This window comes from Lepisosteus platostomus, chromosome 1, assembly GCF_059453375.1.
Source record: "Lepisosteus platostomus isolate fLepPlt1 chromosome 1, fLepPlt1.hap1, whole genome shotgun sequence".
In the NCBI taxonomy this organism is placed as follows: Eukaryota; Metazoa; Chordata; class Actinopteri; order Semionotiformes; family Lepisosteidae; genus Lepisosteus; species Lepisosteus platostomus.
This window is the reverse complement of record NC_142611.1, coordinates 56,626,925-56,762,876: the sequence shown is the minus strand read 5'-3', so window position 1 is coordinate 56,762,876 and position 135,952 is coordinate 56,626,925. Positions and strand designations below refer to the sequence as shown.

General features: G+C 40.9%; 5 protein-coding genes and 1 long non-coding RNA gene across 9 annotated transcripts; 2 read left to right on the top strand and 4 right to left on the bottom strand.

Moving 5' to 3' along the window:
- Nucleotides 1-1,018: 1,018 nt before the first annotated feature.
- On the bottom strand, nucleotides 1,019-11,590 carry mmaa (metabolism of cobalamin associated A). Its single transcript, XM_088633131.1, has 7 exons — nucleotides 11,431-11,590; nucleotides 9,238-9,689; nucleotides 8,368-8,490; nucleotides 7,253-7,423; nucleotides 5,629-5,714; nucleotides 4,520-4,669; nucleotides 1,019-1,539 (listed from the first exon to the last, which is right to left on the bottom strand). Exons 2-7 carry the CDS (start codon nucleotides 9,641-9,643, stop codon nucleotides 1,252-1,254), a joined length of 1,224 nt encoding a protein of 407 aa, XP_088489257.1. The 5' UTR covers nucleotides 9,644-9,689; nucleotides 11,431-11,590; the 3' UTR covers nucleotides 1,019-1,251.
- Nucleotides 11,591-15,613: 4,023 nt separating this feature from the next.
- smad1 (SMAD family member 1) lies at nucleotides 15,614-43,341 on the bottom strand. Of its 2 annotated transcripts, none has more exons than XM_088633128.1 (7): nucleotides 43,094-43,341; nucleotides 29,747-30,318; nucleotides 23,416-23,676; nucleotides 23,061-23,183; nucleotides 20,493-20,714; nucleotides 19,439-19,695; nucleotides 15,614-17,034 (listed from the first exon to the last, which is right to left on the bottom strand). In XM_088633128.1, the coding sequence occupies exons 2-7, from the start codon at nucleotides 30,144-30,146 to the stop codon at nucleotides 16,891-16,893; spliced, it is 1,407 nt and encodes a 468-aa protein (XP_088489254.1). In that variant the 5' UTR covers nucleotides 30,147-30,318; nucleotides 43,094-43,341; the 3' UTR covers nucleotides 15,614-16,890. The 2 variants fall into 2 exon arrangements, with proteins under 2 accessions (XP_088489254.1, XP_088489256.1); XM_088633130.1 differs by having other exon boundaries at nucleotides 43,136-43,341.
- Nucleotides 43,342-60,691: 17,350 nt separating this feature from the next.
- Nucleotides 60,692-83,258, top strand: otud4 (OTU deubiquitinase 4). The gene is made up of 21 exons (XM_088633127.1): nucleotides 60,692-61,203; nucleotides 61,519-61,602; nucleotides 61,717-61,767; nucleotides 62,313-62,359; nucleotides 63,187-63,259; nucleotides 64,110-64,191; nucleotides 64,616-64,763; nucleotides 66,414-66,483; nucleotides 68,063-68,180; nucleotides 69,891-69,955; nucleotides 70,358-70,458; nucleotides 70,641-70,741; nucleotides 70,831-70,984; nucleotides 71,753-71,906; nucleotides 72,863-72,986; nucleotides 73,719-73,774; nucleotides 73,869-73,952; nucleotides 74,211-74,349; nucleotides 75,659-75,925; nucleotides 77,495-77,535; nucleotides 79,163-83,258. The coding sequence occupies exons 1-21, from the start codon at nucleotides 61,051-61,053 to the stop codon at nucleotides 80,411-80,413; spliced, it is 3,363 nt and encodes a 1,120-aa protein (XP_088489253.1). The 5' UTR covers nucleotides 60,692-61,050; the 3' UTR covers nucleotides 80,414-83,258.
- A 1,926-nt stretch (nucleotides 83,259-85,184) lies between these two features.
- Nucleotides 85,185-100,814, bottom strand: abce1 (ATP binding cassette subfamily E member 1). Its single transcript, XM_088633123.1, has 18 exons — nucleotides 100,664-100,814; nucleotides 99,711-99,883; nucleotides 98,322-98,407; nucleotides 98,092-98,189; nucleotides 97,646-97,763; nucleotides 96,332-96,469; nucleotides 95,774-95,843; nucleotides 95,073-95,169; nucleotides 94,106-94,195; nucleotides 93,864-93,985; nucleotides 93,354-93,575; nucleotides 92,274-92,333; nucleotides 90,007-90,065; nucleotides 89,793-89,903; nucleotides 89,244-89,386; nucleotides 88,686-88,808; nucleotides 87,304-87,415; nucleotides 85,185-85,731 (listed from the first exon to the last, which is right to left on the bottom strand). The coding sequence occupies exons 2-18, from the start codon at nucleotides 99,811-99,813 to the stop codon at nucleotides 85,684-85,686; spliced, it is 1,800 nt and encodes a 599-aa protein (XP_088489249.1). The 5' UTR covers nucleotides 99,814-99,883; nucleotides 100,664-100,814; the 3' UTR covers nucleotides 85,185-85,683.
- Nucleotides 100,815-100,844: 30 nt separating this feature from the next.
- anapc10 (anaphase promoting complex subunit 10) lies at nucleotides 100,845-113,924 on the top strand. Of its 3 annotated transcripts, none has more exons than XM_088633125.1 (5): nucleotides 100,845-100,893; nucleotides 104,571-104,685; nucleotides 105,430-105,520; nucleotides 105,989-106,109; nucleotides 113,380-113,924. In XM_088633125.1, exons 2-5 carry the CDS (start codon nucleotides 104,571-104,573, stop codon nucleotides 113,608-113,610), a joined length of 558 nt encoding a protein of 185 aa, XP_088489251.1. In that variant the 5' UTR covers nucleotides 100,845-100,893; the 3' UTR covers nucleotides 113,611-113,924. The 3 variants fall into 3 exon arrangements, with proteins under 3 accessions (XP_088489251.1, XP_088489250.1, XP_088489252.1); XM_088633124.1 differs by having other exon boundaries at nucleotides 100,860-101,013; XM_088633126.1 differs by lacking the exon at nucleotides 100,845-100,893 and adding an exon at nucleotides 101,481-101,685.
- On the bottom strand, nucleotides 113,834-115,623 carry LOC148678264 (uncharacterized). The gene is made up of 2 exons (XR_015937541.1): nucleotides 115,254-115,623; nucleotides 113,834-113,976 (listed from the first exon to the last, which is right to left on the bottom strand). It is a non-coding gene; the product is annotated as an uncharacterized LOC148678264 (long non-coding RNA).
- Nucleotides 115,624-135,952: the final 20,329 nt, after the last annotated feature.

Genomic DNA, 135,952 nt, shown 5'->3' with positions numbered 1-135,952 from the left:
TATTAAATCTAGTTCATCACGTGCTAACACCTTTAGGCAGTTAGCTCAGTGGATCACCAGGGGACCCATGCCGTTTGAGAAGCATTCTCCAGTTTAATTATTCAGTTAAATGCCAGCCTGTGTTGGCAATATAATAAGGATCAGTGACAAAAAGCCACTGAGAGCTTCTGAAGTGTTCTGGTCATTTGTGTGAGTTAAAAGTCCCCCAAACATTTCTCAGGATATTGTATTCTACTTTAAAGCCAGAGAGTTAATCTCCATAATAACCAACTGTTTCTGTAGTCCATGAGGTTCAACAGATGGGCACAAATACTACAGTCGGCCCAAAACCTTCTGCTCTAACAAATGAAGTCCCTTCAGGGCTTGAAGACACATGAAAGTCAAGCAACTGAGGTAGAGACTAAAGTTCACAACCAGTCCCTGTGCTAGCTTGTGGTCCAGGTGTGGTCCTTCAGTCAGGACACATTGCTGGTTCATCGTGGGAAACGTGTGACATGGGTACTCAAAGGGTGGTGCATTATGGCTGATGTTGTGGCAGGCATGGGCTGGGTAGCCTTGGTTTGCTGGGTAAACTGCTAGCTGTGCTGGCATCGGCACCAACTTTCCCACAAGGCACAGCGAGTCTCACAGTGGTGTTAAAATGGCAAGCTGGCACAACAATCAACACGAGTCAGGGTTCACCTCCGTGAGCCAACTTCATCAATAATCAGTGAGGTGGCTTAATACACAACCTGCAACTCCAAATTAAAGAAGACCATGGACAACTGCAATAACAAAAACAAAGTTTTTCCAAATAAGGATGTTTTTCTTTGTGGCTCTACCCTTCTGAAGACAGAACATGGCGATGAACATCACACCGATACAGCACATAGGTCCAAAGGCTGAACGTACAAAGAGGTATATTTTAAAAAAAAGGAGTCAAGATTTTAGATTCAAAACGGTAATACAAGTGCTTGTTTTCAAAGTGGTATTTAAAATAAAGCAAAACTTGTAGGACCACTGACAGTTTCCCAAGAGCTCAGGTTTAATACTTTTTTATTTATTAATTTTGATTGAAATGATGTCCTAAAACTGGAAAAAAAAAACAAGACAACCTCTGAGTAAAATGTTGTTTTTCTCCCCCCTGGTTTCTAAAAGATGCCAGAGAACCTGGTTGCTCCTGAAGTAAAACAAGAAGGTGTTGTTTCTGGATAGAAAGGAAACAGCCCCAGGCTGCCGTTCTGCTTGCAGCTCTGCTTCCACTCCGGCCTGTCAGTGCCCTGCTGAGAAAGCCTTGAGCAGCATATCTGCAGCGAGTCCGGAGGAGAGGGCTCCGCTGGTGACCCTGCGCTCCAGCTCGGGGATCTGTTCCCGCACGGCTGGGTGCTCCTGGAAGAGTCTCAGCACGCTCTCCTGGATCACGTTCCACATCCACACCTTCTGCTGGCCCTGCCTGCGGGACACCAGCTCACCGCTCCGCAGCATGGCCTCCTGGAACTCGGTCAGCAGAGCCCAGAGCTCAGGAACTCCCTGCCCCGTACGGGAGGACACCTGCACCACCTAGCGGTGGACAAGAGAAGACACTCACTGCAACAGCGGGATAAACTGCCTGTTGAGAATTTCATGTTTGCCAAACACTGCACAAATACTACCTGTATTAACCTGCTCCATTATCTGCTCTCCTACTCCATAACAATAGACCTCTCCGTAGCCAAAAGACCAAATCTGATTTTTTTTCTCCACTTGAACTCAAAATTAGTGGAATTACGTAACACTGCTTTTGCGCTCCTTGGTCCTGATTGTCACCGATTAGTCATGTAAGCTCATCTTTTATGTTTTTGCTGCTACTGCTCAAATCCCGTTTTTTGTCACAAATGTTTACAGACCCTAGAAGACCATGTAAATTTAGCCAGCGTTCTCAAGCCAAATGTCATGCACTTGAAGATGCATTTCTTTTATTTAATTTAGAATCGCCAATTAATTGTGTCACACTCACCTCATGTGGAATAGCCAATTTCAACTCGAAACATTATTAGTGAATGAAGCTCACTACCCCTTTTTTGTGCATACAAATCATTACATACAATCATTTGTAATGCACTCTTAAATGCTGAATTATCAGCCTGTCCAGATAATGCCTCTTTATCTAAGGCAGCCCAGTGATGGAGAGCAAAAGTAAACGGAAGATTTAAAATCTGTGTGGCAACCGCAGTTTCGCAGGGCAGGAACAGCACACTGATTTACTGATTCAAGACAAAAGTACTTGCAATATTTTGTCATTCCAGTTGGCCTCTAATAAGAGAAGCACAACACTACGCTAACCTTGCACACTATCCATCACACTGCCTGTTGTGAAAGACCCTGCTGAAGGACCATAATTCCAGGTTGCACGCATGACGAAGATTCCAAACCACCTGCTTTGTTAGGGGATGTATTAGCGTGAAGTGTTAGCCAAGCCTGACTGAGATGCAAACGTCTTGTATGTAGTAGAGTAGTCACAGAGGAGTGCGAGTGAAGTAGTAATTCTAGTAGGAAATTAGTGTGGTAGGAAATTATCTGTTTGTTGGAGTAGTTATATCTTTGTAGTAGGTCTATGGCAGAACCAAAAGAAATATTAAAAGAGAAAAATAATCATGCAAACAGCAGTGCGGTAGTGAAGGATGACTACCGCACAGGTATACATTTGCTGTCTGACGTTCGCAGCACTCAGCATTAAGCTCAGCAGGTGTGAGCCTGGTCAGCACCTGGATGGGAGACCTCCTGGGAAAAACTAAGGTTGCTGCTGGAAGAGCTGTTAGTGGGGCCAGCAGTCCATGTGGGTCGTAATGCCCCAGTATAGTGACGGGGACACTATACTGTAAACAGGTGCTGTCCTTAAGATGAGACGCAAAACCAAGGTCCTGACTCTCTGTGGTCATTAAAAATCCCAGGGTGTTTCTCGAAAAGAGTAGGGGTGTAACCCCGGCATCCTGGCCAAATTTCCCATTGGCCCTTACCAATTGTGGCCTCCTAATAATCCCCATCTATGAATTGGCTTCATTACTCTGTTCTCCTCCCCACTGATAGCTGATGTGTGGTGAGCGTTCTGGCGCACTATGGCTGCCATCGCATCATCCAGGTGGGGCTGCACATTGGTGGTGGTGGAGGAGAGTCCCCATTACCTGTAAAGCGCTTTGAGTGGAGTGTCCAGAAAAGCGCTATATAAGTGTAAGCAATTATTATTATTATTATTATTATTATTATTATTATTATTACTACAACATCACTGGTAAAGATGCCCGTCTATCCTGTGAAAAGACTACAGGGGGCTGTGGAATGACACAACGGAGTAAGGGACTCCCTCACACACTAGATGAGCTCTGTGATCTTCGAGCCTGGGCAACGTCACTAGCCGACTGTGACTGAGATTCCCAATTGACTGAGTGTCCCATGCCAGCCTCCCAGGTGCCTGTTGCTGGACTGGGACACTCCCCTCCTCCAGTGTGTGCTGAACATCCTGTATGGGGCTGCGTGGCCTGGGAGGCATCAAGAGGCAAAGCATCAGAGACTGTAGGGGTTTGTAGATGCAAGCCAAGAATCGAATAAAACAGCTATCAAATCAGGTGGGTATAATAAAAAAAGCTTCTAAAAGTATTAACAAAATAGATATATTATACTTCTATTTCGTTTGGGCTACAAACTCTTGAAAAAGCATCCTATTCAGGGTGCACACCTCCACTATGTAGAAGAGCATTTAAAACCAAGAACAGGAGGCCCTTCTTTATACAAAGGGTGGTGGAAGTGTTGAACATGCTATCCAACCATACTGGTGAAGTTTATACGTAAGTCTATATCAGTCTCTTAGTCTATATGACCTCTTTCAAAAAACAGCTGGATGAGATCAGTTACTACCAAACGGGATAGGTGGATCAAATGGCCTCTCATTTGGAACTTTTATTATGTTATTATGTTTTCATGTGTGAATACTTGAGGACTCAATTCAAGACATAATCTCTTAATCCCAGCACTTCACCATAATGTCCCCTATTGTTTTTGAACAAGCAATTTCACATGAATAATGACAAAACCTACGTTTGTGCACCATCTCCCTGGAGATTAATTAAGGTCCTGTACAGGAGTTATAGCATATTTTAGGCACAGAGCATAATGCTTCTTTAATGTAACCAATTAAGCAAATTGGAGTTGAGAGTGAATGAGGAATTGACTGGTTTTTAATTAAAAACGGAAAAGAGAAGCTGACAGTGCCACTAGGTGGCGACAAAGGACAGGTGAGCAGATGCTAACAGGATCCTGATGGCGATGTGCAGTGTGGCAGGTGTTCACACAGGAGCATAAGCTAACACAGGCCCTGCCTCTGTCCCATCACTTTCTCTTGATTGGTTTTCCACATCTGTGATCTCTATTAAGTAAATACTTTTCTACCAGTTAAAGCAAAATCTATCCTAAAGCACAAAGTTGTGATTAAACTCTTAAATGCATATGGTACATAGTATATCTACATTTCACAATGAATAAATCACCCCTTTACTACTATAACCACCTTGGGTTGCCACGTCTTGGACTTCTTCCTGAGCAGTTTCAAAGCGCTGGTGTACTCAGCTTGTATTTTCCGCGCAGGAACCAGCAAATCTCCGTCTGCCTTCGTCACAACGACCAAGTCGGCCATCTCAATGATCCCCCTTTTGATGCCCTGTGCAGGTGAAATTGTCAATGGAAACTGGTCAGGTATGTTTTTCAGAACATGAACATTAAATGCAATACACTCAACCTTCAATTTCCAAGCACCCGGTTAACAGATATTTGCGACAAAGAATCTGGCACTTTCATACCCGTGTTTCCCGTGACAAAGAGATTTTCACTACAGTGAGGACACGTCCTTCGTCCACTAACAGAAGAGGTCACCCTCATGGTGTGACCTCCCACACCTGCCTACTACAACACAGGTCCCCAGTGTGTCTGATTCTTATCTTTTTTACACATTTTATTTATATTGTTAACCAAGGTACTTGGCTCAACAGGGCAATTGTCGTCAACAAGCACAACAGTGCTCTTACTGACGACCCAGTCCAACATTAGGATACAAATAAATAAGTGATTTTCTAGACCTTGGAAACATTTTGGAAGGTTTTACATGAAAAGTAATGGGAATTTCTTTGGGGGGGTTAAAAATGTTAACGTTACAAACAGGTTTTCTAGAAAGGAGCTACATTAGTTAATCAAGGCATGGATGTACTGTATTGGGTTACGCTGCTTTGAAGTAAAGATAAGGGCTCTATGTAAACAAACATTGCCTTGGATACTCAGGATCAAGAGCTGTGTGGCAAGCACTCAATCTACTACTCAAACAAGCTATGTTCAATAAATTCGAATTTATTATTTAAGCACGTATCCTTTTTTAAAACGGATTATAGTGGATTGTGACCCAGGTATCATTCTAGAAATGTTGTTTTCTATCATTGAGCTATATGAAAAACTAACAGAAGCTTGGAAAATTACACATCAATTTAAAGCTAAGATACTGCTGTACAGTGAAAATTATTTAATTAATGAATAGATTTAAATTTAGTTCCGAACTGCCTGGTCATACAGCTGTGATCAAACTTGAGTTCCAGCAACCTCCTGTGTAATTCTGTTCCTCGGTTGACTGACCTGCAGCTCATCGCCCCCTGCAGGTGGAATCAGTAACACAAACATGTCTACCATGTCTGCCACAGCAAACTCGGACTGCCCCACACCTGCAATAAAAGAGCAATGAGAACAGAAACTGGCCTGTCGTGATCCTTCTTTATCCAAAACATAACTCAATGACTCTGTAGTAAACAGAACTGAACTTATTTCTGAATGGAGCAAAGAGGATTTGGGGTTTGTGGGTTCTCTGAACCCTAAAGATGGACAGCAAACTCAACCCATTTGCGCTGTTACAGGAATTATATGGATCAACATCTATACAGCTCCAGTGAAATGAAAAGCTTAATCTAGTAATCATGCAGGTCTGCTAAAGAAATTATAACCAGAATAAATACTATTTATTCTAATACACATTTATGATTGTTTATGCCTGTTTTTACACATATCAATATATATTCATTCATAATTCATATACTCACCTCTTGTTAAACAAGCACTTTACGTCTGATAATGAGCAGCACATTTACTGCATAGACCTATTTTTGTTATACGAGTAAACTTCCCTTGCTAATACAATCTCCAAGCATATACTGTAGCTCATTCTTTATGGGCTGTCTTCTCTTTGACAGCACAAGATTAACCATTTTTATTCTGAAAGGTACTTAATCTCAACTGGTATATGTTCAATTATGAACACATGGAACAAATTGGACACTTTTACTTGTATTTTAATGTGAGCTTCGTGTTGCTTTTATGGGTTTTCACATTTATGAACAAAAAATTCTTGAACCAACTGTGCTCATACAGCGAGGGATGAGTGTATATATAATTTGTTTCCAACACCTAGTGACTGACCATAAGAAACTATTTTCATTAAGCAAACATCGACAAACTGTAAGTTAAAAACATACCATAAGCATATAAAATAAGAATTAACCCTTGCACATGCAATTCCTAGTTGATATTTGTCAATAAATCATTAATTGTTCAAATAAATAAATTAAGCTCTATCAAAAGCCATTTCACGGACGTTTAATAATAATAATAATAATAATAATAATAATAATTGCTTACACTTATATAGCGCTTTTCTGGACACTCCACTCAAAGCGCTTTACAGGTAATGGGGACTCCCCTCCACCCCCACCAATGTGCAGCATCCACCTGGATGATGCGACGGCAGCCATAGTGCGCCAGAACGCTCACCACACAGTGGGGAGACGAGCAGAGTAATGAAGCCAATTCATAGATGGGGATTATTAAGAGGCCATGATTGGTAAGGGCCAATTGGAAATTTGGCCAGGACACCGGGGTTACACCCCTACTCTTTTCGAGAAGCGCCCTGGGATTTTTAATGACCACAGAGAGTCAGGACCTCGGTTTTACGTCTCATCCGAAGGACGGTGCCTGTTTACAGTATAGTGTCCCTGTCACTATACTGGGGCATTAGGACCCACATGGACTGCAGGGTGAGTGCCCCCTGCTGGCCCCACTAACACCTCTTCACTTCTTTAGGGGTTTACATTTGCTCCTCTTTTCAAAGCAGAACTGTGTTTAGGTCTGGCTTTGCTAACCTGGCTAATCTCCCCAGTAGAGTTCATCTGTAAGCAAACTTTAGGTTTTATTACAATACTGCAAGTCTTACCTACTGTCTCAACCAGCACTATGTCATAGCCTGCCCCCTCACACAGTACTATTGCCTCATTGGTGGTCCTCGTCACCCCTCCAAGTGTCCCTGAGGTGGGAGATGGGCGGATGAAGGCCCTCATGTCCCTCGACAGCTCTGTCATGCGGGTTTTGTCACCCATAAGAGAGCCTAAAATGGAAAAAAAATGGGGATAAGGAAGTATTTTCCCCAATACCAGTATGAGGCTGGTCAGCTGTAGAAGGGTTGTAATTGCAGCCACACTGAAGGGGAATTTGTTAATTATTAGTTAACTGGTTAAGGTACTAATGCACATGGGTGTAAATATGTGTGGTCTGGTATTTAAGATAAGATAAGCTCACTTTATTAGCCAAATACAATTTCTTGCATTAGGAATTCATCTTACACATACCCCAGCTTGCTCTCCATGAGACACACAGACAGGGAGAGAAGCTTGGGGTCAGAGCGCAGGGTTGCACAGCACCCCTGGAGCAGTTGGGGTTAAGGGCCTTGCTCAGGGGCCCAACGGAGTAGGATTCCTCTGCTGGCGGCGGGATTTGAACCTGCAACCTTCCAGCCACAGGCGCAGATCCTTAGCCGCAGTGCCACCGCTCCGCCCCAGCTTAAAGGGTGCTAATGATGCTTACAATACAACAGCCTTTCATTTAATAGCCTGTAGTAAGACAAGTTATAATGAACAATTAACAGGTTTATTCCTTGCTGAAAAAAGAAGAAAGAAAACACAACATTTCTGCCATGAAGCCTTCTTTGGTGTGACACCTGAAGAGGGCTCCACAGCCAAAATGTTGTGTTTTCTTTCTTCTTTTTTTCAGCATGGAATAAACCTATTACTTGTTCCTTTGCAGCCTACACATACTGACGCAGCCTTACACCTGAACTACTTCTAGTTATAATGAACATAACAGATCACAAAACATCAAGAGATAATACATTATTGTAAGAATGCAGGTCAATGTCTACAGTCAGTGTGAAGTGGATGGAGCAATCAAGTTGCATTCAAACACAGACCCATCACTGCATCTGAGCATCTAAGGTACAATTGCCCCCAGAAACACTCCCTGCACGGCACCGCAGTCTAGGTGTCACAGACTTACCACCAGTGGTGCAGGACGAGGGGTCCACTGCCAGAACTGACACCTTGTGCCCTCTTCCTGTAAGCATCTTCCCAACAACCTCGATGAAGGACGATTTTCCAGCGCCTGGGGGACCAGACAGCCCTGCACAATCACAGCAAACAGTTTCAGGAGCAGCAAGAGGAGAACCAACCACAGTGGTTTCACTTCACAAACACTCCCTCTTCAGAGAACTTGCCTCCTGGTTTCCGGAGGGGTGTGCGTACAATTAGATCAATAATAATAATAATTGCTTACACTTATATAGCGCTCTTCTGGACACTCCACTCAAAGCGCTTTACAGGTAATGGGGACTCCACTCCACCACCACCAATGTGCAGCATCCACCTGGATGATGCGACGGCAGCCATAGTGCGCCAGAACGCTCACCACACATCAGCTATCAGTGGGGAGGAGAGCAGAGTAATGTAGCCAATTCATAGAGGGGGATTATTAGGAGGCTATGATTGGTAAGGGCCAATGGGAAATTGGCCCCACTAACACCTCTTCCAGCAGCAACCTTAGTTTTTCCCAGGAGGTCTCCCATCCAGGTACTGACAAGGCTCACACCTGCTTAGCTTCAGTGGGTTGCCAGTTGTGAGTTGCAGGGTGATATGGCTGCAGATCAGGTGCTAAGGAAGCCTTAAAGCTTAGCAATCCACTCAACTGGTCTGACATCTTAGCCCACTTGTGTGAAAAGTCAACACCTGTGAAGGGAGTGTTGTCCACTGTATCCCTCTTTAACAAATCAGAGCTCTAACAAAGGGGTTACTGCGAGGAGTCTAGCAGATGTGCTACACAATGAGCCCCCAGCGACACCCAGAGCTGAGAAGAAACGGGCACCTCACTGACCCACTCTGAAAGCTAGAGGCTTTCCTCCGTTGAGCTCCTCTTGACGTTTTCTGTAAGCCAGGACCTGCTGGAGCAGGACCTGAGCCAGTTCCTTCTTGCGGGGGTGCCTGGACTCCACCAAGGTGATGGACTGTGCCAGGCAGGCCCTGTGCCCCTGGATCAGGCCTTCATACAGCTGGGCCAGCTGTCTCCTCTCCCGGGCCTCCAGCTCCCCCGCCTGCTGGCCCAGGGCGGCTTCCACACAGTACCATCGCGGCCGCTCCGCGCTCACCCAGGCCCCGCTGCCTCCTCCGCCCGGCCGCAGAGTAACATGAGCAGCACCGCTAACACACCAGCGCCGGGGGGGCCTCGTCTGTGACAGGGAGCCAAGGTGGCGAAGCCGTGACAAGAGACCAGAGCAGCCCATTGCCCAGTTCAGTCTGCCCCTCCTCGCTCATTCACAGGGAACACGCCTGAAGGACATGGGAAAAACAGCATTAACGAATAACAAGCTCCTGTATTTCACAGATAAAATACGTTAATGCTATTCTAATCGTCATTCATTAGCCACCATTTTGTGGGCACCCCGTGTCAGTAACAACCATGCGCTAATTATACTAGTTCCTTGTATTTATTTTAGCACTTTTCAACCCAAAGGACCTCTAAATGTTTTATGTTGGGTGAAAAACTTCATTCAAGACTCAGCTTTCATTTGGAGGCCCCCCTTGCCAGTACTGACCAGGCTCTGCTACTCTTGAGCTCTGAGGAGATCAGGCTTCAGGTTGAAAGTGTTGCTGCTTAAGCGATACTGACTGCGTTGCTTAAAGGACCAGCGGAAAATGACAAACTATCCAACCTATCTTGACGTTTTAGACAAAAAACCCATACTGAAATACAGTACCATATCCCTTTCTGAACTCCCCAGTTAAGTCGAACAAATACTAACTACCAGTTCTTACCCACAAGAAGACATTCTGTAACTAGCAAACAAGGAAAATAGGGGCTGCTTCTACAGGGGGTGGACAAAATAATGGAAACACCACATGAAAAAGGAGTTTAACTTTGAAGTAACTAAATCACAATTACAAATGCAGCTGCAAAATGTTAGGTTGATTGCCAATTAGCAATATCTGTCAGCAAAAGAGGTCTGACAATTAGCACTCCGATATGCGAGTTTTCAAAGCAACAAAAAGTTCCAAAGAGGCCAAATACTCTGTGGCACAAGTCAGGGACAGACGGACACTTCACAGGATAGTTGCTAAAGTACGGAGTAGAGTACAGCCTCAACAATTACCACAGAACTGAATCAGCACCTCTGTGACCCAGTCACAACGAAAACTGGATGTCGTGAGCTTCACAAAGATGGAATTTATGGCAGGGCTGCCATTCGGAAAGTGCTTGTATCCAAGGCCAACGCACAAAGACACATAACCTGGTGTAAGGAGCACAAAACCTGGACCCCTGAGCAATGGAGAATAGTAATATGGTCTGATGAGTCATTTTCACCCTAATTCTTACATCCAGACAGGTTTATGTTTGGAGAAAGCCAAAGGATGCCTTCAACCCACAATGTCTGTTGCCAACTGTTAAACATGGTGGGGGATCCGTAATGGTATGAGCAGCCATCTGGTGGGAGTCATTAGGTCCGATGATTGCTCTGCATGGTCGTATAACAGCCAAGCAATATGAGGCCATTTTACAGGACCAGGTGCACCCTATGGTGCAAACACTGTTCCCTCATGATGACAGCGTTCCAAGGAAGATTGAAGCTGTTCTGAAGGCAAAGGGTGGCCCTACTCCTTATTAGGTCCTTGACATTAATATATTGTTAGGTGTTTCCGTTATTTTGTCCATCCCCTTGGTTACAAGCATTTTGGGGGAAAGGAGCAATCTCTTCTAGTGCTGTTATGTTCACAACAAACGAGATCAGTTGCAAAAGTGAAAATAAAAATAAAGGTAAACAATAATGAAACGTTGTTCTTCCCTTCATTTTAAAAAGAAAATGTTTAAGCTTTTTTTTTAAATCACAAAAATACTCAGTTTATTCTTTATAGTTATCACACCAGTCGCCTTTTTCTAATGCCACCTGCAATGAAATTCTTTTAAATGGCTAAAATAAAACCATAAAATAGAACAAAGTACTAAATTATTACGAAAAAGATGAAACGCCTTCCACTACAGGGCTTGCTCGAACATAACAGATCCACATCTTACCTGGCTGTGACAAATATTTTGTAAATGCATTGCTAATCATGCGTTTTCGCCCGTGTACATTTTCTACAAAGCATAATGATTATGCACCAGCAACAGAAACGAACTGGAAAGGACATTTGACCTCAGCGACGTTCAGCTGACTTCTGTACTTCCCACTTCCTGTCACATTGGGAAAGACTCCCTTTAGAGAAACAACAGAGAAGTAAACGAGGTAGAAAACATAAACCCGAAATTATATTTTATCGTGATTTTCTTACAATTCTTGTGTGTGCTTTAAAATGAATCTCTCTCTCTTAAGTAAAAAAGTGACCGCGCGTAATACTAATCTTTAAAAACTACATCTCCCATGGTCCTTCCCCCTATACTCTAAATAGGTTGTTTCGCATAGATTGTATAATGCTGACCCCTAGTGGGTAAGATCTCCAGGACATTTGAATGTACAGTATGCCTGTTTCTGGGTTGATGTTGAGAAAAGTGATAAAACTGAAAATGAATTAAATTCTGGGATGTAATAGGAGCCGTTTGCTTCCTGGTCTGTAGTGGCTGTATAGTGCTGGACAGTAAAATTAGGATGTACGAAATTTAAGTAAAAATTTAAAATTACTTTGGTCTTAAGACGTATTTGAAGAACAGTATTATCCGCTTTTTATTATTTTCAGAACATTTTGTCAGCAATGATAATCATAATAATGAATAACACAACTTGATTGTATGTACTCTCTCTTTAAATTACATATTACATTTTCTAATTATATTTAATTATGATTGGACAAATTAATAATTAAATATTTCATTATGATTGGGCAAAAATATTAGGTTGTACTTTATCACGCTCCGGCTTGTCTGGCGAGACTTCCGTCCATTGGAGAAAAAGACTTCACTAGACTGAAGTCTTTTTCTTCATTAGACGATAGCGACGGAAATTAAAGCAATTTTTACCAACTGTTTACGGTTCAAAGCGTATGTATTTGGTGTGCTGTGCTATTACCTTCTATTGGATTAATAATAGCAAATAAACTCCCTCATCCTTTGATATCGTTATTAAAATCACGTTAGACTATTGTGTTTTTAAGAAAACTACTTATATTTGCCAGTGCTCTGCAAACTACCTTCTCTCTTCCCCGAATGAAAATGTTACTGATAAGGCGCCGTGCAGCTGAGCGTTAAGGTCTAGACGAGCTTCCTGAAGCCACGTGGCCACTGCTCGCAGCAGCAGGTGGGATACAGCAGCGCTCAAGGCTGTTTAGCGCAGGTCCGGGAGACCAGTAGGTGGCACCCTTTCCTTCCCATTGCAAACTCACCACTTCAGCGGTGCCAAGTATGACTTGAGGCTTTTATTTATTCGCACAGTTTAATATTGAAAACAATAGCATCTGTAGTGTTTTTTATGTTTCTTTATAATCTGTCGTTTTTCAAGAATTCTGTTTGCATAGGTGAAATATGCAATACTATTCATGAAATAAACTCAAAAAAATATTTCCAAATAAACTATCTAGTGTTATTGTATGGAGTTTTGCTATATATGATTATAAGACGTAAATTAGACTTACTAAGTTAGGCTGGACTTACTCAGAAACTATAATACTTGTCATAACATTTCTTGCATTTATACAACTGTCTTTATCCCAAAGGATCTCAATGTGTCTCACATAGAGGAGGAGACCCACTTCCTGCACCCCTGAAGACCAGCTCCACATGGGTGACACACACACACCAGACCTTGAGTTACCATCTCATCTGAAGTCCTGCACCTTCGCCATCACACTGTCCTCTGTCACCATCCTTGGGCACTGGTTTGGAAATTCTGCAGCCACCTACAGTACCAGTACCAGTACCAGCCAGGTTCCCAGTACTGACCATGCCCAGCCTTAGCTTCTGAGAACTGAGAAATCAGATCAGCCTAGGAGACAGGCAACAGGCACAGTGCTGTCGTTAAGCGATTCCAAAATACAGTAACATATCCATGCCCTGCATGTAGGTGAACTGATTAGGATTTAAAATGTTTTGTTCAAATGTGGAAAAAGACTCAATTTAAATACGCAAGTATTAAAGAGAAAGCTTTTCCCCATCAGACGCATGAGCTGGTTAACATGAGAGTCCAATGACAAGACGTGAGATTTAGACAACGAATAATCCGAGTCCTTGGCAGATTCCTGTGCAGGAGGACATTGTGGAGCTCACTTTGATTAACTGAATGTACATTCAGCTTCAATTTATTGCCTTTTACCTTGTGACCAGTGGGTCCTACAACCATTTATGAAAATGTGCTTGTTGTGCATTTATGAGTTGTTCTTGTAAAACCATATAAGGTTAAATAAAAAACTTAATAAGAGCGATGACCGACACACAGACTAATACCTGAAAAGCAACTGCAGTTTTGCCTTTCCAGAACACTCGCATGTATATATTCCTAATGTTTTCACAATCTTTTGTTACTAGCAGATCAGTACTGTTGACGCAACACTGCAAAATCCCTCCCTCATTTCTCTTTGATGGATACTAGAATTGATCGTTTCAAAGTAAGATGTCAAAGTTTTGAGTAAAAATAAAAATATGAATAAATTATCACTAGACAATTGCCAATGGCATTAAATAAGCTCACTGGCACCCAATAGTAGAGTTCAAAAGTATACAGTATGCCTCTGTGAACTAAAGATGGCAGTCAAAGAAACAAACTAGAAATACATGCTTGGCACAGCCCTTACAATTAAATGTATATGTTATGTTGGTTGGGGTGTTGTACAAAGATGGGCAAGAGAGAAAGCCACCACATAAAAGAGCAGCGTTGTACAGTTAGTGGAACAAGGAACAGGTGCGTGCCCCGTTCCAGATGACATAAACAGACTATCGAATCGCTAGCAGACGGATCTTGGATGAAGGAGACTGTACAGAGGAAAAGAACAAAACCCACGCTTTGTTGAGAGGAAAAGCAGACCTGCAGGCCAAGTAAAACGTTAAACTACAGAAAGATTCTAAAGCCAGTGAATGGTAATTACTGCCAGTGGGAAGCTACCCTGGATAAACAAAGTTCACTATATGGCAACTGCTGTGCTATATTAAGCAGGAGAAGGGAATCAACCTGCAACCGAATTAAAGCTAAGAGAGGAAGAGAAACTATGACCAGAGCCCGAAAGCGAAACGAAAACAAACAAGGGATTCCAAACCATAGACCTGCATATAGAACTAGCTTGAGTGTAGAAAGAGGCATCTTAATTTTTCCCTGGTTTCTCACAACGGCAGTTTTTGTGTAAGAAATTCTACCAGTGCCAGCTATTTAGACAAGGACTGTTAAGTCAAACAGGGGTTCAAACAAAGGTTTGAAACAAAGCTCGGTTTATTTTAGTGTACTTTATTTTTGATTTCCCTTCCGTTACAATAATTGCCATTGAACTCTGAAACCATCTGGGGTGTGTCCATGTTGTGAGCTCTGCTTATTTCAGTGTCCATTCCCCCGTGGCATCACTATACAGTAATACTATATATAATGGCATACACTGTACATACAGTACAGAAAAATTAAATGTCTGTTTTTGTGCGTGAGAAACTCCACCATCTCAATTAAAAGGGTATGCAAAATCAGGTGCTCCAAAATGTGCAAATGATTAATTTATCTGCGATTCCAACTGTATATAAAATCATTTTGGTCTTAAGCACTCACGTTGTTAGTAATACCTGATGGCCAGATCAAAAGAAATCTGTGACAGTTTTAGCGAAAGAATTGTTGCTGTTTATCAGTCTGGGAAGTCCATAATTTCATGGCAAGAAAATCTACAACTGGAGAAAATTCAAGACCGTTGCCAATCTACCCAGGAGTGGATGCCCTACCAAATTCTTTCCAGAACTTGGATGTATTGCCGTCATCAAGTCTACCATGAATTCCAGACTACGCCTGAGTATTCTGAAGGAAACTGCGAGACCACTAAAGGTGAACCAAAAGTGGATCATGCTAGAGGCCAATGATACAAAACACACTTTATATATAAAATATATAAAGGATTCTTTAGGATACTGGATTACAACTGATATACATAATTGTATTTATGTTAAAGAAAATTAGTGAATTATTCAAAAGTAACATTTGTTAAGACCGTATTTGGCCTGGAAGTAAGGTGATTAGCAGTGCTAGAACACATGATAAAAAATAAAATACATTTAAATTCAGGAAAAGAAAAAAGAACAGTGGTAATGAAACCATTTTATTGAATCTTCCAGTAGAGACTTGATATTCATGGAATAAAACTGCTTTCTGGTAATACTAAATCAGCAAAAACAGCAAAACACAAAAAATAAAACAAAAAATACAGGGGACCATTCTGTAAAAGTGTAGTTACATGAAAGAAAACCTTTTCAAAGTTAAAATACAAAAGTTAAAATTAATTCAGTCTTGTACAGCATTTATAAAGTTGCCAGGGATTTCTACGCATAAAAAACAGAATTCAATCAAAAATCTACACTTTTGAAAATGATATTTTATAGGGCTGCCATTTATTCTGTGCAGAAATAATCACAGCCGTCTGTTCAAATCTTTTTAAAAAACTTGGCTACCAAACTCTCAAGCAGAACTAGATTTGATAGTCACTTAGCAATCACTCTGAGCTGCAACTCAGGGAAAACAGCATGAAAAATGAAAAGCATTGTCACTGCAGGAATGAACATCAGCTGTATGATGTGTGTTGGGGCATCTGCAGCTGTGCTCATTTCTGTCATCACATTATTAACTACCTGCAACCCCCTGCATGCTAACCTAGCCCAACTACATTTCCAAGAGGATTTTCGCAGGAATTTCACTAATGTGGAATACATCTAACACTACTTTAAGTCAGTTGAACACTTGGAAGATTGATACACAAGTAGAGAAAGATTATGAACACTGAGTTCAACACCACTGCCTCCGCTTATTGGGAGTTCCCTTAAATGGGACAGTTTTCACAAGTAACCAAGGGGCTTCTTCAAAGTTATTTCCTAGCCCCATCTGTGCAATTTTCTGACCCTACAACAGAACATAGTTATGTGGGTGGGATTTTACACTAAACATTTTTACAAATATTGACATAATAGAATAGTAAGCTAATAAATTGACAAAATAGGGACTAAGATTTGATTATTATTTTTAAATTGGTCACCTTCCATCTCCTCCCCCAGCTCCTTATCATCAATGTAACAACCCATTAACCTGCTTGGGTATACAATGGAATACTGCAACGTAAACTAGGAACAAAGAGAAATTCTCAAGACCAGCGTAGATACTTGTAAGGAGTATGATGGTCTGATTATTACAGTTGGTCACAAAGATCAAGTATCTTCCAGTTGCCCACACATCCCCGTGTCATTATGCAATGTGCCCAATTCAGACATCCTTCAAGTAAAATGTACCCCCCCCACCACCCCAAAAAAACCCAACCCAGCCTTTTGAAATCCAACACTTGTTTTCAACTGTGTCAGGCGCGGAAGCAGTTTTGTCTAGGACACTGATGAAATGGGGTTATGGGGGGATCCCATCTGCGTGAGAACTTTATCCAGCCACTGCAGGGGACCATGCAAATGAACCTCAATCCAGCACGGGGTGCTCGTGACATCCTGACGGTGGTATTCAGCTCCCCAGCCCTGGAAAACAACGACAAATAGTCACTGAGCCGCCCAAAGTCCAAAAAAGCAACTGCAGACAACAAATAACATTTACTGCATTATGTACAAAACAAATAAAAAAGCCAACATTTATCTATCCACTAATCTTATCTTTATCCATCCTCACTTAATAAAGCAATTTCAACTCGCATTCAATGTTATATTCCCAGTACTTCGGATGAGCGCTTCCTAGTAGTGTTTTTTCCTCAAACTGGCTCAGTCTTTTGGAAGAGACATTCAATAAACATGGATTCTTTTAGCAAAGGACGTTGCAGAAGAAATGGTCAGTGCGCTGGTGATCCTTTCATCTTGGTAGAAAGTGTTGAATGACTGATGATTAGAGTTTCGCGCTTGACAGGCAAGGCAAATTCTGATGCAGTGAAGGAATTTAAATGCACTGCTTCTCTCTTATATTGGATAAATGGTCCAAAGGTAAAGCAGACCGGAGAAACCAACAAACATTCTGTCTTATAATGTAACAAGTCACGCTGGACGTGCTGAAAAAGTGCAACTTGAGCAGAAGACTCAAGATATTTTGTTTCTGCATTTTGTGTAAGTCTTAAAGACAAATTAAGATATTCTTAGGTTAAAACAGATTTCAAATTGGTTTGTCCAGGAGAAAAGTAAGCACTGTACTCAAGAAAAGAAAATTGTGCTCGATACCTGTAGAAAGGTGAACATGGAATTCCAGTCAGGTGCAATATTATTAACAGTCAGAGAACATTAAAAAGCACGTAGGAGGTCAGCCTCATTTTAAAGCAGAAGGCAGTTATAATTGGTTAATAAGAGGCATAAGATGGGTTCTAGATGTGAGTAATAAAATTCACGGATCCAGAAGTTTCAAAAACATTTGTAAAGCAATTCAAATAAGTTATGTTTCTCAAAAATGGGAAAAAATCATACTTCTTGGATTAATTTACAGCACTTTAAGACATGGATATATGGACAGGAATTTTAAATGATCCTTGTGATGTCAAGTATGAGGCTGACTCTCTTCTGTAGTGCCCAAGTGAATTTGCTAAAGAGAGGCAATTCAGCCCAACTTGCTCATTTGGCAGTTAAGTAGCTAAATGAAACGAATTTGTCCAGCTGTTTTATGAACTGCAGGGAATCTTTATGTTCTCCTCGTGTTTGGAGGGTTACTGCCAGGTGCTCCGGTTTTCATTCACAGTCCAAAAACATACTGGTAGGTTAATTGGTTTTTGGGAAAACTGGGCCTGGTGCGAGTTTGTGTTTGTCCGTGAATCTGCTGTGTGGATGTACCCTGCCTTGCACCCCATTGCTTGCCGGGATAAACTCCAGCTGCCCCATGACCCTGAATTGGAAGAAGCAGTTAGAAAATGGATGGCTGTTTTTTTAAAGTACCCTTTTGTGGGGTAGAGACCAAAACAGAACACGACATACTGTTATAAATAAAACTGCCCTCTTCATTTAATTTACGTGTTTTATAATGAGCACTTAGCAACTTAAAATGTGTTTATCTTTTAACACAAATAAGACATATGTGTGATATATTAAGAAATGCAAACCGCGTTTTAAAAAAATCAAAACTCAGATCTACAGTATGTCACCCCAACTACAAGATAGTGATTTGAGACAACTGTTTAGACAGCAGCTCATTAACTTAAAAATGAACTAAGTTTGTGTTCTTTAGGTATTAATAAAAATAAAAGTAATTGTAAATGGAGACGTTCCCTAATCCCCAGACTAAGAAAGCAGGTTGTGTTAAAAAGGAGCAAATTAATTTTTAATGTCATAAGAAAACCCACTAGTTGTTTATGCTGATTTTACACTTCTGTATTTCAACACATTCCACTTGAAACTAAATATGCAGATCTTATAAGCTCTCATGCTAGCACTGCATTTCTTTCAACAAAAACAAATCCAGTTATGTCACAAAACATTTCAGTTATGCGTAAATACCGTGGGGTTCTGTTATTTATAAAATTGCACAAATGAAATGAAAGTAGATTAAACTTTCAAATGGTGAAATGATAGTTTGTTTCCATTATTTACTGTTTGTGAATTTGGCATGAGAACATTGTAAATAAATTCCGAGAACAAAAATGCCAGTACCCGTTAAGATATTCAGCACAAATAACATGGCCTCACTACTGTACAATCCAGGCGTCATCAAGAGTCAAGTACTTCAGTCTCCAAGCTGTATTTACAAGACCCAGTCACAAGCTGCTCAGCAGTGTCAGTCTGAAAGAAGAGGGTATTCTAAGGACGCTGCAGACCACCTTTAACCAGTGCCTTTCAAACAATCTACAGCTCAGCATTGGACATTCGAAGAATAAAAGACAATGATTTCAAAAGGGGTAAAACCAGAGCCTTGACCTTTTTTTTTAGCTTTCCCTGTACTGCAAGGTTTCTAACCTACCTTCACAAAGCTCATGCGAATGGTGCACATCTTCGTGAGCTCGTAGACGGCCTCAAAGCCATGGTTGACAGACTGGGCCAAGAGTTCTGCAAACTCCTGGTTGTTAAAAATCTTCAGGCTGCAGCCGCTGGGGATCTTGCACACTGTGGTTGGGTGGAAACCATGATGGTAGTTGCAGTTTCGACTCTGCACAAAAATGCTGCTGTCACTGAGGCACTCAGCATATACTTCACCTCCGACGTAATACAGATGAACTCCTAAGGAAAAACAATGCATACCAAAAAATGAAGCCCAGTGAAAGAAGACATCACAGCTACGATCAACTACCTAGCAGCAATATTTATTTTCTGGTGTGTAAAAAGTTCAATAAACAGTCACAGCAACATGGTTTTTTGAAAGAATTAGACTATTAAAAATTCATAAGGGAATCCACTGGCTTGTTTTCTCAGCTGTTCCAAGTTCACGTCCTTAACATATCCAAGAGATACTGCTACTATAATTTTACTGCTGCAAGAACTGAAGGCTGAATAACATCAAAGGGGACTACTGAACATGCGTTTTTACAGGTCTATAAAAGTATTTGAAATAATTAGGAATTCCAATAAATATATTATGAGCATCAATGTTTTGCTCAAAGCTCATAGTTTTGCTCATTAGTGCATTTGATATAAATATGATAACTATTTTGGATGTTAAGTAGCCAAACTTGCCCTTTAACAATCTGTAATTCACATCGATCAGAATCTTCAAAAACTCAATGCAAGGTGTACCTGTATGTGAACAATCAATATAAGGCACTGTGGTAGATAATCCTTCACATTCACCAACCAAACCCAACTGACTTCTTGTCCTCATTAATTTCATGTGTTCCTCTCTGCACATCCACAAAGGTACACGGCTACACTTTTTATACTACGGGATTACCATTGCAAAAAAGAGTTTTCTGCATAAGACAGTAAAAATGGTTTCACAGATAACAGATGGGCTCAAAACATCCGAGACTGTTGCACAGCGGTGTATAAAGTGATCAAACGAGGCGTCCTCGCTGAAGTACCTTTTCCAATGTGCCGCCTAGTGTTCTCAATGGTGGAGTTGCGGTTCACGTTGGATAGGAGCCCGAGGCAAAACCGGTTCCTGTTGTTCGAGGGATCAGTGAAGCCGTCCACCAGCACGCTTGTGGAGGAGGCGTGAAAGGCCTCTCCCACGCGATTGTTGAGCTCGTAGTAGACAATAGAGCACCAGTGTTTGGGCTCCTCATAGGCCACTGGCTGAACATCTGCAGAGGAAATACAAAGTCAAAGGGCTTCGGAAAGTAACAAAGAGCCTGTGTCACGGCCACAGTGCCCCGACAATTACAGTAAACCTTTCTACACCCTGTTTTTAAAAAACTCTTCCCCAACTCCTAAAATTGTGCTCCTTTCCAGTTATCGCACCTTTGCTTCAATTAGCAGTTCAATTCCGTTTACTATTGAATCTATTAAAGGATTTACCCTTACTCACAATTACTCATTTTGTAAAGAAGACATATGCATATTTAAGCAATAATAAACAAAATATCGAGGATGTTAAAATATTAAATATTACTTTTTTTAAATGCCATTTAGTACAGAAATTAGGAATCAAATTAACAGTGAAGTCTTGCACACAGCTATTAAAAAGGGAAAATTAGTCAGTATATCTTTGTTTTTCTACAATACTGATTTTAGAATCCAATCAGCAATAATCTGAAATGGTGAAGTCTCTCTAAAATACACCCCAGGTTTATAGGAAATGTCCCACACTGATGAGCTAAAAACAGAATATTTTTGGTCTTGAACAGAATGACTACAAGGTGACTGGATTTAAACCTTCAAAATCGTCACAAAAACTGACAAAGACAACCATCAGGCCTCTTCAGAATCAGAGAAACATGTACCAGAGAACAGAAGAAGATTTAAGACTCAGAACAGGGAGTAAGGAGCTGTGGGTGTGTGGAACAAGCTGCTCAGCCAAATGGCCCCTTCTCGTATGTGACTTTTGTTTGCGCTTATGATCTCAAATGCGCAACATAGAAAGATCAGCCGTTCTTAAACTTTTGAAAAAGATTTTGCATATTTTAAGTAAATATCAAGGACTAAACGATGCCCACTTTTTGGTTTGACAGAAGAGATGCCAGCTGGCCAGTGTCCTAGAATAAATTATGTTTATCTTGTGCATATTTCTTGCAAACATCCTTTACAATGCATCGTGAGCAGGTGTGTTTTGTCTCTCCATTCCCAGAAAAGGCCAACAATGGAAACTACCGTACTACACAGGATGCAGCTTGTTAAATCTAATCTCTGAAGCCAACTTCCACCAACAAGTTCAACATTTGCGCAAGTTCCTTTGATACCCATGACTGCAATTTGTTGACATATTTTACAAGAATATAACAGTTTGCAGCATAATTGTTTAAACATAACTTTTCACACAGGCATGCACCACAATGAGGAGGTATGACACTGAAAAAAAGCCCACTACCCACTTCTTATGCAAAAATGCAAAATTTTCAATGTTATAATGTGGGTAAACATGTCATGATCCATACAGACAGCATTTTCATTTAAAAAAATAAATAAAAAAAACTTCATCCTTGACATTTTAGCTTAAAAGACTCATTTTAACTCAATGCAATGCATCTTTCAGCATGTCATTTCACACGGTCTGTGAACAGACCCTGGTGATGTGTCCATAGGGATGAACACACTTCAAACACAGATCTCCATGATATACCAAAGGATCTTGTAAAGTCTGATATTACGATGGTTCCTAAACACACTTAATTTAGCTTGCAAAGCAGTAGAGGTGCAAACATATGCACAAGACCTTTTTATTTAGGTCTAATTCAATATAATTAATCTAATTAATTGTAATTAGGGAATCAAGACTATTTACTATGTGCAAAGCTGGCATCAGCCAAATGTTCCAAGAGCTACTAAGACACAAAGCTAAAAAAATGTTGTCCTCAACATTAGGCATTTATCCTGAAATTATTCAAACATCACCCCAGTTACTTTAATTCAAACATATTTCCATCACTTAAATGTATTATTCAATTAAAATAATACCTCTAATGTACATATTGTCTGAATTATGCTAAAATAAAATATTGGTTCCGCAGTTTGCAATTTCACTTTCATTTTGAAATTAAAAATATTAATTCCAATCACTTTAATGCAATTTTGTAAAGGCCAATATCAAAACTACAGCATTTTTTGGTGGCAATATATTTAAAGGATATGCAACACGTACAGAAAATCTTGCAGTTCCAAGTGAATTCTTAACTGAAGACAAGCATGTCGGCTCTCACCAGATCGCAGACACCTGGGCTATCAAGTCATGTCCATCAAGAGGCCATTAGCCCTAGTTTGAATGGTGCGGTGAACCACGCTAACTGGACAGCGCTTGTGGTTTTAACAACCAGTACCATAACAAGAACAGAAGCCCAGCTTTACTCAGCGTAACACCAGAAGCTACTCAGTAACCGGTTTTGTTTCATTCTGTGATTGTTGTTTCTGACCAGTCGAGCTTAATTACGCTGATCTAAAAGCGTGCAGCTCAGCACAGCAGCGCTGCCCTGTTTCCAGTGCTCTGTTGTGGTTACCTGGCCTGTTGTTGATTTCAAGTGGCAGGGGAGGAACCAGTAAATTAGATGTGTCCATAGGCTGGGAGCAATCCTGCGTCATCTGATCCTCGGGGGGCATGTACGCAGGTGGCGGAGTTTCAGCTGAAAGGAGAAGAAAAGTCGGTTCATTCAGATTGGAGGTACTCCTTACACTACAGGCGGCCCATTGCCTCCAGCATCAGGTCACGTCCGAACTGCAAGGCCGGGCCACGTTCAGTACAGCAGCTCACCGCCTCCCCAGTCACAGCATCAGAAATGAGCTTGAGAAAGCCAGACAGGAGGTGACCCAGGCGTGCCCCTGAGGGGCGAAGAGGGTCGAAGGGCCCGCGCTCACCTGGCATCTGGAAGGGGCTGCCGGGGTCGGAGCTGCCCGGCGAGTGCGGGAAGGTGCCGCTGCTGCCGCTGCCCGGCGAGTTGGGGTAGCTGCTGTTGGGGGAGTGAGGGAAGGGGTGGCTGTTGGCCGGGGGAAAGGAGTCGGGGAAGGTGGCGTTGTGCGGCATGTGGGGCTCGTTCTGGACCGGGTTGCGGAACCGCGGCAGGAGGCTGTGCTTCGCGTTGAACTCGCTATTTCTGGGTACCAGGACAGGGGGGAGCACTGAAAGACAGGGAGGGAGAGACAAAAACAATAACTAAGCTATTACTCACGCCATCCGTTAAACTACATCGCGATTGCGCACGGGATCTTTTAAACATCACTGAAGGAGTGCTGGAAACGCATTACAAGCGGCGGGTTTATCCAGGAACAGGAACGTTCCCGAGAAGAGAAACGCATATACTTGTTATTTATACAGAGCTGTACAGAAAACAAAATGCACTCTTCTGATACAATACAGTATGTGACCCCAGGAGCGCTTCCCTCAGATTGTCTGTGTGTCAATAAGCCCCTGAGACCAGCTGGCTGGAAAGAGTGCGAATCTGAGCCAGGACAAGCGGGGCGCTTTAATTACTGCATTAAAAATGTCCCTGTCTCCGAGCTGGCAGCAGATGCTCTGAATTTTTGGAATTACAGCTTATACATTGTTATTTCAAAGGCATTTTGCCTCCATGCCAAAAAATCTGTTCTGAAACAACATCTTCATTGTGTTCTCTTTTGTTTTTTTTTTAAACTTCTGCAAAACATTCTACAAATAAAAAAGTGAAATATATTGCACGAAGCTGAGAAAAAGTTTTTGAGGCATTTCCCTTTCATGAAGAAAGAGATCTAAAAAAAATTAAACTTCAAAGTTGTAAACAGGTCAGGGCTTGTCTGTTTTAATTCAAACGGTCTTGAAAAATAACTTTACTAACTGTGCCTGCCTGATGTTTCCTGAAAGGCTTTAGCAACTTATCTGGCAGGGATTTTGCTCCTTTCAGAAAAAAAAAGTGCCACTATACTATGGAGTGAAGGCTTTTGTAAATTTCGAGTAGCGCATGGGAGAATACGAATCACAAACGACTTGTTTTACTAGATGCAATGCCAATTTAAGTGCTCGAGTCACATTTGCAAAAAGCAAAGGTGAGTTAAGCTACAGTATGTAAATGATTACAGTCTATGTAGTGTATTATGTCTGTAACAATCAAGGCGCCAAGAGTCGACACACAGGGAGAAAAGATTAGCATTTAACTTACAACAGAAAACTAGGATTTTTATGGAAAATAATTAGTTGAGGGTGGTAGGATATTATACAACCGTATTAACTGAACAAATTCACAACATGTCCAACAGAGGGTAAATTACCCTTTAAAGACATGGAACAATTCATTCCAAATCTAATAGAAATGTATAAATGAAATTATTGTGAACAAAAATGACAAAAGTTTTTTTGAGGGGGGAAAATTTACTTCACCTGATGAGGTTCTTTGATTTTGTGGCACTCCGCAGTCATAAGATAAGATCACTTAATTGACCACATACAATTTTTTGTATTAGGGATTTTCGTATACCCCAACCTGCTCTCCCTGAGACACACAGACAGGGAGAGAAGCTTGGGGTCAGAGCGCAGGGTCAGCCATTTACATGGCGTCCCTGGAGCAGTTGGGGTTAAGGGCCTTGCTCGGGGGCCCAACGGAGTAGGATTCCTCTGCCGGCCGCGGGATACGAACCGGCAACCTTCCAGCCACAGGCGCAGATCCTCAGCCACAGAGCCTCATACAAGTGTTTCACTTTTGCAATCGGTATGCAGAAGAAAATCCCAGTGAGCTCCTCTCCACTTTGCTTAGGATGCAGGGCTTACTGTGCCAGGTACACCAACCACCACATGCTCACACTGGCGAAGCACCCTAAACGCAGTGATGAAAGTCTAAACTGCTAGCACTCCACGATGCAACTAACTTTTTACCACAATGCACAAGTTGTCCACATTTTTAGCAATTTTAAGCTCCTGAAGATTTTTTTTTTTTAAATCACAGTTCGGGCAACATGAAAATCCTGTTCAAGGTCAGATCCGAATAGGACCTTCCTTCCAGAGACGTATTCGAGGGCTCTCTGGCCTGGTGCTGTCAGCAATGAAGACCGCATTGCGTCTCTCTCTGCAGCTCCAGCTGGAGGCTCTCAGGAGGTGGTGTGAGGTTTCAGGGCACATGCAGGTCAGGGTAGTGTCCCATACAGCAGTGGCAAACAAAGGGCTGCCTTGCTGGCCGAACCGCTGAGCCTACACAGCACTCTTCTAGCTCCAGCTGCCGAGGGCTCCCAAACACGCACACACACAGCAACACAAAACAGCAAACATTACAACCTAATTGGGATGCTTAGGCAGTCAAATACTAAAGAAAATGAAGAGTGTAAAAACGCTCACCTGAAAACACCCAGTGGCCATAAATAAAAACAGAGGAAGGATTTCCTCTCATTTTTAACTTTCAGCATATCTAATCCTGTTTCTCGTAGTTAACTAATCTGAAGATGCCATTCAGCTGTTAATTAAAAGAAGCCAGGGTGACGGCTTCAACAACATGGCTGGACAGCTTGTTCTAGACTCCCACCACTGTCAGATCTGAAAGAGGTCTGCTGGGCTGACTGTCAGTGCCTTTGAGGATTTTGAATCTTTACATCAGGATCCCCTGTAGTCTTCCCTGCGCAAGACTAAAAAGCTTCAAGATTTTACCATGTCTAAAAAAGATGTTTGTTTAAGCCCAAGGTACTGAATGTACCTGGTTGCTCTTCTCTGGACTAATTCCAGAGCAGCAACAATTTTTTGTAACATAGTAACTAAAACTGTACTCAATGTTCTAAATGAGGTCTTACTAGTGTATTGCAGTACTTTAACATAAGCTCCATTGATCCGAATTACCTGCTTTTAACTATGTATCCTAACATTGGTTGCTTCCCCATAGCATTTAGAAGATTTAACCGATGTGTCAGCAATCAAATATTTGCAGAAGTAATTTCTTCAAGCTCAGCATATCCCATTTTGGACATAGTTTATGTCTTTGCCTCTAATGCTCTGCAATTGTCAACACTAAACATAATTTGCTGGACTGCCCAACCTTGAAATCTACCTGACTTTTTGTGCATTTCCCATGTTAGCTACCCTCATATTTCGGCATTGTCTGCAAACTTGACTAGTTTCTTAACAATACTAGAAATGAACCTTCCTCTTCAATGAACTCTTCCCCCCCAGAAAAGTATCTTCTATGTCTATAAGAGTTAAGGCAGATGACGAACAGCATCAGATGGGCACTGATCACAATCATTAAAAAAGAGGGACTTGTTTTTTTATTAAAGAAGAACTTTAAGATTTCACTCCCTTTTCCTTCCATTTATAAAAGAACAAATTATACCAGTCATAACACTGGAAAATTATAATTGCTGGCCTTGAAAGATTCGTTTGTTTTTTTTCTTGTTTCTTGGCTGGCAAGAGAGGGACCTTAGGCACTGTTAGGCTTTGATCAGTTTGCTGGTTCAAAACACTGCCAGACTCCACATATACCCGCACAGTGCAGCTCTTGTAATGTGAGCCTCCAAGCATCACTGTTTTCCTCCTTGCTTTCTTTGTACAGGACAGCAGGAAAGAGCTAAAAGACAGGCAGGTGCTGGGGGTCTTGCTGAGATCTGGGAGAGTACACAAAATGTAAACCGAGCACCACTCTTTCCTACAATTGTGTGGGCAGGCAGGCCAGATGACAAACTTCCTACTCCACTCTTCGCTCTTCCTCAAAGCAGCAGCATGTTCTCTGCAGCCTGCTGCACAGAGCATGCCCAAGACAAAGCTCTTAGTCTCCACGGCTGGAATTTCCTGCTCACGCTCTTACAGAACCCCCTCCCCAGCTCTCTCAATGCAGCTGTTTCTGTCTTGTCAGCTGACCCCGCTCTTCTGCTTACTCAACAAAAAAGCATTTGATGGCTTTCTTGCCTAGGAAAAGAAAACTTCTTTTAATTTAGGATTAATGGACCCACACAGTACACTCTCTTAGTTTCTAACTGTACTGAAAGAAACAATCGACTACTAAGTGGCAGGATTTCCAACAGTAAAACAAAATCATTTCTCATACATCTGGTTTCCAAAAGATAAGCACCTGGTTGACTGAACTGGGATATCAAAGACAAAAAGGATTAAACATCTGCCCAACTCCTGGGAAAAGAAAGTTTATCAGGAGGATTAAGATATACTAACACATGGTCTGATAATCCAGGTTTTCTAACACGATTATGTTCATTCTTGCGTAGGCTAATTTTTGGCAAGCTTTTTGCTTTAATTCAGCTGCAAGATGAAGTACAAAGATGAGTAGGCAGACTAGCAAAGTCGAGGAAAAAAAACTCAAAGGCAAGAAATGAATTTAAAAAATGTTGGTCTCAAAGTAAAAAAAGTATATAAAACATATGAATCCTTTCATATGGGAATTATACAAGAAAAACATTTTACCTGCATGTATTTAAAAATGTATTAGATAGACTTTTAAAAGAACATACACTAGCATTTATCTGATGATATTTAAAAGGTGCTTTTCTTGACCATTCCAATTGATTCCTCTTGCGTTTGGTATATAAAACAGCACTGCCAGCTTGCTGTACCGATCATGATCCAACTCGATTCGTATTTACAATGTGAGTGCTTATTATGGACTATATGTAAACTTCCCACATAATGCAGGAAAGTTAAAGAATTCATAAAACAAAACACCTGCAATTATGAATCATACATTTGGAGAAAAATTGAGAAAAACTGAAAATTGTGAAACTGCACGTCCTGATATGACAGGTCTCACAGCTTATGGGCACGTATTTGACAGCTGTAACCAAGTATTTTGGTGATTTAAAAAGAAGATTGAAATTATAATTTAATGGTGGGCCATGTTACACTGTATTCTATAACAATAATTTCAATTAAAAAAGAAAATGGTCTGTAAATGATTCACGTGCTGTATTAATTGTGGAACAGAGCGCTGTCTATCCATCCATTTTCTAACAGCATCTTCCTATTCAGCGTCGTGGGGGAGCCAGAGCCTACCCCAGCAAGCAACAGGCTCACACAAGACAGGGTACACCCTGGACGGGACACACACACTCATTTAAGGGCCCACGTTCCCAGAAGCCAATGAACCTACCAGGATGTTTCTGGACTGCGAGAGCAAACCCACGCAAACACAGGGAGAACGAACTCCACACAGATCACGCCCCCCGTCTGGAACTGAACCCAGGGCCCCAGTCTGCAGGGCAGCGGTGCTGACCACTTTACAAACACACCGCCACAGTGTGATCTCAACGTACCGTTTTAGAGGCCATACGCTCAGCTGAAGACAAGGGACCCTGCAGAAGGGCTGAAGAGGAAACAGCAAAACCTGTCTCTTTGTGCTCCCGCGGAAAACCAGACTATTGCACTCTCAGAGCCTGGACAGGTTATATCGACAGTAAGTGGTAACTTCGGGAGGCTTGGAGGGACTGCGTGACTCCAGCCTCAACAACCACTTCCCAGATGGATCGATTGATAATGGGCAGTCATTATTTGAGACTAATTCATGAACTGTGGAAATTGTAATGCTTCTAATTGTATTGCTAGAATTTTATTCTTTGAAAGAGTTGTATACGTTGCTGTTATAAAGTTTATTGTCCTAAAATAAAAATCCCAAAAAAGGCAATACTTAAATAAGACCTCCTGTGGAACAAACATCGACTAAGCTGTTTGATCATGAATTGTTTTTCAACCGGAGCATTTACCCTGAATCCATAGTTCCACACAGAACACTGCCCATTTTAAAGGTCTAAAATCCCTCTCTCACTTCTCTGATCTCTTGTTTTAAGCAAACACAGGAGCAAAATTTGTATCTACCCAGCTGATCATTTTAAAGTAGAGCATCAAAACAGCAGAAAACTTCACTTCATGTACATTTTAAAAGGGATCAAGGAGAGCATCTTCCAAACACTTTGACATAATTATGCACTCCTAACCTTAAATCATCAATGCCACATTTAAGGAACCTACCAATCTGACTAAACATACCATACCAGAAGTCTGGTTTTGCACTGTATGACAGAAATATTACATTTCTAGTCTTAAAATTGCTACAATTCTAAAGCCCTTGTCTAAGAGGACATCTTTCACTGAGATCTAGAAGGGCAGGAACCCTAACCCTCCTGTATTTTGAATGGTCGATCATCTTTGTGGAGCCGCTGTATCCCCAATGCCCGTGGGGCGACAGAACCCTGTCCCTCGCGCATCTCGAAAGCCTCTCGGAGGACATCGGCCACCTACCGGGACTGTCCACGCGCTTGTAGTGGTAGGGGTTGATGCAGACCTCTTTCTGCTTGGAGCCGAAGGGGTACTCGCAGCACTCCAGGGCCTTCAGCTCGTGGTGGCTCTGCAGGTCGGGCCAGCGCCACACCCGGCAGTAGATGACGTGCGGCAGGCCCTTGCGGTGAGACACCTGCAGGCGGCCGTCCAGGGAGCGGGGGATGGTGACGCAGTTGCTGGGCTGCCCGGGGCAGCTGAGCGCCTTCTCCAGCTCCTCCATGGCCCCCTTCTTCTTCTTCAGCTTCTTCACCAGCGCGTCCACCGCCTTCTCGGCCCACTTCTCCTCCTCGTCCCCCTGCTTCCAGCCCAGCAGCCGTTTCACGGCCGGGCTGGTGAAGGAGAACAGGCTGGTCACGTTCATCTCTCCTGCCGCCTGCTGCCGACGCCACCACACTCCCACAGCCCGCAGGCGTCTGGAAACCACGGGGCCCCCTCGGTCCTTCAGGGGACTGACCGCTCCGTGCCTGGGGAAAACGGGGGCTCAGGAGTCGGATTCCGTCTTCAGGACGGCACCCAGTGCCTGCTGGATGCACCTGAAAAACACAGAAGCCGGGCTGATCATGAGCAGCCGCTCACAGGAAGAATGCTGTCCAAAAAAAAGAGCATTGATGGTCTTGGGCGAAAACAGTAGCACGCCCACCCGGAATGGAACCCAGCTCAGGAAGCAAAAGTTACAATTGGCAGAACATCCTGGTCTCGGGGAGGAATGATGTCATTTTAGTGCAGCTTCTTGGAACTGATGGGCTGAAGTCACGATGGTCAAGCTGCCTGTTACTGCTGCCGTGCTTGTACAGCGCCAGCACAGTCTACAGCCCAGCAGCCCGACAGCACCAGGGTCTGAAAACCAGAGCTCGGCCCCTCCTCGTCTCCAGCAGCCTTTTAAACAGGCTGTTTTAAGGTACAAGAAGGGATGTCAGAACTGCAAAACCTATTATTATTTCTCAGGCACTTCAAATTTTACCAAGGTGAACTATGAAGGCATATAGAAAATATTTGTCGTTAACCTAATTTGATATGCAATTACATTTTAATTGAGACTTATTGCTGCATGGCCACCTGCAATGTGCAAAATGAAAATTACGTTCATTTTTAATATTGTTCCCAAACAAAACTAAACAATTTGAGGCATTATAATATCACACACCCCCGCTCTTTGCAGTTTTACTGACACCTCCGTCTGGAAATCCCAACACAGTGAAATGTATTGGTTTCTCAATACTGTGATCACCCCGTCAACAGTTTGCGAATGATTAACAAAACGCTGGATATCGCTTGGGATCCTCCACAATGTGCAGTTGAGAGTCAAACCGAACTACAATGAACCAGGGACACTGCTTTTTAAAATTTCCAGAGCTCAGTTTTCCTCTTTTGACAATGACCACATGATTACCTATTCTTACAAATAAGGAAATACCAGATGTGCAATAAAGGAAATTAATATGGACCATTTTTACCACTTCCACTGTGGTCACTTGTCTTTTTTGGATGCGGAAGCTCCTCTATACTAGCAATTATGGTTACAGTGTGCTTAACCTGGCTCATACGTCTAAGGATATATTTTCATTCTGGAGACCTGAGCTTCTTTTAGTCGCAAATTCTCCTTTAAAACCAGTGTCAGGTGAAATTAAACTAGTACTGAAGGTTGTGTTCAACCACAGATTTTCCATGTGCACGAAAATATGAAAAACTATTTTAGAACAAAAATATTACTTCCTTCATGCTATTTATAGAAGTCATCAAAAAATAAGTTCCTCAGTCTACAGTGGGACCCCGCATTTCACATATCATTCTGATATTTAGAGTTGGGGTCATAAACGTTTTACTTTGGAGTCAGTTGGTAGACCTCTTACCACAAAACATTGTGGCACAAACTGAAAAAAGCAAATAAATCTGATTTTACCAAAAGTAAATGGACACCAGGAAAAATTGAAATTTTCAATTTAAACGCACGAATCCCTGAAGCATCCAATTTGACTTTATGCCCACAACGCTCAGAGAAGCATCTCCGAACGTTATCACTATAAACCTGATTTTTTTTCCCCAACATCTCAGAGAAAAATACCAAATTAAAATCTCCCTCTTTCCAGTTTCTAATTTTAACTTCTTTGTTACGCGGTCACTCGTCGGGCTGAGCTCCAAACATCAGCTTACGGTTTCTATCTATCTATGGCGAGACAAGCCCAGCTCCGCAGGCACACGGAGATGTTCTATTTAAAAACAGGTGCTGTTTACAACACACTGGAGAGGAGGCCATCGATATCACGAACCCCAGGCACAGGAAAGTTAAAAGTTACTCCTATATTTAGCCCCCCCCACCACTCCCACTGTTACAGCTAATTTAAAAATCAGGGGACCTTCTGCAACGGAAACACATCCATAACCAAGAGCAGCATCAAAGGAAACATCTTTACAGGAGATATCCTTCAAGAGGCCCGCACGCACGCCCATGCCCCTTTCCACATTGTTGTCCAACTCCTCTGGGAAGAGCAGGGGATTTATTTCTTTTTATTGCGGCAACACCGTCACTTCCTCCCCTCCGCCAGCTCCGAGCTCTCTACAGGTGGACCGCAGGAGCTGGATGAACAATCGGACGCACTGAGACTGCCTGGCCACTTCCTCGCTCCGTTCTTAACCCCTTCGTGGGGAGAAGGGCAGGAGAGGAGTCCCGCTCCTTCACTTCGGAACTGCAGCCAGGGGTCTGGATCAGACCACACTGGCTTCACTGTCCACTGCTGCGCACGTCTGCCTTAGGTTTCCCCACTGCAGATAATACAATCCACTGAAAAACAACAGCAAATTCATCTGCAAATGTAAAAGGATATCATTGTATTTTTATTTTTGTTTCTGTTATGTAGTTGTGGATGGGGAGGGTTTTAAAAACAGCTCCTGAAAAAAATCAACAAAAGACACATCTTTAAACAAGAACAATTCTGAACATTTCTTCCTGACTTCTACGAACTGTTCACACGGTGGAGAAGAAAAAATGTAGTTAAAACGGGTGATCCAGTTAGGTTTTGATTACACACTATTTCAGACAAAAGCCTCAATTTCCAAAAACGTGACGCAGCCCCGAAAATTTTGCAAAAAAAATCTTCATATAGAAATCCAAGTTCATAAACTTTTCACAATGTTTTCACAATCCTCAAAATGCTTAACCAGATTTGACTATTACTGACTTACAGAACATGCAACAAAACACTTGTCTTGCAACCTTCCCTAAGCTACATTAAAATTTCAATTCAGTTCTGTCAGAAGAGAAACAGATTAAATGAACAATACTAAAACGTTTCCTTAAAGAAGCCATGGCCAGTTGTTTGATCTCGATAAACTCTTGGACCGCAGCTGTGGGGGACTGCGTTACGACCTGCACAGAACAAGACAACACAGAGGACTTGAGCAATGGTCAAAAGCAGAGGATACGCATTAACCTCCCAGATTTCAGAAAAAAAAAACATTTTAAATATGATGTACCAAAGTGGCTTGTCTGGCAGCAACATTATCTGTTAACTGTGAATCAAAAGCAAATAACATTTTCCTTAAACAGACATGGCTTGCAATACCTGACAGCAGAAATCATGAACTTTAAAAAGGATTTTGAAATAAGTGCAGTGAGAACTGAAGCACTTTGAACCATTTGATTCCAGTTGATCACTATCTTGGCAAGGTTGATGTCTCTTTCTAATTTGAAAAACATCCCTCGACACGTTTTCAAATGTGAAATAATCCCCTTTGAAGCCTACACTCTACCTCCCTTTCCCTGCCAATGGCTTGATCCAATGGGCTATAAACTCAGACGGACAGATCAATGTGGGGCGCGAAAGCTGGACCTCCTGTAAAATAAGCAGAGAGCCTGTCCAAACATTATCTAGGGTAAAAAGAAAACATTTCTCATGGGACTATATTTCCCACAAAGTGAATTGCTGATCTTTCAAAGTCATTAACGGCCGTTCTTCTAATTTTCTGGCTGCTGTTAGTATCCAGTTGTGTCTCGGTGTATCACGCGGCTCCACGTGACCCACTGCTGCATTCTGACAATACAGGCCAACGTTCAGATCAAATGTCTGCCACTGCACAGAGATACTCCTCTCACTCTGGCCCTGGGGCCAAGCGCTTACTGGGTTTGCCAACGCCCCCAAAATACATGTAGAACAGGCACATTGACGGGCTGTGTTACATTTATCAGAGCCCAAAGTAAGAGCATTTGAGCACCCTAATTTACAGCAACCCCGCAGCGTTATTCACAGCGTCCTTCAACTACGCCACCTGTACAAGACACTGTGTGACACAGTTCTCCCCAGGCCACTCAGAGCTTCCCCATACCAACAAGTATGCTATTTGGAGGCCTCAAGAGCTGCTCTGCTCCAAATACTAACAGTGTAGGCAGAATAATGACACTCCACCCAAACTGCACTGTGTAGACAACTCACCCATCGCACAAATCAAGGAAAGCTTGTTTTCCAGCTAGTCTGACTGCCATGTTTGTGTTTCAATTTAGTTGAACCCAAAACCAGAAAAAAAACAGTACTGGCAGTACTTTGGTTCATTATCAGCTGTTATTTTCGCCAAGTACTTTTGGTTTTCCCCCCACACTTTTGATCAGCTCAGCAACATTCTGAACCTGACCCTGGCTAGGTAACTGTGTCAAAAACATTTTCATTCTCCTCCCACCGCTGTCCTTGTTCTTGGTATGGCACTCCAATACAGTGAGCGTATCAGCGCTTGCAAGGATACAGATTACAAGGCAGTCAGTGAGAGAACATTCTTGTTAAAATCCTTTTATCATTCTTGCGTGCGTGCCTGCCTGCCTCTCCTGTGCGTGTGTTTTGCGCGTGTTGTAGAGAGACATCTGAACTTGCAGAAGCTTCAGCCTTTTAACCTGGCTGTATCTGTTCCCTGAAACCAACCCCCAAATGTGTTTGAAGATAAGCGCAGCTGTTTGCCAGTGTGTGAAGAGTATTAAATATGAAACTGAATACAATCCATCCTTCATCCTAAGCCGAAACTTTTAACACCACTGTAAACACTCGACAAGAGTCCTGCTATAGTGGACCCCATTCCTGTTCTGTGAGTGCCACGGGAAACGCAGCTTTCCCCTCAAAATTCATCGTGCAGACTGATCAGATGCCTTTCGAACCCTGCGTCTCCCTTTCTCCGCGGCTGTGCTTCCTCTCTGCGGGTTAATTAATCTCTCAGCTCCCAGAGTCTAGGCCAAGTCATTTGAAAAAGCCCAATTGTCAATATAATGTCTAAGAACAGCAACAACCCAAACATCTGCTTTAAAAACTCCTGAGAAACAGTCCATCTAATGGAAACATGCGCACAAGAGCCTGTTCACTATGATAGTGCACACAGCCAGGGAGGGAAAACATACATCTGTTGAATGTGTGTCAGTACCAGAACCAGAGACATAGCTTACATATACAATAGATAGCAATCTCCAATATATTTTGAGAATGTTATTAAACCACATTCTAAAAAAAAAAATCACTTGAAAGTTTCAATGGTAAATGCAACATTTTCTCTTAAATCGGTGATAAGGGGAAAGTATGTTTTTACATGAAAATGTCTTCAGTGCCATGTCTTTTAACTTTAATGACATTTTGCAATGCCTTTCAGTCACTCTGAAAACAAGTGTGATAAATATAAAAAAAAACGTTTTTAGACATCAATAAAAAACAGATGTCATAAATATGATGTGTGTTTTCTTAATAACTTCACAATTCGTTACACTTTAACAATAACACCAAAGTAACTTTAAATGGTGCTTAACTACAGGTGATTTTTATAAAACACCAGCATTCAACATTCAAAGACAGTTGATGTGCAAGGAATGCTGGCTAAATACCCAATTCTTCCACAGCAGATACTAGATGAGTTTACAGTATAAACATTCTAATACTGCTTCAGCTTTGGAAATAGGAAATGTTCTCCACTCTTTCTATAACACCTCTGCAAACAAACCACACAGGTGTCCGATTTCTGCTTACAGCTTCTTAAAGAACAGTGTAAGGAACATGCTGATTAATATACCAAATTCAAATAACCATGGAGGAATATCATTCTAGTACCATGTGCCAGAGAAACAAGCTGGACATTTACACAAAAAATCCGTTTTTGAACAATTTAAGTCCAGCTAAAAAAACAGCCGCAGCAACACTGATGTGGACAAAAGATCACAAAAGGTAACTGAAGCTGGTGAGAAAATGATACATTTTTCTCATTTTCTGACATATAAAAAATACATCTGACATCTCATTTATTTAATTTCCTCAAGTTTAATTTTCAGATTCCAAAAGAATTTTCCCACAAACTGAGTCTAAGGACAACCACTATTAATGAAATGAAACGGGAACTGGAATAACTAAGTAGAGAGCTAAAATCAACTTTAAAAAAAAAGAGAAGAAATATCTTTGGCTCAAATATCGTTGAGTCTGTAGATATAGCAATTTAATCAGTGCCTACTCATTATTTAAAGCTCCGACCCTCTATAACTTATGAAAGCTAGGTACGTCAGGATGAATTTTAAACTATAACTCATGGAGTCCATTAATTAGTGAGATAGCACTTCATTCAGTGGCTTTCAATTTGTTATGGAATGACACTTAGGCAAGTCCAGAAGCAGATATATAGCTCAATATAGCCTACACCCAAAGACAAATTCAAACTGATTTGCAGAAGACCATATGGAACATAAGAATGGGAAAGGGTACTAATGCAAGAGGTGAAACTCTTAAGAACATAAAGTCAGTGCGCACAGGTCTCTGCAACAGGTCAAAGATTTAGTGTGCTCAACAGAGCTGGTGCACCTCTGGTTCAACAGCTTGGCCTACACATCAAATGAGCTCACTTCTGAACTGGTCTTAATTTACTGCCATGCCTGCGAGCACTATACAATATATCAGATGCAAGATCACCACTAAATGTTCAGACTAAGTAGAAAGGTTAAAATTGGTTAACTGATGAGACATTACACAGTGAGTGTCGTCTTACTGCTTACGTTATTGTGTCTTGAATCACCTCAAGTGTGTCAACTTTCGATTACATCTACACATATGGCCATACACTCAGGTTTCTGTGGTAGAAGAAAATATACTACACCATTAAAATATTTGCATCATGTTTATCGGAAGTTTCAAGAAGTGGTGAAATAAAGGCTATTTGTAAAACAAGGCTGTAAAATGGAAAAACTCACTTTGACTAAAAGAGTTTGAAACATAAACATCCTTAATAGGAAATCCAAATAAGGAAAAGAGGGTGGGGAAAGTGCTCATTCATTATATTATCTGGTAGACTATCTTGGCATGAACAACTTTTCTGAGCTTCCTCTTTTAATACAGATACCATTTTACCTTGAATGCTGAATTACAACTGATTTGTCATGACATGCAACTGGTACCATTCAGCAGGGAGAAAACCATCGTTCCACCCGTACGATTACTGCCAGGGGCAGAGGAGTCTGTCTTTGCATTGACATTTGCTTCTAAGCTGCAGCACCACGTGCCCTCATTAACCTCGGAAAGGAAGGCTATTAGGGTTAACAGAGTTTCCATGGAAAACACTTAAGCATATCAGATCTATGCACCATCTGAAATCAACCGTCTGTGCGTTTTGTAGCCGTTCCACAAAGCACTTTATCATCTAAGGAGAACAGGAGAAGATAAAAATACATTTCATCCCAGCGAATTTGAAGTGAACACTCCACCAGCCCGTATGCCATCACTAATGGGGTTTGAATCCTATGGCATTAAAATGGCATCGGTGTAAAAGAAAAACCGAACTGCAACAAGCGTTCTCCTTTGCAGGCTTCAGGATCGAGCCAGAGAGCTTTTATCCCCAGCCCAGGCGCCACCTACTTGCCAACGAGACTAGAGAGGCGTGGTCACCCGCCACACACGCCAGAGACGGAACCGACCCCTGACATGCAAGTGCTCTTCAAACGGTACGGCCACTTTACTCTGCTCTACGCGGCAAGTCGAAGGCTGGTAATCCGTTTAAAATGCCTGACAACCTTGCAAACGCACTGCAGGCACACAGATATTTCTCACCTGTCTTTTAATCGCCTGGGGGTTCACAGGGCAATAAAGAAAGAATCGCCCGATTGAAGTGCCTGGTTTAACTACCTGAGGTCTGTGCTGGGAAGACTTCAGAGCACAACTGCAATATCCCAGATCACACACACAATTATTTGAACAATAAGTGATATCAGCTGTTTCACAGATCGATGCTGAAAAAATTTGTAAGATCTGCCACTCCCTGTCCTAGAATGTCTAGCTGTATATTTTTTTAATGCTTTCAGCTATATATGAGTCAATTTTTATTTGTGTCTGCATCCGTTATGGTTAACCTTAACAAAGGTAAACGAAGAGGACCCCTACAGCGGCAGGAGGTTCCTGGGTTTCCCTCACATAATATACACCAACAGATGTGCAGGTGGACCTTAAAGGGCTGACAGGTCTCCTACAACTGTTGACCTGAAATACCAGGCAGCGACTAACTGAGGTCTGCGAAACAATGGGACATAGCTCAGGGGGATTCTCTCAAACTGCTTGCAATGAATCACATCACTTTCAATACCTGCTCATCCAATTCAGGGTCATGGTGACCTAGTCTATCCCAAGAAGCGCTGGGCGCAAGGCAGGATACAGTCTGGTTAGGATGCCAGTTCATCACAGGCCACACACAGACACACACAGACAGACACAGACAGACACCAGGGCCAATTTCACAGAAGCCAATTAACCTTTAAGTATGTCTGTGGACTACGGGAGGAAATAACATGGAAGAACATGAAACTCCACACAGACAGCACCCCGGGTTTGGAATTGAACCCAGGGTCGCAGCACTGCGAGGCAGCAATGCTAACAACTGCACTGTCGTGCTACTCTGTGCAAATGAATATTTAAAAGTACAATCCTCCAGCCACAAAAAAATACAAGATGCACATCTAAACAATTACCTTACAAAAGCACCTATTTGAATTCACCTGGCGAAGAGAGTCTATGTTTTTGCCACATTATTCCATGACATCCAGTCAGCATACTCATCAGGATTTCCTCAAAACAGAAACGCGATCTCCATCATTGTCACGTCAGTGGACATGGACAGGCCACACTCCACAGATTCAAGACCCACAACTCTTCTGAACTTCCAGATAAGGAAATCATTCCATTATCGGGCACAACCTCCCTCCTCCCCCCAAATACCACTCCAGGCCCTTTACAATAAGACGAGTGTACTTACACAGTAATGACTGTTCTGTGGAAGTCATTAAACACTTGGCTGCAAATTTAATTTATGTTATCAGCAACAATGATACTCTCCCTCTCACACAACAGCGTACACATTCCCTGCAGTACCACAGTTCAACACTCCAGACATCAGTGACGAAGAATGAGTTTACCGAAATATTTAGAAAAATATTTTCTGTATTTACACAAAGACTTACTTCCCTTTTCAAGGAAAAAAAACAGTCTCCTGCCAGAGGCTTGTGACTTCCTGGCCTGTTCATGTGCTCCAATGACCAAAGCTTAAGCTAATGGGCTCAGATCATACGACTCTGACAAGCTGACCCCCATGCCATCCCCATGTATCATTTTGCACAAGTTCTGAGCTGTAAATCAATTTAGGATCTCCTGCAGGTTGAAGAGGCAGTAATGATGCTCTCTCGCGTGTCTCTGGGGACCGTGCATTACACAGAACTTACAATATTTATAAAGGCTTGATGGTGTCTCCATTAGTCTCAGCACAAATGAGCTTCTCTCTGCCATCAGGCAGAAGCGCAGATGTTAGAAGCATGTTTAAGCCACAGAACTGATTTGTGTTACACTGCCTCTCCGCCATTTGTCTCACTGCTATGAAAGTGTTTACATGGAGCCTAGCTTAGTAAGCACCAATAACAAGAGCTAAAACTGTAAGCACATCATTATACGACCCTGCAACCCACAACAAGAACATCAGCCGATCCTTTCCAAATCTTCTCTGCACTGTGGGAAAAATAACACATCAACCCCCAAAAACAGGCTGGCAACTGAAACCTGACATTTGCCTCAGCACTGAGGGGAGTCCCCATGACCTGTAAAGTGTCCAGAAAAGCGCTATATAAGTGTAAGGAATTATTATTAGCACTGTTCCACTAGCAATGGGATGGCTGGAGCGTGTCTGTACTCCTAGATGTGGACTGTAGCACTGAAGCAAGGAGGAGGGGAATAGGGGAACCGTCATTCATTCAGCCAAATGGCTCTTCCTGCTGTCTGAGCTCATAAGGTACTGAGGTTAGTTAGGTTAGTATGTTACCCTCAAAAAGCACCTTCTTCCGAGACCTTTTACAACTGAGCTGTAATGAGTATCCCGATACTGAGGAAAGCCAGGTTTGCCATCCATGACGCTTTACATAATACTACAGTACACTAGCACATCATGCACTCTCAGCACTATAAAACAAATGCAGAACTGACTTCATTTCATGGGCACTTAAGTATACGGATAAAATTTCGCATTAAACCTCTTCCGACTGAATCTGGTCTTAGACCAGCAATAAATCTTGAAGTATCTCTTCCAAAGGAAAAAAAAATGAGGTTATCCTCGAGAGGTGTTAAGATTGTATTGGATAATTTCGACAAATTCCTATTTTTACAAGTAAGCAATTGCGATACTGCCTTTACAGCACGCCAAGAGAAGAACGGAACTTTATGAAACGCTATTTAAAGTATTCTACATACACAAGATCGTAATGGATGCATTGTTGTATAGTTTTGTGAAAATCACAGAAAAAAGGAGTCGACTGTGAACGTAAAAGGGGGCAGAGCACGTGAAACCTTAAAGGTTAACACCTTCCTGAATGAGGGCTGAAATGCTTTTCACATACATCAAAGAGAGGTGTTCACATCTCTAAGGACCTTACATGGACACTGAACACCTCCAGTCTCATCAAGAAGGCACAACAGCGGCTGTACTTCCTGAGAAGGCTGAAGAAAATACACCTACATCCACAGATCCTCACCAACTTCTACAGATGTACGGTGGAGAGCATACTGACCAGCTGCATCACAGTCTAGTACGGCAACTGCACCGCATCCAACCGTAAGGCACTACAGCGGGTGGTCAAAACTGCCCAACACATCATCGGCAGTGCCTTACCATCCATCCAGGAAATATACAACACCAGGAGTCTGAAAAAAGCCACCAAAATTATGCCTGACCCCACTCACCCCAGTCATAACTTGTTTGTTCCCCTACCATCTGGCAGAAGGTTCCGGTCACTCCAGTCGCACACAACTAGACTCCAAAATAGCTTCTTCCCCAGAGCTGTCAAGCTGGTGACGCCCCCACTCCCTCCCACCATATTATGATCTCTCCTAACGTCTTCCTGTACCCACAACGACTGTACTCCTACACCACTACACACACATGTAACTCGAAATTGTACTGTCCCCTCGATAGCCCAGTAAAACTGTAACGGGCATAATAATATTTAATATTTATTAATTAACCATACTATTTTTGCACTGTTCCAAGAATTACCTTGCACTGTTTTTGTCCTGTTAGATTTTCTCTGTTTGCGGAATTTTGCACAGTTTTGATTACTTGATAACATGTTATTTATGTTATGTTATTACATGTTACTGTTATTGCTATTGTGTAACTGTCTATTGTCTTATCTTCTGTCCTATTTATATACTGCACCTGAGTGACTAATGAGAAACACTTTTCATTATACTATGCACCTGTGTAAGTTTAATGACAATAAAGTTTAATTGAAGAGAAACATTTTTGAGCACGCAGAAACGTTCGCAGTATGTAGGAAGGTTCTGCACTCTGGTTTCGGAGTTGACATTCAGAATCCACAGCACCGCCGTGAACTCTGCAATCTGGGCACAAAACCACCTGCAGGCCGCCTTTCCCACACACTCCCCAGAAACTCAACCGGAATAATCTGGAAAATCACTCCAACTGATCACCATCATCAACCCAGAGAGATCACCCTAATAGAAAGGGGGCGAATACAGCAAAGCGCGCAGGTAAACAAAAACTTAAGGGAAGTCAGAAAACGTAAAACCAATGGTTATTTAATCCTTCAAGGGGTGCTAAAATGATGCAGCGAACGTATCTGAACTATTGGAAAACATAAAAAGGGTCTGCAAGTCTTTTTCCCCCACAGTGTACCTGCAGATTTGCTTTTACTCCTCGACAGAGAGAGAGCTGCCGCTAAAAAAAAAAAGCGCTCCCAGACGTCAAAGATGTACAGCAAAGAATCAAATCAAACGCAAGGACGAATGCCTGCCCTCTGGGTCATCCGATCTCTCAACGAAGACAGCGAGATGTGTTCCCGGGTCTTTGTGCGTCAAGAGCATCCCCGAAGCGTCTCGTGCCGGAGCGGGGACCCCTGCGCTCACACCCAGGCTGGGCGAGATGATCAAAGCCCTTTCCTCTTCGCGATTTCTTTTTTTTTCCCCCAATTCCAAGTGCCCGGGTTTTGTTTTTTTTTTTAACGATCTTTAACGGCATCGAATTGCACGCGAAGTCCACGAGCGCTTGGAAGCGCGCCCGAGCCCACTCGAGCCCCGGGAAACAGGGCGAGTTCGCCCGGATCCCGACCGGGTAATGACGTCAAGGCACCAAGACGACAATGGAAACGTTCAGACATCGCTTCTGACAGGTCCATACTACACTAAACTAAATCTACAGAGCATTCATAGGAGTCTTCATTTGCTTGTCTGCATTGTCACCCCACCCCACACACACACACACTTCTTGAAAATGTTCTGAAAGATTTTAATGAGCCGAGAAACTCGTGTGTCAATCCAAATGAAGAATCACCCTTATCCCTTTTACAGTTAGAATTAACTTTTCATCAGCTTGGCTAACAAAATCTAGCTAATTACACATTTGAATACCACAGAACTACCGAAAAAAACATAACCCAAAGAATCAATTCCAGTTTTCAAGCGAGGAAAAAGGGGGTTACAACGTTTCGGGCTGTCGTCTAATACAGACCCCAGCACGCTAAATACAGCAAACTAAACCTTAAACGGCAACACATTTCAACATCTGACAACTTCACATAATAACACACGACCACTGCCCCTGTACCAATAAACCAATTTTAAAAGCAGCATGTCGGCTGGCGAACGGCACTTCAAAACAAACGGATGACACGGGTTTAAAACGCAGTTACTGGCAAACCTGAGAATAAAGGTACGAGCTCTCGTTTCGGAGAGAGACAAGCGAAAAACACACATTTATTAACAGGGGTTAAATCTAAAAGCCAACTAAAAAGCAGAGTCCTCCAAAAAAAAAAAAGCCACTCACGTTAAACAAAAAAAGAGAGAGAAAAGTTTTCCGCGTCCCCACCGGTCGCAAGCGAGCACAGTCACGGCCGCCCGTCCGCGGCTCTTCAGCTCCGACACTGGGAAGAGCGAAACTTCTGCCGCCGCGCAGCTCGCGCGCACCGCTGCCTGGATTGATCTCGCTTCCCTGGCGTCAGCGAGTCGAGGACCACCGCACCCTCCGCGCCGCGCTCTGTATCATGCCGCGGGGCTGCGCGGCTAGGGGCCGTCTCAAAATAACCCGCCCCGCTCACCGGGGAAAATTGAGTCCTCTCTACTCCCCCCGTGCCTTCCGTGTGTCAAATAAGAAGAGGATCTCGGTTGCTGTGCAATACTGGGAGACGCGGTTGGTTGTGCTTCGCAGCTGGCTTTTTATTAACTGGACGGGGTACTCGCCGCCCCGACATTTGGTGATTTGAGGAGGACGCTTGGCTGTCAAGTGAGAATCTCTTGCCAGTTAAAAAATGTCCGATTGCGCCGACCTTTTCAACAGAAGTTAGAAAACGTCCTGTAGCTACTAGTGCATATTTTCACATGAGCATTATACTGTGAACTGGTATCCTTTACCGTACAGTGCTACATAGAACACTTTTGCCTGGTTAGAAGCTACTTTATGCATGTAATACAAGCAGAATCGCCGACAGACACGTCTTAATTCATCCTGGAATTATTCGTTTAAAAAAATAATCTTACACTCTGTCCGTCACGCATGTATTGTTGGACAGGGCGCAACATTCGGACTTCAATACCAATGTTCCTTTCAGCGTGAAACACATCTGGTCTGGTCTTGGGGAAGAAAAAGACGCTAGTGCTGACTGGTGTGTTATTTGAGCAAGATGTACAGTACATCTCTCAAGAGGCAGAAGACACAGCAGAGGCCTACTATAGTGCCAAGGTGAACGTCTCCAGCCACAGCCTGTCAGCCCCAAAATAAAAGGAAGTTTTAAGTGGGAATGACAGTTCAACCATTTGCATTTGAAGCACCTCTTAGAAATGTTTTAGGAATAGTTCTCTTTAAAACTGGTTAAAATCAGTCAGATAAAACCACAGACCTGCCAACCTGGGCTAACTATTAAAGAGCTGTTTGAATTCATCGGGAATTTTGTGTGTGCTAATTGGAGATCATAGTGTAGCTCCTGCCCTCCGTGAAGAGAACTGGCTCGCACTGAAATGACTGGATTTTAAAGGCTCTCCTGCTCACACGTGAAGCCCTGCGTGTTTCAATTGAGCGTAATCTGAAATCTTAATCTGAGATTTTACTTAATTCTTGAAGAGGAACATGTTCCAAGTCAATCTGTGCTCTTCTCTCCATTCTTTCATTTTGCTTCTGATCTCTGTATTACATGGGTAATATTGCACAGAGCATTGAATTAAAAACAAATTGTGTTCTTCACGCCTGCAGTGTTAGGAGCATAAGGACATCTGCAAACAAGAGAGGTCATCCAGGTCATTTAGTAGTTGGTAGCTAGTTGATCCAGTTATCTCATCCTGCTGTTTCTTGAGTTTGTGTCTCAGCCCCTGTCTAGGATTCCTCTTCCACCTTTTAACAACTCTTCGTGTAAGGAAGTGTTTACTGTTTCTCAGTCCATCCTAAATGAATTTAGCCTTTTAGCCTCTGATTTTGTATCCATGTCCTTGTTTCACAACTGAACTAAGTAAAAGTAGCCCCCTGAGTTTAAACTATCTCTGCCCTTTAGGCATTTACATGTAAAATAAAATGTACTTTTAATATTTGATACAATGACTGCTACAATCACGTCTACTATTAATGTTATCAATGACATCAAATCGAAGCACTGCTCAATGATGCAGTTACTGATAGCTCTCTCACTGTAACTTTTGTGGAGACAGAACACTAATGACCCATTGCAATTAAACTTTTGATCGTATTTTGCTTCATGAACACAGTATATTATCAGATAACGATGTTAAGTAGTTATTATAGATAAGTAACGTACAAACTCCACATAGACAGCACCCCAGGCTGAGAATTGATCCCTGGGCCCCGGCACTGTGAGGCACTGTGAGGCACTGTGAGGCAGCAGCGCTAGCCACTGCTCCACCATGCCGCCCACGGGCAGATCATGTTCTGTGTAATTGAGACTGCTGTGGGAATGACTGGCACTTCCAGAGTTTTCTGTGCTCCGAGGTGTGTATTGCTCGCTGAAGTGTTGCATTACTAGAAGATATTTTGAGACATTTCGGAAAAGCAATGTCATTTCCAATGCTGGGCCAATGCCATGTGGCATTCCCAGAAGCTGCAGATCGTAGGCTGGGGTCAGGGAGGTCTCTGACTGCTATGATAAGGCAAGAATAGGAGCTGTGGTAAGGAAACGAGAGCAGACAGAGGGGGAGAAAAGCTGCAGCAGAAAGTTTCCCAAGGCAAGAGGAGAAAGGCAACAGTAGCCTCACAGGGATTTGTAGTGGACCTCAGACAGCCTACCCAGAGTTCAACAGTGACACCAGACTCAATCTTTGGTTGATAAAGGGCTTAATACTGCTGGTACTGGAGGAGAACCTCTTGAGAACACCATCTAATTCCCTATCTGAAGCACTCTTTCAATGCCTCGGTGGTAGGGATTGTTATGGCTGTAGCTTTCTTTAGTAAGATACTCTATAAGCTTCTTTAAAGCCGAGTGGGACAAGAAGCAGTTACAACCACAGAGAACAGTTAGCAAGACAGCCAAAGGCTGTGCAGCATCATCCCTGGGCTGCTGTTTTGGTTTTCCACAACATCTTGCCCAGTGTTTGTGTGTCAGAAGGGCCCGAGCTCATACATGACCTGCATAGTGTTGCTGTAAAATGGAGGGATTTTAATGTTGTGATGCAGGCCATCCAAGAAAGCAGAGATGCCATAATGGCAGATGGCAAAGGTTTGAGTGCACTCATGAGTGTTAATTTCTGACACCACAGCAAGGTGAAAACCCAGAACTCTCAATGCCCGCTAAAGAAATTAATGAAGTTGTCAGCTCACCGAAATCTTCTGCAGGCTTTCACACCCACATGATTAAAGCTGACAGAACGTGAACTTTGACCATGAACTTTGACCACTTTGACCATGAGATCAAGCAGGACAGTGTAGGTATCCGAGTCCCTCTCTGCAAATTAAGTTCCCTGCTCAGCCACTAGCACAACCACGACGCTTGTAACAAGCAGTCTGTTTAGCCTGAGTATTGTACCATGGTATTTCAAGTAATAATAAAATTTAACTTCATATAGCGCCTTTAAAAGTAGCATCTCAAAGCACTTCGCAGTAGGTGCAAAAACCGTTTTAAGGATAGCAAATCACAAAATAAGTACGTAAAAGAAAAAGTTTAGAAGTGCATCAGAAGTTAGAAAATGGAGAAGACACAGACACTAATTAAGTTAAAGTCTTTCTGAAAAGAAACGTTTGGAGTCTGGACTGAGACGCACTCAGGGCAGGTGACTCTGATATCCTTGGGGATAGAATTCCAGAGGTTTGGGGAGCAGATTAGAATGTAGTACAATATAAGTATGACAGGGGAAAACCATGTCAATTTTAAGAAGAGAGGAATAGCCCCAAAGGTTGGTTTCTTCTTCCCAACCACACAGCTGTGCACCAGTCCTGCCTCAGCCAAGCCTCCATTCATCATGCTAAAAGCTGAATCCCCCTTCCACCAGCCGGACCCAGCCATGAACGCTAGCTTTTTCGTCATCTGAAGACTCGACGTCTGCTGTGTGGTCTGCAGAGGATGAGTGGTGCCCACTGTGGTCTGCTTGAGGGGGGATCCTGAAGAGAGCTGCTTTGCTAGCAGAGCGCTCGTTTGAAGGAGAAGTGGACTGAAGTCACATGTAGCTTTATTTAAAAGGTGACGTAGACTCCGTGTGGTCAGTACCATTTGAAATATCTTGTTCTACTCATTATTTGATCTCCCTAAGACACCGAAATGTGATGTAAAGATTAGTCTCATTTTTAACTCAGCATTAAAACTTCTGTTGCATTAGTTTGGAGGTGCTGCTGTCTCTGTTATCAGTGTACAGTATATGTGTTGTACGTACAGCGGCAGACAGCTGCAAACGTTTGGCTACCAGGTGTGCTGGCTAGAGAAGAAAACCTCATCTAATGTCTGAAAAAACAAGAGCATTGAGCGTCCTTAAATCCAAAGGGTTTTGAGATGGAAATTGAACACGTTTTTTACTCAGCAAAATGCTAATAGACACACTCTTCCCTTCTGGAAATGTTGGATATTAAAATCGGCCCGTTTTAGCTGTGTTCCGCAAAATTACAGTTTTAGTCAAATCCAAAGGGGCAGTGAAAACAAAACCATTTCACAACATTACAAATGAAAACGGTATTGTTGTCATTAAGGAATAAAAGAAACGTGCAGGTCTACTTCACTTAAGAGACCGATGTTGGACGTATAGTATTATGCACTATCGGGCTGTCGTGATGCCGAAGACGTCTCGCTATGTCCGAATACTCGAAAGAAGAGCTACGTTACAATATAAGCTAACTCATTCATATTGCATCCCAGTGCGTTACAACACTGTGCTCGGGAGCACCGTTAGAACAAGAGGAATTTAGAGAATGTTTCCGATGTGCAATAAAGCCCTTCAAATCCCACATCCTCCAGAACCTTTAAACACGCGCTGTAGAACCGATCTCGAACTTCCAGGCAGCACGTGTAAGGGGGCGTGTAGCCTGTCATTATTGTCCTTTTTCAAGACTGATCATGATCACGCTTCTGTTTCGGACAGTTTTTTACACACGAAGTTACACGGTATAACCGAATCCTAGAGCTGTAGTTTAATGACAGGCTGGTCCACTCATTTCCAATCTTCTCTTCGCACTCAGAGGGACGTAGCTGGATCCTCGCACTGAAGGAAGCGTAATTTTTCTACACATCGAAGAAAGCCTTTATTATTTGGGGGCTTTTTTTGTTCGCAGCTTTCCGTGCTATGTTCATTACGTTACTCGTAAGGAGCTTGGAAACAAACATTAAACAAACCGAAAATGCCCCCCAACGTTTAAGTGTTTATTCTCCAAACCTCCCTGACTTTCATTTTTTATTTTGTTAGAAATTACTCTCTCCACTCACAATGATAACAGCGCTATGAAAATCGCCGTAGCTATTGTTACATTTCAGACCCTGTCATTGGCCGTTGTTGAAACCCCGGCGTGTTCAAGCATTCTTTCTCTCCTGTCTTGCCTGCAACATGGACTTGAACTTCGAGCTGTCTCGCTGCCTCTGGGACTAGTTTATCCACGACCCTGTTGCGCCGGCGGAGGAAAACAATCCAGCGTGTGCGCTGTAGCGCGGATGACGTCACGCGGCTGGCGACAGAATGTCTGAGTGAGGCGCGAGCAGGCTGCACGTGAATGTGAAATCTGGGAAAACAGTGCGAGTCGGGAGCGTGCGGAGAGGGAGGAGGCGGAGAGGCAGCGGCCGCCGCAGCTTAATTTAGACGTTGAATGGCCCTGGGACTGAGGGCTTTCTGCGTGTGTTGATGTGTGGCTGTGTTAACTTTTCTGTTGTGGCTGTATTTTTAAACAGTACTTCATTCAGTCTGCAATGGGAACGTGTCTAGTATCACAAACCCCTTCTCAGACACCGGGTATTGGCAGTTCCCAAAACATTAGCCGCTGTCTGATTTTAATTCCAATTTTTTATTGGACGAGCTCCCTGTGTTTAAATAAACGAGCTGCAAAATGTTACTGTTTTCCAGCATACTAAATTCATACGGCATTTCTAATGGTATCTTGGTCTAAACAGTGAACAAACTTAACTTTAAAATTTAAGGAATCAAACGTTTGAATTAAATTCCTTGAGGTGGTTGTTTTTTGTCTCGGTGGAAGTTGACCAATGCCTGTCCTAGATAACACAAAATCTGAATAAAGATGATTATATACTTTTTGTGTGACTCTGTCTTTGTTCTCCTTCAAAAGGTGTATACTTCATATTGTTCCGATGCTAAAACACAGCGGTTGTTCACAACGAAAGTGAGTGAGATGTCTTGAGAGCTTTGTTCATTGTACCAGTAAGGTCAATGTGCCCAATGCAGCCTCCAGCTTCACTACCACGCCGGACCCTGCTGATCCCAGGTCTGAGGAGAGAATCGAGAAAAGGCTGAGGAGTCCACAAAGGAGGGTTCAGACATCCTCAAAAACATACTAGGAGAAACAGCAGACATTTATCAGGGTTGTCGAAGATAGGAAAATGGAGAAACTGCTGCCGAACAATGTTGCATTTTGGTTTCTACTTACCGAAGCAATTGTAGGATATTTGTTAAATGGACCGATTGCTTCACAGAATTATTTTGAAATGCAGGTGTTTTAACCATAAATCGGAAGACTGACATATGTGAATGAAATATGCATGTGTTGACGCCTAGGTTTTAAACACTGTTATTTAATCTGCAGATAGAGTCCATCTCCTCTCCCTTTGCCCCTGTGGAGCTGCTTCTGCGTAGCTGTCAGAAAACAGCTGTGGGACTCCATCCAGAAGTGGCTCCAGTCCTACTTTCTTGGGTTTGGCCATGACATTTTGTAATGTTCTGGGGCTACGCCTGTCACATTTGTCACTCACTTTGCCTTGCAGTGATAAATCACCAGGGAGTAATAATATCAGGTAATACTTAGACATTTTAGTAAATTTGGTGCAAAACAATACTCCTGGTTCTCTTTCTGGGTGCTGCTAGTAGGTCTAACTCATTGCAGTAAGGTGTATCCGCTAATAACTATGGTAGAAGAATCACATTTCCTTAAGATTTTCACAGAGATTCCATTACAAGTCTACTGTCTTACCCACAGACATCCTGTTTGAAGACTGAGGGAATGCTCTAGTAACACGATTACTAAAACATTTTTTTAATAGTTTGTCGATTAGCTACAAAATGACCTTAATTTTGGAACATTTCAAGAGTGCCTTTCATTGTTCTGCAGTCATAAAGTTTTACACGTGTAATTTTCTCTCAGTGATATATTATGAACCCAGATAATGCAGTTATAATAAAGGAATAAAATAGTATGTGTTTTTTCTTATCTTTTATTATTGTTTTTTCTGCTATTTATGATATTTATGATATTTCTGATTTTTCTTAATCCATATCCTTAAATACAGGACAGAACGTATTTATAGGGGGGCAGTGTGGTGGTTAGCATTTGTGCAGCCCCATGTTCAATTCTGGACCTGGGGTGCTGTCTGTGTGGAGTTTGTATGTTCTCCCCTTGTTCACATGGGTTTCCTCTGGGCGCATCTTAAACAGATGGTATTTATAGGAATCACTTTTGAGTTTTTTCTCATTTCTGTGCTCAGATGTTTTTGTCTGAGCCAGCATATACAGATGGATAACCAGACAAAAAGAGACATAAATGACTCCACCCTCTTCTGTACAATTCTCCTTGCTCACAGGCTTTCCAGTTAAACCATAGTTTGGGTTTCCTAAATTCTCTCCACTGAGAACAGGATTACCTAATGGGTTGTGTTCATCTTATGGTGGTTATTCAGCGGTGATGTAAAGTGTTGTGGCAACACATCAGTTAATTTATATGTTGAATACATGCCTTTTATAAGAATTGCTTTCTACAAGCCGCTCTGGAAATCCTGTGCTAACTGCTGTTGTACTGTAATTGAAATGCTGTCTCTGATGTTAGTCCTCAAGCTAGCTGTAGGTCATACATGAAATACAAATCACAGCAATTGAGTTTGCCCTTGTTAAAGGGGATCACCCCATTCAGGGGGGAGTGACAGAAATATTTGGAAAGTATGTTCAATAGCTGTTTGATCGTTTTAGAAAGGAGAGATTATGGATTTAATTTTGTAACTTTGTTACCTAAATACACATACAGTCATGGGATCCCATTGATGCACAAATTCATTTTTTATAATGAATTGATCTTTAAAAAACAGTCCTGTCTCTTTCCAAAAGGACTGTTAGTGGTCTTCCCACCCACCCCGCCCCCTTTTTTTTAGATGAGAGAAGAAAATGTTTGGATATAAAACAGCTGTTGAAGAAGAAATTCCAATCGAAAGTGACAATAGATCTATGAAACCAGGCAGCTCTTGATGGTTTACAGAGAAACGAATCTTTGAATGCAGAAGGCCAGCATGTTTTCAGTTATCTTATTAGAGGTGGGATTCGACTATTATTAGTAAATGTAGAATCCACCAAGAATCCTTTATGTATTGCTTTTATGCAATCATTGAGCATATTATGATATTATGATATAGAACTGGACAGAGTTGTTGAAGGCATGTGTTATACAGCCAGTCTGTATAACTTACATTGTTATCCATTGTTACATTGTTATCTTTGTGTGACTTACATTACAAGAACTTTATATTTGAACACATTAGTCTCGCATAGAAGACACGTCTGACTTTGCCCAGTGACAGGTTGTATATATATACTGAAATTACTGAAAATAATCTTATTATCCCATGGACCAAGCGAAGGCTGACTCCACAATGAATAAAAGAAAGGACACAACGTCTCAGCTGTTGAGCCTTCTTCACACACTTGTGTTCCTCCTTTGTATATTTCACCGTGGAATGAACCTTTACTTGTTTCTCAGTAGCCAAGACATGTTGACACAGCTCCCCACTTGAACATCTTACTATTCCATGTACAGTAGCTATCTAGAGGTTAAGAGCCTGTGCTCAGGGAGCAGGTGATTTTGCACCAGGGCCCCCATCATGGGAGATGAAGGTGATGGAGCTCCACCTGAAGTCCTGGCTTAGAGACTTATTTCTACATTAGAAGGATCATGGCATGAGGAGTAGGGCAACCAGCTCGTTAACCTTCTGATTCCACCGCAGCTCAGGAGGGACTGGCGTCTGTTCGAATGACTAGTGTGCTATTTGTATACCAGACCCATCTAAACTGAGAGCTCAGTTCTCCCATGGATCATTGTCTACATCTAAAAATCACCCTTTAGAATCATACACTTTTTTAAACTGGTGATATCTAGGACAGCAAGAAGGGTGGTTCTTTCCCTCTCTGTTATTGGGGTATGTCTGTGGGTCCATGGCGTATGTCTGTGGGTATAAGGGGTATTCCTGTGGGTCCGTGGGATATGTCTGTCCATTCAGGATTTGGGTGCGATGCAGCTGCTGAGACAAGTCTAATAGAGTAAATAGAACAAAAGGGCTCAATGTGTTGTCCTGGTAGCTCTGTATCTCATCCTGCCAATTCAGCAGGAACAATCTGTTAGCAAAGCATTCAGACAGTTCCAATGTTCTTTCCAGACATAGTGTACGTTTATATGTTTCACAGACTGCGATATAGTCCCGCTGCCTTAAGGCAAGAAGCTCTTGATCAAGACAGGCTTGTGAAGGCTCTTCAAGCCACTGAGAAATAATATAAAGGTCGGAACCGACATGCAAATGTGATCATTTTTATTTGTATTATTTGAAACGATAAAACAAAGTTTCATGATGTTAAGGTGACCCAAACTGTTCACCCCACGGAGCAAACGTGAAGTACTATGCAGGTGACTTAATGTCAAGCCTGGTTTTTAAAAGGTCCGTCCCTGTATAAAGGCTTTCAGTCAACAGTTAACCTGTTATTATATATCAGACCGCAATGTGTGACTCAGAGAGTCACAATCTCTGAATTTTGTTCCTTTGGAACTGAAATAGTGGGGCAGAGTAATTGAAGAATCAAGTTGTCTTTCGTGAGAAATTGCTATGAAAACAAGTGTGTAACCACTGTAGTAAAAGAACAAGGCTGGCTCTGGAATTAGCCCTGAATGCTCACCGGCTACCCAGTGCTAGAGATGCAACCTCAGTTTATCATCTGGAAGAAAGAAGAACAATAGGGTGTGGCAAAAAACATCATGATGTCTCATTTCAAACCACTTAGCAACCCACAGACAGTCATTTTACTATGTCAAGGCTCTATCCTCGCCAAAAACAGTTTAGATGACACCATCAGCTGTCTAGTAGTAGCTTCAAGGTATGAAAAATACAAATCTGGGAAAGCAACATCTTCGAGTACAGATTTTTTTGTATTTATTATGAGCTTTGTTTTTTAATGTAACTCTTCTAGCCTTTGTGTTTCTGGGTTTCCAGTCAACCCCGGTTTACCACAGACCTCTTCTGGTGGCTGGAGTAAAACGTAGAAAGTGCTGGGCAAATGAAAATCAAAAAGGTGAAAGGTCACAGCCAGTGGACTGGGAGACAAACCCTTTCCACGGACACAGATAAAAAACAACATAAACCGAAACCTTTGTGTCCGTGGATACAAATAATTTCCATTTTCTAACACCTGTGTCATGATGATGGCTTTTGAATAAAAAGTATTTTCTGAACACACAGACCTGACACACAGACCTGAGCACGTACTTAATAAACATATGGAAAGTACATGGTTTTGTGTGCTGAGCACGGCAGAGCACTTCAGTGGAACCTACTGGGAAGGTGTGTGTCAAGGAAATTTAGGCCACATGCTTAATAAAAAGGATTTTTAGAGAAATGGGGAACAAGGAAGATAAAAGTGTTGAGCTACATTTAAATAGTCAGAACACAGAGCTCACAGTGTGTTCAAAAAATCCAGGAAGAACAGAAATCTCCAAATATCTGCAGGAGTTCTGTAAAAGCTCCAGTGTGAAAGTGTGTAGGCTAAGAAAAAGCAGTGGTTCAGAGCATTCTCTCTGATAATTAGTTTTTTTGTTCTGAAAGGCGCACTGTCAGCAGCATGTTATATCTAACAGATGTTATTCTAATACTAACCAGTGAGATCATCTCCACTCCAGAGTATTACACATCAGGGAGAGAGAATACTGTAACCAATAGGATCATTACATCACCTTTTCCTTTATGGCGTTGTCAACACTGCTAGAGGCAAAAAATAAATCTATCCTAAACAAAGCTGGTCTCCACTTTGTCTGCCTTCTAAATAAATCTAGAGAGTGAATCAAAATAACCGCATCTCTGACTAAAATTCTAGTAACTGAGAAGAGGCTAACAAATTACATCAGCCATGTAATGATCTAAGATGCACAAAAGTGGATCAGAACACTACAGAGGGAGGGGAGTCAAATCAAAAAGATTTATATAAAGGAATAATTTAAACAAGGCACAATGCAAGCTAGTTTCCAAACTCTTTTGTGATTCATATCAGAAATTGTCCTTGATATTCATACAGTACTATTGAAAGTATCTCTTAATCTGTACGCTGAAAACTGTAAATTTCTTCAAGAAAGCGTAGGAACAAGCAGTTCTTCTTCTTTTACTTCTTCTTCTTATTTGCTTTAAAATTGACATGAACCAATATAAGGATCCTCATATTATTATGTTGCATGTTTGCCAGTTGTATTCTCAGCACAAAACAGTAATGGGGGACAAACCTGTCAAAATGAGCTTTAGTTCGGGACAAATGACACAATTTAAAATCCATTAAAGATCTCTTACACATATCAAGAGTTCCAGAAGAGTGGACCCAGGAGTGTCCAAGAGAAAGACAAAGGGAGGCAATGTGAGCATAATCGAACACTCCTACCACAGTAGGAGATACAGCCCAACAAACTGCAATGTGGTCAACAGACTCTTCTTAAGGGTGCCCAGGTTTGGTTAGGTTTGAAATACCTGAGCCTAGTATGAATTCTTTAATGTCCCTTTGTATTACACAATCTCATTTTAATTGAAAGGGAGTAAATGAATGAGAATACTAGTTAAAACTTTAATGTAATAAGGCAATAATGAATAAGGAAACTAAGCCTCTGTGTTCGATGCACGTGCACCTTTATAAAAATATTCAAACTACCAAATTCTAGATAGAAATAATTGAAAACCTTGACGTATCAATGAAAATCTTTCACTATTGTTCCCATTCCTATGTGCTTGTGGATATTTTAAGCTTTTTGAGTTCTTACTGCAACACATCCTTTAAATCCTGATTTCAAAGTGATCTTCACAATATTGATGGATAAAACACCTTATCATTCAGCTAGTTCTGTTGTCAGTTCCATGTTTCCCTTCTCCATACTTCTTAAGCGTAGTGTCTTCAACTATGACTCATCCTTTCTAGACAGCTTTTTGTGTTAGCCAGTCCTGATTGTCAATTATAGATGATGTTTCTCTGTAATTCTTGACTGTGCTTCAGATATCACCCCTTGAAAATCGGGTGAACTTGTTTCACTTGTTTATCCTTCTTCATACAGAAACACACTTCTATGGCATGCTGCTTTTGCAAGTTCTACCATTTTGTTTTAAGACAACAGTTAACTCTCACAAAGTTGTATGTTGTAGAACAAAGGGAGCATTTTTGCTTTATGGATGTGTCTGGAAAAATATTGTGATTTCATGACAAGGATCACTTGGCAATGAGTCATCAATTCTATTTGATTAGTAAATGCAATGGATTCTCTACTACAGCACTTCATTTCGGCTGCTCGTATATAATCTACCTTGAGTTGCTGTAAACAAGTTTCAGTAGCTTCACAATTAATGAATGTCAATTAATGAATATCAGTGTGACTGATAATTGACAAACTTGATTTCCTCTCACCCAGACTAAGTTGTATTAATAACAATTATTGTTGGTATAATGGCAGAAAACAATAGTGGTGGCTTTGAACATATTGTTGCTGCTTCTAAGACACAGATCTTAATTGTCTGGAGTATTGCCATAATTTTCTCACTCATTTGCCATGGGCAGCCTTAATCTCCTCACTTTTACTAAGAAGAGCTTAGTATCAGCAGGCATCCCCTGATCTCAACACGCTCAAAATCACCCTTTCTCAATCAAGAGAGCAGCTGTTACTGAGCCAATGAGCACCAGACTCAGGGGTTCTGGTTGCCATGGCGCTGTGTGTTCAAATGTCCCCTTGTGACTGGGGGAGTTCGGGGTGATAGCGCACAATGTCTGTCCATGCTTTTACCTTTAATTCCTCACGCCTATATCTATATCTGTGTAAGCATAGGCATACTAAATATATATAGACAGACAAACACAGTGATTAAATCCAGAAATTAGGCATTCAATTTTGGTTGCCATTTTATAGAGAGATATTGCTGCTCTAAAATCAGTCCAGAGAAGAGCAAACAGATACATTCTGGGACCTGAGGGAATGTCTAATGCTGAGAGGCTGAAGGAACCGAACACTTTTAGTCTTGAACAGAGTAGACTCGGAGGGGACCTGATCCAAATATTGAAAATCCTCAAAGGTGTTGACAAAGTCAACTCAGAGGACTTCTTCAGAATGAGCTATGAAACGTGGACGAGAGGGCCCAAGAGAGGACTACGTCAAAGTGCATTTTGAACTGAGAACTGAGAAATACTTCTTCACCCAAAGGGTGCAGAAGGGCATGCAGAGGGCATGACACTGTCCAGGGTGCACCCTCACTTGTGCCTTGCTCAGTGCATTCTGGGATAGACTCTTGCTCAGCTGTGACCCTGAGCTGGAAAAAGTGGTTGGAAAATGGATGGATAGATAGATGGGGCTGAATAGCTTCCTTTTGTTTCTAACCCTTCATCTGATCTTAACTGTAAGAAATGGCACACTGCTATGACTGCAGTGCAATTAAAATTAAATTTCCACAAGATTGCATAAAGACGGCAGAAACATTCTATTATACTACAAGTCGTAAGAAATCATAGGTCTTCTGTGCAGCCATATAAGTATCTGGTTTTACCATCTGCTGAAAAAATCCATCAGGAATCCTCCCCCCTCTCTGAGTGAGGCTGTGACTCAGCTGGCACCAACCATTGATCATTGTCAATTAGCCACTGCCCTTTCAAGACACAGGGACAGCTCCACATACATGTTACAAACATTTGACCTTAAGTGACCTTATATATGTAATTCCCCACCCGCCCAAGGGAGAATTAGATATCCAGTGATGGATCCTGTCATCTCTCGGGGAGCCTCCTGGAGGATTGTATTGTGCCCTGCATTCCCATGATGATACTCATCAGTGATCAGCTGGGATTGTCTCTCCATCTCCGTGAAAGACCATCGCTTGGGACCACTTGAATAAAAGTGCGCTTTCACACCTGTATAGTCTGACCAATTTCGGATACATGAAATTTCTGGTGTGAAATTCCTGAAAAACCCAGGGGCAGTGGGTGGCTCTGTTGCTAAGGATCTGCGTCTGTGGCTGGAAGGTTGCTGGGTCATATCCCATGGCCGACAGAGGAATCCCACTCCCTCGGGCCCCTGAGCAAGGCCCTTAACCCCAGCTGCTCAGGGGGTGCTGCATAAATGGCTGACCCTGTGCTCTGACCCCAAGCTTCTCTCCCTGTCTGTGTGTCTCATGGAGAGCAAGTTGGGGTATGCGAAAAGTCAAATTCCTAATACAAGAAATTGTATATGGCCAATAAAGTGATCTCATCTATCATATATAAAAGTAGACTCATATAACAGACCATGGTGCGATGGGGGAGTGCCGTCAAGTCGGTGTCGACTCATGGCGACCCTATGGGTAGTTCCCCATCACTATCCATAGAGTTTTCATGGCAAGATATGGAAGTAGGTTGCCAGGCCTTTCTTCCGCGTAGATAGTGCTAGCATTGTTGCCGTTGTCACAGAAATGTGATCCTCTGCCAACACCGCCCCATACTGCTGCTGCCCAGTCTGGGTTATTAAAGCACCTTGTCAGGGCCATAACAGATCATACATGACTGTAATTGTTATTTAGTTAATCTGACAAATTTGTCAAAATAAATGTCAATTGAGGAACACGGGTCTATGCTAGAGATCAGTTGAAAGGTGTCAAGGTAGGACATGGGGGTGATATAACTCCATCACCATCAATAGATAGAATTTAATGCTAATTGAAAAGAATAGTGGGTGGCACAGTGGTGCAGTAGGAAGCACTGTTGCTTTGCAGTGCTGGGACTCAATTCTGGGCCAGGGGTGCTGTTGGCGTTGAATTTGTATGGTCTCCCATGTTTGTGTCGATTTCCTCTGGGTGCTCTGATTTCCTCCTTCAGCCCAAAGACATACTGGCTTCTAGGGAAATTGGCCCAGGTGTCAATATGTGTGTGTCTTCCTGCCCTGCGATGGGCTAGCGTCCTGTCCAGTTTTTTCCCCTTGTGCCCACTGCGTGCTGGGATAGACTCTGGCTCCCGACATCCCTGCATTTGATCAAATGGCTAGAAAACGGATGGATGTAAAACAGCGGTTTGAAAGATTATGCGGTAAGGAATGACATCACAGACAGCACCCGAGCTTGTCCAAGGAGGCGTTCAGTTAGTCTTGTGTTGCAAGGCCAGCCAGGCAAACACAGATGTTTTTCACACTGCGAGTACCGGCAGCTCCCAGCACAAGGAAACGAGAAGCTGTGCTGGCAAGTGGGCAGAAGCAATAAACCTGGAAAACAAATCTCTGAAGACCTGGAGGGGTAGATCTGTCCTTGAACATTTTCCTTTAAAAACAAGAAGTGCCGTAATGTGCGGAAGATTCACTCGTTTACACTTCTTTGTCTTTAAAGGGGTGGACACTGTGCGGTCAACAGAATGAGCAAGCCCAGTCCGAGGGGTTACTGGAGTCTTGTGCTTTTCAGCTCACTCGAGGACTTTACTATCTGATAGGATTATAATTAATAATAATTTCTTACACTTCTATTCTGGACACTCCACTCAAAGAGTTTAACAGGTAATGGGGACTCCCTTCCACCACCACCAATGTGCAGCATCCACCTGGATGATGCGACGGCAGCCATACTGCGCCAGAACGCTCACCACACATCAGCTCTCAGTGGGGAGGAGAGCAGAGTAATGAAGGATTATTAGGAGGCCATGATTGGTAAGGGCCAATGGGGAATTTGGCCAGGACACCGGGGTTACACCCCTACTCTTTTTTCGAGAAGCGCCCTGGGATTTTTAATGACCACAGAGAGTCAGGACCTCGGTTTTACGTCTCATCCGAAGGACAGTGCCTGTTTACAGTATAGTGTCCCCATCACTATACTGGGGCATTAGGACCCACAAGGACCGCAGGGTGAGCGCCCCCTGCTGGCTCCACTAACACCTCTTCCAGCAGCAACCTTAGTTTTTCCCGGGAGGTCTCCCATCCAGGTACTGACCAGGCTCACACCTGCTGAGTTTCCAGTTGTGAGTTGTAGTGTGATCTGGCTGCTGGCTGAATTAATTGCTTGTCCACTGGACCCATTTTAGTCTTCATCCTCAGGCCCCGGAGCTGGTGGTGATTAAGAGGAACACATTAAAGCTTCTGCCAAGTCAAGCAGTATGACTCAACACAGTGTAGTGAAGAGGTGGTCCCTCAGAGCTGTCTGTAATCAGAACTCACGCTGATGTAACAGGTGTGTGATGGCCATGTCGTCTATTTCAAACCTCATGTGCAGGCAGACTGGCATCGGGCAGTCAGCATTCTCCAAGTCCTTTCTCAATCCTTAGGTGTCAGCCTCGAAATGTGGGGACCGCATTGCAGATCGAGTGTACTAAAACGTTTTGCTGTCTGTCTTTGTGCATTCAAATACCACACCAATAAAGCGACTGACCTCCCTGGATAGCTTTGGATACGTAGACACCTTAAAGAGAGGACCAGTTGTTAGTACGGAGCGCCATCTAACGGGCTCGTCAAATAATTCGAAGGCGTTAACAAAAAGATTGGTTTTGTATCAAGGTCTGCGAGAGTTTACCTCACAGGTAAAAGACAGCGGTTTAAAATATCCCTTGGAGTATTATTTATTAAAGCCAATATGAATAGCCAAATTTAACTTAATGTAACTACTTATGAAACCAAGACTAGATAATTAATGAGAATTCTAATAAAGAATAATGCAACATACTCAATGTATGTTGAGCGTTCTGGCGTACTATGGCTGCCAGGTGGGGCTGCAAATTGGTGGTGGTGGAGGGCAGTCCCCATTACCTAGAAAGCGCTTTGAGTGGAGTGTCCAGAAAAAGAGCCATATTAGTGTAAGCTATTATTATTATTATTATTATTATTATTATTATTATTATTATTATTATTATTATTATTATATGTTGTAGGAGTTTATCTGTAATATGGATGTACATATACATTCAGATATTCCTTACTTCTGGTAAATTGATACTAACGAAAATCAACATTTGTTAAATTAGGTAATCCTGTTTTTTATCTTTATTCTGTAGCCGCGTGTGTTTATTTCATAACTATTTTAAAACCCACTGTAAACCGTTTAGAGATGCCGTTTTTAAATGAGTATATAATAATGTTGTTGTTGTTATTATTATACCGAGTTACGCAACACCACAGAGCATTTGGATATACAACAATGCATTATTAACACATCACCCCTTACCAGTTATATCTCCTAAACATCCTATCTAACATGAAGATTTGTTAAAAACTAAGGGATTGTTAGCTTTTTTTTTCGTTTTCGTTGACCGCATTTGCTGCATAGTACAGTATAATAGAAACGAAGTTTGTTATTAGCAATATAATATGGATGTAATAGATCATATTTCGACACATTAGTACTTTATTTAAAAAGTAGTATGTTCGTAGTACTTTCATCGTACATATGAAATAACGCACTGTGCACTATTTGGAAATTCGTTTTAGCAGGAGCCTGACTCGATAAAAGTAGTGCCATCACTGTTGTTCTCTGGGAAATGTAGTTTTTTCACTTCTCCTATTGACCTCCCATTCCTTCTGCGGCAAGAACGTGCTGCAAGCCTACAACCCCCAGCGTTCACTGCAGTAATCTCATCATAGTTAAACTCGGCTGTCAAAACTATAAAAAACCTAAATGAACCCAGAAGGAAATGCTTGAAAGGTCTTCCAGATCGTTTGTAAAGTATAATTTTAAAAGTATCTGTTTACTGGATTTTCGGCTAGTATCGCTGTTTGCTACTTGTTAAAGGTCGAAAACAGCGTGCAGACGTGCAGAATATGAGTTAGCCTCTTCACTTAAACCTTGTGGATTTTGTTTTCGTGAAAACGAAACTTGTTTCTTTTATGAATGTTTCCTCCTGGCCGCTAGTGAGGTGTTTGAGTAACAGCGCAGAGACTCAAAACCTTGAATGCACTTTGAAATGGAAAGGGGGTTGCAAAACGCGCAAACGAACGACACCAGCGCGGAGAAATTAATGGACGAATACCTGAAGTCGTTAGGATTGTACCGAAAGAAAATTGCCAAAGACGGATCCTGCCTGTTTAGAGCTGTGGCCGAGCAGGTAAAAAAAATAAAATATTACTTCACATATGACCACCATTTTTCGAAAAATAAAATCTAAAAAGTACTTTGAGAGTCTTAAAGAGGAACTCGTGGGGAGAAAAGTAACACACTAACTGGAGGGGAGTGTGGACAACGTGCTTTCTGCTCAACCCAACCGTCATGCAAAGGGGTTTAATCCTAATCAACGAAGAAAATGGGGAGTATTAAGGATGGAAGGGTTTGCATCCTTGCTGTTTAATTCAAGAGAATATATTCAGTTGCAACTGAAGTATAACTGCTCGCAGTTCAAAACTGCTTTTTGTTTCGTTTTGAGGTACTGCTTTGCCAAAGTCGACATCTAGAAGTACGGCGCACCTGTGGTGATTACTTAAAAAAGAACAGGGTCAAGTACGAATCGGTAAGTTTTTGTTATTCTTCTTCTTAAACACGACTGTGTTGAAAATCGATTACACTGCCGTCAAGTCTTCAAACGTCATTGACGTGACGGGTAGGACTCGTTTTTTCTTTGCAGTTCATCGAGGGGAGTTTTGAGGAATACCTGCAAAGACTGGAGAATCCGCAGGTAAGGAAACGTTCTGTAGCCCCAGCATGCAAGACGAAGGCGGTGTGAAATATTACAAGTTGCTCTTAGTGACTGACAGACATATTTAGTGCTTTTTTTTTTTGGCTGAGTATTTTGGTGACGTCTTCTTAAGCGTGAGAGAATTGTTCAGGACCGAAAGAGCCCAGTTTGGAATTCTCCTCTTCTGCAGATAGTCCACAGCGGATATGCCCATTAACCAAGTCCCTCCTTCGAACAAACCACACCTAAAACAGTGATCGATTAGCAAGGCACGGTTCTGCGTCGTGTGCCCTAACCTTTTGGTTTTAGTTTTAAATAATACTGCGTATCATGTGATGTACTGTATAGGATTTAGCGGTTAGAAAGGCTGTAATAATAATAAATCATAATCAATTAACATTCTAGTGGCGAATGTATCCCATAGATTTTAGTTTTACTTTTTATTCCGGTCCTCAAGCGTGCTTTGCATAGTGTAATTAGAGTTATAAAAAAAATGCTGGAGGAATGTATTATGAATTTCAACTATGTTGTCTGTGTGCCTATAGAGCTGGGTTGGAGAAGTTGAAATAAGTGCCCTGGCCCTCATATACAAGTAAGAGAGTTTTCTTGTGACTTGGCGGGCAATTATACGGAAATATGTTTTTCATAATTCAGTTAAGCTTAGTAGTGCTCTAAAGTGGATAGGTCATTGTGTAGTTCAAATCCAAAAGTAATTGTTTTACGAACTGTTATTTCACAACTTAAAAATAATATATTAGAAGAAACCCCTAGTGATTTGTCTCCTTTATTAAAAATACCCTACGGTACAGGAAAAGAAGTAACACCACTGAATTGTACATAGGATTAACACATGGACATCCAGAGCTGCACTGTAGTCTTAGGAGAACACATGGCTACAGTGTTTTAGAATCTGTTTTACAGAGTTTTTAACTGAGGCAGTTTATTGATTTTCATTTTCTTCAGTACAGAGATAAATATTGTCAGTATAAATCTTATTCATGCTAAGATGGTAAAGTGGAATTACCTTGTGATACGGTAGTTAACCAAATTTATTGCAGGTGATATTATTTAATTCTTTAGAGCAATTCAAGAGAGCTGGGTCTAGGAAAAAAAAATGAAGGAATGACCTGTTGCAGTTGTGGATTTATCTTTAGAGCACTTCAGGGCTTCCAGCTCTCCATAGCAGCTTCCTCAATGTTGCTATAGAACGGCAGACTCTTTAACAGAGTGCTGAGAAACAATATTGTTCAAATCAGATTTAAAACTAGATTTACATTTTTGTGTCAGACATAGTTGTTGTATGCTAGTGACTGAACATTGGAATGACTGCAAGCTTTTTTTAAAAAAAATGTACAAAAGAAAACTTCACTGTCAGTCTTTCCAAATATGTTGAGTCAGTTTTTATTTTTCCCCACCCAGGCGTGACTTCATGATCTTTCAGGAGCCTGGAAAACCTCCAGTTCATATAACTGAAAACAATTTTCCTGACAAGGTAAAGCAGTGCTGCCAGGGTGGGGGGTCCTCTAACCTCAGTACACCATGTTGTTGTCCTGTGGTTTTAGGGGTTGTTTTGTTTTTATAAAATGCAAAGAATATTGTTATGCTTGTAGTATAATGCATACAAAAATGTAAGTCCCTCTGTCTGTCCCCCAAGCCTGTCTACACTCAATTGATGATGGGGCTTTCTCCTGTTATGCCCCAAAGCTCCGTAACTCTATCTCTAAGGATATCAGACACTCACCTTCCCTGAGCTCTCTAGAATCTAGAATTAAAACCTTCTTTTTTAGAAGGGCTTTTACTTAACTGGTTCTCAAAGCACATTGAGAAGCCACCTTTAAAGGTGCTATATAAAATAAGTTTTTTTTTAGCACTCTTTTCTGAAACATACAACCTTCTACTAGTCTACAAATCTTGTGACCGCACACGGGGGAGAATGAGGAAGTGCTGACAGACTCCTCCCACCTGCCCTCCTTCTAGCCAATCGTCTTTTAACACATCACAGGCCACACAGCCCTGTAGGAGGAGGGGCATGTTCCACATCTTCCTCATCCAGAGCATTGCATGCCTGCACGTACCTGGGAGGTTATGGGGGCCACTGAAAGAGCCCTGCCTGACTAATCCTACCTGCTGCTAGGGGAATCCTGGTCACAGCTGACTTGTGACATGACCCAGGCTTGAACCTGTGAGCACAGGTCCAGTTGCCCAGTTTTACAGTAGCTGAGCCACTTAGGGGGGAGGCATTTGGTGTCATAGATGCAACATTTTGTTGAATTGTAGGAAGCAAAAACTGAAACTGAATGTTTTGATTTTTTCCCTTTTTCTCTGGCGACATTTTGTTCCAGATTCGTCTCTGCTTCTTAAACGGGAACCACTATGACAGTGTCTACCCAAAGCAGTTTGAGAAAGACACAGCTCTTTGCCAATGTAAGTGCTTTTGAAGTTGAGTAACTAAAGATTGGCTATAAATGAGTCCAACTGGTTTGGTTATGTGTTTATTCTTGAGTGACATTTACATTGTCCACAGAGCAATTCAGATGGGTGCAGTAAATGGCTTCCAGGTTTAGAGATTGCCTGTGGTTTCTGACTGTTTCTCTTTCCTGAATATTCAGGAATTTATGTCCTGCCCCTGGGCAGGTAACTAAGGTCTGTGCACTGATTGATCTTTAACTCTGCTAGCCTTACCCCTGAATCATTCCAGGAAGAACGGATAATTCCTTTCCTTCTGTTATCAGTTGCTGTAATTTGGGAAACGTGCATAGCTTTGTGTAGGATGGCGTTGTAAATAATTTTGTACAACTTGCAACCCGTTAGCAATCTGATTTTTCGGGACCGTGTTCTTCCCACCCAGCCATTCTGTATGAGCTGCTGTACGAGCGAGTCTTTGGAGCGGATCACAATGCCATAGCTGCCTGTCTTCAGGATTGCGGTGGGGACAGTGAGGGTGGAGCAGAGGAGTGCGAGAGCAGCGAAGAGTCCGGTCTGGATGATGAGGAGTGGTAAGGAGAAGGGTGGGGCTGTGGGAAGCAGGAGTATCTTCAGCAGAGCAATCCAGGCGACAAGAAGCTTGATCCTGCAGCTTTCATGTTTAGTGCTGTGTTTTTATGGTACCGTCTCACTGCTGTGACGGCTAACAGCACAACAGGAAGCAGCCCTGTTAGTACAATTAGTTAACATGGGTTTTTGTCCTTATTGTAGTGGCAGCTTACCTGATAAAGAGACAGCATTTCTTTGGCATTAAGTTTACTTTAAATACATAGTGTTTTGTTTGTCTGAACTTTGTCTATCTTAAGATAGACAAACATGCAGTGTTAAAGCTGTATTTTACGTAGGTCATTGCAAAATTCTTTTAAAATGTTCTAGTTTTTTTTTTTGCTCTGCGTAAGTGATCTTATTGTCTCTGCTGTTTTTCAGATTTCCTTTATTCTGTACTTCTGTATGAATTGAATTTTATCAGGCATTTTTATAGTTGAACTTAATACCTTGACCAGATCTGTCAAGTGTGAACCACATTTGGGGGAAAAAATGGGCAAGTTGGGTCTAGAGACACTCATCAAAAATTGCTCACAAGGTTTCTAATCTGTACTTGGCAGTGGTTTTGCTAGCCACATTGCTATTAAATCGGTCAATTAAATGTCAAGTACTTTGGCCTCAAGGTGCTCAGCAAGCTTGGTATTATCAAAAAAGCCTTGTTTCATATCGAACGCCACAGTGATCTTAAGATGGTTTTATATTAGCTAGTTTTTGAATTATTGACCAGTCTCACTATTTAAATTGAAGCACCACTGTTTTGCTTGTTATTCATTAAAGTGTTGGTGAGGGGGAGGTTTATTTAAACAAGCAGAAAGAGTGATTGGAATATAGCTGAGTACTGTAGAAAGCAGTTGCTTCTGTGTAAACTTTGCCTATTCTAAACTGCATAGCTGTTTGGAAATTACTGATAAAGAATTAAACTTAAACCTATGTAGCTTTGGGTGCGTTGTGGTGAGAAAATGCACAATATACTTACCTCTTGGAGGTTACAAAGTAATTTAAATCCCAGAGGAAAATCACTAAGAAAGTAAGGGGCTTTCTGCTGGTTAAACAGGAGAGCTCTGTTGTCATGACGACAAGCTAAAAAGACAGGTGTTCCCCATGTTCGGCAATGATTGAGAAAGAGTAGCTTCCTTGGCAGATAATAAATAGCAGGTGATGAATTGCTTTTCTCTTTAGTTTTTATTTTTGTTAGGTCAAAGCTCGAGTAAATATCTATTGATTATTTTTCTATATGTACATTAAAGGTAAGGAAAAACTTAATATTTCAGATTAAATTTGTTTGCTTTCCGTAGGTACTTTGCAGTTCGTTCTGGATTGGATATCTTTTAATGTCATAATTCTGCTTGAAGGGTTAGGCTGTTCTTTCGAGACATCAGTTTCAGCGTCTTCAGTAGCTGTGAACTGATTGTGTTGTAACGGAGTGCTACCTGAAAGATGTATTTAAACAGGACATACTTCACCCACAGGAAAAATATATATTTGTTTACTTGCATATTTTATACCGTGAAATGTTTATATATGTAGGTAAATGAAACGCAATAAAATGAAAATGGCAGAAGTATTCAATTAAAGTTCCTTAAACTGATTTAAATCCGCATTTTTTTTAATAACAGGCCTGAAGTAGCAGCCGACACAGCCAATATGAACAACTTCAAGTCTTTGCGAGGACGCCAGGTTCACAAGGTGCATTTAACCTAGAGGAGACGCTGTGAAGTGCTTTGTTTGCACAATCTTATTATGTGACACTTGGTTGCTTCTTGTAGCCTTCTACAGTAATTGCCTCAGATGTGGACATATATGGTAGTAGCCGTTACTGTATTGTTTCAGGATTACTCTGACAAGTAGCTTTGCTCAAAGTTTTTTTTTTTTATCTTAATTTTCCTTTTCTTGTAAAATCTAAACAACTAGAAAAAATAATTTGTTTTAGTTATTAATATATGAAAATAAACTAAGCTCTTTACAAGATATGACTAACATAATGTTATACAACAAATATAAAGTTGTTGTTCATAAGAATATCGACAAGGTTAAAGGTACATCTGGAAAATCCACATTCTTTACCTCTTACGAGCTTTATAGTGAATTTTGATTGCCATGTGTACTGTTATAAGCTTGAAGTTTAGACATATTTTGGAAAAAAATGTTTACCCTGAAACCATCCATATTATGTGAGAAGTATAAAATAACAGTGGTTTACCAGTCCAGATCCGATGAACTAAGGTAACATTTCTCAACCTTTTTCATTCAATTGCACGCTTAAATTAATTAAACAAGTTTGTGGCACACCTCCACCCTCCTCACAAAACACATTATCATTTGCCTTTAAGTGTAGCTTATCCAGGCAGAAACCGCGAACCTTGGAGCTGTGGCTCAGCCTCTGTCAGTCTCTTTTATCACATCTGTCAGATTTGAAAAGCTGGACTCACGCCACCCACAGCACAACACAACTCCCATACGAGCAGGGCTAGAGTGTGGCCTCCGTCTCGTGTATACGCCAAACCTGCAACAAAACACTGTTTACTCTTCAAACCTAGTAGATACACCCTCTGATTTATTCATTTATTTTTCTTCTGTATGGCTTTCTGCAAGTCACTGGCATACAGTACCTCTGAATGTGTTGTAATAACACTGGATGAGAAAGCATGGCTACAGCCCATTACTGACACAGAAATCTGTATGAGGGAGTCCTAGCAGGGCCCTGCTGAGCTTCTACAGATAGCAGTGAGCTGAATGATTTTGGCTGCAGGTGGTCATGGTGTGATCATTTGATTTTTAATTATGTCTTTGTTGAAGACAACTTATGTTAATAGTTTTTACAAAAGCACTGCCCTCCCTGTAATGTCTGTTTACAAGTAAGAGTGCCAGCCACTAGCCCACACTGCCCTTGAGTACCGTACTACCTTGGTGCTGTTCTTAAAACCAAGCTTAGCATCCTGAAGTATTGGGATCAGCTCAGTTTCAGGATTGTGTGGTGCCATATTAAATGGGTAACATTCTGTTATTGAGCATACAGTTCAGACTGTGTCTTGTGGTCTACTTCTTAAGCATTTCTTTGCCTGAAAAGTGACTGTTCACTTCTTGTCCATGTGAAATTAATTCTTCATTAGTGACAGTACTTGCACAATGAAAGTTTAAGTTTTGCTTTACAGATCCTTTCATATCTGCCACTGCTTTTGACCCCTGTTGTTTAGATTTAAATCTTCTGAGCCGATAACCTGTTTTTCTCATCTCTTAAGAAGGTATATCATTTTTTTGTCTTTAGACTTCTGTGTCCAAGCCACATCCTTCTGCCCCTACCCTGCCTAAGAGTGTCCGTAACTCTCTCAACCCCTCGAGCTATAGAAATATTGAGTACAATGTGTGGATGAGGTCTAAAAAAGGTAAGAAACGGTTTCCACTTGTAGGTCTCTTTCAATGATGAATGTCTTACCGTTCTTACATTTATTAGAGCATGAGGTCTGTAGCATGTTTTCTGTGGATAGTTATTAAAGTATTATTATGGAATGCATTATCCCCACCCAATAAGGAATTGCAAATAGTGTTTTCATGTCTTGGCTTGGGGTGACTGATCCTGTGACCACATACGGAACAATGAGCAAAAGTAGGCAGACTCCTCTGACTTGCTTATCTTCGAGTCTTTTGTCTTTTTATGCACCACCTAATGCACAAACCTCTACCAGAGTGCCAGTTGATGGAAGAGATAAGACCATTGCTTATAGCACTGTGTGCCTGTAAGAGGCTGGGAAACTGTACAGTAGGGCTGTTGTGACAACAGATGCTGGGTGACTGATCCTACCTTAAACTTGGTGGTGTTCAGTAAATCGTGTGCATCTTCACTGTGTTGAGACGGTTGGGAACGTTGTGTCATGACTAGGGGTCAGCAATGTCAGTAGTTCAGGGTGCCAAACAATCTGAAGATTCAGTCTGAGTGTTGACATGGCAGGCAAGAGAAACATTTTTGTAGGATGTGGTTGATCTTCATATACAGGTAGGCTCCTTAAACTGCTCCACAAAAACCTGTATTAAAAAGATTTTATGAAATATGCACTTTGTGTTGGATATTTTTGACATGAACTATTCAATGCTATATTTGTGGTGTATATGGCAAGCGAGCATGTTAGTTACTATTCTTAACACTTTTCAAAATGATTATGGTCTGAGTACTGACTTGCAAACCTAGCTACAGTGCTTAAAGGCGTGAGCAGTAACAACCAAGATGCACAAATTAAAATCAGACCACTTTCTACTGGTTTGCTATCCATAATTAAGTACTGTATCTACAGGCAGAAATGTCCTCATGAAAAGTATGTTATTATACGTGACATTATTGTTGAGTTACCACTGGATGCATTCTCTGCTCACAAGGTTTTTCATATCGGTATTATTGGATTCAATTATTGAGAAGTCAGTACTGAGAGAGTATATACACGCAATAAATGTGAAATATGCCATTTCAATAAGGCTCTAAAAAGATCTTGGTGTGCCATGCATCAGGGCATCGATTTAGACTACCAAGATTTACGTGAAATGGAATGAAGTTATCTTTTATTCCCCAGTTATTAATCTGCACAGTTTATTGGTTTTAGTATTATATTTTCATCATTTGTGTATCTTGTATCCCCATTTCATTCACTAAAACATCACACAACATTTTTATTTTTCTATATCTGGATTGTGAGAAACGTAAAGCTTCTAATTTATTTTTTAAGCTTATGCATGTATGTTTTTTTTGTTGATGTTAATATCGTGTTGTATTATTACATGTATCGTGCATTGTGTGTGTTTTTTTACCTTACTGCAAAGCACATTTTCCATCTGGAATAATAATGGAATTAAGAAAGTGGACTCATTTTTCATAAAAAGCAGCAGGACTGACAAGCACCTGTTTTGGAGGATTTGTGCAGTGCCAAGTTTTGAGCAGTGAGCTAAGCTGTTTTTAAGCTGGTGATTCTAAATTGTGGTCCAGAAAAAGGAAAACCCTTGGCAATTGGAAATGTAGGGAATATGTATGGTTTTGAAAATCCTGCAATAAGGAGGAAGATGCTTGGACAACCCCAGTTGTAAAACGTGTCTTTTTCTTGTTTTTCCAGCTCAGCAAAACCAAGATTACCGCATTGCTGCCGGAATGCAGTTCAGTGTTGGAGACAAATGCAAGGTGTGGAAGGAAAACTATGGGAGTGGAGATTAATTTGTGTGGTTCAGTTTTGCCACGTGGGCTCCTTACATTATAATCCCCACTATTGGCTGTTTGTGATGAAGTACAAATAAAGAAGATTTGTTTTTTACGTGCCTTAACTCAAGATATTGATAACGCAGTGCTCAAGGCCCTGAAGGATTGCACTGAAATGTCATGAGAGAGAGATCTGAGCAACATTAATAGTACATATGATATTATAGTACCACAGATGAAAGTCTGAGTGGTTATTTTCTGATTCTCTAAAAAAAAATCATAGTGATTTAATGATTGATAATCATTAAAGTTAAAAAAAAAAATTAAAAAAGTATCTGTCTTCACTGTTTTGTAAGAAACCAGATTTGTTGTTGATCTTTGTCTTAGGTGTGCCTGGAACACGATGGAGAATTCTATAATGCATATATTCAAGAGGTGTGCCCTAACAATGGGCCTGTAACGGTGTTTGTTGAAGAACTTGGAGAAAAGTGAGTATTTTAGAGACCCGAATCAACAGTTGAGAACTATACACATAATGTAGGATTTAGCAGGGGATTTCTGTTGAACCCGGTGGCTATAATATTTCTGTGCATGAGGTTCTGGGAATCGCGCTGACACGTTTGTAAAACGTCCTTGTGTGAGAAGAGTGCTTGTCCCCTTTTCTTTCAAGGCACACTGTTCCTTTGCGGAACTTGAAGCCCCAGGCCTGGAGTTCAGTGGCAGAGAAGGGAAGGAGAATTCCGTCAGTTAATGGGCACAGCCAGCACTCTGGTAAGGAGCCCACGCTTCCTGTCTTCTGTGGCGTGCACCGGTTTTTAGTATCTAACAGTTGTTCCGGTGAACTTCTGTTCCTAACCCAGATAAGGACCACCGAGGAGCACGGAAGTCTCTGAAAGCACCTGCAAAGCTCCCAGCAGCAGCTCCTCTGTACAGCCAGCAGGCTGCCCCCGCCAGAGGCCAGCAGCAGCCTCCTGTGGAGGACAGAGCACTGGGCAGGCCCTGCTCCTCCCAGAGGTCAGCGCCTGCGGTGGTCTCTCATTAGCTCCGTCGTTTTCTGTTCCGCTTCAGAAGAGTTTCAGGACTGCAGCCAGACCTGTAAAGGCAATCCATGAGGGTTTTTTCAGAGTCTCTTCATTGTTGGGGGGGGTTAACCAAGCTCCTGTGGCTGATAATTTATATATTGACTACCTCCTAAGTTCTACCGAGGCATTTCTGGGAGAGCCTAATTCGATCTTTATGTGCCGTTTGCTTGTTGTCTTGATTCCCGGGCTCAGTGCCACTATTTAGAACAAATCTGTCTCAGACATTGAGGGTAGACTGAGGTTCAATTGAAAGTGTTTTTCAGCCGAACTTATGGTTGATGGAAATGTGCCATAAATTCCATGCGCTCGGAGAGGATGCACCTCACTGTTTTTTCTTTAAAGAAAATTAGTGACCTGAACGATTTGAAGGCCTACACGTTTGCTGCTAGCTGACCATAGATCCTGAATAGCAAAGTAACATTTGAAATTTCTCTGATTTTCAAAAGATGGATTTGAGTAGATGTGATGTTCAGAAACTGTTTTACTAAGTTTTCGGAAGCTGTGCGAGTGCAGACCAACGGTAGAATTATTCTCCTTTGGGTTCTTCATGCACATTTATCCTGATTGTGAAAAGAGGCACTGATGGGGAAAGGTAAATTTTCAGAAATCAAATGTGAAGCTCACTTAGCAGAATGGTTGGTGTTGTTTTTTATTTCTGCTCGTGCTCTGCAGAGATCTGACTGTGTTGCTGCTGTTACAGGACGTGTGATCCTGGACACCCTTGTTCCAAAGCAGAGGAGGGACTTGGTGCCCCATCAGTCCAGGAGCACCTGGCCGCAGCTACGAAGACAGAACTGTATCAGGCTTCTTGTGACAGTCTGCATAAGGATGAGCAAAACTTCCCAGCGCTTAGTGTGAGTACTGGTGTAAGATCCCCCCCCCCCACCCCAAAAAACTAAACGTACTGTAGTCCACTGTGTAACTGAGTTTTTAATAAACACCCCGGAGGATCACATGGTAGAGGGGGAGGCTACTCATTAGAATGCCCGCCAACCTGTGCACATATTGCCAGCCCGCATACCATATTGTTTGTGTCAGTGCAAACAAATGCCTTCTCTGCCATCTTGCCTTCTGAAAAACTGAAATTATTGCAATATACTCATGAATGTTAAATGTATACAGTATCTTGAAAACCTCTGATTTGCATAATGAAAACTTTTTTGCAATCGTGTGTTTCAGAACGAGGCAACAAAACGTCCAGTGACGTGAAGCAGCCCTATTTTCCAATAGAGCTACAAATTACTGCAATGTAATTTAGGGAACTGCAGAGCAGTTTTTTTTTACTTAGAGTTAGAATTGGCATTGAGTGCATTTCATACCACAATGAGAGTAAAATGTACACAGTAACATGCTAAACCTCCAATTTATATAGCAAAATAGACTACATTTCCAATTATGTGTAGTACCATATTGCCGTCATTGCCTGCGATTCAGAATGGGGCAACAAACCTTCTGGTAACAGCGCTAGTACATTGTAAACAAGCAGGCTTGTGAATACATCTCTTTTAATCCAATAGAAACCAGCGGTTTGCAACAACAATGGCAACCATACAGAATTCTCACAAAGTTTACTATTTTGTGCTTAATTCGGAATTGGTAAAATTTGTTTATGCCATCAATACATTTGATTTTGTTACCAAGATTTAAAAACCGGTCTGAAAAATTGGAACTGCAGTTTCCCTTCAGTTCAGTACAAAACCGTTACTAGCTTTAGAAAATATCCATTTGTTTTTTTTTTTACTGCCAGAAAAATATCAAAAAGAGATTTTTAAACTGCCAACCCATCAGACTTGGATCTTTTCACAAACAGAGACCAAGTGTTTGCCAAGCTGCCACTCTGACCTCTGATGGTGCCAGGAAGCAGAGCCCCCAGACTGCTGAGAGGCAGAGCTCCAGACGCCGCCTGGACAGACAGGACCAGCCCAGGGAGAATGGCAAGTTGAATTCAGTCTGTTTCACTCACACTGGCATCTCCAGCATCAGAGGACCTGAAGAAGCCTCTGCATTAACACAGTGAACCAGGAGTTCTTAAAAAGCATCTTACACTGCATTACACCCATTACACTCGCTTGGCCTCAGCTGAATGCTTTGCTTGTAGCAAACAATTAAATGGTGAACTCAGTTATTTTATTTTGCTAATTAATTAGAAAGTCAGGTCAGAGTACAGTGCTGGGCCTAGATCTATTTAGATTATTTCTCTCCAAACCTACTTGCCCATAGACTAATTCATTTGTTAGAGTTAATTTTTAATAGGTTATGGGGTAAATTAATTTTTCCTGAGACTACTTTTTAAGCTTTAAAAGTAAACATTTGCTGGTGTTGGTAATTGGTCTAACAGTTTATCCAGAGATTCAGGAGTATATCTGCTTACCAATACTACAGTAACTTAATTTTAGCGGTTCAGTTCTTCTCGGAGTGTTTGAAGTTAGAATAAGAAATTGATGGTTTTTCATAGCATTGATGTGACATGTTCTCAAGGAATCAAGAGTATATGAAGGCAACATTTGTTAATAGCAGCATTATTTGCCATCAAATGAAGTGAAAACGTTTCACTATTTTTGATGAAAGAATGGAAGAAACTGAACTTGAAAGTAAATCCACTTTAGAACCTTTTATACCATCAGCATAATTCTGCAGTTTAAAAATTGTTTTAATTTTCTGTACAGAAGCAAGAAATCCATCTCCTAGATCTGTCCAGAAAGGAGAAAAGAATAAGCCTTTGGTAAGTGTCTTTGGGCACCGTAGGAGGAGAAAAGTAAAACTTTTTTTCTGGTGGCGGTTGTGGTTTCAAGAATTGTATTTTTATTAATTTCTAGAAAAGCAATGCTGGAGAGTGCCAGAAGGTGTCATCAGCCACTGAGAGGAAAATGAAAGCACAAAACTCTCCCTCTTCCCAGCAGGTGCGTTTCCAGTATTTCCCACCCATTTTGAGTCTAGATTGTGTGCCTTGCTTTTGCACTCTGGGGAAAACGAAACCAGAGTGCACAAGCAGAAACCACGCACCCATGGTGGGGAAAGGGATCAGAGCAGCCTGGAGTCTATCCTGGGAGTATAGAGCACAAGGCTTTATTCCAGAAGCATGTTTTCTTTTTCCTTCTTTAAAATGTTCCATTCTAAGATTTCAGTACAGACGTAGTTTTGTAATATTTTCTGTCCAGCTGCGTGACCTCCCGTCAGGTTTCTCAGCTGCACTTCTCCAGGGTACAGAGCAGCCCAGCTCCTCCACGAGACCAGCTGACCCAGCCCCCAGCCCGCCGGCGGCCCTGCCCCCTGAGCCTCCTGCCTCCCGCCCAGCAGGTACTTACCCTCTTCCTGCCGTCCAGCTCAAGATTCTCAATTACACAGGGTTATGGGGAAAGACGGGCTTGGTGAATAAAGCCGTCTTCACTCACAGCCTAACCTTACTTGATGGTTTGAATGTAAGGGATATCATGGTCCTGGAAGACATGTTATTGGATTAGTTCCCGATTTAAAATGGCATGGTGCATGCAGACCAGCTGAACAGAAGGGAATACTGGCTGACTTCTTAGGTTTCTGTCCATTCTTGGTAAAGATCATGGAAAGCTGAAGCTTAACCTGGAGGCATAGAAGACGGGATGGGGACTAAATAAAATACTAAAGTAAAGTAAAATTCTGCTGCTTTTGTCAGCTTGCATGTCAGGCTTCAGAAATGCATTAGTGGAGTTTTAAGTTCTTGTCGTAAACCTATCCCAGTAAGCTGCGTATAGCAAAATGTCCCACAAAATCCAGGCTTGTTAACCAAATCATCAGGCATGCTAATGTGTGGAGATATTTTGAAATAGTCGCAGAATAATCTGAGTTCTGATTGGAAAATCACAGGGATATTGCACTGCTGCAGCAGTGACTAAGAGAATTCTGCATGAAGGAAACCAGTTTTCTTATTCCTTTTGTGACAAACCTGTTGGCATGTTGTAACAGGATCTTTAAAATAGTCGGGTACAGGCCAACAAACAAACCAAACACTCAGCTATTAGTTAAAAAAAGCACCTTAGTGCATTTAATTCCAGTGCAGGGAATTAAAACTACAAACCAAACACCAAAACAAAAGTCTCTGCACCTTATTGACCTGCTAACTAAACTTCTTCTTGAAATAAGCTAAATTGCTTACTGGCCTCAAAACAGTACACAAGTCTCCCCTGATACTCTTCAGTATTTCACAAGTTCCCCAAAAGCTCCCAGGTTCCTTTCAGTTCGGTCACCAGTCATTGAGTGGTACATAAAGGGGCCCTGTGTTCAGCCCCACAGACAGCTCCCATCCACTTCCACTAGGTGACCCTGGAAGCCTTCTCTTCCTGCTCTTTTAACAGTCAGTGATCAGGTGACTGAGAGCAGCGGCTCATTCCCCGAGAGGAATCGGGGAAATGTGGTCCCTACAGGGCTATGCTCAAACACTATAAAGTGATGCTTAGGCGGTTTCGTTGTATGTAAACTTGTTCCATATGGAAAAATAAAGATTTATTCCATGCTGAAAAGAAACGTAACGTTTCAGCTGTGGGACCTTCTTCAGGTGTCCATTCAACGCAGCCTACGCACGCTGACGCGGCTACCTACTTGAACTATTTTTTTTTTTTTATATGTACCATAGGTGTTCAGCAGCCGATGGGTATTCCATCAGTGTCTCCTTTACCTGCTGTGTTGCCCGAATTCCTGCCCCAGACTCGGGTGAACACCACCCCCATTCCTCCACTTCCTGTTCCTCTGCATGCCGTCAGCCAGCCTTCATTGCCCTTCCCTCCGCTGGCATACCCCTACCAGGACCCCCTGTATCCTGGATTCCCTTTGAATGAAAAGGAGGAGAAGGTCCTTACGCCACCATTCTCCTACTGTCGGAACGGGGAGGATCTTCCCACAGGCGAGTGTATCGCCCTGCTGAAGTAGCACCTGTTTCAGACGTTTTGCCACATCTCTGGCAGTATGAGCTGGCGTGCTTGAAATCCGTTCGGGTGTCTTTTCATCTTGTTTTGCTGGTGTACCTTGTGCAGGTGGGCAGCTGGGTTCTCTTTTTTTTTTAATCGATTTGTTGGGATTCTGCGCAGTCGAGTGAATTGACTCGAAAGATCCGTTCGTTTGATTCACCAGGTCTCTTGAAGGGAGCAGCAGTCGAGTCAAGTCGGTGAACGAAATAGTACTGCTGCATGCTCGGAGAATTTACTTAAATGAGGCTTGAGCATTTATGCTGCTAAATGAAAACTAAGATTTAATGGAGAAGGGATGCTCTTTTTGTCCCATTTCCACAAGGGAAAGGCGTATAGTTTGAGAAACAATTATATTTTTGTAAAAAATCTTAAAGGAAATACAGTATATATACAGTTACATTGAGGAAAGCTTATCCTGTTAATCACGTACAGTTGTTTTTTCCCCTGAGTTAAAGTTAGCAAAACATTATTAAAAATATAAAAAAGATGCTTTTTATCACAAAACTGTTATAGTGGCAGATAAATAACAGCAGTGTGACATTAAATTGTTTATAAATAAACAGCAACACGATTAAATTAATGGCAAATACAGAAAATAAAACGGCAATATGAACACATCAAATCATGCTTAATCTTTGACAACAGAATAATAATAAAAAGCCAATTAAACAACACTTCTGTTTAAATACTGTAGGGCATATTTGCTGCTGTAATTCAGGAATTTTTGCAATGATGAGTCAATATAACAGTCTGAAATAAACAGCAAAATACGTTCTTACCGCACTGCACTCAAATCCCTACAGCTCATCGATACAGAGGCCTTGTGTTTCTATGGAGTTAACCACTGAGCTCTTGCCCATTGTAAATATACACTGCACTCAATTCAAGTTTCCAAGTTCCTCTCTTTGTTCTTGGAGCGGCGGTCGGACTCTCTTGGCTCGATGCTCGATTTGTCTCTCCAAGCCGAAAGATTTAACAAATCAAATGAACTAATCATTCGGGAAAGAATGAATCGGTCCATCTGATTTGCTGAAGTTATTCATTCTGATAATCCAATTGTTCGCAAATGGCTCTAGTGGTTTGTTTCCGGCCCCAATTAAAAAAAACAACAACTGTTTAGTTACACAATTATAAGGTGGGTAACAAATTCTCATTGATCACAAGATCTACTGTTTTATTATTCTGTAATCATAATTATGGAATTGAATTAATTGTTTGAATAAGAAATTGAGTATCAGTTCAATTAGCTAATTTGCTTATCAGTGCTAATTTGCTAATTGAACGTAAAACCTGCAGAACGTGAGCACTTGTTACCCCTTGCTGATTTAGATAAAAATATTTTCCTTATTTTAGCATGTAATACCGTGAGACAAAGGAAAGATGGTAACAAACACGTCATGACATCTCCAACAGCACTCTCTGGTGCCAAGTCCATTTAACAGTATTTGCAGATCATAGGCGAGGTTCTATTTCTAACCACTTTCATGTACTCTTTATTTTAACAGATAAATCCATTCTGAGGTTCTTTTTCAATCTTGGTGTAAAGGTAAGCTATGTTGAAGAAACTCCTCTTTAGATCCTGAAGTAGGAGACGATTGCATCTGTGATCTCCGAGCACTAATTTGCTACACAAACTGCAGTAGTCTCCTGTGCGGGTTGGTGTTCTTTGTTTTTGGAATCGCGCATCGGCAGAAATCTGATTCTTTTTGCTTCTCATACTTGCACAAATAAATGACAAGGGTAAATGCACTTGTCGGTATAAACCAGGGGCTGGCAAACTGTTTTGTATCACGTGCCACTTTTTCTATTGTTAAAATTGGGGGAAAAAAACATAACCCATGCCACTTACTATTAGCTGGTTTTAATGTTAAACATTTAACAAAAATATATTAAAAATGTATTTGACAAATAGATTACAATCACACCTTTAATTTACAACCAGTTAAAATCTTTTAGCTGCATATGAATAGCACGTCGCCAACAATGTCAACGTATGCCACTGAACACTTCTAGCTGAGAGAAGTACGTCTCTAATTTTAGTTAAAATATCACTTTTGTTGGCAAAGTCTTCAAACAGATCTTCGGCGCATTGTGAAAAGCTGTTCTTCAAAAAAATCACTGTAACTGTTTTTTATTTGCATGCAGTACATCACACAACTGTGTAACGTGACTTACTTGGACTTCAATCAATCTATCAAGTTTTATTTATCAATGCACAACAATACCGCATACAGCGGTGATGGTTGGCAATGAAATGCTTTTCCCCACAAGCTTGCCAAGGAGAGAGAGGACAGAAGTTGATAGAATTATATTAATATGATACATTACTGTTTTTCATGTCTTTTCAGAAATATCAATAAACATGTAATAATTCAATAATTATGAAATTAGTTTCATAAACTTTTTTTTTCTTTGGCATTTGACTCAACCTATTTCTTTATTGTTCAGCTGTCAGCTGTATTCATATGTGAAATTGATTATTTGTGTTTTGTGTCAAAGTGTCTAAGAAAAATAGATGTCTCTTATATAACAACATAATGTCTGTCTTTAACTCTCACATTTTTCAAAGGGTTAACTTACAGCAATTTCAACAGTTCAACTGAAAGTGTTTAAGTCATACATTACTTATTAGACTTACGTTTTTTGTAGTATACTTACAGAATATCGCTCAGAGGTCATGGCAAGAATGCTAGATTAATCGGGACTGGAAACTCCAGCCTAGCCGTTGTCCGCTGCTTTAAGTAAGGACATGTAGTGTACGAAGTGGCCGTGACGTGATTCTCATCTCTTAGCTGTCACACCGGACACTGGAGGCACATCGACACCTACGCTCTCCAGGGATTTACGTAGTCTGATTTAGAATGCAGCAAATCAACCCCCACAACAATTAAAACGTTTTCAGTTGTTTTGGTTAAATTACAAATTTCTTGGTTGCCTTATGCATGCCATGCCAAAGCTCAGTGCGTGCCAGAGGTTGCCAGTTCCTGGAATAAATCGATCTTGCTGCAACAAACGACGTATGTGTAATACGTCAAGTTATGCACGTGCAACAGGTGTGTTGTGTGATGTTTCGGGATGTATTCAGATGTACGGAAGCGCTCCGTGTCCATTAAAAAAAAAAAGTTTCCAAAGAGATAAAGTTTATCTTATTTTATCTTCCCTTTTTTAACCAGGCTTATAGTTTCCCTATGTGGCCGCCCCATTCCTACATCTTGCCTCTGCACCAGGCCTATCTGAATGTCTACGCCATGCAGCCCAAGGTGCCGGATTCCACCTCCTTCTCCTGCTCATGGCTCCCTGAAGCTCCTGCTGCGCCCTGCGCGGTGACCTCCGCAGCTCCCGCTGGGGCTGGGCTTGAGCACTCCAGCCGGAGCCCGCCTGGGCTGGCTGCTGCCCACCCTTCGGGTCGGTGGGAGCCAGCGGGCGCAACGCAGCCGGCGGCTCAGACTCCCTTCGAACCTCCCCCTCCTGGGGCACAAGGTAGATTGTGTAGTGTGCCGGAAGTGTATAGCGCTCAGCCCGGTGTGCCACTTCCGTTTGTACACCCCAACATGCCGAGACCCTACCTGGGAAACTACTCGATGTATCCGCCAGTCCAGCTGGGATACCCTATGCAGAGGTTTCCCAACGGAAATCCCACCACTATGGCAAACCTGCAAATCAGTCCTGCTGTTCCCCAGGAATATGGAACAGCAACTTTGACCTTTTGCGAAAGCGTCCTTAGCATTCCCCCTGTGGCTGCTAAGAATGATGAGTGTGAGGATGCACAACGTGAACAGCTCTTCCAAACACCTGTGCCCTTGGTCGAGGTTGCAAAAGAACAGGTTACTTTGCCCACTGAGGATCGGGATTCTTCTGTTGGCGCCTTGAAGGATGAAGCTCTGCCTGTGCCGGAGAATGAGTGTATCGAAAGCGAAAATGAGGAGGAGAGCCTTTCAGCTGTGGTAACTGGGAGTCAGGCAAGTGAGACTGAGAAGAGCAACGCCAATGAGGCTAGAGGGACAGAAAGTCCCAGAGAAAGAGCAGGGGCAAACTGGGGATATGAGCTGGGCACGGAGAACCCAGAGGCTGTAGAGGAGGATAACGAGCGCAGTGAGACCATGCCTAGAAGCGGCAAGTTTTACTATGGTCGCTCATTTAGGGGAAAAAGAGGCATCGGCATCTATAGGGATAATAAATGGAGGGGCCCAGGTAGAGGTTATCGAGGCAGAAGAGGACTGGACGAGAGGAGGGAATACAGCTACAGTGAGGGCAGATCTGGAGAGACACGGGATTACCAGAACACCATGCGTGGAGAGAAGAGTGGCCGTTACAGGGGCCCATCCAATAGGAGCAGAGTAGCGAGATGGAACAGTAATCACGGGGGTGACCGAGATTTGGGCTACGCAGGGCTTGACCGTAGGAATGTGACTCCAGACCAATAACAACATAACCCCGTTTTTTTTTTAAACTGAAATCAGCAGTGATTACCCAAGCTTCTTGTATGCAGGAGACCTGTTCAGGTACTACTTTAAAAAACTTCCATCTGATTTCTTCACTTCCAGGGACAAGTCAGATTTGACTTCCAAATGTGAAGTAAACATAGCAGAGGTACCGATACAGCCCTGCACACGTGCTGAGTGGGTCACCTTAATTGTGCTGAGTAATTAGGCCTGTGGTGGCCAGGTCTTGTGCTTGATAGCCACAGGACCTGTCCTGCTGAGCTCTCCATGTACCTGCTTATTTGAACAAGTGTCTTCCTAGTGAGTGAAGAGGCATGTGTCCTGGAAGGACCTGTGATTTCACTCTACTATAAAGTCACAGCCAGGGTTTGTGGGGGTAAGTAGTAGCTATATAGAATTTACTGTGAGCGTATGGGCAGAATCAGTTATATTTGTGATTAGGTTTTATCTTACCTTGGATTAGAGAAGGTTCATTTTTCCAGCTAATTCCTGCAGTTTATCCAAAATGGGATTACAACTAGTTGTCTCACAAACTAGTAGCTTCCAGGAAGTGATGAGTAAGTGATTCTTCATTTTTACGAAAAAGGACGAGGCCATTGTCAAAATTCCAAGGTATTAACGTTTGCTATTGACCGCCATACTGTTAGTAAAAGTTGAGTAGAAGTAGTATACCTTAAGCTCTTGTAAAGTATGTTATATAGCACTGAAGACTTGGGTCAAACTGTTTACAGTGTTTCTTGAAATAGTATTGTTTAAAACCAAACTGAAAGCCATAAATTCAAGTTTAAATGAATATCCAGTTTTGATATTTCATGGCGCTGTACTGAAAGCCACCCCTCCAGCATATTTCTAAAGAGTATCCTAAAGCTCAGTCCATAAATCACAGTAATCTCCCAATATAAAATGACAGACCTGTGCTTTTTACTTTCTGCATTCTACACTTTCTACCCTTCAGTCCCAGTAAACAGTTTAGGTTTAGAATGTGTTGTGAGATTATGTATTTGTAAATATAAAACAAGAATGTACTCGTAAGCCTTTAATCTCTGTGCAAGCTCCATTGTAGCGGGCTCTTTTTATCATTACAATCTGGTGTAATGAGTACCTTCAGATGAGGAGTGTTTGGGTGAGTCGTTTTTCTTTAGCCTGCCCTGGTAAACCCCTGTATTATTTATGTACATAAATGCATTCATGCTTTGTTACTCCTACATCCCAGCTGTCCTGAATAACTGAGCTAAAATATCCTGCTGTGTTTGGATAACCAAATAACTTGAAAGCAGTAGGCTTTCTGTTTTGTCTACTGTACGTTTGGATTTCTCCTACAGTTTCAGGTTAAATTATTTTTTTTTTATCTGTGACGTGAACTGCTTTTTGTTATAGGTTTACATTTTAAAAATAGTTTGCGTATAGTTTGACTTTTAAAAAATGGCATTTCACAGGTTTAAGCTTTTAAGTTTGTGGCGAATCTTGACTGGATTCTTTGCTCATGATTGAATATTTTTTTTTTTTAACTTTTTTGTGAATATTTTATGGGATTCTATTTATAAGTACTACCTCTATCCTTAATAAACCTGACCGCTAGAAGAAGCACAAGTGCCTTCATTGTCTTCTAAGTTCAGTAATATTAGAGATGGCACTTTCAATTTAAAGGGTGTTTTTTTTTATAAAGCTGAACACGGTATACAACATTGAGTCTGTGCTCCATTAAATTACACTTTCAAGTTGCAATTTATTCACATACTTTTTTTCGATGTCCAGTGAGGGGGCATCAGTGTTAAATAGGACAGGGAGATAATGGGCATGTTTGGATTAATTAGTTTTGCAAGTTACAGATTCTAAAAGTCACACCTGAAAACTATGCCTGTGCTGTTTTTAATTTAAAGTTTTTAAAATGTTCAGAATGTACTTGGAGGAAATGAATGCACTTTATCCAGTTTGCTTTTAAAGCAGTGTAATCACTGTAGATTGGGGTTCCTAGATTGGAATGCGCCTGGATTCCACACATTAAGTCTTGAAGTCCATAAAATGCAATGAGAAAAATACATAATTTTTGAATAGATGCATATAAACTACTATATTATTTCTTCTGATGTGCAAGGCTAATTTTCCCAGATATATTTCTCTCCTTTCAGTAATGACTGGTTTAGGTGTTACTTCTTTGAGACACTGAAAAAGCTCCTGCACAAGCTCCACTGCCCTGACTAAAGCATCTCTCTGCCCCCTGCGTGCAGACCGCTCTGCAAGCTCTCGATTCCTTTAGCTCTCCTTCAGGTCCCAGCGTTCCAGATGTACCAGGTGTGGTGTCCAGCTGCTCTTCAGGCAGGGCCATAGCTGTATTAACTGGAAGTACAGTATGTTGAGAATGCAATGTGCTGTGAGCAAACACTGTGCCAGCACTCCTGGGATGCTCTGCTGAGCCAGTCTGATATATTTTTTTTTGTTACATTCTGGATTTTTGTTAGGTGGCCCTAGAGAATTGCTTTTGTGCAGTAAAACATAATTTTGCAGTTTTCCTTTGGCAAGCTGCTTTTTCTACTGAAATAAGTCCTCTTTGAAGAACCAAAGCTTTAAAAATACTAAATGACACCAAGTTAATGGTGAAAGCATTTTGTGCAATAATCCTAAACATGATAGTGTGCAAAATCAAATGTACCCGTTTCCTCTTTTGTCAGTGGTTTGTCAGTTGACAACTTCTTGTTCTTTGCTGGAAGCACACATTTCATTTTATTTGCTTCAATGTGTGCATTTGGTTACTTTTTGTAAGATGTATGCGAGTTTTTGTTAATGGTGTTGTTGGCGTGATTATTCAATAAACATTTGTTTTCATCTCCTCTGCCTGAACATTTCTTTTGTCTTGATGTCACCACTATAAGTGATTTAGAATATTCTGTACTTCAATCCATTCAAGATTTTTATGGTTAAGAACACAAGAAAGGTTCGCCATAGGGCTGTTCTTGAAGAATTCAGAGGAATCCACTTTTACAGAAGATAAGAATTTATAGAACAAAGGAGAATGAAAATTCTCCAAGATTAGAACTAGCCTTTGTTTTCTCTTTAAAGTGATCGGTGAAACATGAACCAGAGGGCTGGTTACTGGAGCATGGAACAGCCATGCAGTTGAAGCCGATACATTGCTTTGCTTTAAAAACGCGTGGCTAAGACCCTTGGGTCAATTAACGTTTTTTATGTATGTCCTTTAAAAAAAAAAACATTCCTTTAAGGCGGAGTTAGCTACTCTGGAAGCCTACCCTACTCCAGAAAGCATGAAGAGTAGTCATTCAAGGATTCATGTCACCAGATTCAATTATATTTGTTACTCATCTGCCAATGGAAATGGGGAGAGTCCAGCAAGACAGCTGAAAAATATTAGGGAGATAGTTTCCTCTAGAATATATTAGTCATTGATTTAATTAGATTGGAAAGCAGTAATGAGTGTAAAGACTTTCCATTGTAACATTATCTGGTATTTCAAAGTCTGTTAAATGTGAATGAAATTAAAATGACAGGATTCAAAATGTCAAAATACCAAACCAATTTTGTTCAATAATGGATTTACTGTGTGATATTTTTAACCAGAGAGAGAGCAGTTAAAAAAAATTCTAAACAAGCACAAAAATGGTCACTGTACTGTTTGCATTATACTGAGACACACCACATAGCAAGACATGAAGAGGGCCTATATGAAAATACTCAGAACACAGATCTGTGAGGTCTGGAGAAATTTGGAGCTGAAACATTAAATGCCATTGACATCTTGAATAAGTGTGCCTTCAAAACCTCCTTGAGCCATACAGGCCTGTGAGGAAAGTGTTTCAGCCTGCTAATTTTCAAATTACCCATCTGATCTCCAGACTGCTTTTCTCCATCACTATTACAATCTTGTTGCTTCATATAAAAAATTCTCAACAATCTTCTCGCTGCAACTTAACATTTGTCAGCTATGGTCAAGTTCTCCAAATGTCTCATAACTCTCTTTAGCAATTAGAAACAAAGAACCTCTGCACTTTCTCCAAAATGAAGCATATTAAAAGTTTTGACCACTCACCGAGACATTCTACATGGTTCCAAAATGGCTTAAACTGACCCACTTTTTTACCTTTAATATGTATTTCATTGACATTCACCCCATTTTAAAACAGCCTGAATAAAGGCACATTTCAAGGAATACATCCCCATATGAATAGGAGACATACTTTACTTTATTTGAGAAACCGAAAGCCTAATAGTTATATTATACTGAAGGATTTGATAAATTGCTCAAAACATATATATTGTTACTCCATTAGCTCTATAACTCAAGCATAACAGTGTAAGTGTAGATTACATACTGAGCATCAATGTATACATTTGATTTTGAATGATCTTTGATTAATTGATCATTCATAACTTGAATAAAGATAAACTCCAGTCATTGAGTGTTGTATAAACTGTTATCTCATTAGCAAGACAGCTGATTTAGCACAGGTTGTGTGAAACAAGCCTCGTGAAAATCGAGAAAAGAAAAACGCAGCATTAACATGTATGTTAGGGATAATTCGTGATGATCCGGCATCCCATCCAGGCGGCAGTCCTGCCTTGTGCCATGTGATTCCTGGATAGGCTCAGGGATTCTGTGACCCTAGTGAGGAATAAGTCATTTACTGATGATGGATGGACAACAATTGCTATAAAAATCAAGTCAAACTACTGGTATAATCCAATGGAATCCATGCTCCTTTGGTGTAAATTAATAGACAGTCAAAAAACAAGGCAATAATTCATTAAAACAGAGTTGTTTTATTCATCAACAGTTAATGCATCACTTTAAAAATAAATGGCTGGTTATGCTTCACACTGACCCTCCATTCCAATTCATAGCAGACACGGGATCGAGTTGGGTCCCCATAAATAATAGCGACCTTTTTTAATTCTTTACTTCAGGAAAACACTAGGAACATAGAAACTCTTAAGTTAAAGTGTATTCAGCGATTTACAATGAAGGCCGCCAACCAAATTTTTAGGATAATTTAGACACAATTTCACCATCTCCTTTGGTATGTTTCAGTCATTACTCAAATCTAGTCCTATACCCCCTAACTGGGAACCCAAACTGAAGGACAAAGGAGGGATTTCAGCTACACTGCCATCCAGGCCAGGGTGGAATAGAGGGGTTTAATTAACACACCCCAGTTTAGGGTCAATGAAGCTGGACCTGCATCTTGTTCTGCTGATAAATGTCATCTGTACTATGATGGAAATGCTTATCAAGACTGGCTCTAGTCATCCAAGAAAAAGTAGTTTCCACTCTTCTTCTGTTCCACATCCTGTTTTAGGAAAACACAAAGCATAGAGAGAATGAAATCAGACAGGGGAGATCAACGCTTGTCTTTACCCTGTGGACTGAGTCAGAAATATGGAGAAGCAGAGCTGCCTTGCAAAGAAACATGGCAGCACAGGCAGTACATTAACAAGCATTCACAGCCAGAGTCCTGCAAGAGATTCCAGCTGGCATAGAAAAAGGCTTTAGCTCTGCAGAAAGACGGCAGAAAGTTCTGGCCATTAACATGTTGCTGAAACATCTGAACTATATTATGAAACAACTATACAGTTATTTTTCTGAACTGATCTAGATGTTCTGTAACATCAAAAATTGAATTAATTGAACATGTAAAACAGAGTCATAAATAATAAAACTGCTGTTCCTATACTTCGTCTTGCGTATGCAAAACCACTAGAACATTCTATACACACAACTTTATTAGGTAATGGGACTGTTTTCATATCTGGACTGTATATAGATTCTTCATTTTCCTAATTTTGCAGCACCATCTTGGAAGTTTGTGGCACTGAGAATACCTGAAGAATTAAAACACTCATCCCTCTTTTGGCCCAGCAGTGCTTATGAATTCTGTTGAAATGTCTTGCTACAGCAGAGTAAATTAATTTGATTTAATTTAATTAATTTGAATGTCAATAAAATTGCAATGTACTTCCAAGTTTAGTAACTTTATTTTATCTCACAGGTGTAATTTATATTTAAAAAGGGATGAAACAAATGATAGCCAAACCATTCGCCATGTGGAAACAGCCAGATAAAAACAAGATTCAGCCAAATAAAGTGGGTTATATCTGTCAAAAGGGCCAGAGACCACAAAAGGTCATTCCCACTGTGATCTGATGTACCATAACATGGCTAATAAACCAGAATACAGAAGCTCAAAACGACTAATGATGAGGATTAACTATGTTAAGCCCTAACGATGTCTATATATAATACTTCATTCATGTACTAGTTTTCTGTATTCTTGCCCTAGCCTAAAACTGGAATCTACTTGTACCATTTACACCCCCTCCACTGCCAAATACCTGGATCTCTCTACAAAGAAGCTCAAGACTGGCAGAAAATGGACATTACAGCATGATAAACCAATGGAACATTCCAGGATCAAACTCACAAAGGTAGTTTGCAAACTGAGACCAAGGAATGACCGAAAATCCCCCTTCAGCAGCACTAGAACCTTAAAGCACACTACAGGAAGCATCTTTAATGTGATCCATGCCAGAGAAGGGTTTCAAAAGTACTAACCACAGGGTGTGAATAAATGTGACACTAATGTTTTCAAGAATTAATTTATGACAAATATGCCTTAGCTCTGTGCAAGTGCTCTTTTGATTACAGCATGACAGTTTGCTTGCTCTTTTCAGAAGGCCACATTAATCAAGCACTGAATCTGTCATGTTTTTGTTCCTATTTCATTTAGGTGGATGAATAAATCTGGAGGGCACTGTATAAATAATACATCAAATTAGGACACATTCGAGAAATAGCTGGGCTCTGACCCATCACTGTATAATACAGTACATGTGCTAAATGGCCTGACACTAAGAATGCTTACCTTAATGGAATTCATCTTGTTGATTCTTGGTCGGAAGTTGTTAGGATCTCTACGGAAGGTGATCTCCAGCTGTGCTAAGAACTTGTTCATTCCAGCAAGCAGTGTCTGTGGCCTAGGGAGGAAAAGACATAACAGGTGATGAGCAGTATATCCATAATACTTTATATCACTGGCAGTTTAGTGCAGTATTTAGCTATGCAGCTTTGCCATTTAAGCAAACTTAAATGTGTACATGAAAATGACTAATATGGCTATTGAAGCCTTCAGATTTCAAAGCTTCGCATAAAACCAGACTGAGGTCAGCCACATTTGGTTACTCCTTAGCTATTTAAAAGAAACCGAAGATATTCTTGACTGGGGAACCTGGAAGTGTAACTCCCTCTAAACTGAAATATGATGGTGAAGAACAAGTCGTACAGGAAACTGGCCAATAGCCTTTTATATGCACTGATAATGGTACTAGAACATTTTTATGTTGTTATTCAATCATTAAAAAGTTTTAACGACCAACAGACACAATGCATTGAGCAGGAAAACGTTTTTTTGAGATACTGTAGCACAAAACTCTAAAACTGACCTTGTAAAGATGTGCCAACGTCAAAGTGGCATTAATTTACTAAAAACCTTCATTAAGACATTTTATGTCTTAAACAGAATACTAATCAGATTAATTGGTTAAGTATTTTTTTAAATGAGTTTCCGATCTGTTACTATTAACGAACACTGCTATAACAATCTAAATTAAATCACCTCTCTGCCTACATTAAATATTTTTCTTACCTGATGTGCGAGATGGCATAGGCTAAATATTAGAATATTGCTGGAGCTACATGTTTACATGTCTACATTATTACATCTAACAATGCACGTAGAAGGACTTACATAAAAAAGAGGTGCCAGCCAGAGACATAAATCCACTTAGCATTATTAGATAGAGACCTAACTGTCAGGGTCTGCTCATTCTCCAGGAGACTGTGTGGGTTAGTTTTGGTTCTGCGCCAGCTACTCATGCTTGTTTATATATTTCTCAATAAAAGATGTTTATTCATGTTGAATTCATATTTGAAAACCAATGTTTTTTTTAAGTTGTTGTGTGGTTACATACTGTACTATGAAACCATGAAAATACTTTCTGACTGACAATTAAAGAGCATAATATCATTACTTTGCTTGCTAGACAAGCTGGTATTTGAACTGAATGAACTAACTCTTAATTCTACCTAATTTTCACAAATCTTATTCACATAAATTCCTATACATGTATAGTATATATAAAATAATCACTAGGTGAGCACCCATTTCTAAGCAACAACTCCTCAGAGGTATAATGTGAAAGGACTGTTCAGTCCGACAGTCCAAATTTATTCTGCCATTTTACTTACGTGTTGGCAAGAGTACTTTTAGATGGAATACCATCAAACACAATCACTCGATCAGCCAGGTAGGTCGCCATGATGAAATCGTGCTCCACCACAAAGGCAGTCTTCTTAGCGTGGAGAATGAATCTGAAGGAGGGACAAGAGAGAGCAACAGTTACTTGGCTGAGTTAGAATATAGCCCATCTCTTGAATCGAAGACAACAGACAAAAGTGCGAGTTGCCCCCCCAGACACACATCTACTACAGCAAGTGAAACAGCTAAAACTGGACAAAAAGGCTCCGAAATGACACCATTTGTGGAATAAAACATCTGGCATTTCTGTACTTCAGAGTAGTACCACCCATCTCCAAGAAATCAACCCAAAAGTAACAATCAAAATGACAGGTGAATCTCAGCTTCCTCGTTAAGACGCGGTTATCAACTTGCGCTTGTTCTATGTTTACACTTGAAAAGGTTTTGTGGAAAACCGGCGACTCGTGCTTCCGTGCGAAGGCTGACGACACACACGCAGCACACTCGTGACAGAAGGCCAGAAGCAGAAGCGCCGCCGGGGCACGTACCGCTTGATGACCCTGGCAGCCATCAGACGCTGCTCAGAGTCCAGGTAGGCCGAGGGCTCGTCGATCAGGTAGACATCAGCCGGCTTGCCCAAGCAGAGTGCGAGAGCCACCCGCTGCAGCTCTCCTCCAGACAGGTTCTGGACCTGCAACAGCACCACCAGTCATCGCAAAAGACACGGAGACAAGGCAGCGGAGAAACTAACGTCCCGGGAAAAGGAAGCACCTCTGACCACTCCGAAACACTCCCATGAAGAATCCCAAAAAGGGCAACTTATTTTAAAATTTTCAACCTACTGGGAATAGCGCTAGATTGAAACTGCTGCTGTTGCTGCCATCTTTATTAAACTGAAACTGTCTCATTGCTGTTCAAGCATCTCGCCTGTGTAGTCGCACCAGATTTAACATTATGAAAGGCAACCAGATCTAAACTCATGCTGAAAGTATTCACCACAAGCCTTCTGAAATGCTCTACGACTGTCTGGCATGTGAGAAAAGTGTGGCCTCTGCAAGCAGCTGCACTTCTCAGGTACTGATCGGTTATGCACTCACATCTTGATCGATGATGCTGTCGATCTGCATGGGTTTCATGACGTCAGTTACAAACTGTGGGTGGGTGTAAGCATCTCTGATCTTTTCATGAAGGAGCTGTCGGACACTCCCCTACAACAGGGATAAAAAAGTTATTTTACCGAAGATGTATTTTTTAATTACTTTTATACTTAAACTTTTCTTATGTTTATACTTCAACTATTGTAGCACGTACTTTGAACTTGGGGCTGATCTTCTGTGGTTTGTAGCTGACATTCAGGACTGGCACCTCCCCTGGAAGATGGAGAACAGTTTTTACCGCGTGCCTTTTTTAAAACTGTCGCAAACTCAGAGGGAAGTAACAAAAATTTGCAAGGAAAAATTACATATGCATCTAGACACGTTTCCCTGAAAGCAAGTTGATGGAATGGCGAGTCTTCGAGATGTCGGCCTTAAGCAACACGTCAGATTTTGACTTTGGTCATGAAGAACTTGCGACGCTGGATTCCAGAAACACGGTGTTCTTACAATTCCGATGAGGTTAATAAGAAAGCTATGGATCAATACCGTGACTTCAGGTTTGTGACTGCAGAAAAGATGAAATGTGGTTTGATGCAGACTTTCGATGACGTGGTTTATTTGGCATTGAATGACGAATAATTCAGTGACCTAGCAGTTCTTCTGGATATCAGCGCCACCTTTCTTGCATCAAGCGCAGATTGCAAACGTGGATTCAGTCTGATGAACATCTTTAATTTAAAAATTAAACCGGCTGGAAGAGTTACATTTAGACATGCTCATGAGAATTAAATCGTACCAAAACAAGGGACAGAATATTAATCTCGACCAGGTGTACACGCGATGGTTGCCTTTGAAAGACAGACGCCAGAAATGATAACTGAACAATATGGTTGTGTACAAAATGAGTACAGATATAGATTTAAACTTCAGTTGGTAGGAAAAAAGTGAAGACTATAATTTTCAGTGACATACTGAGTTGCTATTTTTTATAGCGATAAGTGAACTGTTGAACTTGACTGTCGAAGTTAAAGTTATGCAATGTATGATTAGCATTATAGTTGCAATGCTGTGAGTAAAAAACGTCCATGGTAAAACTGCATTAGCGTATGTAAATGAGCGGTTTATTGCAATTCACATCAATCAACTGTTGAACAAACATCAAACGAAACATCAGCAAATAAACATTTTCACGTTGTAAATGGAATCTTCAAGAACTTGATAGAAGTTTTTTTTTTAATCATTCGGGAGGTGCGGTTCACACATAATGACATCATCAAAAATTCAGATAATGTGTCAAAACAAATAGGCCTTCATGGGTGTCGTTAAATAACATAATTCTGCGACAACTTATCGGTCAACTCAATAGGTAGTACTTGAAAACGTCTCTTAAAACTACATATTGTAGGTACTTCCTTTAGTTTATCTGGCTAAAAACTTTCACAAAATCAGCAACAGCAGTACATGTCATTATGCCCCTTGGGCCTTGCCTTGGGTCTTTTCCGTCAATGACCGAGTTCTCACATGGGACCGTCTGAAGCCCTGTGCATCCCGCACTACAGCTTTTTTACACCGCTCAGGTTATTAAGTCATCTGCTCAGCAGGAAAAAAAAACTAGAGGGAACACAGGCTCCCACACATGCCAAGTCTAGCAGCAGAGCGCTTCAGGAACGATGCATGGGTTGCTCACACTGCCTAAGCACCAGATAGATTCAATCAGCTGAATAATCGACATCTTTCTTTACGAGACAGACGGCACAATGTGAGCAAACAAAACCGTTGACGTAAAAAAAAAAACTTTCACTGTGGAACGAGCATACAGGCATGCCCCAAATCTGTGATGGATCAGGTTTCCGTCACCCCCCGTAAAGTGAATTTGTGAGTAAAGTGCAAAATATTTTGGCTTGTTCATATACTAACAGGGAATAAAAATAAAATTTGAGATGCAACAGTCTGACATCAAGCATTTCAATCATTGCTGTAACTAAATAGAACAGGCAGCAATGTGTCTGCCAGTTAAGTCTTTGATGGTAAAACTGCCGAATAATAACATAAAACTGCTGAATTGGCAAGTGCATCTACGTGCCTGTAAAGTATCAGTACTAAAAGTAACGTAAATGTGATGCGATGTAAACAGAGACGCGTTCAGTTCCTAACAGAAAATCAACAAACATCCTGCTGGCCAGAAAGCACCAAATCTGAATCATCACTGATCATTCTCTAATTTCTGCTTATTTTCTGAGCAACGCAAGGACAAGGTCTTTCTAAACAGACTGCATTACCTTGCAATCGCACATTACAGAGAAAATAAACTGAAACAAGCCTTCCCCAGGCGTACTGCGATGCAATTAGGGAATAGCTTGCCACACTATTAAGTACAACATTGTCGCAGCAGACTAGATTATCTGCCTCATTCGATAAACGAAAGCAGGAACAGACTGAAAACTGAGGAATAAAGGATAAGAAAAGCAGAAAACAAATTACCTCCTTCATCGGGTTTAAGACGGCCGGCTAGCATCCTGATGAACGTTGTTTTACCAGTACCTGAAAAAAAGTTGGTAATATAATATAGTGTGACCCACGCAGAGAAACGTTTAAAACGTACTGCCCTATAATATGCACATTAAATGACAGTGCATTTATGACATGGAAAATAAGAGTGAAGGCAGGTGTAAAGAAACAACAACAGAGAACATAAAGGGTAGCCATCTACCCATTGGTTGTGGTAGTAACCGACTGATCCACGGATCTCATCCAGCTCTGTTGTTAAAAAACCAGGGTAGCGGCTTTACAAACATGGCTGGGTAGCTTGTTCTATATTCCCACAATTCTGAGAAATTAGAACACAAGGACACTGGAAGCCTTTCAGGCACGACGTGTGCAAAAGGAAGGAACCTGCAGACAGGTAAGATGAGCCAGTCCCTGGGTAACGCACAGGGTCAGTTATTCTACGTGTTCAGATTTAGTAGTCAAAAAACGTTTTGCACCAATATGCAAGACAGCCAGCGGTAGTCAGAAATGAAGGGTTTTCAAGAGCAAAAAGAAGCCAGACACACAAATAACCCTTTACCCTGCTTTGACAAAAAAAAAGGGAATCACAGATCATTCTATTTTAATCTAACAATAAAGGGCTTTGCAACAAGTTAAATAAAACCTGCTCTTTTCTTCAAACTTGGCATTCTTAACTTAGATGCCTTTTAAAACCTCTTTAATGTGGAACTGTCGATAAAAAGTGTTTTTAGGCTTATGATTTAAATTTGATCAGACTTGTCCATTTAACTACAAGTCACTCAGGTGCCTAGTGATATCAAATGACAGACAATACATCAATACAACAAATGAGAGTTAGCAGGATGATGTGGGAGAGGAAGAGTTCAGGGCAATTAATTCAATGTGTGAAAAGGCCGCTTACTACGATCAGCATTTACTGAAATAGGCCAGAACGGAGAATAACGAACAGCAGGAATGTCTTAGATTAGAAGCCTCTAAAGCCTGAAGCATGCTGTTGTTCTTCTTCAAAAAGCACTAAAGAATCCCGTCAGGAAGCGGTTGGTGGACACTCACCGTTCTCCCCCAACATGACCATGATCTCCGAGTCCGTGAACTCGCCCTCCACGATCTCCAGCTGGAAGTCTCCCATGGCCTTCTTCATGTGGGGGTACTGGTAGCGGCACATTTTCTTAATCTCTTCCTCGTTGGCGGTTTCTGCCACCTTGAACACCAGAGATGTTTCCCGGAAGCGCAGATTCTCGGTGGGCACATACCCATCCAGAAAGATGTTGATCCCTGGAGAAGGAAAATGACGTGTTCGCCCTTCAGTTCGCCTCTTCACTACCACTCATTCAGAACCATACCTTCACTTGAGGACTGAGGTCTGCGTTTTTTAAATCCACATGCGATTCGTAATAAAACATATTGAAGAAAAAAACATGCTACTAATGTTTTGGACTTTAGACAATCATGAACAGGCAGGATACTTGAGGATAGATGCACTGCTCAACAAGGATCCGTTTAAGAAAAACACAATGATCTACTATCGCACTGGATAAACACATTAATATACTGAGGCCGAACCTTCTCGAACGCTGAAAGGCATCGTGACCACTCCGTATGCACTCGGCACTCCATACAGGCAACAGATGAAGTCAGACAGGTAGTCCAGCACGCTCAAGTCATGCTCTACTACTATAATATATCTGTAAAGAAAGAGAAAAGAATCACTTCTAGATTGCCACCACTTTCATTGATTGATAACCTTTCAACATGGTGTAGCAGACTGGTCCCAGACCTGCATCTCTGAAGCTGCAGTAACTCACCTGTCCGGGGTAATGAGGGATCGAATGGTGATAGCAGCCTTGAGACGCTGCTTCACATCCAAGTAACTGGACGGCTCATCAAACATGAAACTGCAAGAACAAAAGTCTGGGTCTGAGTTTGTTTGAGCAGAAGGTAGTGATGGGAAACGGGGAAAAAAATATCCATAAATGTCAACTTCACAAGAACATGCATGTGCCGCGGATAGTTCAGAATGATATTTTATGCTGTCTTATCTAAATAAGTTATTCTTTACAAGTAAAGATCTAGTCAGGCACAATGTGGTATCTCTGTCTTTAGACTACATGGTACTGCTCACTCAGTACAGAATGGACAGAGCATTAGGAGAACTTTTCAGAATTTGTTTTTAGTGGTACTACCTCAATATCCTTTCTAGGTCAACGATTTTTTAGATAATTTGTTTTGTAGGACAGCAATAGTTATTTTTTGTGAATATTGTGATAAGTTTTGGTTTTACACACAGACTAGACATAGTAAGCTTTATAACTCCAGTGACAGTGAATTTCTCAGTATAAGCAACAATGGAATTCCACTTTCTTTTTTTTAAACCTGACATCAACCAATACAAAATGTATTTGGGAACACACAACTGAGCATGTCTGGAGATCTTTGCTGTTCTCTCCTCATCTGTGTTTACCTCATTGAAGCTGAAAATGTCTCAGCTCATGTGGTTCTAGTCTCATCAAACATGCTGTAACTGTGAAATGTGCAGCCTAGCAGTCAGTGGCAGTGGAAAGAAAATCAAGCCAGCTTTGATTCAAAAAGAACAGTGGGACAAATGGCATAATCTCACGTTAGCCTGTTTTACCACCATATAAAACCACTGCAGGCGTCACCAAGGGGAGAACGGCACCCTGAGCATGGCACCCTCCTGTGCCTTCCTGGGCAAACCAGCTCAAGTCCAAAGACCGAGCTCAGGAGAGGCGAGGGAAGAAGACAATGACTTACATGTCAGCTCTCTGGATACACACCACGGCGCAGGCAAAACGCTGCAGCTCTCCTCCGGACAGGTCCTCCACATTCCTGTCTCTGAGATGGGTCAGGTCTTTCAGGAAAAAATAAAGAACATTCACATTCTCCAAGGCTGCTTAAATCACAGTTTATTCCTCTGATAGTCAGGAATAAATCAATATAACATAATAAAAGGCACCCTTACTCCAAAAAGGACAACTATCAAGCTATTTGATGAACAGACCAGAATAAAACACTTAATTATATGGATGTCAAATGTGACTGCATCAGCCAACAGAAAAGCAACACATTTTATTTTTAAATATGGCTTTTAAACAACCGCCTTTTAAGTTTACCAAAAATGCCAAGGGCAAAAGGCATTTGATTTTTGGACCATACTGGAAAAAAAAAAGAGTTCTTAAAAGGCTTATATAATAAACAAATGTGTACAAGATGATTCACAGGAGCTCGGAACAAAATACAGCAACAGTAAGCTGCATAACATTAAAAAACAGTTTGGAACTAAACACTATTCAGGGCTTGCTAACACTCCAAGAAATGTGATTCCACATGTATATTCAAAGTCCACAGCAAATATTCTAATAAAATATGAAAGAGGCTATGCAAACTGTTTTTACAAAGGTGCAAATGAATGGGTAACAAACACACAAGTAAATGAAGTGAATAAACGCACATACCAAGCTGGTCACAAACAATATCCTCTGACTTCGTATCATCTTTCCTGCTCAGGATGGATCCCACAGTCCCCTGTTGAAAGAAAACCAAAAGATAAACAAACTGGTGAAAATCTCAAGTGACTAGGTTTACTGGCACAGATAATGACATTCCAGCACCTCTCAGTTCCAGCTCAGGGCTTAATTTTGCAAAAGCAGTGCCATTCTTTTTGTGAATCTCAATGCACAGCGTTTTGTCTCTTGACCAGTGCACAAAAGCTCTTGCATTTCCTTTATATGGCCTAAAACGGAAGCCCTGATTATTTATTTACTCAGAAACCAATCACAATGTGGAACGTGATAGCGTCCCATTTTCTCATTTTCTTTTCTTAGCTAATGGAAATCTGCCATTAAATTTTCAGTTTGTAATTTGCAGGTGGAAAGGGGCTTCCTTGTGACCAAGAGACCGCGAACAGTTACCACAAGAGCGTCAGTGTGATTTATGCCCTTCACTTGTGCATATTTTGAGAGTGGACAAGGCTTAATTTCATTGCATTGTAGCACATCTGCAGTAAAACACACCTTCACTGTTTTTGGGATCTGGTCCACATACTGGGGTTTCACAATAGCCTTCAAGTCGTCCTCCAGAATCTTGGTGAAATAGTTCTGCAGCTCAGAACCTCGGAAGTAGGTCAAGATTTCCTGCCAGTCTGGAGGAGCCTGTGGGCAAAAGGAAATGACATTAAAATGGCAAAAAAGTCACAAAGAGCCTCAATGAGGTGTGATTCTGTTTGTTCCCCAGGTATTAAAAGGTAAAATGGATAACCTGTAGTGTCAAAAGTGAAAATGTTTGAAGTCCAGCCATCCACTTTCTAACCACTTTATCCAACACAGGGGTGCGGGAGAGCCGGAGCCTATCCCAGCAGCCAATGGGTGGAAAGCAAGGTGATAATACAGAATATACCCTGCTCTGGATACACTCTTCTAATAAGAGAGGAAATGGTAAGCCTTTGTTTAAATTACAGGTTTCATGAATATGCTTACATACTGTAGATCCCAGCATTTAACTTCTATATAACCGACAACAAAATCTTCTTTCAAGACACATTTGTGTTGTGTCTTTTTGGGAGAGTCAAGGTACTGATTAGTCATAACATTAGAACGCACATAAGTGTACAAAAATTTAATCAGCTGCAGGTGTTCTTATTTATCTACATGCCCTATTAAGAGCCAAAATTAAAAAATATAGAGAAATCTTTTTTTTAAGCCAATTTTTTTTTAAAAAAAAGCAAAAACCAACAGTATAAAGCAATAATACAACATTTCCTACTCCCCCCAATGTATCCCCTTCAATATTTCCAACCAGAAGACCCCTAAACAAGTGTTAGACAGCTCTGGTAGGATTGGACCATGAGAGCAGAAGCACTCCCAGCCCATGCCATGTCTTCCAATCAGTAGAAACCCATCTTATCAAGACTGGACAAGATCCAGTTATGCCAGGGGAGGGCCTGTGGAGGATCTCAATGCAGCACTGGTATGTTTTCAGCTGTGGTGAGACCAGCCACCTATTGTATTTCTGCCTCTGCGAGAGGCCAAGAACAGAATTATCATGGAGCCAGGGAACCAGATGAGAGTAAGGAATATCCTTATTTAAAACTGAGGGTAACCCGTTTCCAAACCTTAACCACATCTAGTTATGGGTACATTGGCCTATAAGGCCAATGTACAGAAACGTACTGAACATTTATGAATCCAACATTGCTGGCAATACACTTAAATGTTTGAATGTAACGACTAAAGCAAATTAACTGAATCCATGGAAAGGAAAAAAAAAGAAAACAAGATTTCCACACCAAGAAACAAGAGAAAAACAAGTAAATTAATAACAGGACTCACATCATACTTTCCCAAGTTTGGTTTCTGTTTTCCTGCTAAGATCTTCAGAGCCGTTGACTTCCCAATACCATTAGTGCCAACCAGCCCCAAAACCTCACCAGGTCGAGGAATAGGCAACCTGGAAGATAGACAAAAAGTGAGAGGCCATACGTGGCAGTACCTGACATATTGCATGACTAATTCATGCTACATTTCCCCAGAGTGGATTCACAGGATGAATGAATGGTAAACACCAAGAACCAAAGCAGCCCTTAAAATAAACTGAAACACAAAAACCTACTGAATGTTTCTACTCAGAAATCAAAAGAGAAAACATTTGCCAATATCTGCTTTGGAAAACACTCAATCATCGATTCATTTAGGTATGATGTCAAGCAAAATACCATGAATATTTAGGATATAATTCAGAGGCTTTAAAAATTATTCCTGGCACTGAAGTTGTGTACCTGTGAAGCTTGAAGGAGTTGGCACAGTATCTGTGGGTTGTCTCTTTCTCCAGGTTGCTCGGCAGGTTTACGATGGACAGAGCCCCAAAAGGGCATTTCTGAAAAGCACATCCAAGTTTAGAAGCCAGGCTATTGTCAGACTAGAGACTACAGCTTCTAGTGTGACACTAATTCTAAACATTTAGCATGTTTTTCCTATCAGAAAAAGTCAACAGAAAACAGGTACTTACTTTGATGCAGATACCACATCCGATGCACAAAGACTCTGAGATCCATGCAATTTTGCTCTGTGATGTGACTTCTATGCATAGTTTACCTAAAACAAAGACAATAAAAGCACATAAAAATCTGGGGCCTGCAGACCACGAGAGCTATCATTATTTTGCTGCAAAATCTAGTGTGCAGATTTACAACACACTAAGATTAACTCTAAAAATAGTTTGTGGATAAAAAAATAATATTATGTATGCTGTGCACAGAAATCCAGTAATCCCATTTTGTGTATTTAGAATAAATATGATCCTAATGTACAGGTTAAACATGCTAAGAAAGGATTGTGGAAAACAAGTTAAAGAATAAATACAAACCTAGAGAAAGTCTATACACTATTTCCACAGCAAAACATTTTCTGGCCTAACAGCCTGAAATCAAGAGAAATTAAATTACTTTTATTTACACATTGTAATGCATGACCTCCAAGTGGAAAAATAAATGCTCATTCTGAAAAGTAATTACAAATTAACAATAGGTCGGCTAAGACTTTCAACGAGCACTGTCATGACATATGACTGGAGAGTTTTACTGTGTCATACATATTCTTTCGAGTGCACACAGCACTAACATAGCCCGTTAATGTGGCTCACATTCCTGAATGCAAGAATCAGTCTAATTCCTCATCTTCCAAACACTGTGCAGGCTTAATTGAAGTTACACATACCTTTATCAGAAAAAATAAAAACAAAACATGTTTTTGGAAGTTTCCACAGTAACTTCAGACAAGTGACCACTGGACTTAAGATGCGGAAAACACTATTTGAATTCAGTAATGTGCTGGACACCAGCAAGACCACCTTCCAGTCTGACACTGCTAGGTTTCAGACATGAAATAAAGGTTGGTCCCGAAGAAGGGTTTAGAAACCAATGGCTTAGGATGGGTGATATAAGGACACTAGTGTTGTAGGAGGTGCTGTCCTTCAAAGGAATCCTCAAAGTGAGATCCTGGCTATCTGGTCACTAAATATTGTCATAAGAGAAGGGTTATCAACCCCGGTGGTCTGGCTAAATTCCACTCAAGGTCTGGTCCACATCAAGTCTCCCTTTAATTCAAATGGTGAAGTAACATCTCACTTCTCTGCCTGTTCTGCTGTGTAGTGTGGCTGCAGGAGCATACTGGCTTCTCTATGACACCTGTACGGGTGACACTCTTCAAGACCTGGATGAAGTAGGCCCTTGCTACATATAAGAGATCCACTCTGTGATCCTTGGGGATGACAAATGCTACATAACCGCACGGAATTATTAGAGTAATGATTATTGTGTCACTTAATCCACACTAATCTTTGACAGCCAGGATAGCAGAAAGCCACTGCTTAATATCGGCAGCTCCTGACGACACTTACCCATCCGAACGACTGGGCAGCTCTTCTTGCACTCCTGCCTGCATTTCTTGGGCTTGCACTTGTCGTGGTTTACGATGGCGATTCTCGTTGGCTTCTCAGACATTCTGCCTGCCTCTTCTGACTGTCTGGCAGAACAGATTCTGTTTTTCAAATGATGGAAGGCTACTCCCACACTACCGAGAGATAAAAGACGCTGTCAGACTTGTACACCGCCTAACCAACACCCCTTTTCCAAATGCCCCTGTGGCTCCGAATGAGACGGGAGTCAAAAATACATTTCAGAATTAGCTGAACACACCACATTAATCGTTAAAATATACGTATTATTAAGTCATAGGTACTTGAACGGGCGTATATAAGTTTTTTATATGCAGATATGAATACGTTGACGTGCATTCGAAAAATAACGTAATATAAATACATTGCGGAGGAAGAGCAATTTTTCATCACATCAATACAACATTGCCGAGATTATACCTGGGCAATTTATTAAAAAAACAAAATGCACTGGAGTTGACACAGCTAGCTAATTACCTATGCTAACCAAATGTGTGTCATTTTAAGACAATAATGTTCTTAACTAAAATACAAAAAACCCAGCTAGCAGCCTAACATACGACAAAGTGAACGATTTGAATGATGACGACAGTACCATTTTGATGGAGGCCCCTAGTTTTCACACAGGTCATTAGTCTCCAAAACAGACAGCATCAGCTATGATTGCGACATTCCTCGTGAGTATACCCCCACGATGAAGAATCAAGATTACACTCCTTATTCCGTTTTGTAAAAAAAATCTACCAGGAAGGCCGTGCAGCCCGATCCTCAGAACCAAATGCACACATGGGCCGAGTGATTCAACTCACACAGCACCACAGCCATTAAAACTTCATCCGATTTCAGATAATTGAAACGCAAAACGAACATCAATGCTCTATATTACAAAAACTCACCCTCCGACAGCCTCCCAGTGCTTGATTATTTCCGACCTCTCGGCCTTTTGAAGTTGGTTTGTGTGTTCGGCTTTTTTCTCCCTTTTTAGTACAACGTGTTCTCAAAGGGAGAGAGAAAGCCGGGGAGAGAAAGATGGCGCTATAGTGCGCAGACTCAGAGCGCACCGAGAGGTCCGTTCCCGATGACGTCACATATGCGACACCATTGAAGTTTTCGAAGAGGTGCAGAGGCGGGTTGGAAATTGTATGTTTTTGGATAATTAAATGATGCTGTTTTAAACTGTTAGCATCCCAAATTATAGTGAAGGTGTTAAAGTAAAGGAAGGGTGGACCGACTTCTCAGCTGACAGGTATATTGATTACTCTTGATTCATTTTGTTTTTATTTATTGAAGTATCTGAAATATGACAGGAGCAGTCGCTTTTTAGGTTCAAATTTTACCTGACATTGATCACCTCTCTTCTTGTCCCATTCAACTACTATTTAAAACGTGTTCCTCAAGGTTTTTGTGTGCAGAAAATACACATTACACGCCATCATAATGAGAAGCGTCATTTAATTGTCAAATAATGTAGTTTGGGTGATTAACACCAGACTCCGTAGTGTCGGGTTCATTGAAACAACGGTATAGCGTGAAGTGATAAGCAGATGGGAAACGTTAGTCCAACCACCCAGGGAAAGACTTCATATACTGTATCTGCACGGGGTGAACTAGCAGTGTGTGGAATTCGGCCATTTCACTATATTTCAAAATCCTGAATCATCGCAATACTTAAAACCTATATACATGGAATAGACCTTTGGATTACATTTTTTTTAATATATATAACTGCAACTAGGGTTTATATACCTCATTTTGTAGAACATTACGCTGATAGTGCAGAGATATTGGGCCTCCAGTTCTGCATTGCGTTATGTCAGTGGTTCTGAGTGAATTGCGATACGAGCACGTTTCATAGATATTCAACTGACGACGTTCGAGTGGGGAGCTGCGTCAGAATGCCCAGGCTGCAAAGGAACAGGTAAAGTTTTTTTCCATGCTGAAAGGAGAGGAAAAAGGGAATTTTACGTTCCGGCTGCGGACCCTTCTTCAGGTTGTGGAAAAGGCTCCAGAGCCGAAACGTAGTGTTTGTTTTCTTTTCCCTTCAGCATGCAATTGGTGTTTCATATACATGCCCACCTTTTCCCTGTTTCATCTATATGCCGATTTAGTCTAGAGAGAGTTACAATATAGCTGGCTGAATGAGACCATCGTAGCTCCAGTCCTATAACTGAACTGTCTGACAAAGTGTTATTTTAGTGGGCAAATCACCCATTTCCTTGAAAGGCAGTGATGGGATAAAAAACAGATTTCTTAACAATGTCCAAAACAAATCACCTAGCCACTCAAGTTTGTAATAATATTCTAGCATCTCAAGCCATTATTGTAACAGCTTGTTATAGTTAAGTATACGAATGATTTGATCTTGTGAGTATTCCTTAGTATGTTGTGTATTTTGCTGAGCAACTAAGGGGTTGATCTGGGGGCTAGTGAATGCTGCATTTTGCAGGACAGTGAGTAGGTTGTCTATGATACTTTTTGTCAGGAGTTCTAAGTGAGGCTAACAATGTGTTGTTAGCCTCTATTGTTTATTTTACAAAGTTTTTCAAAACATTTTTGGCTCATCCCAGTCTTCGGAGACCCCAGTCATTAAATGCCATATAAACTCTATGCAGCATGGTGACAGGAAGCAGTTAGCCTGGGTTTCTTAACTGCAGTATGAATCAAATTGAGGAGTTGAGACATCATTGTCTTGTGAGCTGGAGTGGTCTGTAGTTCCTTCTGGCTGTGAAGAGCAGGGGGGTTAAACTCCGTTCCTGGAGGGCCTGGTTCCTTCTGGTGTTTTTTCCAACCGCATTCTTAGTTATATAGTTACTCTTATTTTTTAAAAAGCTGCATAAGCCATAGAGCCTTTGTGCCAGCAGCCATATCACTGTACAACTTAAAACTGGCAACCCACTGAAGCTAAGCAGGTGTGAGCTTGGTCAGTACCTGGAAAGGAAAAACTAAGGTTGCTGCTGGAAGAGGTGTTAGTGGAGCCAGCAGGGGGCGCTCACCCTGCAGTCTATGTGGATCCTAATGCCCACTATAGTGACGGGGACACTATTCTGTAAAAAATAAATGCCATCCTTCATATGTGACGTAAAACCGAGGTCCCAACTCTCTGTGGTCATTAAAAATCCTAGGTGGTGAAAGGGGAGTCCCCTTCACCTGTAAAGTGCTTTGAGTGGAGTGTCAAGAAAAGCACTATATAAGTGTAAGGAATTATTATTATTATTATTATTATTATTATTATTATTATTATTATTATTATTATTATTATTATAACTGTTATGCTTCTGTCCAGTATCTATTGTATCCTGTATCACCAGGTCTTATGTGAATTGTTGGTAACTGTTCTTTTAATTTATTAAATGTCTTGGGTAAAGACCTTAATAAAAAATTATATACAGTATATATGTCTAATTTAGAAACTAATTAGGTTGATTAATTGATGCCTCAAGTTAGAACAAGGCCCCCCAGGAACGGAGCCTGGGGCGCCCGATGAAGAGTTTCAACCACCTCTCAGGTGCGTTAAAGTGAAACCGAGTCTCTGAAATTACAAGATACCAGCAGCAGGAGTCCTTTTTTAGGCGACTTTAAAACGTGCCGCGTGAGACCGCATTGGGCCGCCAGGAACGGAGCGCACTGAGGTGGCGGTGAATTACTGTGCCGACGCGGCACTTCTCTTTGACTGCTCTCACGTGAGTCTCCATTGTGTCGGGGGCTCTCGCTCAGAGCCGACTGCAGCGTGCGTCACCTGCTCCACCCGCAAGAGCCGCCCACACCGGTCGGCTTGTTAAACTTAGAATAAAGCAAAGCAGACATTGCACATTAGGATTTGTGCGCATCTTTGATGTAATATTTACGCAAGGCCCTTTTAAATGCCTTATGGGTATACAGCGGATATGTAATTATAGAATGTAGGTTTTAATCTAGTGATTTATCGTTACCCAATAATGATAGATCAAAGCCTTTGTACCACAACTTTCTTTTCAATTTTATATGTGGGGGGAAAAAAACAACACACTGCTAACAATTCCCACGACACATAACCATAAAACCAGAGGTATATTAATTAGGTCATTATCTTAGTCTTTCTCGAAGCATTTCTTGCTTTGATCATGCTTTTAGGGGTATTTAAGCATTCATGTCACAAAGAGGGTTTTTTTAGAAGAGTTTTTGCTCCAGGGAGGGATTAGAATTTGCTTCCATTTCGCAGAACACAGTTATTCAAAAGTGCAGAAATGACAGTCAAGCATGAGACCATACAGGTGGGGGAAGCAAAAATAAAAGTTTTGCACTTACACATAGACTAAAATGGGCCTTCTGTTTGTGGAGAAGAGGTTGAACACGTTTTGCACTAGAATACAATCCTTTCAAATAATCCTGGCTATATAAAAGCAGTAGAAAGTCAGTGGTCCGGTCTGTCAAAGTGCTCCGCTGCCAGTCTTGGTCAGGCTGCAGTGAGGAGCACCGCACTGGGTTTGGTTTAGGAGGAAAACAAAAAATTGACTTGCAACCTCTGACCACAGGCACTCCTCCAGAGGAGGCGCTAGACAGGTCCAGAAGGAGGTCAGAGATATGAGCCTTGCTCTCTTGGGTTCGTTAGTGTAAGACTAGGTACACTCGTTGGGAAATCTTTTGTGTGGGAACGGCACCAGTGATGGAAACCTAATTGGGATCAGTTCGCGCGAGAGGTATTCCTGTGCTTTTGACGTCGGCCCCCTTTCGGTACACTCTTCGGTCTGGGTTCCAGTGCGGGCCAGAAGAAGGAGGTGAGCAGGACCGTTTTTACAAAAACAGTATCTTTTTCTTTTTGGAAAGATGGCCACAGCAACCAAAACCCCCCCCGGGGCAGACCCCAAGCAACTGGAGCGGACAGCCACAGTCAGGGAGATTGGCTCGCAGGCGGTGTGGTCCCTGTCATCCTGCAAGCCAGGTGAGTGCTGACAGAGCACTGTTCTCACAGGTACCAGCTCTGCCTCTCCTGGTTCTTTTTACACAGACACGTTTATTCTTTATTCATGTAGGTTCTACTTTTTTGCACTTTTCCAGATCGTTTTTACCGTTAAACCCACTTGCAAGTAAGCATTTAACACTTGTTTCAGTGGTTTTTCTGTTACTATATCTCATGTCTAATGACTGATGTATTTATGTTATTTTTAAACCAGTAATGTAGGACATGCTGGAAAATTACATGTATGCATGCATTGTTGGCTCACTTTTGGCTCCTGGGAGGTACAGTCTCAAAAGAGAAAGCCTTGCTATCTTTTGAATTTAATGGAGTTACCCTCCCTACATTTGTGAGTTAAATACTTGCATTCCCCCTGTTACTGTCGTGGAGCACATAATTAAGCGCATGTTACATTTTTAAATCGGAGCTTGAAAAGAAAAGCAAAACTGTTTTTTGTTCAGATTATATTGACTTTTCTAAGAGTGATGTGCTTGATGGTGCCTCTGATGGTTTAATATTCCCCAAGGGCAAAACATAATGTTCTTTTAGAAATAAAATAGACAATAAATGCTTCTCAGTCGGATATGTTGATAGAATGAAACAAACATCAGGCTGGGCACATGCTTACGCAAGCTATCTGGAGGTTACTTGTCCAGAGGCCTTGTGCTCCCAGGGGATCAGGGTGCTGTCCAGGTGGTGTGAGGTACTGGATGTCCAGTTCTTCCTCAGGTTTCGGGGTTGACCAACTGCGTGATGACAACCTGGAAACCTACTGGCAGTCAGATGGGTCTCAGCCTCACCTGGTCAACATTCAGTTCAGGTACAGTGAATTGAATGGCAGCACAGTAGAGCTCTGCTTTCAAATTCTGGATCATTATTGCCAAATTGTTTATGATCTCATTGTTTTTTAAGTTATTTTCCACAGTTTTCAATCCCCAGTTGATCGGACTTTTGCTTTCCACTATTGCTGCTTAAATTAATTTTCTTAGACTTAAATGCTTTTGCAGGCGAGCTCAGCTGTGGGACACTTCATATCATTATTTGCAGTAAAACACCTCTAAGTAAGCCCTTCTCTTTGAAGTCAATGCTTAGCCACATGCTAGGGATATCAGATTTCTTATTCCTCATGTTGAAGGTCCTCTACTAATGTACTGAATCAAATTGACAATCACATTGTTGTTACTATATTGGGAAATGTTTTACATAATCCCAGGGAGTTAGAGGTATTTTTTCCATGCAGGAATATTCCTATCTTTTAGTTGCATTTTTCTTTTTTTTTCATTTGCAGAAGGAAAACAACAGTCAAGATGCTTTGCATTTATGCAGACTATAAATCAGATGAGAGCTACACGCCTAGCAAGATATCTGTCCGTGTGGGGAATAACTTCCACAATCTTCAGGAGATAAGGGTATGAATAAAATACTAGGATGTATTTTAATAACAGTAAAAAAACAGTAATCTAATTTTTAAAGCTTGCCAATAGTATAGTCGATATTGCTGCAAATGGCTCACACACACCTAATAAAACACACTTTCGGAGACATACCTGTCTCATGATTTTAAAGTGTTCTTTCTGGGAGGACAGCAATGACTTTTCCTTCTATCCAGTAGGTGTCATCATTGCTGCAGATCACTCTTCCATGTGGCATACTGCTGGCTGTTCAGTCCTGAGGGGTTCTATCTATCACCACATTCTCTTTTTCCCAAAAAATAATGGAAATACATTTCCAGTCACAGTATTTTGGAAAATCCATCTTTGTCACTAATGATTTGGTGCTTTACACTAGTTATTTTATAAACTTAACCAGATGTTCCTTCAAAAGCTATTGAAACAGAGATTAATCTGCAGCTTGAGTAATGCGTGTTGAAAACAATCTCATCCATCACTTCATCCTATCTTACAATTTTTAAAAGGATGAACAAAACATGTTGGAAATGTTTAGTTTGTCGCTTCAATACTGGAAGAAAGAATGGTGTTAAAACTTAACTGTACTCCAGTGTTGCACTAGTGTTTTACTAAACAAGATGTTGCAGTGTGGGAAGTGATTGTTGCTTGTTGGGTGCTGAATTGCTAGTTGTTTTAAGTACAGATTGTTATAAAAAAATGCCATTGCCAGCTTTGTTTGATCATTTACCCACCCAATTTGTTCAAACAAGTCTTGTTTTAAAATGCTCTTCCCCTTGGTTTCTACTTGTGCCCTCTGGTTTGTGTTTAATTTATAACAATAATAATCAACTTTATTTTATATAGCGCCTTTAAAGGTGGCTTCTCAAAGTGCTTTACAGAATGAAAACAACAATAAATAAAAAGAATACACAAGATAAAACACAAATACAATATACAGAAGAGACCATGGATGGTGGTACTAAGAAAAGCAGAAGCAGAGGGGTAAAGAATGAAACCAGTTACCATAAGTAAAGGCTCTTCTAAAGAAGAAGGTTTTGAGTCTGGATTTGAAGGAGTTTAGAGAAGGTGACTCTCTGATATCCTTGGGAGAGAGTTACAGAGCTTGGGGGCATAACAGGAGAAGGCCCTGTCACCCATACAATGTAGACAGGCTTGGGGGACAGTTAGGAGACCAGAATTAGAAGAGTGAAGGTTGCGAGGTGGGGAGTAGGGTTATAAAAGTTCAGTAAGGTACTGAGCCAAGCCATGCAGAGCCTTATAGGTGAGCATGAGGATTTTAAAGTCCACACGGAATTTGACAGGACGCCAGTGCAAGGACTCCAGGATAGGAGTAATGTGATCACTTTCTGAGGTGAAAATAAAATGTTTTGACAGTATGCTGCACATGTGGGTTGAATGTTAAGCCAGGATCGAATATCACCCTATCACCCCATCACCCCCAATTCTGATCGTTCTGAAGAAATCCAAAGGGCAGATTTATATATTGTCAGTATTATACTGACAATATATTGTCAGTGCCTTTGAGGATGGATTACATTGAAACAATAGGCAAGAAATGGACACAGATGGGAAACACCCTGGGCGGGACGCCAGTCTGTCGCAGGGCACAGACAGGAAACTGGAGCATCCACGTGAACGGTGCATCAAAATCTGGAGCAGGTCACTGGGGGGTGACACCTTTGAGAGTTCTTGTTCATGCAGAAAAGTGCTCTTCACAGACATATGTTGTCTCAAACTTGGACAGACATTTCTTTTAAGCAAAGGACTGAAAACCGGAATAGCTGGTTAATAAATTGCACTGGAAAAGATATCTTTCAAAACTTAATCACAGCCATCTGTTACCTACAAATAAAATCCGTTCGCTTTCCATTCACTTCAACAAAGAAACAATGAATTTCTTCCCTTCTTGGCCCACTAACTCTCTTTTTCTTTTTTTGAAAACATAATTACATGGCACTTATTACTGTGTTCAAGAACATCCCTTTTGGAATGTACAAAAGAAACACCAGACGCAGTTCTGGGCAGAATAATGGCGGCGATTCAAATACCGAGGTTGTTCCAAAACTTGCACAAGGAGTTTTCAATGAAGCGTACGTACAGGTCCCGCCGTGTTTTCTCTCCGGTATTCACGCAAAGACACACCCCTGGGCGACTAGATCTGTGACATCGTCAGACAGGCGCTCTGTGATTGGACAGCGGTTCAGACCCACGGGGAGCGTGGCGGAGCATTACAGTAACCTCACCACAGGCGTCTGTTCCATATGTGGTCCATGCAGCACCAGTGGAGTTCTGGCCAAGCCTCTTAACGGATCTCCCACACAGACTGCCCAAATGGGTTTGGCGAGCCTGGCTTGGCTTGGCCTGCAGGCCGTAAGCTTGCCACCCCTGCTGTAGATAAGCAAGTCCCATCCTCCTCCACAACTGCTCAAGACAGTCCTGCTGCCTTTATAGAGCACAATTCCTGTTCTTACCAGAGAGAAAAAAAGTCTAGTTCCTACGTTCAAACTTCACAAGGTCCTTTCCCCTTCTAAATAACTGCTCACTTAAGATGATTGCCCTGTTTGATGCTGCAAAGTTGATTAACCTATGTTAAATTAACTGTTTAATACCGTACTTAATTCAATATCTACTGAGACACTAAATAGACTTCTGCAGCTTGTGAGCTAAAACGGCCCTGCTGTATCATATAGCTTCTGTCCTGTTTGAATTGCTTTGGCTCCCTATGAAATTTAGAGTAAGTTAAGGTTCTCCTGATTCCATGTAAGGCACTGAATGGACTTGATCTAGATTGTCTTAATGATTTATCACATTAATATAGTCTATCTTGTAATCTGAAATCTGCTGATTAAGATAGAGGTGGATCTTATTATACCTCAGACAAGGCTCCACAATAGTTTTCAATAGAGCCTTTTCTTGTACAGTTCCACAGTTGTGGAAGTCATTGCTCAGATCCATTAGATATTCTTTTACTGTGGATTTTTTACTTTACATTTTCATGCATAATTTTCTTTTGCTCTTGATTTTCTATTTTACTATTATTTTTTTCCATCTGTTTTTATGCATGCACTGTTATACTGTGCTTTAGGTCTTTTAAGAAAATACCTTTAAATAAAATGTATTGCCTGTTATAGACATTTTATGCATAAAATCCATTGTTTAAAAATGTTCCAGAAAGTGATTAAGCTATTAACGGCACATCTGTTGAATGAGATCAACTTCCTGGAAGTATACAACAACAGTATCATTAAAATCGACGCAGCTGCTTAGTGTAGAATTGCTTCAAAATGGTTGTATGATTTGTATCGTGAGACTTTCCTGATTATTTTTTATATATTACCGTTTAGCTTCAGTTAACATCTGTTTTCCCCTATATCAGTCTTATAATCAGGAACCAAGGTGGCCAAAAAACCTACTGTTTGAAGTAATCCTACTCATTTTATTATGCTGCAGTTAGAAACAATTGTATGTTGGGTTGCGGTTTTTCTTTGTGAAAATGATAAACCCTGGACAGAGAGGGGCGTCAGGCCTGCTCAGAAAGCCACTGTTGTGTCGAGTGTCGGAGTGTAGCCAGCCCGAACTGGGCAGGTTACGGTTCAGTTCAGTTTATTGTCATATGCACAAGTGCAACGAAATGTTTATTTGCATGTATTTGCTCCAATACAAAGACATTAAGGAAACACCAAAAACATAAACACAGAACAGCGGCAACAACAAGTTAAATAACATACATCTTAGAAAAAAAAACATCAGTGTGAGCCAGTGGTAGGGGTAGAGTTCAGTAATCCGACAGCTTGTGGGAAGAGTTCACCAGTGTTTCTTTTCAAAATGGCGCTATAGGAAGCTGTGCCCAGCCAACATTACAATTTCCTCTTTTGCTTGTAAAAACTCCAGTGGTCCTATTATCCCTGGATCACCGTGCACGCTTGTACCACACTCTTGGCAGGAGTTTTTTTGTGAACTAAATTTGTTGCCTTCATCCTTTCCTATTCTTTTACTCTTCAGATAATCGATCCCTTATTTTCAGAGATTTCAATGATTACAAGCCGCTTGAGGAATAAAGTACTGGGCCCTGTGGTGGACTGCCAGTTACACGAATACCAATCGAGTCATAATAGTAGACAGATTGTTATTCTAAAAGGCATGCATGTCAGTAAATCTTTTATAAAATAAAAGTCTTTAAGGTAAAAAAAAATAAACCTAATCTTTACAGTGTAATATACAAAGAAATATTGGTTAGATTCCCTTGTACCTAAATTTGACTCTTATATTGCTACAGATTTTAGCAGGTATACCAGTGTACATGTGCACAGTCACATTATCCAGGAAGGAATTATTTGTTTTAGAGCAGATACAGTATACACAATTTATCTTTTTGCTTTTTAATCCCTATGCTAAAATGTTACTTTATTACTAGCTTGTGTAGATGACTTTACTTCAGAAGGGAAAGGAAGCTCCTTGTGTAAAAAATTCAGATAAGACATCACGAAAGGAGGCTAACCTAATCCTTTCGATTTAAAGAGCGTGAATATAACATTTAAAGAACAGGCAAGACCAAGACTAGGCTGGTAATTGAGGAATTTGGCTTTTTAATGAAACAGCTGGACAAAAATCTATATTCACTTAGCTACCAAATTACGTGCAAGATGGGGCCTCTTTTCCTTCTTATGTTCTCTTGAATGTGTAATGCTTTCAGTGCTGTTTTAATTGGATAGTAATTTTAACAACAGCTTTTCAGAAGGGTTTAGCATTACCTACCACATAGCCGCACTTTTAGAAAGTGATTGAATATTATCCATTTGCTGCATTCTCAGAGCTTACAACTGTAAGGACAAGTGCCAGTTCTTTCACTTTTCTGAAACTGAACTAGACATTACTTAAGCGTATGTGGTCTTTAAAATGTTACGAGGAGCTGGCAAGCATCGTGAAAGATTTAAAAATTAAAATTAACATCTTATGCAGTTCTGATGAGTACAGTAGAAAGGTAGTTGCTTTCAGTTTGGCGAACAGCCACTGACTTGCCTACAACCCATTTATTTGTGTGCGTTGCTAGTGTGTGTTATTCAGCAACCTGTTTGTTTTAATTTGCTGGAACACTTGTTTACACACACGGACACCTAATTTATTTTCTCTAGGTTTTAGTGGTTTAAAAATGTGATCCCGTTTCTCGCGCACTATGCAATTCGCTCTTACTGTAAAAAGTGTGGTGTGCAGACGTAGAAGGAAGTCTGAAGAGCAGCTGAACAGCTCAAGCCCTCTGTACTTATCAAGACAGTCTTTTGGGGATGTATGAAGATTGAGCCTTTGGCGCCTCGGAAGATCTTACAGAAGTGAACTGTGAAACATTAAGTAGTCAACAACGGACAGTGGTTATTTAAAAATACTGAGATTCACACTCGAATATAAAAAAAAAGTATTGCTGAACATGGAATTGTGTATTGGAGACTTCGGCGTCTTTTTTTCTTGATATAATTATGTATCCCAATATAAACTTGGTTGATATGGACATAGTGAAGACACATTGGATCCTAGCTCTGGCACAACATGCAGCAGAATATTTATTTTCTGGTTACTTTCATCCTGTGGGATAGAATGTGGCTTGTAATTGCACTAATGTTATACTGTATAAGAAAGTATGAATTAAATTAAAAAATAGCACATTTTATTCCTTTACTGGGGAGTAAAATCAATTTAAACAATTTGTTTTTTACATAGTTCAAGCTCTCTGTACTTTGTTTACTGTACAAATTCATTCATGAAAATACTCGTATTTTTTAAATTATTGTGTATCAAAGCAAAGCCTGACTAAGAATAATGTAGACTAGTAATGGAAAGACAAGTTGATCTGAGGGGAAGAAAGGACGGTTTATTTCACCTTAAGTGAAAACGACAGTGTGGGTAATACAGGATTTAGTGGTTTTACAGTTCAGTGCATGTGTTTGAAAGCTGTTCTTTCTGCAACGTGGGTGGCAGGTTACACTACCATCTTGTGTATTGTAGTTGGCTCTTCACACTTGCCAGAGTCATCATTCAGCTGCTTGGAAAATGTTAATATTGTTTTATAATGAAAGCAGAGATCCGTGTTGAATTCCCAAACAGGCGAAGAGGAGTTGTAATTGCAGATTTCTAAATTAGATTTACATATTTATTATTTTCATTCTTGTTGCTGTCCACTAGAAAGCTCACACTTGCTCTCTTCTGAGCCACAAGTAAAGTGTCAAGTAAACCGCAAAAAATGAAACAACAAGCAGAAATGAAAGAAACTTTCCATATTATCATTTTGTTCCCTTTTCCTTTCAGTGCCCTTTATTTGTACCACAGCCTTTGGCTTAAAAGCTTATTATTTTTTGGTAAATAAACCAGTTTCTGGTAAGAATTACACACAACTTAGTGTGAGGTCCTTTCATAAAAGGGGTCTGGAATCTTTTATCCTTTTTTGACAAAAAATGTTTTCTATTTGTGCTTTTGTAAGAAAACCTGTTTTTTTTTCTTTCAAAGCACAAGCTGCAGTTTTCTTCGGTTTCTGGGGGTGCGTGCGAGTTTTCTTTTTTTTTTAAGCGTTGTGGTAACAGTTGTATGGGGAGAGGGGGGGCGTAAATTATTTTTTTCTTCTTCTTTTCTTCTGACAAGTGGTTCCAGGTTTTCCTTGTGTGCCAGCCTGACAGTGTGAAGTCTGTGCCGGCGCATATCTGACACCTGCTGTGGCGCTGAATGGGGTCAGCAGCAGGGCTGTGGCAGCTGCGCTCTTGCGCCAGAGCCGCCACTCAGGCCTCGCTGAAGCGCCGGCACTGCTATCCTGCCTGCAGGAGCGCTCGGTTCTCCCCTCGCCTGCAGGCAGCATGGTGGACACAAGCCAGGCTGAGGTCCAGAAACTCCCCATTCATGGCATCTACCTACAGAGCTCGGGCTCTGCACTGGAACTCATTATCACTTTATCTGACCTCTTAAAAATGTTCTCAGAATAATGCATAATTACCTTAATCATAGGGTACGTAGCATTCTGTACTGTTTTTGTGAATGAGCAGTTTTTGACAGCTCTCATGTTAATAGTGTCATGGTAAGAGTGAAGTTAATTATCTAAATTATGCACTGAAAGAATCGAATGCCGCACACAGGGGCATTTTCATGGACCCTTTTTCCTAGATACCTACATTCAAGAATTTATAGCAGGATGAGCTGATTTTTTAAAACTTTGCTTCAGCACTTTAGTGAAACAAATGTTTATCACAAATTTTTGTTTTTCTGACACTTCTTTATTTCTTTTTCTCCGCAGCAACTAGAGCTGGTGGAGCCCAGTGGGTGGATACATATTCCTCTTCTGGACATCGCGAATAACCCCATCCGCACCTTCATGATCCAGATCGCTGTGCTGGCCAACCACCAGAATGGCAGAGACACTCACATGAGGCAGATCAAAGTGTACACGCCAGTGGAGGAGAGCTCCATAGGCAAATTTCCCAGGTGCACCACGGTGGACTTCATGATGTACCGCACAATCAGATGATTGACACACATCTGGTTCGGACTGGAACGGTTTCATTGTGAAGCTTTAATGCTGAACCTAAAGCTCTTTTTAAAAGTTTGAGGTAATCAGTAAGATCTTGTGTGGCCAGCAGAGGTCACTACAATCTTTTAAAATAAGTGTCTTTTTCATGAAGTGCTGCCTTGAGCATTGAGTTAAGAAGGAGTCTCATGAATTTGAGAGGGTGAATATTTGTGATTTAAAGTTTATTTTTTTAGGTCAATTCTCTTATTGAATGCTCTTCTGCTCTACAGAAAAGGGTGAATAAAGGTTTACACACTTTAACCACTTAAAAATGTCATTACTCTGAATTGTAATTAGACAGTGATTATATTAACTTAACAAATTCTGTGTTAATAATAATAATAATATAATAATAATAAACTTTATTTTATATAGCGCCTTTAAAGGTGGGTTCTCAAAGCGCTTTACAGGATGACAATAACAATAAATAGGAAGACTACAACAATAAATAAGAAAATTTCACAAGACAGGACACAATTATAATTACAACAATACAACAATAACAATAGAGGAGACCGTGGAAGATGGTATTAAGAAGAGCAGAGGGGTGAAGAATGGAACCAGTTAAGTAAAGGCTTTTCTGAAGAAGAAGGTTTTGAGTCTGGATTTGAAGGAGTTTAGAGAAGGTGACTCTCTAATATCCTTGGGCAAAGAGTTCCAGAGCTTGGGGGCATAGCAGGAGAAGGCCCTGTCGCCCATACAATGTAGACGGGCTTGGGGGACAGTAAGGAGGGCAGAATTTGAAGAGCGGAGGTTGCGAGGTGGGGAGTAGGGCGATAAAAGCTCAGACAGGTATTGAGGTGCCAAGCCATGTAAAGCCTTGTAGGTGAGCATGAGGATTTTAAAGTCTACGCGGAATTTGACCGGAAGCCAGTGCAAGGACTTCAGGATAGGAGTAATGTGAACACTTGCACTAGACCTGGTCAGGATTCTGGCTGCTGAATTTTGGACATACTGCAGCTTTAGATACCCCAGGGAGCAGAGCATTGCAGTAGTCAATTCGAGAGAATACAAATATGTTGATCAGCTTTTCAGCCACAGTTAATGATAGCATAGGGCGTAGTCTTGCGATATTTCTAAGGTGAAAAAAAGATGTTTTGACAGTATGCTGTACATGTGGGTCGAATGTTAAGCCAGAATCGAATATAACCCCAAGGTTTTTCAATTTTGATTGGAGCTCAAGTACAGAGCCATCTACAGACAGGGTTACAGGACTGGCTTTACGAAGTTGATGGGGGGTACCAATAAGCATGACTTCAGTCTTGTCACAGTTAAGATGAAGGAAGTTTTGAGTCATCCAAATTTTTATGTCAGAGATGCAATTAGATAGAATAGAGACAGCCACATCAGTGTCGGGTTTGGTATGGATGTATATTTGAGTATCGTCAGCGTAAAAATGAAAGCTGAGGCCATGTGATCTTAAAAGCTGACCAAGTGGGAACATGTAAATGCTGAAGAGCAAGGGGCCCAGTATTGAGCCCTGGGGGACACCAGACTTGACAAGACCAATTTCAGACCTGTACCCATTGAGAGAGACAAAGTGACAGCGATCAGTGAGGTAAGACTTAAACCATTTGAGGGCAGTGTCAGAGACTCCAAACACATGTTATGGGCTGAATTGCTGTATAGAGTGCTAGATATGTAAAGGCTAAAAGAAAGGACTGCCAACTGCCAGTTGAATGAAATATGCCTGTAGTTCAGCATTGGTAGTGTTTTTAGATTTATCTGCAGAGAACATATTGAACATTATTTGAATAATCAAAATCTGAGTTTAATTGGAGGTGTAAAGAACAATTGTAAACTTGGTGAGTATATAATAAAAATAATTGGCACATCTAAATAAAAAAAAACGGTCTAAAAGTGTTAAAGTATAAAAGTGTTAACTTTCATTAATACTTATTTTTCCACAATGTCTACAGCTGGAAATTAGCCTTTGATTGTGTACAGTATGTAGTCTCAAACATGTATATGAAACACTGGCATTCATTTGTATAGGCTGGATAATAGGAATATAAAACAGTGACAGATTAATATGTATTGTTACCATAGATGGAACAAGAAAACCTGTACCCATACACAGCTTTAAATCTTAAAATTTATTGTTGTCCTTTGTAATATTACCGTCTGGAGACAAGGTCTTAAAAAGATGCATGCTGACAGTGGCAACAAGTCATTACTCATGTTGGAATTGTTGAGCTACTTCTTGGCTCACAGCGAAAACCCCCGTTTCCACACGAGGAGAATGGGGAGGTGCAGACAGCCTCCTCCAGTCTACCCACCCATGAGCCATTTCTCATTTGTCCTGCTCCAAGCACTGCAGTGACCTACAGGAGACTCGGCGTCGATTGGAGGATAAGCACGTTGCTGAATGACATCACCACCAACCTGCTGATGCCCGGGAAATCACAAGCATTGCTGCTCCACTGCAAACTGAAAATAAACTGATTAATACAACATGGTGATGAAGGCTGTGTGCTAGCAGCTATATCACCCCTCAGCTCACAACTGGCAGCCCACTGAAGCTAAGCAGGTGTGAGCCTGGTCAGTACCTGGATGGAGGAGACATCCTGGGAAAAACTAAGGTTGCTGCTGGAAGAGGTGTTAGTGGGGCCAGCAGGGAGAGCTCATCCTCTTGTCTGTGTGGGTCCTCATACCCCACTTACAGTATAGTGATGGGGACACTGTAAAAAGGCACCGTCCTGTGGGTGGGGCGTAAAACTGAGGTCCTGACTCTCTGTGGTTATTAACAAGTCCAGTGTGTTTCTTCAAAATAGAATGGGTGTTAAACCTGGTGTCCTGGCGAAATTCCACCCTGTCCTTTACTCATCATGTCCTTCTATCCTCCTTGCACCCTCTCCTACCCCTATGAACTGGCTTCATCACTCTGTTCTCCTCCCTACTGATAGCTGGTGTGTGGTGAGCGAACTTAACTCTTCACCTTAGCTGGTCATAGGATATAAAATTATTATTTGACATACCAATGAATATTATTCATATGGAAGCATTAATATGCCTAATATACAGAAAGTCATCAAGCATTTATGCACTTCATGAAAGTCTTATATATAACAATAATAAATGTAGCACCACAAAAATCTTTATCTCCATAGGTATCTCCATATCTCTGATCAATGTAAATGTAGATCACCCTTTTCTTTTAATCTCTATTGGGGTCTTCAATATTTTATGTCCACATCCCTTTTGTTCCCAGTCTAAGCTGTTTTTTTTATACTGTACTTTTCTACAGGTATATAGCTAAATTATAAAAGTTATAAATGAATATGAAATCTAAAAATATCTGGTTTTAAAGTCTTTATGATAAAGGGGTTTGTGTTGCTTTTGTTTCCATGTTTTATGATTTTTCACAAATTTACATCATGCTAAATAAAAATGTGTGCTATTCAAATGGAAAAGCTTTGTTTTCCCTGGAATCACAATGCAGTATCCTTAGAATAGAGGCAGCTTAGAAGAGCAATTTGATTAATCTGTGCTTTATATATATAATACAGGCAGGCCTGAACTGTGAAATGTTTGAGTGGAATTTAGGTAGGACATTTCACGGTTGCGCATTTTCCTGTTGAGCTGATGAAGAACATTAGCTCAAACATTTGCTTACGATTCCTTTTAAATGTGCAATGTCGTTCTTGATCAAACAAACAGCAAGCCAACTTCTGTTGTGAAGATCTGTTTTGGTTTCTTGGAGACCCAAGAAATCATCTCAGAAAAATGTTTGCATTGTTGTAGAGAGAGAATAAAGGACCTAGAGTCTTTAGTCATTTTCTCATTTTTTTTTATCTGAGATAACTTTAAAATGTTTTATTGCTCTGTCAATAATAAATGACTTGGGTGAATTTTGGTGGAAAAATACAGGCTCCATAAATATTTTTGTGTTGTAGTTATATTGTTTTAGAAAAATTTTAGAAAGGATTTTCTTGGGGCGTTTTCTCTGGGAAGGTTTACCCCAGGGTTACTAGGATCCTTGTGCTTGACTTGTCTTTCTCTGCCAGCAGCTGAAGTGACCTCCAGAGTATTGCTCTCGTGACACCTACACAGGCAGGATCTGAAGGTGTTGAAATGACTACAGCCTCCCCTCAGGCTCCTTTTTCTATGTAGAAAACAGATGAGTGTGGAACTCTGAAGTCCAGCGCTCAAGCAATGTAACACTAGATGTTTATGCACTCCATTCGACAAAGAGATGATGAACTGCAGCAATGTCTGGTACAGTATAATATCTCAGAGGGCAAGGTGATGGACAAAACAGACACTATAAATCTATTTGGGTAATGTGACTTGCATGATAAATGTGGAAAAACAATCTTCCTTATGAATAAAACAAATGCTATTTTTTTAAAAAAAGGGCTTATTAGCATTTTGTACTAAATAATCACGGAATAATTTTGTAACATGCAGCCATTCACCGAGGTAAACTTAGAATACATAATTAATAATATAATTAATACAGAATTAAAACTAAGTTTCCAAATTATAATCCACTTTAGGAACATGGGTCATCTCAAACAAATTGCATATGAACAAGAGCTTTGGAAGGAGCTCTTTTAGTTTTGCATTCACTGGGTATTTTCCATGCTTGTTTTTGTGCTGTTTCCTGCTATTAAGCTTTAATTGTGAGAGAAGGCTAACCCAGTCTTCAAAGCATCATTCCTACAAAAATACTAAAATTGCCCACTTCTGAAATGTTTCTCCTGTACCCAAGTTGCTCTTCCAGGCAAGGATTTCACTCCAAGCAGACGGTGAACCCTACAACCTGGAGGCCACAAGTTCAAATCTAGCAAGTGACTGGAAGTCTTCTGTGGTGAACCCTCGGAGATTGATTAGAGTAGACTTATCTAGGTGAGTCTCACCTTGTCATACATACATTGAGGGGCTCTTAACCTCTTACCTTTCCTAGTGTCATGTGAAAAGAGACTATTATGGTGAGCTGTGTTGAGTGAGAGTTTTCATTTTAAAAGACACTCTAGTTATGAAAGATGGATGCTTAAGCTACTATATAAAGACTACTTTTGTTACTTTTGTGAATAGACTCTGTACCAGATCGTCTGGATGATGCTTGTGTCCCACAGCCTTAAAATCCTAGGAATTTGAAAATGCCAGTTATTAACAACTATGATCCTTTGAATGGAATACAAAATAAAGAAGTACAGGTATTAACAGTTACAAGTTACAATAAAACAAATTTATTTTCCTAATTGACACAGGTTTCTGCAGGGTTTCAGCATTGCAGTGTGGTAGCCATTAACGTAAAGTATCATTTGTATATATAAGTAAGAATCTTCTGTTAGTAATGAAGCATTTAATTCTTCCTCCATGAGCATTACCAAAGCTATCCTTACAGATGCAGAAAAAGCTTCCGAAAGTGTTTCTGCAGGAGCTGTTCTGTGGGCGTCTGTCCTGTCCAATGCTGCCACTCAACAATGTCCAATGTCCAGTATACCAGGAAGCAGAAACTCAGCCGTGTTGATCTTATACTTAACTGATGGTCTAGAAGCTGACTTTGCAAAGCCTGGGTAAGCAGAAAACACGGTTATTGCCAGTGCGAAACTTAAAATGATTTCTGTACATCACAAGGGGAATTTTGGTAGTGAATACAAATGACTGTAAAGAAAAACACTGATATGCTGAACACTGAAGGCACACTCTGACAAAAATAAAAGCTTTATTTTTCTTTATGCACCATACTCCTAATCAACGTAATCATGTGGGACAGCCTGACCACTGTGCTGGTCCTTAAAGGGGGAACTGCAATGTTATTTTTATATTTTGGGGTTAGAAAGAATCTGCATTGCTGACTGCATTTCAAACCACAATAAAAGTCAAATTTACACAGTAACTTGTAAAGCCTCCAATTTACATTACAAAATAAATCAAATTTCCAGGTCAGTCGGAGACAGTTTGTCTACAAATAATGGTTTATTTCTTGCTGAAAAGAGAAGAAAGGAAACACATATCGGCTGTGAAGCCTTCTTCGCAGTGAGAAAGACAGGGGAGTCAGTAGAGATTGTATAACATAGGAGAACAAGAGCTGAAGTGTAGAGGAGGCGAGAGCAGGGGAGAGGCAGAGCGGGCACTCATTAGGTGTGAAAACAAGAGAGGTGTGAAGTCGAAACCTGCAAATGAATAGAGGATTAGAAGGAAACAAGTCTGTCATTGAGAGAAGGGGGAAGCTTTCAGGATAATTTTGGTTTCAGATGTCTTTCTGCAATAGGAGTTAAGAAACCCTTCTTTGAGAACGCGGATGGAGAGATCAGTGTGATCATGGCTGTTAGAGGTGAAATGAAAAATTATGGGCTTGGAGAAATCTTTTATCCTAACATGTTCTCTGAAGCGGTCTCCGAATCTTCTTCCTGTTTCCCCAATGTAGATGGCTGGGCATTTTCTGCAAGAGATGCCATAAATTGAGTGTGGTGTTAGATGTGTACTTGCAGGTGATACAGCGAGCTCTGTTGCAGGGGAAAGTGCCTGGTGTGGAAGATTGCTGAGGGCGCTCAAGGTAGCTGTGAACAAGAAGGTTCCACAGATTAGGTGGTCGGCGATATGAGATGATGAGGCGGTCAGAAAAGGGTACCGATGGAGGGATCATCCTGTAAAATGGAAAAGTTGTCATTTATGGTCGTGGGGGTAGAAAGTGTGTTGGGGTGGTAGGGAAGCACCAACGGAATGTGGTTGTTATGGCGGGAGCTCTTGATTGAGTTGATGATCCGAGGGCTGTTTTTGGCTCGGGTGAGGGCCCTGTCGATAACGTGGGTGGGGTATCCTCTGTTGATGAAAAAAGAGTGCATTTTGAGTGCTTGGTTCTGGAAATGTTGTCACGGCAGAGTCGTTGTAGCCTGAGGAACTGTAAAATGGGGAGAGAGTTTCCTGTACAGCTCATTTCACCCCAAACATACTAAAAACAATATGAAGAAAAAGCCACACAGAACATACACATGGAAAGTCTGCATACGTCTGTGATTTTTAATCCATCCATTCATTTCTAACCTGTTCTGCCTATTCAGGGTTGTGAGGGAGCTGGAGCCTATCCTGGCAAACAACGGGCATAAGGCCGTTGGACAACACACCAGTCCATCACAGACAGGCATGCACGCATTCACACCAGGGCCAATTTTCTCACAAGCCTAATAACCCGCCAGCATGTCTTTGGAATTGGGGTAGAAACGGGAGCATCAGGATAAAACACACACAAGCGCAGGGAGAACAAACAAACTCCACACAGATAGCACCCCAGGTCTTGAATTGAACCAAGGGCCCCAGCACTGTGAGGCAACAATACTAACCACTGCACCACCTATGCAGCCCAGACACAGTACATATTCACCTCAACTTCTGCTAAAGTTATATTTCTTCAAACAGATAACAGGGATGAAAAATGTAGTTTCCAGATCCCCTGACATTGATTTTGTCACTGATACCCAAGAGCACTTGCTCCCGATGTCTGTCTAGGTACAGTACTTCATTATAGTTTCTCTCGAGAGTCATTACGTCGTATCAGCTAGTTGAAGTTAATCCTGTATCCAGCCTTTTGGACCATCACCTCACCCAGCTAAATGCTGCTTTTATTGGTCCCGGCTCACCAAGCAGCCTCTGACAGGACTGTGGTATTATGCCAGTTTGTTTCCTGTTGTTAAATCTGCCAGCCAAGTCAATAAAACACCTGGAACCACTATCAAGACCACAGATCCCCGGAGTTTTGTGAACATTGGATTACATAAATGTTTTGGTGACGGTCAAAGGAGAAGTACAGTTACCAAACAATTTAGATTTTTAACTGCACATAACAGTATCAGTTATTTCACTCTAGTCTTAAATTTCCATTGTATGTTTCTATACAAATCTTCTAGATTTGTAGGTTACTCTTTGTGTCACACTTAATTCACACATAACCTGATAAACCTAGATATGAAGGAAACATTCAATCAAAAACAATAAACTGCAGCCCGAAATGGAAGTTTCTTATTTCTCTTGCTGACGCCTAAAAAACTGTATCATTCATTTTAATTAGAATCAAGAAAGGACATTCTGTCCTTTCAGTCCCCGTTCTACACTCAAGTATTAAACAAGAGGTAGTAGAAATTCTTGTGCAAATGCCGTTCGGCAAAAAGGCCTTACATATCTGAAAGTTCTCTGTGCACACAGAAAATGTAGCAGCGAAGACGTTGCTACAGTACATGTACGATGCAAACCAACAAGATCAGTGGGGTCCAGGAATGGTACAACCCACAAACCTTTATTTTGATTACTTCTGACATCACATTCAGAATGATAACGATGTGTGATTTCCTGTTTTTCAACATGTTCTATGAAATATTGGTGATGGAGTGGACTTCTATTCTTCAAGACAGCTACTAGCCACCGGCGTAGCCACAGACTAGGCAAGACAGTCATTCTACATGATATTTCATTTTATTACAGTCTGTCAGTCTGCCCATTACACAGAATGTATTCTCATTGCAGCTGCGCAGTCCCTTATGCACCCCTCTCTTTCCCTCCGCCCCTTTTCTCCAACTCCAGCTTCAGGAAGGGAGGAGGAAGATGATGCTGGAGCCTTTCTCTACTGGTGTCCGAGTCCTCTCCTGAGCGCTGTGGTGTAAACTGTATTTCCTCCAGTTTCCTCTGTCTCTTGTGTACTGCGTGAGTTTGTATTCGTACCCTGTTCCAGAGCCCCCCTCTCAGTCTGCGGTCCAGTTAGACCTGTCTCACAATCCCACATGTCACCTCTGAGTTGTGTGCTCATTAACTAGTGTCTGCACAAGGATAACCTTTGATCAGTGGGAAACTCCAAGGACAAGGAGAGACACTGACCACTCTAAGCAAACTTCAAGTAAACACAATCCCTGACTCTTGCAGCCTCAAACACATTTTTTCCTATTCACATATGTGAAATGTGTAGCTGGCTTAATCTCCTATTCACACTTTTTCCTATTCTTACCCTTTACAGAATAAAGTACTCTAAACAGGGTACAAGATTACAAAAACTAAAATTTTTTCAAACACATAAAATGCACAAACCACCCCATTAAAAACAACTATAATCTAAGATAGCACAAATTCTCTCAAAAGTAAAATGATAATTTTCACAGGTCTACAAATTGTCCAAGGCCAATAGTGAAAAAAAGTTTATTAACTTGAAGCAATCTTAAACGGTGTCATTAATTTTAATTAGGATCAAGAAAGGACGTTTTGTCCTGTTTTAAAAATAGATTTTCATGGCGTTCTTTTTTGTAAAAAAATATTAACAGAAAAAGGTTATCAGCATTCTAAAAAAAGGTCGCAGGGCTGTACTAAACCAGTATTTACAAGATGAACATTCAGCACTGTAAATAACTGCAGTTCCAACACAGCTGCCAGGATGGTGAACAAAGAGCTTTGAAGGACAACATGGTTTAGTAACACTTACGGAAACTATGAAGGCTGTAATTCAAACTTTTGGATATCTGTCACAAAATTGTCCAGGCAATGCAGTGGGTAACTGTACTTTCCGGGGGTTGTGGTGTGTATTACATTTTTAGTGTTGCAGTAGTTCATGGATGAGACTCCTGCTGTCACATATGGTTTGGTTTAATTCAGTGTAGATAGTGAAGGACCGAACACCTCTTTAGTTTTTGCATCTCAAGGTACATTTGGTCTCTGGGATGGACTGAGATGCATATAGGTTAGAGGATGTTGGTTATTATTGTAATTACTTGAAAATCTCATCCTTAGCTCATGATCACATTACCTATGTCACAATGCATCACCTGTCCTTCTATGGTTTTTTATGTGCTATGAAGTAATAATAATCCCTGAATAGATTCATTTTTGGAATTGGGGATTACCCCAGTCGAGTTACCCAGCAACGTTGCTAAAGCTGTTACAGTGGCTTCTTTTAAGAAACACCTGGTTAAGAATGGCCTCTTCTCATTAGCAGCCCTCTGATTTTCTGGCAGAAAAAAGCTCTGAAGAGCAGTAAAAAAAAGCTGTTGCTTTCATCAGATTGAGGTTGTGTGGTCAGAGTTAGATGATGGGAGGCAATTCAGATATGAAGACATCCTCTTCCTAATGCACAGACCATAAAAACGATGAAAAGAAGATTAACAACAGCAGTAACAGCGGCGGCCTCATATGTCAGGTTGGACATATGGAGCACAGGCCCAAGCAATATGTTGAAATATGAACCCAGGCCAGAATGACTACCGTTAAGCTTACATTCCACTTTGAAAGGTATAATCCACTTACCATTTTATTGAACTACAAATGATGTGCCAAGTACAGGAATTTTAACCAGACCTTGAATGTTTAAACTACTTTTATGGGTTAAAGAAATTCAATATCAGCAAAAAGCTGCAAACAAAACTCCAAAACTGTAACATATTGATTGCATACTGTAAGTGTCCAGCTCTGTGTGTCAATATGTCTTGGGAGCACCTTTGGCAGTAATTATATCAATAGTATTTATTGTGGAAATATAACAGTATTATGGTGCAGTGGCTAGTATTGCTGAATCCCTGGGTTCAATTCTGGATGTGAGCTGCTACCTGCATGGAGTTGGTGTGAGTGCCTGCCCTGAGATGGACTGGTGTCCTGTACAAAGTCTGTCCTCCCTTGAAAAAGCCAATGATAGTGACATTTTACCATGAGAAAGTCAAGGGTTCAAAAACTTTGTTCTGAAGTTGGATGTTGGGTCCATGAATAATTACACTGGGACTCTTTTTCAGCAATACTTCACGATTGTTTTAGGTGCCTTTGCAGAACAACGCTTACTTCTGACTGTAAATGTAAATTAGGGTACAGGGGTACGGGGGAGATTCTTATTTTATTTTTCACGGAATTGTCACGACTTTTAAAGAGAGTCAAACTTTTTTAAATGATTTGGACTCAAGTGTTAGAAAAAAACATTATTAAATTGCAGGAAACAAAAGTGTTCATTTAACATCAGTACAGTGTTTATCTGGAGAATTGGTGCTGACAATTCCAAGAAATTACTGTGTGCTTGTCGGATTATATTGCAGTCGGATATGTCCTTAATGTTTTCTCTTCCTATGGTCAATTTGGTTGTCTGCTAAGTACAGCAAATGTGTCTGTTTGGACAAATGAAGTTGGTCTTTTACGAAGCTTATAATATGAGTTGGTCTACCGAAATTCACAGGCTATTCACAGGCTTTTGATTGAAAAGCCTTTATTTTTGTATTATGTTCATGTGCTTCAAATTTTCCATATCTGCATAAATTATTATTATATTCAATAACAATTACAGCAACAACAACAATAATAAAAGTGTTATTATATGAGATATTTTATGCAGCGCCTTTAAAAGTACCATTTAAATGTGCTTTGCAGTAGTTGTAAAAAATCTAAAACACAAAGATTATAAAGTAAGTACATATAAGAAAGACAAATGGTTGGAAATGCAGCAGAAGTTAGAAAAAGAAGCAGACACAGACTCTAATTAAGTAAAATCCTTTTTGAGAGGAAGGGATTTCAGTCTAGATTTAAATGCACTCAGGGAGATGACTCTCTGATATCCAGAGCTTTGGGTAGCAGCAAGAGAAGGTCCTGTCACCCAGAGAATGTAAATGAGCTTGGGGGACATACAGAAGACCAGAGTCAGATGAACAAAGGTTACAAGGTGGGGAGTAGACATGTAATAAGTCATATATATAACTGAGGTGCCAAGCCATGTGGAGCCTTAGAGGTGAGAATGAGGATTTTTTGTTGACTTGAAGCCTGACAGGAAGCCAGTTCAAGGACTCCAGGATTCCATAATATGATCGCTTGCACATGAACCAGTTGGGATTCTGGCTGCTGAATTCTGAGCATATTGGAGTTAGGTCACTGTGGATTTAGATACTCCAGGGAGTATCTAGTATCCAGTGAGGGTGTGGCAGATGACTCTAGATATAGGGTGTAGATTCTAGAAAAAGCAAATGTATTGACTAGCTTTTCTGCAACAGTCAAAGATAACATAGCACACAGTTTGGTGATATTTCTGACATGTAAAAAATGATGTTTTTACAGTATTCTTTATATGAGGGTCAAAAGTTAAACCAGGATCAAATATCACCCCTAAAGTCTTCCATTTGTATTGAAATTCAAGCACAGTTCCATCCAAACACAGGGTTCCTGCACTGGCTTTACATAGGTGATGGGAGGTACCAAGTAGCAAGACTTATCAGTCTTATCCTAGTTTAAATGAAGGACATTTTTAGGCACATTTTTTTATGAGATGTGCAATTAGTGCAGAGACAACTACTCTACTTCAGTGTCAGTGTCAGAACACCAGACTAAACAAACCCAACTGCAGACCTGAAATCCAAAAGAGAATGAAAGTGTCAACAATGAGTAAAGAAAGAGTTGAAATATTTATGAGCGATATCAGAAACTCCAAACACAGTCTCAAGACAGGAGAGTACAATGTAATGAATAGCAATGTCAAAAGCAGCACTTAGATCTAGGAGAATTAGGATAGATGAGGAAGTGGAATGGGCTGCCATTAGAAGATCATTAGTTACTTTTACAAGGCCTTTCTGTTCTGTCTGAAATCAGATTAGAAGGGCTGTTGCTTTTGTTATAATTATTCACAAAATTCGTATTGCTACATTAACTACTTGTATTTGAACTAATTGGTTTGTGCCGAGACAGAATTGACTAAATCTGTCTGTGATCTTGCTGTATTTCTCAGGCTATTGTTTTTATATTCAGCTACTTCAAACATAATTCTTGATGTAAGTGGAAATGTCCAAATCCAATGGAAATATTAGAAAAAGTCTGAGGACGTGAGACGCTGTGAGTGGGTAGAAGATACTGATGCAGAAGGACTTAACTGACTACACCACCAGGTGTTCGTGTCTGTGTATCTATCCTGCCTTGCGCCTGCTGCTTGCCAGGATAGACTCTGGCTCCTCCGCGACCCTGATTTGGGAGAAACAGAAAATGGAGGAATATAATTCTTTAGTTAAGAAAATAAACAGTACTATGCCATGGTATTACAGCACTGTATTATGGTGCCATAATTATGCCTACTCCTCTCTTGCTGTCTTTTCATTAAATTTTGTTCATTGTCCAGCTTGTACCTGTCCTGTACATTGGACATACTTTAACTTACATACTGTAACTCCTTTATTTGCTACGTCAAAGCACCATTTCGCAACATGATAAACTGAAAACTTTTTCAAAGCACTGTATTAACTGTGGAGAATGTTTGTCCATGTCACAAATTTCTCTTCAATCATACATTAATAATAATAATTAATAATAACTACTTACACTTACAGTATATAGCGCTTTTCTGGACACTCCACTCAAAGCACATTACAGGTAATGGGGACCACCAATGTGCAGCATCCACCTATTAGTGGGGAAGAGAGCAGTGCAATGAAGCCAATTCATAGATGGGGATTATTAGGAGGCCATGATTGCTAAGGGCCAATGGGAAATCTTGGCCAGGATGCCAGTGTTACACCCCTACTCTTTTCGAGAAATGCCCTTGGAAATTTAATGACCACAGAGAGCCAGGACTTCGGTTTTCCATCTCATCCGAAAGACGGAGCCTGTTTACAGTATAGTTTCTACACTGGGGCATTAGGACCCACATGGACTGCAGGGTGAGCACCCCCTGCTGGCCCCACTAACACCGCTTCCAGCAGCAACCTTAGTGTTTCCCAGAAGGTCTCCAGTACAGGTACTGAACAGGCTCACACCTGCTTAGCTTCAGTTGGTTGCCAGTTGTGAGTCGCAGAGTGATATGGCTGCTGGCTGCCCAGCTGAACTGAAAGCAGTTTGCTGGTGATCATTGCGGCAGTTCTCTGTGGACATGAAGCGGTTTTTGTGTAGCCTGCAAGAGAAACCAGTTCCAAATCAACACTAATTTATGGGCTTGAAAACAAGAAAAGACTTAAATGGCACATTTTTGGCAGCTTATAAGGCTCTTATGCTAATTATGAGATTGCTGTGGCAGATAGCCTTGGGATACAGCTGAATTGGAAAACAGCTCCCTTTCCACATATTTGGAAACATGTGTGAGGCATTTCGATATTGGAGCCTCACAAAGTCTCAGCTCTCATCTTTTAATGATTAAATAATTTAAGGGGAACAGATGCCAAACCACTGTGGTTTTGTCAAGTGCACTTCTGCGCATCATGAAAAGGGTAGAAACCATACAATGGCATGATCTGTACTGACTCCTGTCCAAACCTCAAACCCCATTTGTCATTATGGTATAATTAAACATAATCTTGCTTGTTAAAAAATTGATATACCATGAACAAAAGTATGGGAAGCAGAACGTAACTTGCTGTGTATCTTAGTGTGTGGCAAGTGTAGCAGGTTAACAGAGGGCTTTCACTGAATGAAAGATCTCAGGCCTTTCTGATGTCTGACTTCAGCTTTGTTGATCTTATGGACTCTTGTTCCCTTTTACATTTCTATAGTGAAAATACAGAAACGTATTGTTAGAAAACTTTAACTATTAAAAAAACTTTCAAATTGTCTCTTTCCACCTAGTGATTCTAGAAATATCCTCGGGGTTCTACAGCCTCTCAAATGACAACAAGAATAGGACTCTTTGTTCTTTGTTGAACAATTAAGTGAGTTGGTTTATGAAAAGTGTCAGATGTGAGTTTAGTGACAGGGCACTTCTAAATGGCATATGATGTTCATATGATGGCATAATTTGTTTTTTGTGAAGAAAAATATAGTTTCCAACACATAAATGGGCATGGAAAATCTGTGTAAGCCTAGTTGGAGTCAAACTTAAAACAAATATATTGTTTTAAGCTTGTTGGAGTCACAGAAAAAGTTACCCTTATGCATTTTGAAAATGACGATTTAAACCTGGTGGTAATTGCAGGATTTATCTCATACTCTCCCTAGTCAGAGCTAAACAGGGACTAGTGCTGTTAGTGTGGGAGGGATGCCATCTTCTGTCTGCTTCTGGAAGAAGGTTGCTTCCTTCACAGAATGCAAACACGTGTTTGTTGATACAACCATGTATAAAACCAATAATGTTAGTCTTTTTTTTAATAAACCTAAAATGCACCATAAAATCTGCGCAAGAAGACAGCTTCATACATCAATACAAAATAAATATGTTAAAGATACCTTTAAAAACTGCATGTTGTCACCTCAAAGAAGGGTTTGCTTCCTTAATGAGATCCTTCCATAACATTATTTGCGTTTTACCAGTTTGGGAAAATGTAATTCCTCTTATTTCAATTAGGACAGCTTGAAAGGTTGATTAATTAATAGGAACAACTACTCACAAAGAACATTTAATTCATTTGAGATATTTACAACAGATTAAACAATTTCATAACCCTGAGTTTTCTAAAGTATGATTGTGATTATTACAGCATTATGAGTATTTTTTAACACCAAAGATATACAAAGGTGCGTAGAGTTCAGATATATTTCTTTATTTTATATGGAACAAAGGAAGAAGCGTTTCATCCAAAAGATTTATAAAATACTTAAGACCCCAGTCAGTGACAGGCTGTCATGTAGATGTCGTCCACTAGGGGGAGTACCTTTTCATGCTTGGTTTAATCGCAGACTGCGATGCTCGCCTCTCAGGTGATAACAGGACCAAGTGTACAGGAGAGGCTGTTACAGCACAATGTTCTTCTAATTTATAAAAATATATATCTTTACTAGTTTAAATAAACCAAACAGGAAATTAGGTGATGTCTTGGAAAATTCAGAAAACCACTAATTTAATGTAATTTAACAGGGAGACCTGCTTCATTCTTCAGACTTGCTTCACAGTCTCCACATAAGTTTCCCTTGATTGCTATGAATAGCTGGGGGATGAATTAGTGTGAGCACCAAAAGAGGTAAAGACACCATTAAATTATGTTCAGCCTTATCTGTAGAACATAAAAACACTATGAACTATGAAAAATGGTGGTGCGTAAAACAAACTCTTTTTAACAGGAAAATTAAACAAAGCAATCTTAAGAATTACATAAATGTACATAAAGAGACGCACAATTGTTATGACAATTCCTGTGATAACTCTCAATGTGGCAGAACAGTTCTCAAAAGGAGAGAAATGTGTTACGTTCAGTGGGGTAATTCAATTTTTGTTTATTATACACGTGTATATCGCACATTTATCTGCTTCTTCCATTGGTTTAAAATGAAAGTACTTTCTACATTGTAAATTCACTGAATGACGCATCTTTTAAAAATGCTGTGGCAGAAACTGAATTGTAGGCAAACTGACAAAATACCTGGATATTTTTCAGAGCACACATCATGCTTTCATCGTTGCTTTTCAGCAGCTCACAACTGGGTCACATTACTTAGACAGAGAGATACAAAGGAAGATCGCTCTTTGTCTCATATTTCCTACGACTTTGAAATAGTATTTTCTACAGAAAAATGGGTTATCAATGTTTGGTGAAAGTTGCATACACGCTTATTCCTAACTGTATTCCAGGAGATTTTTTTAGGCAGGAAAACCAAGGACACAGTTCCATATTGAGGAATTACTTGGCATCGCTCTGCTGGTGTGGCTGGAAAAATTAAACCTCTGATTGTTTGTCATGTCAAATAGTGATACCGACTCCAGAGCTGGTGGTAGATGTTTCCACAGTATCTTTGCCACGGGATATGTCATTTGCAGATAAGAATGCATGAACACCATCTAATACAGACATGCTGGTGCAGATAAAGTGTCTGCATCTGGCAATGCAACTGAGCTATCAGGGTGATGCATGTTGTGCCTTCAGCTTTAGATGAAATGTAAACAGCCAGAAACTCAACAAAACAACAGTGACACAAACTGTATTCTGGGCATGGATCTTCAAAATAACCATAAGAGGGGCTGGTGTTTGCAAGGTAAATTAAATGTTGACCTGAAAACAGGCGAGGAAACTCCGTATAGAGCATTCAGAGACATCTCATCTTTCTGAACGAATGATTGAAGAAAATAATCCATCTTGGAAATTAACATTTTCAAAGGCCAAGCATCTTTTGTCAGTTCCAAAAGGCACATCTTTTTAAAAGAAACTGCAAAATGTTTAATTTAGCTCAAAAAACATTGCAGTGGTGGTGCATTTCTCATGAAAGAATCCTCTCTTAAATTTAAACAACACTGACTTTTTAACAAAAGTGCGATAATTAAGTCCTTACCCAATTCTCTTGCCACTCAGATTTTCTAACATGTTTAGGAAAATTCATTGCGTGAGTTTAAGAACCATCTTTGAGATGGAAACTTTACCTAGGTGGTCTGCTCCTGTAGTGTGTCACGCTGAAAAGATTCTGAAGTGATAGCACACCCAGAAGGAGACCTCACAACCTCTTCTCATGATCCTTTTGTAACAGGCGAACTTCAGCCATCGTTATAGTTTACCACAGTAGAAACTTTGAACATTGATAAATTCTGCGTTATTTTGTGCAACTCCTTCAGCAATGCTGTGGTTTCTTATACTGGAGTGCAGTTTACACACTGCAGTTGATATAATACAGTGGCAAACCATTGGGGTGACAGGAAAGGAGAGGTCCAAGCTGGTGTTTAAACACTAGTCCTGGGATACACAGATTTCCTTGATTTTCCACAGGTGAGAGTGCTCTCATCATTGCAGGGGCATTTTCTTTTGTGCAACCAGGACAGTGTCCTCATTCTCCTTTGGCAGTCTTTCAGATGCCAGTCAGGTATATGTCGTTCATACTCCCCTCCTGCTCTGTAGTCCATTTTAACTATTGTGAGTTAACAATAACTCATCACTGCACCAGAACCACTTTCTTGTCCACGTACTGTTCAATGGAGGCTCAGCGCATATCTTGTAATGGTGGCTTCCATATCTCGGCCCTGTGAGGCTTGCTGTCAAGACTCGCATCAGGATGCATCATAAATAAAGCAGCTGATGTAAAGAAATCAGCATTTTTCTAATCTAAAGGAGTCTTCCTGATTTATGCAGTTAGGGAGAGGTAGGTGAATGAATTTCCTTTCAGCAGTATGCCACGATCTTGCTCCCTATGGTTTGCATTGAGCTATTGTATTGTCCCTGTTGTAATCAAAACCAGCAAATCTGAATGTCCACACACATTTCGTACTGCTCCACGTCATAGTGTCACATCATAATCTGGCCAGATCTGAGCACGATCGTTTACAGATTCTCAAATATCAGTAAGAAAAGTATCCTTAAAACATGAATCAAGTTAGCCTGGCATAATCAATAAGTAGAGCTGGGAATTAAAATATGTTTCTGAAGTGTTTCAGTACATATTATCTATACACTATTCCCTTCAGTCACACAACTTAAACCAGTAGTATAATTCAAATGTTGATATGATTGTATACAATCTTTTAGTGTTTATTCAGATTGCAGTTACAATCAACATTAGAGATAGCAAAACTAGGCTGTTTTGTGGAAAAAGTATCCTAAATGAAAAGTAATGATCCATGCCCCTCATAATGTTTAAACTAAAATGTACCCAGAACCTTAAAGCGCAATTGCCTTGTTCCACTTTATGCAATTTTGATTGGCTCAAAACATTGCACTGATAACTTAGTATTGCATTACTATACAGTAAATAAGACGAGGGAATTAAAGTGAGTGGGTGGTCTTCATTACCACTACAACCAGTAAAATGGATTGATATTCTGGAAGAAATTTAATAACGCTATCAGTTAGGGCTGTCTCTTGAAATGCAAACGCCTGTGTTTTTCTTTAAAGGTTTCAAATCTGTGCCGACATAAAGATTGCTGTGGTACTAATATACAATGGCCTTTGGCTTGAGCTTCTGCCAGTTGACTGAGGAATTAAGATTTGCTTCATGATAGGGTTGGCTAGTCTACATTAATTATACATATCAAATCTGGGATCCTTTTAGCAAAGTGCTATTTTAAAGTAAACATTCTTTAAATGTATAGCAATTGATATATATCCCAACAATCAAAGTCATCTAGAAATCTGACATCTTTAGTGAAATATAAGGAAGGATCAGCATAACATATCGATCAATGTGAAAATTCACTGACCTGCAAAATTAATGCAACAGAGGCTGCATTTCGCTTTAAATATTTCTCAGCAATGTTTTAGCCTTGTCTATTTTGGTTTTATCTGTCTCACAGAACATTCTTAAGATCATTTTTCTTTCTTTATGCTCTCCTGTCAAGTTTGTTGTGTTATATTTCAAAAGACAGGGGACTGAGGAGGCAAGGGCATCAAATTCAAAGGCAGCAGTTTCTCTTTCTTAGGTAATTCCGTGTTGTCTGTTTGTGTGTGTTTGTTTAGGGTCATCACTATGCTGAAAAACAAACCTTTTGTCCACAAAAACGGCTTCCTGAGGTTGTTGAATGGTCATGAAAAGCAATATTACGGTTATTCTTTATAGATTCAATAACTATTATACTTGTTTAATGTAAACCATCTCAAACTTTTCTCCTTACTAAGGGGTGTTAATCTCACACTGGTGCTTCCCTGTATGTTTAAGCTCTCTGACTGCACACAGTGCTGAGCGTGTCTTTTCCAGGACCCCACCCTCCATCGCACTTTCGCCTTTGATGCATCTACTCCTGATGTGAGGGCTGATGTGACAGTACTGATCTCTGACCAGCGCTATCGTTTCCTTTACCAGGTGAATTAACGCCCAAGTATTAAGCATGCTTCCCTTTACATTTGTTGGTTCATTTTGGCATTATCACAATTCAACCGAACTCCATGTTTTTCAGTGATTCCCGAAGCAGCATACTGCTTTCTATTAGAGCGAGAAAGTTCAGGTATGGATTCATCTATCTGTAACACTTTCCTCTGTTGCTCTTTTTTTAAAAAAATTTAGAATTCACAATTACTTTTCTACTGGTTCGCCTATTGTGAAGTCTGGCACAGGACGTTTGGAGATGAATGCTTTTCATATTGCAAACCCCACAGTGGCTTCAGCAGAGTTGGGCTCAGATTCTTGGAGGGAATTGAAATGACCTTTGCTAATAAAACTGCAGACTCCACTGTGGCCCGTCAACAGCTAATGTCTCAAACCAGTAATTTTGGGATTAATGGGCTCAGCTTGTAGTAGGTTTAACCTGAAAAAAACAGCCAGGTGCCCCCATTGGCCAATCCCTTTCTTTTCTGGCCATTTTCCATTATATGCCTAATTTTAATCATTTCTTCAACTGAATGAAAGTTTTAAAGTTTAGCATCTAGGAATTATGCAAACCACTTGAAGACTTTACTTAAGCATGTTGAATCTTCAGCACTTTTCCTTAGAATTTGCAATTACTTTTCTCTTGACTCACCTATTGTCAGGTCCGGTGCAGGAAGTTTGGAGATGTATGCATCCTTTTCACCTTTGATACGGTGAGATCTGATGTGAAAATGAGTATTAGATCAGCACAGAAGCTGACAGGGTTAATCAATGAGTTTCAAACAAGTCTGTCATTCCTTCCAGCTTTTTGTTCTGCCACTTTTGTTAACACTGTGCCATCTGTGAAGGGTATTATGGATATATATATTTGAACTCTCTGCTAGTGCCCCTGTAATTCAATATGACTCACTTAGTATTCTATCCTCTAACAGGTTTTCCATCTAGAAAAACAGCAACTGACTTGTCCTGGATTTCTGTCACGGCCCTGTTGTCTCTGTTAGTTAGGCTCTAGATAGTTCGTTGCACCTGCTGCAATAGTAAGATTGTAACAAACTACAGTGTATCGACCTTTACATTTCAGGAACATAAATTACAAGAATATTAAAAAGGTTATGAATGAGAGGAAGCTGTCTGACTTATCCAGTCCATCTTGTAGTTAGTAATCAATACAAAGATCTCATCCAGCTGCTTCTTCAGAAAAGCTAGGGTACTGGCTTTAATAGAACCGCTGAGTAATTTGTTCCATGCCAACACAACTGTTTGTGTAAAGAAGTGCCTCCGATCCTTGATTTTAAATGCCTTTCAATGAAGTTTACACTTGTGTCTATGCTCAAGACTGAAGAGGTGTGAGCTTTTATCCTGTCAGCCAGAACATTCCACCAATCTCAGTAATGCATCTGATTAATTTTCTGATTACTTTTCTCTGGACTAATTCTTTTTTTAAAACATATTTATTCATTCTCTTTCGGAAATACATAAAACGCATTTCATAATTCAATGCTATAATATGAGTGCGCTTTTTTCATTTAAATGTCTGTAAAACTTTCAGATTTTTACTGCCATTGTTTTTAGATTTCCATCTTTTGTCTTGTGCTGTGAGAACAAAATACCAGAAGAAAGCCCTCAGACTTTTAAATACGATCTGTTTTGTCCAAGCCTGTTTTGACACATGGAAGTTCTTAACTGACGTTCGGTAGGGAGAGACAAATATTAGGAATTGTTGTAAATCATAATTATTCTAGTCAACATTTCTCACAGCTATAAACAGTTCCTGAAATGCAGATCTTTTATTTTTGTATTTTACCTCATGTTTCCCTCCTCCAACCCATCTTCACCTGTGCAGCTCCTCCTCAGCTCACTCCTGTCTGTGTGGGGGTCCAGCACCTGCCCCAGGTCGTCCTGCGGCCAGGCCGGTGAAGGCAGATCTCTCCATACGCACCCCTCATTAAACATCCTCAAATGTGTCTCATCCTTGGGTGTCTTGTTCCTTGGGAACTGTCAACTGCTCTCGGTCAGACCAGAGGGTGAGGAGTTTACAGTGAAACCCTTTAGAAACTGTATGTTCTGCTACATTAGTTAAAAAGGGGAAGGTTAAAAAGAATGTTTGCTTTTTCTTAATATATATAATTTGGAAGTTGAAATGCATTATTGCTGTGATTGTAAAGGGCACATTGTTATGTCATTATGTCATTTTAAAGCAGGCCATTTTGTAATGTCCACAACTGCTTTTCCAGAGTTAAGTGGCCTAAATGAGCAGCATCCTTCTATGTTCATTCTCATCATTTGCTCGTAAGGTTCAGTGGATGTGTGGCTGTTTGTCAAGATCTGAATATTAGGGGAGAGTTATCAGATTCTTAATTTCATCAGCACACAAATGTGTCAACATCTGTGCTAATTTGAGGACTAATCTCATCATATCTTAGGAGCTAAGGGAGTATTGGGATGGAACAATTCCTCCTGGACCCTGCTCATCCCTTTCAACCAGAAATTCCAGACTAATCATCAAGTATGATGACAATGGACACTTTGCTGTAGTAGGTTTTATCTCTGGGGAAACCCAAACTCTCTTCTTCAAGACTTCATTTGATGGAGCAGGGATACCATTCTCTTTCTAAATTCCTGTAAAGGGTTTCTCCTCTAGCCTATCAGAAATTACCATTCTAGTTTAATTTGCTCAGAAATTCTACATTTCTCCTCCTTATCTCTCGTGTAAATGGGTGCT

What these genes read in the sequence shown, in the direction of transcription:
- mmaa (XM_088633131.1), bottom strand. Translation starts at nt 9,643, where the DNA reads ATGGGCTGCTCTGGTCTCTTGTCACGGCTTCGCCACCTTGGCTCCCTG. An exon ending in AGTGCTGGTTGAGACAGTAG is followed by an intron (nt 5,715 to 7,252) that starts GTAAGACTTGCA and finishes CTTTTATTGCAG; the next exon opens with GTGTGGGGCAGTCCGAGTTT. An exon ending in CCAAGACGTGGCAACCCAAG is followed by an intron (nt 1,540 to 4,519) that starts GTGGTTATAGTA and finishes GTCCACCGCTAG; the next exon opens with GTGGTGCAGGTGTCCTCCCG.
- smad1 (XM_088633128.1), bottom strand. Translation starts at nt 30,146, where the DNA reads ATGAACGTGACCAGCCTGTTCTCCTTCACCAGCCCGGCCGTGAAACGG. An exon ending in CAGCCCCTTCCAGATGCCAG is followed by an intron (nt 23,184 to 23,415) that starts GTGAGCGCGGGC and finishes TTCTCCTTTCAG; the next exon opens with CTGAAACTCCGCCACCTGCG. An exon ending in TGAAATCAACAACAGGCCAG is followed by an intron (nt 20,715 to 23,060) that starts GTAACCACAACA and finishes TTTCCTCTGCAG; the next exon opens with ATGTTCAGCCAGTGGCCTAT.
- otud4 (XM_088633127.1), top strand. Translation starts at nt 61,051, where the DNA reads ATGCACTTTGAAATGGAAAGGGGGTTGCAAAACGCGCAAACGAACGAC. An exon ending in GGTCTGGATGATGAGGAGTG is followed by an intron (nt 64,764 to 66,413) that starts GTAAGGAGAAGG and finishes TTTTAATAACAG; the next exon opens with GCCTGAAGTAGCAGCCGACA. An exon ending in GGACCAGCCCAGGGAGAATG is followed by an intron (nt 72,987 to 73,718) that starts GCAAGTTGAATT and finishes TTTTCTGTACAG; the next exon opens with AAGCAAGAAATCCATCTCCT.
- abce1 (XM_088633123.1), bottom strand. Translation starts at nt 99,813, where the DNA reads ATGTCTGAGAAGCCAACGAGAATCGCCATCGTAAACCACGACAAGTGC. An exon ending in AGATCCCAAAAACAGTGAAG is followed by an intron (nt 95,844 to 96,331) that starts GTGTGTTTTACT and finishes TTCTTTCAACAG; the next exon opens with GGGACTGTGGGATCCATCCT. An exon ending in GCTGCCAGGGTCATCAAGCG is followed by an intron (nt 88,809 to 89,243) that starts GTACGTGCCCCG and finishes TCCCTCCTTCAG; the next exon opens with ATTCATTCTCCACGCTAAGA.
- anapc10 (XM_088633125.1), top strand. Translation starts at nt 104,571, where the DNA reads ATGGCCACAGCAACCAAAACCCCCCCCGGGGCAGACCCCAAGCAACTG. An exon ending in CTGGTCAACATTCAGTTCAG is followed by an intron (nt 105,521 to 105,988) that starts GTACAGTGAATT and finishes TTTCATTTGCAG; the next exon opens with AAGGAAAACAACAGTCAAGA. An exon ending in ACAATCTTCAGGAGATAAGG is followed by an intron (nt 106,110 to 113,379) that starts GTATGAATAAAA and finishes TTTTCTCCGCAG; the next exon opens with CAACTAGAGCTGGTGGAGCC.